Source organism: Heterodontus francisci, chromosome 8 (genome assembly GCF_036365525.1).
Source record: "Heterodontus francisci isolate sHetFra1 chromosome 8, sHetFra1.hap1, whole genome shotgun sequence".
NCBI lineage: Eukaryota > Metazoa > Chordata > Chondrichthyes > Heterodontiformes > Heterodontidae > Heterodontus > Heterodontus francisci.
Genome location: NC_090378.1, coordinates 26,816,133 through 26,960,311, shown reverse-complemented (window position 1 = coordinate 26,960,311; position 144,179 = coordinate 26,816,133). Strand labels below are relative to the sequence as shown.

Here is a 144,179-nt window from a genome sequence, read left to right as displayed (position 1 = left end):
TTGTTAGAATAGATTTTGAACAGATCAAGCAACTCAAAACTGGGCATCCGTGAGGTACTATGTGCCATCAGCAGCAGCAGAATTGTATTCAACCACAATCTGTAACCTCATGGCCCGGCTATCCCTTACTCAACCATTACCATCAAGCCGGGGGACCAATGAAGGAGTGCAGGAGGGCATGCCAGGAGCAGCACTAGGCATACCTAAAAATGAGGTGTCAGCCTGGTGAAGCTACAACACAGGACTACTTACATGCCAAACAGCGGAAGCAGCATGCAATAGACAGGGTTGAGCGATCCCGCAACCAACAGATCAGACCTAAGCTCTGCAGTCCTGCCACATCCAGTCGTGAATGGCAGTGGACATTTAAACAACTAACAGGAGGAGGAGGCTCCACAAACATCCCCATTCTCTTTGATGGGGGAGCCGAGCACATCATTACAGCTTTGGTCCAAACATGAACAAAAGAGCTGAAGTCCAGAGGTGAGGTGAGAGTGACTGCCCTTGACATCGAGGCAGCAATTGACCGAGTTTGGCATCAAGGAGCCCTAGCAAAACTGGAGTCAATGGGAAACAGCGGGAAAACTCTCCATTGGTTAGTCATGCCTAGCACAAAGGAAGATGGTTGTGGTTGTTGGAGGCCAATCATCTCAGTCCCAAGCCATCACTGCAGAAGTTCCTCAGGCCCAACCATCTTCAGCTGCTTCATCAATGAGCTTCCCTCCATCATAAGGTCAGAAATGGGGATATTTGCTGATAATGGCACAATGTTCAGTACCATTCGCAACTCCTTAGATACTGAAGCAGCTCATGTCCACATGAAGCAAGACCTGGACAACGACCAGTCTTGGGCTGATAAGTGGCAAGTAACATTCACACTACACAAGTGCCAGGCAATGACTATCTCAAACAAGTGAGAATCGAATCATCTCCCCTTGATGTTCAATGGCATTACCATTCAATGGCTGAATCCCCCACTATCAACATCCTGGGGGTCACCATTGTCCAGAAACTGAACTGGTCAAGCCATACAAATGCTGTGGCTGCAAGAGGAGGTCAGAGACTTGGAATTCTGCAGCGATTAACTCACCTCCTGACTCCCCAATCCTGTTCACCATCTGCAAGGCACAAGTCAGGAATGTGATGGAATACTCTCCACTTGCCTGGATGGATGCAGCTCCAACAACACTCAAGAAGCTCGACACCATCCAGGACAAAGCAGCCCGCCTGACTGGCACCCCATCCACCACCTTCAACATTCACTCTCTCCACCACCGATGCACAGTGGCAGCAATATTTACCATCTACAAGATGCACCACAGCAACTCACCAAGGCTTCTTCGACAGCACCTTCCAAAACCGTGACCTCTACCACCCCGAAGGACAATGGCAGCAAATGCATGGGAACACCACCACTTGCAGGTTCCCCTCCAAGCCACACACCATCCTGACTTGGAACTATAATCACTGTTCCTTCACTGTCACTGGGTCAAAATCCTGGAACTCCCTTCCTAACAGCACTGTTGGTGTACCTACCCACCATGGACTGCAGCAGTTCAAGAAGGTGGCTCAACACCACCTTCTCAATTGCAATTAGGGATGGGCAATAATGCTGGCCTAGCCAGTGATGCTCACATCTCCCAAACAAATAAAATAAAATTGGAAAAACCAAAGACTCTTACTGCTGACTTTTCCTACTCCGTCTCCTCATACAAGCTGAATCAGAGTGCCCACAACCTTACTATCCTATACAGCCCTGAACTGTACTTTGAACCCCACATCTTATTCATTGCCAAGTGTGACAATTTCTACCTTCATAATATTGCTTGCCTCCACTTGTGCCCGAGTGCCTTCTCTGCTGAAACCTGCATACATGCCTTTGTCACCTCCAGCATCAATTATTCCTTGTTGACCTCCCATCTTCCACAAAGCCCAACGTATTGTTCATACCTTGTTTTTAAGTGCTACTTTTATTGAGTGCAAGTGAAGCACAGCAAAGGGAATCATGCTCATCACTGTTATAGAATTCAGAAGGCTGTATGCATGCTCTTCAGTGTCGCTTTCTCTGGCTGTACTACCTGTCAAAGATTTTTGCCTTATCACTATCACCCAAATTTTATCATGAGCAAATAAAAACTCTAATATAGAGTCTATTTCTGATCATTTAAAATTCTTTTTGCTCTGAAACAAACGTCAATAATCCGAATTTTAATCGTACTTAAAAGGTTGAGTTGTCAGATAATTTAAATTAAGTAATAATATCTAACAGCAATTTATTTAAAATACTCACTTAGCTTTTGAATTTTATAACATTAATAAGATCAATTAGATTTAAGAATTAGATATAAACGGCAGCATGACGAATGTATGTGAAACTGTAGCCATTCCTCAATGCTGAAGTGGCAGCTGTTTGGAATCAGAAGCATTGCAATTAAGTAAGAAAATACTGGGAATACTCAGCAGGTCAGGCAGCGCATGTGGAGAGAGAAACAGAATTAACATTTCATGTCAATGACCTTTCTTCGTCCTGAATTGTTAACTTTGGGCTGAATTTTACCAGCTCCTCAATGCCACGGGAGCCGGTAAAGTTCTACGGGGAGAGGCCCACCTCAACCCACAACGTCGTGAAGGGCCCGCCGCATATTACTGGCGGCGGGGGGACCTCGGTGTGGCTCCCCTGCCACTTAGCAGCAGCACCCAAATTACCATATTCAAAATGGGACTTACCTCTGAAGATTATGCAGCCAGCCACCTCTCGATGCACACTTCTGGATTTTATGTTGAACCGGCTTCACCTAGATTGAGAGAATTCCTTTAATGGTGACGTCTGCAGGTGGTAGTCTGGTGGGAGGCCTGGTGGCCACATGGGCGCAGTCTATTAACATTAAAACCTATGGTCCTCCGGCAATGGTGCTGAAACCAATGGCTCTCTGGACCATCGCGTACCGTCCCATTCACAATCAGAAAAGCCGGCGGGTCATCAGAGGCAGAAGGTTTTGCTACAGAAGGTAAGTTCTGATATTCAAGGGTCTCACTCTGCATATTGGAAGGGAGGAGGGAGAGGGGGATATTCAGGGGTCTCACTGCATTATTAAAGGGAGGGGGGGTCTGGGATTACTGGAAGGAAAGCTCTGCAGGCATGAAGGGAGGTACTGTGTACCCTCCCTCTGTATGCAATGTACACTCTGCGTTTGTTTGTGTGTGTGAAAGAGCAATGAAACTCTAGTCACCCTGTGTATGGGGAGGGTGCTATAAAGGGTAGGAGCATTAAGTTTATACGGATAGTGGGGGCAATCGATGCAGCTGGTAGGATCTTGATGTGGTCATGCTGTGCTACTTTGAGTGTTAGCCAAGATGGACAATGCCATGCCACGCCACGCCACATTGTTGATCCAGGAAAGCACCCGATGAGGAACACCAAACAACACCGATCCCTGCCCTGTTAGGAACCTTCGAATAAATGAAGGGTTCAACTTTATTTATCACATGGAAATGGGTATGGCCCATCCTGTTTTGTATAATCCTCTGCGCCTGCGAATCCATATGTGCCAGAACCAAAATCAACTGGCAGCTGCGGTCCACGTAGAGTCCTCCGGTCGTAAGCAGCAGCCCACAAGGGAAGCGCACCATTACAGTCACCATGCATCCACAGGCCCCACATGACATGCCACCGGATGTCAGAGCACCAGTGTCAGAGGTGATTGCACATGTAGAGAGGGTGGTGACATGTCTCTGTGCCCTGCTCAAAGATGGCCTGCAACTCATGGGCCCCGGTGGACATCCCATGCCTTTGTTCCTCATAGTGGCAGCGGTTCTTAAGCTTGACGCTTATGCAGCTTTTCAGGGGCCCACCAGAGACTTTTGTGGGGTCACACAGTCAGCAGTGCACCGCTGCATCAGGGAGGTCACCGATGCCCTGCACCAGTGGGCCAGTGAGTATGTCCACTTCAGGACAGACTCTCACAGCCAGGCCCAGAGGGCCATTGGTTTCAGCATCATTTCTGGAGAACCATAGGTTTTAGGGTTCATAGACTGCACCCGTGTGGCCATCAGACCTCCCGCCAGGCTACCACCTGCAAACGTCACCATTAAAGGAATTCTCTCAATCTAGGTGATGCTGGTATGTGATCACCGCAGATGCTTCATGTAAATCTGTGCCTGCTTCTCAGTCAGCTTCCATGACACCTGGGCCCTGTGCCAGTCCCAGCTGCCACCACTGTTCACTGAACTGGCTCAGATGGAAGGGTAGCTTCTTGGAAACAAGGGCTATCCCTTGCAGACACGGTTCCTGACACCAATGAGAGACCCCACCACTGCTGCAGAAGAGAGATATAATGCCAGCCTCTGAGCTACAAGAGCCACCATTGAGCAGACGATCAGCATGCTGAAAAAGTGCTTCCAATGCCTGGATAGATAGGGTGATGTCCTGTACTACGGGCCGTAAAAAATAGCTCTTTTCTTTGCTGCTCACTGTGCTCTGCACAACTACACACCCAATAGGGGCTAGTCTTGGCATGAAGAGGAAAGACGTCAACAGGATTCCTCCTCAGACTATCAGGATGCTGAGGACCTACAACAAGAAAGACGCACGGGAGAACAGATGGCACCCAGGCTCTGCATGCAGGGCTAGCAGTGAACTAGGGATGTACGGCAGTGACTTATTAGACAAAGACTCTCTGCTCCATAGGAACAGACATGAACTTTGCAGGCCACACATCACCCTCGCTCACCTGCTGTGCACCAGTCCACATCTGCAGCATCCCTGTGTAAACCATTAGAGGCAGCAGGTGACTGAACCAATGTCCATGTCACTGCATCCGTGGAGATGCTCATGAGTAATGGTGGCGTGGCAATGATGCTGTTGTATATATTGGCTCTCCTGAAGGCCAACGGTGCAAAGGGACGTGTCATTGGTGCTTACTAGCTGTATAAAATGCTAGTTAGGCCACAGCTGGAGTACTGTGTACAGTTCTGGGCACCAAACTATAGGAAGGATGTGATTGCACTGGAGAGGGTGCAGAGGAGATTCACTAGGATGTTGCCTGGGCTGGAGCATTTCAGCTATGAAGAGAGACTGGATAGGCTGGGGTTGTTTTCCTTACAGCAGAGAATGCTGAGGGGGGTCCTGATTGAAGTATACAAAATTATGAGTGGCATTGATAGGATAGATAGGAAGAAACTTTTTCCCTTAGCGGAGGGGTCAATAACCAGGATCATAGATTTAAGGTAAGGGGCAGGCGGTTTAGAGGAAAAATGTTTTCACCCAGAGGGTGGCTAGAATGTGGAACACACTACCTGAAGGGGTGGTAGAGGCAGGAACCCTCACAACATTTAAGAAGTATTTAGATGAGCACTTGAAATGCCATAGCATTCAGGGCTATGGGCCAAGTGCTGGAAAATGGGATTAGAATAGATAGGTGCTTGATGGCCAGCACAGACATGATGGGCCGAAGGGCCTGTTTCTGTCCTATATAACTCTATGACTCTATGTGCTGGCACACATCATTCATGCAGAGAAAAGGACACACATGTTGGTGAGGAACATTTAGTCAAAGACGTACTTACATGGCTGTGACACCCATGCATTCCCATTTGTGTCAGTGAGTTCTCTGTAAACACTTGCGAGTGCCCCTGCTTGGTGCAACCTCTGCACTAGCAGCCTGACTGGAGGAAGGCTGCTGATCTGATTGTCCTTTGGCTGTGGATGACTTTGGCACTCATACCCTGGCGTACAAGGCCTAGAGGGCTCCGGCTGGCTGAAGAGTGCTCGTTCATTCCCTTCTGGCATTGGACTCTGACGCCGGATGGCCCCATGGCTACTCACCTCCTCTGCCATCTCCAGCCAGAGTACCTTGTTCAGACGGGAAGGCCTCTTCTTACCATCGCTGGTGAAAAGGACCTCCCACCTTGCCCGCACAGCCTGGAGGAGAGTGAGCAGGGAGGCTTCGCTGCATGGTGGGGCCAGCCTAGAGCACCCCTCTGCCATCCTCGGCTTTTGGTGTGGTCCTTTAAATACAAAGGTGACTCCACCATGTAACTGCTCTAACTTCTGGCTGCAAGGTTTGTCTTGCACATGTTTGAAAACCAATGCAGGACTAGTGAGGAAATCTGTGCCGTTGTCATGGTTTTTCAACTATTACACATCGACACATGTTCACGAACACTTTGCTTCTGCAGAAGCTGATCATATTTATTGGTGTAATATTTCTAGTTAGCAATGCAGCTAGAATATGAACATATTTTCCTGTTTTTTTAACAAGGATTGTTTAATTACAGTTACATGTATTTGCACATAACAGTTAGCAGAGAAGTGAATACAGATTTCAAATACATATTAGTCTGCGGCATTTCATAGTCAGATGATTAGAAGCCCATAGTATGTAAATATTCTTCAATTATGGTTTTATTTCTGTTGTGTATTTGCCTTTTATGGTACATTTAAGTCTCACATCCTGGAATGTGCAAAATTAAGATTATTCACACAGGTGCGGCACACCTACAAGAAAGAATGTAACACTTGAGTGGAAGAGGAGGATCACAACTTCACAGGACACTGGGACACAGCAGGGTAAGTATGTGGCAGCAAAGCAGAAAGTGCTGGGGAAACTCAGCAGGTCGGGCAGCATCTGTGGAGAGAGAAGCAGAGTTAACTTTCAGGTCAACAACAAAAACAAGAAATGCTGGATTCACTCAGCAGGTCTGGCAGCATCTGTTACCTCTGCTTCTCTTTCCACAGATGCTGCCAGACCTGCTGAGTGAATCCAGCATTTCTTGTTTTTGTTTCAGATTTCCAGCATCCGCAGTATTTTGCTTTTAACTTTCAGGTCTCTGAACTTGGTCAAGTTAACTCTGCTTCTGTCTCCACAGATGTTGCCTGATCTGCTGAGTTTCCCCAGCACTTTCTGCTTTGCTGCCAGATTGACAGCAGCCCCACTCTTCAGCAGTCAGGTAAGTATTTCTTTGACAGCTGTCAGGAAGCAGGTGCTGGGGCGCTTTAAATAGGGCCCCAGCACCTGCTGTACAGCAGTCAAAAGGTTCCTCACTGCGTCGGATATCCCGCCTCTCCCCATGAAATATGGGGCGGAGGCGGCATGTCGCAGTGATGCAAATGAGCCCCTGCGCAATATCGCGGCGGCTCGGTGGCGGCCGCTGAATGTGGGCACGTCACCAAGTTCAAAGGGCATCACCGTGAAGCGAGGCGCCTGAATAAAATTCAGGCCTTTGTTTTTCTCTCCCGAGATACTTATTTGACCTTGAGTATCTCAAGCATTTTCTGTTTTTATTTCAGATTTCCAGTATCTGGAGTATTTTGGTTTTGCAATAAAGCTGTACAATTCAAAAACAAGGAAAGCTATTTCACTATCAATACCAGTACTGTATGTTGTCCTGAGTACTAACACTTCAAGAATAACATTTCAAATGAGGGAAGCTCAAGTTGGTAAGGAAGTATATTTCTGCATTTAATTCCAAATTCATTTCTGTATGAATTAGAAATGTATTACAGTAGTTCTTCTAGCTAAAATGCCATTCATTCTGAATGTGGACTTCAACAAAACAGTCAAATCTATAGATAGCAAGCAATATATCAGTCAGATTTAAGACAAGTGTGGTATGAATGCATAGAAGTACAAACAAGAGCTGAAATGCAATCCTGAAAAACTATTTGCAGTTGACGAAAAGGCTTTAGTTCTTTTTTAATTTTAACAAACCTACAAGATTAGGCAAACTGTACATATCAGTATTTTTCTCAAAAGATTTTCTCATCGCTCGGTGGCATTATCACTTTAAAGCACTGCTGGCAATGTCAACATGCAGAGCACCAAAGGTGACTTTACCAATAACTGTGATAAAATCAGTTGACAATGTCAGAAGTGAAGCAATAAGGTAATCTCTGTGGTGGTATGTAATAAGTGTAGAAGTTTCTGGAACAGCAATGAGATGTTGGAAATATTTCATACAAAGTGTGATGAATCCCAGAATAATCATTCTGTAACACACTGCCAGTATTTATGGCCTTAATAATGGATAATATCTTTGTCTTGGAACTGTTCATATAGCTAAAAACAAATACTTAAACTGAGAGCCTTGGAGAAATAACCTTTTAACAATTAACTTCTTGACACTATGTCAAATTCCTCTTTAGAAGAGAAATTAATTTTTCAAAGATATGTGGTAAAATTTTTCTGACATGCACAGGAGAAGAATTTACATCCAAACATTATTTCCAATTTATTTGACAAAATCTGAAACTGCTTTCAAAAAATGTTCCAGGCAATCTCTTATTTTAATACCTCATATTTAAATATTATGGTGAAATTGGACTGCAGCCAAACAGGCAATAGCGTATCTGTAGCTTGATCTTATTTTCCATTGTAGGAAAGAGAATTGGGTGCAGTATAAAACAGGCAATCTTTGCATATGAAGTTGAGTCACAGATTAGCCATAAACTCATTGAATGGCAGAACAGGCTTGTGGGGCTGAATGGCCTACTCCTGTTCCTATGTTGCCCATTTGCACATTTACCAAAGACAAATTCTTTCCTCCCCCACTCTGTTGTCCATATTGTGACAGAAACCACACCTGCCAAAATGAGACATATTAATTTTGTCATATTGAACATTATTTTTGAACTGTTACTGGACATTGAAATAATTTGTTTAAAAAGACCACAACAGTGGCTGAAAACATGGCTGCACATTTGCATTCTAAAAGACAGTTACATGAAGACGACAATGGGAGTACTCCCTGATTCAATTAGCTAGATGGGTTTTGTCAATAGTGATGATCAAGAGACATTGAGAGTCATTGAGCTGGCATTCCACCACCCCGTGCCCCAACCCTCCCACCACCAGTGAGAGTGGGTGGTAAGCTTGGAGGAATCCACAAATCTCGCAGGTGAGGCTCCACACAAGAAGCTAGTTACATGACTAACCTGCTGGCCAACCTGGGTTTTTTTGAATTGTGCCTGACACAGACTAATTTTGGAAGAGGCTGCAACTGAACTTCAAGAAGAGAGCATCTTTCTTTCTCGGTCTCTCTCTCTCTTTCTCTCGCACGCAAAGTTCCAGGGACCCACGGAAGTAACTTAAGCCTCAAGACAGAAGACCAGCGAAACAAGCTTGAAAGTGTGCACTGGACACCAACGAGAACTACAAGACTTAACTTCAATCAAAGACTTTACATCCAATTAAAACCAGTAACTAAATTCCATCTACTACTTTAAACCTTCCTCCCCGCCCCCCTCCCCTTTGATTCTTTGTCCTCCTCTGTCTCTATTGCATGTGTATTTGTCGAGTATGCATGCTAGCATGGTCTCGAAATGTATTTTTAGCAGTTTTAACTGAATTAGAGTTTTAAGGTTAATCAACTTACACCTTTCTTGTTTAAATCTGAGAAAACCTGTCTGGTTGATTTCTTTGCAATTACCATTAGAAAGCAGTGAGCAAGAACTCTCTGTGGGGATGCTAAAAACACTGTTTTAAAAGTTAAACCCTGTTACGGCCAAACCAGGAAAAGGCTGAGGGGGAGCCCTAGACCCCTTCTTCACCTGGTCGTAACAATGTAAAATGAGGGTTTTGTATCCCTCTTTAACCACTTTTCCTGATTTTTCTCTCATTTTAATCATCCTGCATGATGTCCTCTTCAGTTGCAGTTTCTAATCGTATTCTGAATCCTGAAGTTTATCCTTTTACTACAGTCCTGTGAGGCAATATAAACTAAAGAGTACAGTTTTAAAGGGGATATAGAAACTGCAATGACCTGGGGATTCACATATACACATCTTAGAAGGTGGTAAAATAAGTTGAGAAGGCTGTTAACAACGTATATGGGATCCTTGGCCTAATAAACAAGGCATAGAGTACAAAAGCTAGCATGTTATACTGAACCTTTTTAAATCATTGGTTAGGCCTTAGCTGAAGTGTTGTGTTCAGTTCTGGGCACAGTGGTTAGCACCGCAGCCTCACAGCTCCAGGAACCTGGGTTCGATTCTGGGTACTGCCTGTGCGGAGTTTGCAAGTTCTCCCTGTGTCTGCCAATAATTGTCAGATGATTTTGGCTTGCCATTTAATATTGCTGATTGTGAACTGTATAACTCCAAAGCTGAGCAAGCTCTTAAGCAGGAAGATTGCAATGAGCCCAGGAAAATATGGCATTATCTCTGCCAGGATTCGGAACTGAAGGTGCATTTTTCCTAGAATACTTTAAAAGTACCCTTGGTCTCAATCCCCAGCATGACCTGGAACCCGACTTCAATGTATTGCCAGAACTTGAGTATATATGCTCAGAGAAATTGTTTTGCATCATCACTGGGATGATTTCCTCGTTACAGCAACACAATCAAATGAATAGATTTATTATCACTAATACAACCAAAACGTCTGCAATTTTCCTTGAAATAGCCAGGAAACTTTCCAGCATTTGCTTATAACATTGTTAAACATACTGACAAGAAAAGATCTCCAAGAACCAGTTGTAGCAGAGTTTTTAAATTCAGCATAAAATGTAGTTTTAATGAAATTGAAAAACTTTTCTGAAGGAAAAGCAATTCTCATTTCTGTAAAAGAATACAACTCTTGGGACAAATGGTTTCTTACATCATGCAATGGGTAGAATAGGGACAATTTTTGGATCTGCTGTAAGGATTGAAAACAACAATCCAAACATTTAAATAAAAGCAAAATACTGCAGATGCTGGAAATCTGAAATAAAAACAAGAAATGCTGGAAATACTCAGCAGGTCCAGCAGCATCTGTGGATCTGCATCTGCTTCTCTCTTCACAGATGCTGCCGGATCTGCTGAGTATTTCCAGCATTTCTTGTTTTTAATCCAACTATTTAATTTACTTTGACCCATAAAATACAAGAGAACAAATTGATGACTCAGTCAAAAGGTTGCTACGCTCAATGAAGTTAGTTTATTTTGTACCCACGATTACAGATTTAAAACAGATACAGGTTTGAAATGATAACAGGAAAATTAAAATGGTTACTGTAGTATACTGTATTAAACTGGCCGATTGTAATATCTTCTGAAGAAATTCGCAAGGATGTGGTGCTCAGTAAAGTATTCAATTATGTCATGAATGGCTGGTCTACAGGGTGCGCTGCTGAGAAATTGCAGGAGTATTTCAAACATAGAAATGAACTGAGTGTAGATCAAGTCTGCCTCCAATGGGGTTTAAGAGTCATTATTCCACCAAGGTTTAGAGAGAGATCGTTAGAGGAATTCAAGAGCACACAGGGATAGCCTATATAACAGCAGTATCAAGAAGCTATTTTTGGTAGCTAAACGTAGATAGAGATATTGAAGAGTTAGTGAAAAGTTGTGGTGTGTCTCAGAATGAGAAATGATCCAACCAAAGTTCCTTTTATTCAATTGTCAAACACAAAAAAACCGTGGGAATGAGTACGTTGATTTCTTTGAAGTGGAAGGTAAAGAGTATTTTGTTTTGGTCGCTAGCGATAGCAAGTGGATAAATGTTTATGCCCAATACCACAAGTGCCAAAACTATTGAGGTTTTGAGAAGTTGGCTTGCAATTTATGGATTATGTTATGACCAGGTGAGAAAGGTATCTAAGGGTGTCTCTCAGCCTTCACCTGGTCTTACCGTAACACCATGTTTCTAGCTCCCCCTTGATGAATCCTTGTTCACCGCTTCCAATTATATGGCAGAGAAATGAGCACAAACAGGCTTTCTTAGGTTTAAAGAAGATTGAAATTTATTAAACAAACTCTAATTCAGTTGACGCCTATGGATACACGACATGCCCACGCTAGCATGCATACGCGATAAGCATATGCAAATAGAGATAGAAAAAAAGAAAAATAAAGTGGAAAATTTCTGAAGTGTTTTTGTTACGGTTCTTAGAGCTCACTGTAGAGTCCTCGATTGTGGTAGATCTTGCTTTTCATTGGGGCCCAGTATCCTTCTTAAGCCTTGTTCGCTGTGGGAGACTTTTCTCTCTTGTAGTTCATGTGTCTTCAGTGGATTCAGAGGCTTGTGTGGAAGAGATGGGAGCAGGCAGACAAGGAAGGCTGTGGTGAGCCAGCCAGGAGAGATCTTCTCAGTCCAGGAGCATTCTGCTTTTTTCCCTGTTTGTACAAATTCAAAAAACTCAGGTTGCCCAGAAGGTTAGTCATGTGACTAGCTGGTTTGGCCATGTCCATTTGTGTATTCAACCATCTCAGCAGTCAACCTGGAACACAAATGAAAACAAGAAATGCTGGAATCTCTCAGCAGGTCTGGCAGCATCTGTGGAAAGAGAAGCAGAGTTAACGTTTCGGGTCAGTGACCCTTCATCGGAACTCGCTCCCCCACAAGCTTCCCCACCTTCAACGTCAGGTGATCAAAAGTCCATTGTGGTTTGGAGTGTGTCAGGGAATGGTTCTTTGTCCTTTCCAAGCACTGTCTGGTAATGTGCAAACGTCTTTCCAGCCAAGATCTGGCATTTTTTAAAGCAAGTCCTTTCTTCACTTCAACAAGTTTGAAATTTAATGTCCATGTGACGAAATTAGTTTGTCTCATGCTTGGCAGGTGAGGGCCTGCATGACAATTATCAGAAGTGTTTGTGTCAGATAATGGCCCATAGATTACATCAGAAAAGTTTGAAATATTTCTGAATAAGAATGGAGTCAAACACACTCCAATAACTCAGCATCGAATTGTGCTGCAGAAAGTGTACAAATTAGGAAGAGGTCTTTGCAGAAGAATTTGCTAGGTGACAAGCTAGACAGTAATATCCATGTTCCTCTTTGATACAGCTAAACAATCTTCTATTTTCTTACAGAATAACCCCACAGTCTACAACAGGTTGCTCACCTTACGAGTTAGTGTTTAAACACGCTCCAAGGACAAGGTTTAGTTTGCTTAAGCCAGACATCAATAACAAGATAAGAGAAAAGCAAGACAGAGTGAAGATGAGTCATGATACCTGAGGCATGAAACTTAGCGAGTTCAGTGGTGGTCAGAAGTTAATGGTGAAAAACCACTGAGGTGATGTGGAGAAGTATGTGTTTGTAGCAGTAAAAAGATTATGTGTATTCACATATCTAGTGAAGATTGGTGAGAGACTCAATCAGTGTCAGTCAGATCATTTTCTTCAAAGCAGAAATCTGACAAAGGGAGAACATGAGAAACCTCCTATAGTCCAAGTTCCTGCAGTCCCTGTTAGCTGACCAATCCTCTATCCATTCTAATATGTTACCCCTTACACCATGAACTCTTATTTTGTGTTGTAACCTTTGATGTGGCACCTTACTGAATCTCTTTTGGAAATCCAAGTACACCACATCTACAGGTTCTCATTTGTCCATGTTGCTTGTGACTTCCTCAAAGAAGTCTAGTAAATTAGTCAAACACAATTTCCCTTTCACAAAACCATGTTGGTTCCAAGCATCAGAGGTAGAGTCTGCAATCAATGGGAATGGCCATCTCAAGTGAATAAACAACTAGTTGCTAACATATTTGAGTATTCTATTGCTAGATATTGCTGTGAGTAGAGTAACATTGGAAAAGCATTCATTTTCTCAGAGTAAAGTAGGTGATTTTTAAAAAATTATTTTTTTCCCTCCTCTTTTCTCAACCTTTTAAATCTGGAATCATTTTCTGTAACTGTTGTATATTCAGAGTAAAACTAAACTGAGGTCTAAACTGAGAGGAGCCATGTTGGAAACTTTATTTACACCTCGCAAGAGAGGGCAGCAGAGAGCAATATACAAATGATAAACAGCCAGTTTAATACAGTATACCGCACTCACTCCCCACTTAAAAATTCCATTAAAATGTAAAATGGTACTTGTACATAATTTCCCAGAACACAAGAATACTCTGAAATTTAACAGGTTGGGTTGCTTGCTTATTACTGTAATCACAACAAAAAATATATAAGCAATATTTCAAGAGTAATTTACTTTTAAAATTGTTTTCCTTAACACCAGTATATCTTTAACAAAAATATCATTGACAAGAACTAATGAAAGGAACAAATAATTTCTTCTTCCTTCCCACATACTTTCAATTAACCTATCTGGCTTCTTTCTCTTTTTGTCTGGATATTTTCTTCCATTTTCATGAGCTTGACGCTACACTCCCAAAGTCTCAGACTGTGTCGATCCTGAACTTTGACTACCAACTCCAGTTAATAGTTGGGACTTGGAAACTGATTTTTTAAATTATTTGTTCATGGGATGTGGGCATCATTGGCAATGCCAGCATTTATTGCCCATCCCTAATTGCCCTTGAGAAGGTGGTGGTGAGCTGCCTTCTTGAACCGCTGAAGCCCATGTGGAGTAGGTACACCAACAGTGCTGAACGAATTAAAAAAAACATGAGGTAGACAAAGAAAAGCTGTTCCTGTTAGCTGATGGTACAAAAACTAGGGAACACAGATTTAAGGTTTTGGGCAAGAGATGCGGGGGGGGGGGGGGGGGGGGGGGGATGTGAGGAAGAACTTTTGCGATACAGTGAGTGTTAATGACCTGGAACTCACTGCTGAGGAGGATGGTGGAAGCAGAGACAATCAATGATTGCAAAAGGAAATTGGATGGCATTTGAGGGAAATAAACTTGCAGAGCTTTGAGGATAGAGCAGGGGAATGGGGCTAACTGGATTGCTCTACAGAGTACCGGCATGGACTCAATGGGCCGAGTGGCCTCCTCCCATGCCATAATGACTCCATGACTATGTCTAAAGAATTAGCATATATATGACTCATTATCATGTTCCCAATGTGCTTCACAATCAATGAAGTGCAGTCATTTCTGATTTAGTGAAGTTTTACTAGTTTAAAAAGGTTACAGTAACAGATCAATTTAAAGAGCACAAAAAGGCAAGTTTAATAATTACATCTTCTGATTTTAGGGTTGCTAAATCTGATAATTGCCTCCAAAATTACTTTTAAAATTAAGGTTAAACTTGATAAAATCCTGAGAAGTGTCATCATACTGCAGTTCTGGTGTGACTCAAGCAACCACTCTCCCTGTCTGAAAGCAGTTAATTTTCTCACCAACAGGCAGCATCAACATAGAAATTATTTTCAGTTGACTGGATCACGTACAAAGCTCCAATGAGGAGGAGGACTAGAATTCAGCTAAAGATGCACTGCTCCTATATATATATCATACATTGTGAGATCACTTCAATGTTTATTAAAGTATTAAATTTGTTCCTTCCTAATTGTTGTGTTGACTAAATTCTGTTCTGCTTCCAGAACATCTTTATTTTCGACTCAAAAACTTCCTGACATCTGGTATCACCCAACTATTTTTGATCCAAATTTCTGTAAAAAGTAAAATCTGAAAACAAGGGCCTATTAATAAAACTACTGTACCTTAACATTGTACTAAGTACCATTCACCTTACCTTAGGGGAGTGTTAGTAACCTTTGGTTGAGGGCGTGAACGAAAGGCATCTCATAAAAGCTACCGTACATTGAAGCACAATGAATGTTCAAGACTTAATGGATGGCAGAGTTTATGCCAGAAGCCCAGTCACAAAGATTCATTTGCCATTTTTTTTTTTTGGCTTTAGTCCATCAAGTATGCACTCAAAATAATGTTAATCAATAATTTGCATATTTATATTGGCACAGTAATTCCAGCAGGCCAACGAACAGCATCTACTGCGAAACTTACCCTTTCCCATGTAACGTCAATAATACTTTGCATTGGAAGTGCAAGATGGAAATGGTCTGGTGCAGTCTACATACAGGGCATCTGGGATGTGTGTGGACAGAGCAAGCAACTGTGCACTTCCTTAACAAATTGGATTGATGAATTCTGAAATGAACAGCGTAAAGTCTTAAGTGCAAGTTAGAATGGTGAATTCAAGTCAAATTAGATAGAGAGATTGTTTCTTTTCTCAATGCAAACAAAATTTTATTTAAAATTTCTTTTAAAAAATAACCAACATCGAAAACCTTAAAGTTTGAGACTCCACGTTTGTAATAGTTAATTTTCAGTATCAGAGGTTGACCGGCAGCAATTAACACTGATCATCCATTATTAAAAGGGTACTTAAGTATTGAAATGACTTAACTTTCTGTGTTGTTACTTCATATCTAGAGTGCAAAAAACAGGAACTTCGAGCCACTCAATACAGTTCAATGGGGATCCAGATGGCAAGATGACGTTTTCGCAAAATGAACAGCTGAGTGGCACATCTCAAACAGTAACTGTTCGATTTCTGCTTTTAATCGTGTTCACCTGAAGATGGTGTGGCATTTTCACATAACCTTGCTCTCAATTTGACAACATTTTTTGGGGGCAAGTAACGTTGATTGAAATTGTCTATATGTAGTCTTATTAATGTTTTATGGATAGGGTCCAGCCTATGCCGGCTACCTGGTCTTAAAAATGACATTTTGACCCAGAACTGTCACAATACTTCAGAAAGATGACACTATGTGTAAGATCTATTTAAAGTGATCAGCCACATCTCACATTATGCAGGTAAAACTGATTTAAATTGATCAAACCTGCTACTCCTCACATCTATAAGCATCTCAATTGATAACATTTAAAAATCAAACCAAATACTGGGTTGCATGGCAAAAGCTACAGAATATAAAATTCAAAATATAATTGTGAATCTATATAAAACATTACTAAGACCACTAATTATTGTGCAGTTTTGGGTTGCACACTATAAAAAGGATATTCACGGAATCACAGAACTGTTACAGAGCAGGCGGAGGCCATTCGGCCCATCGTGTCTACACCGGCTCTCCAAATGAGCAATTCACCTAGTGCCATTCTCCCACCTTCTCCTGCAACCCTGCACATTCTTTCCAGATAGCAGTCTAATTCCTTTCTGAATATCTCGATTGAACCTACTGCACCACACTCTCAGGCAGTGCATTCCACACCCCAACCACTCAATGCGTGAAAACGTTATTCCTCATGCCCCTTTTGCTTCTTTTGCCAATCCCTTAAATCTGTGCCCTCTCATTCTTGATCCTTTCAGAAGTAGGAAGTTTCGCCCTATCTACTCTGTCCAGACCCCTCATGATTTTGAATACCAATATCAAATCACCTCTCAGCCTTCGCCAAGGAAAAGTCCCAAAATCTCCAATCTATCTTCCTAACTGAAGTTCCATATCGCTGGAACCATTCTCGTGAATCTTTTTGGTACTCTCTCCAATGCCCTCACATCTTTCCTAAAGAGATATTGAAGCAATAAGGACTGCACAGCAAAGACACATCAGGATGGTGTCTGATATTCAGTACAGATGGTCAGATCCAATAGTAGCTTTCAAAAAGGAATTGGATAAATACTTGGAGAAAAAAAGTTGCAGGGATGTGGGCAAAGAGCCAGGTATGGGATTAACTGAATTGATCTTCGAAAGAACGACAGACTCAATAGGCCGAATGACTTCTTGGGCTGTACTGTTCTCGGATTCTATGGTATGAGGAAATGTAAATATGACGACTTGAAAAATTGAAGCATTGCTTATTACAGTAGAGATGAAATGGTGATTTGATAAACATGTTCAAAATTATGAAGGGAGGGACTGAATAACTAGAAACCACATTTCCAATGATTAAAGGGTTTAAAATGTGGTAAAATATGAAATTGAGGACAGAGAACAGGAAAAACATTTTTGCCATGAAGCTGAGGAATGCACAAAGTTACTGATTGAAGCAGAAACCATGCCAAGAATAAAGATATTAGATATATGGTTGAAGGAGAGTAAAAGGGATATGGCAACAGGGCAGGTACATTCGATTAAGATTACTTCTGACATGGAGAATAACTAACAGACTGGTTTGTCCAAACTGCTTTCCGTATTGCAATTTCTATGTAATACTCCAAAGTTCTGCACAAATTCTATCTACACCCTCGACACTGACTCCATACCCCTTTCTCTGACCATTGAGATTAAACCAGTTTTCAATATTAGCATTCTGTTCTACTCCAGTTTCTCCCCTTAGATTCTCACCTTCAGGCTGCTTACTTCCAACTTCATGTCATCCAACTTCACCTCTACCTCAAGCCGAAATCCTCATTCATGTCTTTTTGTCACCTCTCCAGACTCAAATACTCTATTGTTATTCTGGTTGACCTCTCATCATTTACCTTCCATAAACAACTTAATCCAAGACTGACAGTCATATCCTTTCCTGCATCAATTCCACTCACCAATCATCCCAGTACTCATTGACATCGGATTTGGACCCATCCAACTCAATTCAAATTTAAAACCACCCTTATGTTTAATTTCTTTCATCGACTCGCCCCTTCCATCTTGTCTTCTGTCCCCACAATCCCATCGGTCCCCAAATTCTACTGACTTTAGCCTCTTATGCATCAAATCTCACTTCACCACACTGTAGGCAGCCGTGCCTTCAAATGCCTAGGACCTATGCTCTTAAGTTGACTTTCTAAACCCCTTGACTTCTCATTCTCCCTCACCTCCTTTAAGACTCTCCTTAAAACCTAATTCTTTTACCAAGCTTTTAGTTACCCGTCTTAATCTTTTGCTCTTAGAAATGGAAGGAAAAACTGATGCTATGAACTACTTTGGGACATTTTACTACATTAAAAAGCAATATAAATCTAAGCTTGGGTTTTACTTTCTTCCTGCAACTACTCAGACCTTCCTGTAGAATTGCTTACATTTCTATCTGCATTAACTGTTCCTGCTTCCATTCTACACCTCCATAAAATCCTGTTTTCCAAACACAACCACATACCATGTGCAACAGCACAGGTTTATTCCTTATTAAAGGTTCCAATGTGTAACTAAACCATTCAAGACTGTAGAGCATTCACATAGTAAAACATCCCAAGACATTTAACAATTATCAAGTATTTGACAAGCCACATAAGGAAATATTAGGACAGATGATTAAAAGACTGATCAAAGAGATTAGGTTTTTAAAGGTATCTCTTAGAGAGGGAATTTCAGAGCTTACGGCCCAAGAAGCTGAAGACAATGGTGAGCGATGAAAATTAGGGATGTTTAATAACATTAGTAGAGATTTCAGAGGGATGTAGGGATAAGGAGGGGACGGCCAAGGAGGGATTTGAAAACTAGATCAAGACTTTTTAAATTGAGGCTAAGAGTCAATGTAAGTTAGCAAACACAAGGATGGTGGGTGAAGACGACTTGGTTTGAGTCATAATAAGGGCAGCAGAGCTGTAAATGAGCTCAGGTTTATGGACAATGTTATGGAGGTTGAAATAAATGGTCTTGGCAGAGAGGATATAGGTTCTGAAGCTCAGCTCAGCTCAGGGTCAACTTGAATGCAAACAATTTGGTTTAGTCTGTGGCCAGGGAGTGGGATGGAGTTGGTGGCTAGTCTGTGGCAGGTACTGAAGACAATGGCTTTGGTCTTTGCAATATTTAATTGGATATTGCTGTGTCCAACAAGCAGCATGACAAATCAGAGGCAGTGGAGGGTTGAGAGGTGGTCGTGAGGTAGAGCTGGGTATTGCCAACATATATGTGGATCTCCTGATAGCTTTAAAAGAGATAGAGTTACCTGGCCTTCAGATAACTACCATATCTACAACTGAATTCTTAAGTGTACAGGGAGCTAAAAATCAACCAAAAGGCAAACTCTTCCAATAATTGTCAGATGATTTTGGCTTGCCACTTAATATTGCTGATTGTGAACTGTATAACTCCAAAGCTGAGCAAGCTCTTAAGCAGGAAGATTGCAATGAGCCCAGGAAAATATGGCATTATCTCTGCCAGGATTCGGAACTGAAGGTGCATTTTTCCTAGAATACTTTAAAAGTACCCTTGGTCTCAATCCCCGGCATGACCTGGAACCCGACTTCAATGTATTGCCAGAACTTGAGTATATATGCTCAGAGAAATTGTTTTGCATCATCACTGGGATGATTTCCTCGTTACAGCAACACAATCAAATGAATAGATTTATTATCACTAATACAACCAAAACGTCTGCAATTTTCCTTGAAATAGCCAGGAAACTTTCCAGCATTTGCTTATAACATTGTTAAACATACTGACAAGAAAAGATCTCCTTAGAATAGTTAAGAAAAGTAAAAGATGGTCACATTGAATCCAAGGAATGTATACCAGACAAGTGGCCACAAGAATAAGCTTGGCAGATAATAAATTGCTAATTTATTCAACATTTTTTTTTGTGTTGTGGGAAGAGTATAGCAACAGATGACTGGAGGAAGTATGGAACTTTCACCCTTTTTTAAAAAGGAAGCCACAACTTTAAACCATCTATATAATTGCTTGAGCCAATCAAGGGTAGGTAGTTTAACACCCTGACATCTTTTGTTCCAGTTCTTAAACACTTCGCCCAGTTTAAAGATTTTCTTTAGAAAAGTGGGCCCAAATAAAGTTTATTAAAGAATACACCTCTTTCAATTGATCTTTCCCAATGCATGTAAAGCTTTCTGTATAACAGAGTAGTATCTTATGAAGGAAAAAAAAATCTGCATCTGGGTACACATTAAACTTTCCAAGAAGCTTTTACTTCAAATATAAAAATATATTCATTCATCTTTAAAGCTGTTTTGAACTCAAGGTCAACAAAAATTTACCTCATTACAAATAGCTAATACCACCATTGTTCACTGTTCATCAGCTATGCTAGGTCCCATAGGCATTAAGCTGATGTGCACTACAATCAGGATAAGAAAGTATCCCGTAAAACTGAACTTACATATTTTCTTGTGTAGCTGTTGCTTACAGATGCATTTATTACTATATGTTCTTCCTTTAGGCAATTTCAGCATGTTAGAACAGTCTTTCCCACAAACCCATGTGTCAGTACATAACAAATTAATAAGGGAATTAGTAAGTAGCAAAATGCAGAATTGGAAATGAGAAATAGGTAAGATCCTGAAGGCTGCATTTAGATGAAATGGAAACAGCAAGAGTAGATGAGATTAGAAGATTACTCACAAATGAGCCATTAAATGTGATGATAAAACTGAATTTCACAATGATTTGTACTGCTACATCAATTCAAATAGAAGTTCTATTTCCTAAAATGAGATTTCTTGATGTTAACTGTATGTTTGCATTCAGCTTTTAAAACATGATAAACTTTTCAGAACTTATGGCAATTTAATCAGGAACATTACAGGCATTTTTCCTGCTTTATATGCATGAATAGCACAATTATATATTTGAGATGGAATATATGGTTCATTTTGGCGTATTGACCGAGCAATGTACTGGGTGACAGTAGGTTATAAGCTTTGCATCTTCTGCTCGCCCAAACTGATGGCTATAAACATTCTGTGCAAAATTAGAGAAATCTCAACATTATTTTCTAGTGGACATTGATTCACATCCCAAGCTGTTCCTCATTAAGCACTGCCACAAAACTGGCATCTCTTGACAGTTTACTGCAATTGGCATGGCAAAGGGAAAATATCAAAATGGTGCAGTACGAGTGCTTTTGAGAGGCTGGGGGCAAGGCTCATTTTTCTGACAGAGCAACGCTGCATCTAACTCTGGTACACTTGAGCTGGGAGGGGTGCATAAATAAGGTGCCTGAAGTAAAAGGTGTCCCAAGTCAGAAGCTCTTCATGTCTCACTTTTGGCTAGTACAAGAGAAAACTATGAATGGACAGATGAAAACATTGTTTTAGATCCGTGGGCATCAGAATACAAGGTTACCACTAATATATATATTCAAAGTGTGCCTGCCACATGCTTGGTTGAATCAATTTCAGCATTTTATCATTGAAGTATAAACCTGTTGGTGCATTTACACTACTTAGTGTTTTGTTCCCTCACACTGTCTACATGAAATATATGCATATGCAAATATATATGAGGGGCAATTTGATTGAGTTGTACAAAATTGTGAGGGGCCTGCATAGAGTGGATGGGAAGGGCCTATTTACCTTAGCATAGAGGTCAGTGACTAGGAGGCATAGATTTAAAGTGATTGGTAGAAGGATTAGCAGGGGAGATGAGAAAAAAAAAAATCACCTAGAGGGTGGTGGGGTCTGGAACTCACTGCCTGAAAGGGTGGTAGAGGCAGAAAACCTTATCTCATTTAAAAGGTACCTGGATGTGCGCCTGAAGTGCTATACCTGGAGGGCTACGGACCAAATGCTGGAAGTCGGATTAGGTTGGGTGGCTCTTTTTTTTCCAGTCAGCGCAGACATGATGGGCCAACTGGCCTCTTTCTGTGGTATAAACTTTTAATGATTCTGTGCTGAAGCAGTATAATTACTGATTTCTGACTAGATTAATCCATATTTATGAAATGCATCTTAAAAATTTATATTTTTTAAAAATTCTAAATTACCAAATTTTCAGAGAAGGCAACTGATTAAATTACATCTAAAATTAGGTCTTTTTCATAAGTGTAGTTACACTATAACTATCTGATATACAAGAGAGCAGTAGCACTACATGTTGCATAGAATACCATTGTCAGTAATAAATCCAGTTTCAGAGTGACTTATGTATTTCACACAAAAGCCTCAAGGGTGGCTGCAAAAATTTCTTCATATAAAGTTTTATGAATGCACAAACATACATTTAGTTTGCTCTTAAAACACAAGATTTCATTTCTTTCTGTCCACCATAGATTTCTGTATTTGTTAACTTACTCATGTTATTTCTGTCGCTGCATACAAAAACAATTGCTGCAATGACTATTTTGAGTAAATATATTTCCAAAGTCCAAAGGGCTCCCTGGAATGTTAACTTTGTGCAAAGAAAAGCCTGAATATCAATCACCTTTTAAAGAATAAACTTACCTGCAAACATTTTAATCAGTTTCCACTTTTGAAAAATGTAGAATTTATGTAGATCACAGAACTTATCCCAATTCAATCAGAAAGTCACTAATTATCCTGGTGAAGATGAACGGAGATGAATAAGTTACTTATGCCAAGTTGGTTTTCAAGGAAACAATGGAAAACTTCAAAAAGGGATATATTTGAGATAAAAATGTATCTTTTTGCAAAAGTTTCAGATGGCACTCAATTATAAGATGCGTTATTAAAACTGCATTGCTCCTAGTTTTAAAAGGTTGCTTGCAGAAGTAAGGTAGAGAAACTGGAGTACTTGCCCCCCAATTTGAACAATGGTCAAGTTACAGCAAGAAGAGTGTACATAATTTTCCCACCCTAGTAAGAGTATTAACCATGAAATCAGAAGCTTAATGAGGTGAAGACGAACAAGGGGAGTGAGGAAAAGCAGTACAGAAAGACAGAAGAGGTGGATAGAGCTACAGAAGTATTTATTAGGCATGCTACAGGCAAGCGAACAGAGTACACAGGGAAAAAAATCAAAGTGAACACAACCATCAAACATCCCAATTTTGTTAGAAAATTAATTTTAATTGTGCCTCTTTCAAACTATACTGAGATTTACATTGCTAGAGATCAAGATGTAAAAACATAACTAATATAGAAAATATATATGACCTTTTTTGCTACATTGTCCAGAGATTCTATGTATATGATTTATGCTTATACATAGATCTGAAAAGTTTCTGGCCATTAAACTACTTAAATTTGACAACACTTGTAATTGTTGGACTTTCTTCAAGTGATGAACTCTACTCATACAATTCCTCTTATTTGAAGATACAGAACTGTTTCTATTATAGTCTGTTTCTGTTCAAATACAAAATATCTTGAAGAGGTTTATTAAAACTGAATATTACAATGCAAGGTAAATTAAGACTAAAGGCACATAAACTTTGGTCCCACCTGGTTGTCCATTCTAGAAAACTGCCACAAAACTATTCTTTTTACTCCCTATTTTGAAGCATTTTTCTTTTGCCTTTCAATGACGCATGCACCAATTTCATTAACTAACTAGACTTGACTGCACATGCTCAAAAATCCACAGCCATTTTCCAGTCCTTAATTACAAACTAAAGATGGTAATAGAAATGCACATAAGCAATTTGCAATGTCAACTCCAAACATCTACAAAATGTATATTCAGCAACAAGCAAGACTGTAACTTAGAGCTAACATTTACACAATACTTCCAACTATTACTTAAATTCTCCAACCATGTGCCCAAAAGAAGGCCCCAGCTTCACTTTCATAGTATATTCACTTGTATTAATAGAAGTTTTTCAACTTTTAAGGTAAGGCACATTTCTCTTCAAATTTTTCTACTAAATAAAAAGACAGATTATTTAAATCCCCCAAAACTAAAAATGAATGAATTATCTGGAAAAAAAAACTTCAACATAAGAATGTTTTGAATTTTCATCCCAAGCAGCAGCAGAATGAATTTCCTCTGCCCCTTCTAATGATTGCTCATCCTCCAAATTTTAGTATCACAAATGTATATATGAAGGAATGACAATAGCTGGAATTGCTAAACTCTGGTCCCACCTTCCTGAAACAAGTCTACAATTAACCACAAAATCAAAATCAAACAATTAAACTGTAAGCTCTCTCTGGACATTCTCAGATGGTTGATTTGGAGAAGGAGACTCTCAGATGGTGGTTTTCTCCAAGATCATAGTTGTGAAGATCAATCAGTGCCTGGATGGCTTCCTCAACAGAACACATTTGCAGCAGCGCCATTTTGTGATCTCTTCTGGAACAAAAGTATGGAATTAGGCAAGTACACTAAAACAGGAAAACCAAGGCTACATTTGCTTGTTTGAGCAACATTATTCACTTGCATTACAATTCTGTAAGGCACAATAAGAATAATAGAATATATTTGAATTTCACACATAACTGGCAAAACTAAATTTGTAAAATATTTTGGAGTCTGATTGTTGTTACTAACTTTAATGTGTATTCTAAATTGTAAACAAATTTTTCTAACTTTAAAATGTATGCTCTTCTGATTCAAAGGGTACAATTATCCATGTCTTAACTATGTCTGTGACAAAGCATTCCATTCTCCCACATCACTCTATGCAAAGCAATTTCTCCTAACCGCTTCACTGAGGATTTTATAAGCCCTTGTCATTGGCTCCTGAAACAGAGGAAATAATTTCTTTCCTATTCATCAAAACCTTTCAGAAATGCAAATTCCTCTGATAAATCTCTTCTTATCCTTCTCTGTTGAGTGGAAATAGCCGTAGCATTTTGACATTGCTGAATGTGTCACAAACTGGCTCTGAGCAGATGACACAAATATTCTCCATCAGAAGACTGGAGGAAGATGGGTGCTGAGAGGCTTCCAAATGGAAAGAAAATTCTGAGTGGGTCGCACAAAGTAACCTTTGCGCAATTTCCAGTGGCAGAATTATGAAATCATATGCTTTCCCTCTTAGCCACAGATAATGCCTATTGTGGGGAGTTGTGAACTGAGAAGAAAAAGTAGCATTAAAAATGAGGATGAAGCAATAATATCCTTAGCGGGAATTACATATTATATTGACGTGGATAAAAATGTGCGAACTCAGATCAATACTCAAAAGTATATACAAAACACTGATCTTAAAATGGAACAAAGATGCTTCAATAGTACATTTTCAAAAAGGCAGTTCCTAGTCAACTTGTTATGATTTAACTGATTTTGTCCACTTCAATTCATGCAATATATTTCTAATGAGCAAGTTCTAAATAAAAATTACATGGAAATTGAACTTTACTGCACACTACCTCAACACTGCAGATATCATTTCTAATGATTTTAAAAACAAATCAAACATCCAAGATCATGTTTGGACATCGATATGTTACCAGTACTAGGTAGTAATTTCACTATATTGGCTTGATTTGTTTCCTGTTGCGCACTACAACAAAGATAACTGGAGAATCTGCACAATTTAAAATTTTGAACCTTATTTTCACAATCACAATATGTTGTTGTTCAGCACACAATGGCAACTGTTCATGATGGAAGCAAAGCCAATGTTAATAGAAGAAAATGCTAGCTGAAGAAGTATGCACATACCAATTACTTTCATAGAAAAACACTTACTGGAAAAATTTAAAACCTTTCACTTTGCCACCAGTATTTGTAAAAAGTGTCTTGAGATTATCTTCAGTAATCGACGGTCTGCAAAACACATGAATTGGGACAAAATTAAAAATTTTCTCCCATGAAAACCAACTCGTTAGTTTCTTGATATGACAGACCACTTATCGTATGCATTTTACTCAAATGGATTACTTACGGAATATTTGAAAGATGAAGAGTAGCAGAGGGAGGGAATATATTCTGGAAATTCTTCGATCCAGGTTTTTTGAAACGATGGAGTGGGGAATTGGTAAAATCTTTTGTCAATCCCTGGTCATCTAGGCCCTCTCGAGGTAGCTGTACTGTCTGGTGTTTGGACAGCGTGACACGGATAATCTTGCCATACATTTTCTGTCCATTCAAGTGACTCATGGCTAACAAATAAAAACTCAATTTTAGCACATTTTTAAAGGACAGTGCATTGTCTAAGGACAAAAACTTTGAAGACTGTGGTCAAATGCATGTAGGGATCTTACCCAGCTGTGCTTGGTTGACATCAGCCATTTGCACAAGAGCACTGTCTTTTTTATTGTACAAAATCTTCACACGCTGCACATCACCATAAACACCTTTTGCAGAGTGGAAGAGTGAAGAAAAATAAAAGTTATGCATGTAATAAATTTGATTAACAAAATCACTGACAAAATCAATGAAACATTCAGATCAGACATCAATGTGAACAGAGTTTTGACATCCAAAATGAGTACAACAAATCAAGATTTAGCACAGTGATTATCTGAAGAGAAAAATCCTGGTAAAATCCCTCAAAGCTAATGTGAAGTGATACTAAAGAACATGCAAAATAATTTTTAGCATGCATTACCATAAATAAAATAGCATCTATGGAGAGAATTACAGCAAAAGAAAAAGTAGCAGAAGATTATCTACTTATCTGTAAGCCGAATTGCTAACTACAAATAAGAATTAAGGTGAAAATTTTTAAATCAATAATAAAAAGTATAGTGCTAACGATAACATACCGAAGAGGGTAAACAGACTTTGGGGCGTAACCATCTTTAGAAGGAGAGAAGAGCAAGCAGCGTAAGACAGGAAGAGAGAAGAATCGAGGAAGAGCGGAGATGAACAGATCATCCATAACGAAGGGTGGTTCCCGTAGAATGGTGAGGTGGTCATGGATCATGGTTCAAGGCAGTTAATTGGGGCAAGTTGGTCCGAGGAACATTTTGTTCAAGCACATAAGCATGAACACAAGGAAAGAGGTAGGGATGGGGCAGAAAGAGGATTGGTATTGGGGAGGGTTGGGAAATGTGAAATAAACACAGGGTAAGAAAGAGGGATGGGATGGGTTGGGGTGGAGCAATGCAGAAGAAAACAAGGAGAGGGAAACAAAACAAAAATAAATATATAGGTCAGTACATAGGAAATGCAGGAATTTGGTCAGAAAATGGCTGGTTCATGTACTTTACAAGAAATAGTGTTGAATGTAGTCACCCAAGACAAAAAAATGGGCAAAATACATTTATAATCAAAGAATTACAATACTTCATATTACATGAGAAAATAAAAAACCCAAATCATGCACAAAAAAACTCTGCACTTGGATGTTAACTACATAATCATGACAAGGTATGAAATGCAGGCAAATAAATATTGGAGAGGCACTCTAATTCAAACATTACAATAACAGCATGCAGTAGTGTAGCATGAAGAAAACTATCAAATGTTACCAAATAGATTTCCAACATTTAAACCTATAGAAAAGTTAATTTGAATTTTATAAATGAAAACAGAACCTTGGGCAACTTCGCCTGTGAAGTGCTCAGATACGAGCCACATTTCATACCAGCTTTTGCTAAAGCCAAAATGAAAATACAGAGTATAAAATGATCATTTGAGGACAAAAGCCCAAGAACCAGCTTTTATATAATACAAAGATTTGCACAGTGCAAGGACATGTTTAGATATAACATAACCAAGGTTTGCAAGAGGGCAAAAATGCTACAAAGAGTGGGAAGAGTGTCTCATCAAATTCTTTGGAGAGGACCTTTAAAGAAAAAGGCATTAAAGCAAAGTTTACATGAAGCAAGATTTCATAGCAAACGTAACGTATGCAAGCATGACAATAACTAAACAGTAAGACTACTAAGAATTGCATAGAATTTTACAGTGAAAAATCAGGTCATTCTGCCCAACTGGTCTATACCAGTGTTGATATACAACACAATCTTCCTCCCAACCTTTCTTCATCTTTCTCCATCAACATATCCTTCTATTCCTTTATTCATGTACTTTTATAGCTTCCACTTAAATGCATCTATGTCAATCACCTCAACCATTCCATGTGGCAGGGAGTTCCACATTCTCTCCAAATAAAGAAATTCCTTCCTGAATTCCTCAATGTATTTATTATTGATTATATTTATGTCCTCTAATGTTGGACTCCCAGATTTTTGAAGCATCTCCATTTTTACCCTATCAAATCAGTTCATAATTTTAAAGACCTCAATCAGGTCACCTCTCATAGGATACAGCCCGATTGTCCAAAATTTCATGATAGTTGTATCCATTCAATTCTGGAATCATCATTACAAGTCTCTTTTGCACTCTCTCAAGTGCTTCTGTATCCTTTTTGTATTATGGAGACCAGAACTGTACTCCAAGTGTGGTCTAACCTCTCTGCTTTTGAATTCTACTCATCTAGATATCAACCCCAGTGCTTTGCTTACACTTTTCTTTTTATGGCTCTGTTGCCACGCTACTATAAATAATTTGTGAATCTGTATCCCTAGATTCCTTTTGTGGCTTTATACCATTCCGACTCTCTCTTTTCCAACGAGTCTCTTTTGGGCCTCCTTATCTCGAGAGACAATGGATACGCGCCTGGAGTAGGTAGCCTCATTACCCTTACCAAAATGTACCACCTTACGTCATTTATATATTTAAGTGAACTTGCCATTTCCATGTCATTTCGTTCTGGGCCTGGGAGTGTTACTGACAAGGACAGCACTTATTTCCCATCCCTAACTGCCTTTGAGCAGGTGGTGGTGAGCCACCACCTTGAACTGCATGTAGATACACACACAGTCCTGTTAGGGAGCGTGTTCCAGGTTTTTGACCCAGTGACAGGGAAGGAACAGCAATAAGTCAGGTGCTGGTGTTCCCATGTATCTGCTGCCCTTGTTCTTCAAGGAGGCAGAGGTCGCAGGTTTGGAAGGTACTGTCGAAGAACCCTTGGTGAGTGGCTGCAGTGGAGTTTGTTCAGCTGGTACACAATGGTCGTGGAGGGAGTAAATCTTTTTAGTGAATGGAATGCTGATCAAGCAGGCTACTTTGTCGTGGATGGTGTTGAGCTTCTTGACTGTTGTTGGAGCTGCACATATCCAGGCAAGTGGATAGTATTACATCATATTCCTGACTTGTGCCTTGTAGATGATGGACAGGCTTTGAGGAGTCAGGAGATAAGTTACTCACTGTATAATTCCCAGTCTTTGACCTGTTCTTGTTGCCAAAGAATTTATGCAGCTGGTCCAATTAAGTTTCTGGTCAATGGTAACCCCCCGGGATGTTGTTGATGGGGGCACTCAGCGATTGTAATGCCGTTGAATGTCAAGGGGAGATGATTAGTTTCACTCTCGTTAGAGATGGCCATGCCTGACACTTGTGTGACACAAATGTTACTTGCTACTCATCAGCCCAAGCCTGAATGTTGTCCAGGTCTTACTGCATGGAGACATGGATGGCATCCTTCCATCTACGAAAGATGGACACGCACCAAACAATCCATTCAGGTGGGGTGTCTTCTCTTGTTGCACCTTTACTGATGGCCGTGAAGGCCAATCCTCAAGAGGTAGATTCTGCCACAAGTGCTGCACATGAAGCTGCCAAGTGGCGCTAAATTGTTGCTTTTGATGTTGGCGCCTGTTGTCAAGCTGCTGTAGCAACTGGTCATTGTGGTAGTGCACAACAGTCCACAGGCTATGTCACCATTTCCCTCTTTTGCCAGCTATTGACTCCCAAGTGAGATAGTCGGCATTTAGGGCCTTCATGTCACGCTTGCAAGCAGCCATAAAGCGGAGCTTTGGGTGCTCCACTGGTCATCTGGCCTCGGCTACCGCACCATACAGAAAGTCCTTGGGCATTTGACTGTTTTCCATCCTGTAGATGCGTCCGATCCACCAAAGCCAATTCTGTTTGATTAGTGCCAACACACTTGGGAGCTCTGCCTTTGAGAGGACTGCCACATTTGTGATTTTGTCCTGCCAGGATATACCCATTATGTGCCACAGATAGGAAAGATGGAAATTGAGCTTCTTTTCCTGGTAGTTGTAAGTAAATGTTTCACAGCCATACAGCAAGCTTCTGAAAACACAGGCCTTATAAACCATCAGCTTGGTGTTATCCCATGTGCCTTCTGCAAGTTGGCCAAAGGCGGTAGCTGCTTTCCCTACGCCTGTATCCAGCTCTGCATCAAGGGACAGACTGTCACCATGGACCCAAAGTAGCAGAATTTGCTAACCACTTCCAGTGGGCATGGACTGCTTCAGTATGAGGAGTTGCAAATTATACTGAACACTGTGAAATCATCAACAAACTTCCCCACTTCTGACCTTGTGTTGGATGGAAAGTCACTGATCGTTGAGCCTAGGACACTACCCTGAGGATCTCTTGCAGCAATGTCCTGGGAGTGAGACGATTGGCCTCTAACAACCACAACCATCAGCCAGCTCGGTCAGCAGTGGTGCTACTGAGCCACTCTTGGTAACGGACACTGATGTCCCCCACAGAGTACATTCTGTGCCTTTGCTACCCTCAGTGTTTCTCCCAAGTGGTGTTCATGGAGCAGCACTGATTCAGTTGAAGGAGGGTGGTAGATGGTAAACAGCAGGAAGTTTTCTTGCCCATGTTTGACCTGATGCCATGAGACTTGATGGGGTTCGGAGTCAATGCAAGGGTGGTGGGTCTGCCCAACCAGGAGATATCCGGGGATGGTGATGGAGCAATCTGGGACATTAGCTGTAAGGTATAAATTCAGTGAGTATGACTGTCACTAGTCTGTGGGACCGCTCTCCCAATTTTGGCACAAGTCCCCAAATGTTAGTGAGGAGGACCTTACAGGGTCGACTGGGCAGGGTGGGCCTCTGTCGTGTCGCTGCCGGGTGCTCCGTCCGATTTTCTTATTCAACTTTTCTGCAGCTGTTTGATACAACTGAGTGGCTTGCTAGTGCATTTCAAAGGCAAGTTGCAAGTCAACCACAGTGCAGTGGATCTAGAGTGACATGTAGGCCAGACCAGGTAAGGATGGCAGATTTCTTCCCTGAAGGACATTAGTGAACCAGATGGGTTTTTATGACAATCCAATAGTTCTATGATTATTAATGAGACTAGCATTCTGAAAGTTTATTAATGTCTTCATACACTGTTAAAAAGACAAATCAGGTAACATTTCACTTTATATTCAACCCAAACCCAAGAATGTACTACTTACTAACTTGTCAGCTTCATTAATTTTAGAATTACCAATCATCTATACACCAAGCTAGATTACTAAAAAGTATAAAAACAGGCATTCTCAACTCCAAAATATATACTCAAAAAAGGGGGTCAGTGGGGCTTTCCCCCCCATACTTGTCAAGATTAATTTCCAAAACAGTAACTTGGTACTGTAACAGAATTTATTACTATCAATTGGATTTAAAACACCCATTTATTCTAAATCATTATTTTCTAACTGCACTTTTGCTATTGCTAATAACATTTGTGGACACCACACATTTATTTGATTGTATAAATTTTGTTTCTACATTTACAGGGAATTTAGGCAGTGGACAATGAAGTACAGACAATGATATGGAGAACAAGACAATGGATGAGGAAGACAAACAAATGTTAGAACAATGAATAAAACCAACTTACTCTGCGAATAGAAGTGTGAAGAAAAAGGTTTGTAAGAAACAAATAATTACCTCATCATTTAGATTGCTAACCAGAAGGACACTATGGTTGGCAGAAGCAACTCCAGACATTGCTACACGCCCTGCAGCTGCTGCAGCAGCTGCAGCGGCAGCACCGGGCATAGCCAATGGACTTAGGGATCCTGGAACAGCTGCAACAGAAGACCAAATATTTTAAAATAAACTAATAGCAAATAGTTTTAAATTGACCAGGCTCACAATTCCACCTGGAAGGAAATACTCCATATAACAATACATATTGCCAATAGGTTCTCTGTTCTGACCAGAGATTTGAAGCAAGTTTATTCAGGCAACAGTAGAATCATAAGGTCCATTTTCTACACAAGTGCTGATGGGAGCAGTTACCTGGGTGCTACAGTTGGCCTCAGTGGCCCCAACTTAAATGACAGAAAATTGACAGGAACCGTAACTCTAAGTGGTGCTTTGTGGATGCTGGCTGAGGACTTGGTTGGGCTCATTTCTGAAGCTCCTGTAGGCAAATAGACTGCCAACTTCTGCTATCACAGATCATGCAAGAGTACAGGCCACTCAGAGGAGATATGAGACACTTGTGGAACTTAAGCTCACCAATAACTTTCTGTTTTCAGTCAGAGGGCAAATAAAAACTGATGGAGAAAAAAAAATCACCGTGGATAATCAAACATTAAATCAACTGGTGACACTGGGACTGCACATGCATTTCCTCAGGTTAAAAAAAAAAACACTCCAAGTTCTTGGCTTGTGGAGACAGTATAGTCAACATAAACAAGAGCAGCTACCAGCAGGATCAGGTGAAAAAGAAAAATCAAAAGGTAAAGTGGGCAGGAAGAAGGCTCAACTTCTTCCAAATGACAACTATTGTCACTTTATCTAGCATTTTCTTTCCATTGCTCAGCATGCACATTCAAGATGTTGTAGCCCCTACAATTAAAGTGCCAGACAAAACTTCAGAATTGTAATTTCCTTAGATAAGTGACCTATATATTTGATAGAAGCAGCTGGACTTTAAAAACAGCCCAACTGCATGCAGAATTTTAGTAATGTGTTTTGGAACTTTATCAAGACGGTTGTGCTTTTGCATGATGAATCCATTCAGGAAGATGGACACCATCGTCACAGGTGTATAATACTATGATATTCTGCACTTCTATGAACTATTCAGTACAAAGATCAGAAATTCCAATGACACCAATTCAAAACTGCACGGTCCCATGTCCAAGTCAGCAGGAAAGGATTTCAATGCATCTAATTAGTGTCAGGTCAGTCTTGCCTACACTAATATGTTCCAGAGAAAAACCTACACTTTAAATGCAGGCACAATTTACTTATCAATGTTACTAGTGCCACTCTAACCTGCAGACTGTGCAAAGCTTATTGAAGTTGGAAACCCAGATCCTCCACTATATGGACCAGACATCATTCCTGCAGGGGTACCTAACAAATGGAAAGCAACAAAAAAGTTAACTATTTGCTTATGCACTCTACATAATCGTCTAAAATAATGGAAGCATGGTATTTATAAATTAGCCATGTCCACTTTCGTTTTTAAAAAAACTATGTTGATAGAAACATGCAGTACACAACCAGCAAGTGGGAGCTTGTGGAGAGCATTGCAATCCCGAACAACCCTATCTGTGGTTAAGTGGCTGCAGCTTGAGGAACTTTGACTCAGACTTGTTGAGCTGGAGACCAAACTGCAGGATATCAGGGAGGGTGAAGAATTATCTAGACCTGTAAGTTAAATAGAACTTTAGAGTTGGTCAATGATCAGGGACTGCTAGCCAGGCAGCTATGGGGGTCCAGAATGTAGCGATGAAGGAGCCTAGGCCCTTGACTTTGACCAACAGGTACAAGTTATTGCCACCTGTCTGGATCGGACGAAAGGTTGCCGACCTGAAATGTTAACTCTGTCTCTCTGTTATGTGGGAAGAGCAGGACTAATGGATAGCTCTTTCAAAGAGCCAGCAGAGACACAACGGTCTATATAGCTTCCTTTTGCGCTGTATCGTTCTATGAAAACAAAGACTGCAGGGTGGATGGGTAAACTGACAATAGCACCATGGTGCAGGACAGCATTCAAGTGAGGGGAGTGAAAAGGAATGTGGTAGTGATACGAGGACAGTACAGTCAGGGGGACAGAGACTGTTCTCGGCAGCCATGACTGGGAACACCGAAGGTTGAGTTGCCTGCCTGGCGCTCAAGTTAAAGATACGTCCTTGCGGCTGCAGAAGAACCTGGAGTGGAAGGATCCAACTGTTGTGCTCCATGTAGGAAGCAATCACATAGGTAGAACTAGGAATGATGTCCGTCTGAGAGAGTTTGAGGAGTTAAAAAGGTCCAAATTAAAAAAGGACCTCAAAAATAATATCTGGATTGTTGCCTGAGCCACACGCCAATTGGCAAAGGAATAAATAGATTAGGTTAAATGTGTGGCTGAAAGGCAGGGGTTTTGCTTCATGGGCAGTTGGCCCCAGTACTAGGCCAGGAAGGAGCTGTTCTGTTGGGATGGGCTCCACTTATAAACTGGGCTGGGACCAGTGAGCTGGCCAATCGAATAACGAGGGCAGGAGACAGGGCTTTAACCTAATAAATTGGCTGTGGGAGGATTCAGGAAAGGGCAAAATTAAAAACCAGAAGGGAAATTTCATGGCTATACAGCAGTGCAGGGTTCTGAGCAAAAGTAAGTAGAATGGGCCAGTGAGAGTAACAGGGCATTAGTGACTAAGGTGACATCAGGGAAAATTAGGAAGTCAAAGCAAAAGGCACTATATCTGAATGTGCAACAAATTAGATAAATTAACAGCACAGGTAGAAGTTAATAGGTTTGATCTAATAGCCATTACAGAGAGGTAGTTAAAAAGTGAGCAAGATTGGAAATAAGTATTCCAGGAAACAACTTTTAGAAAAGATAAGCAAAAAGGAAAAGGCAGAGGGGTAGCCCTGATAATAAAGGATGGGATAAAGACAGAAAAAGGGTCTGCGCTCAGAAAATTAAGAAGGAGCTAAGAAACAGCAATGGGCAGAAAACATTGGTGGGAGTTTTTTTTTTAAATCAGCCCTCTAACAATAGTTGTAGGGCACAGTAAAATCAGGAAATTAGAGGAGCATGCAATAAGGGCAATACAGTAATCATGGAGAACTTTAATCTTCACATAAACTGTCTCACAAATTTGATTTGAGTTTTTTGAGGTGGTGATCAAGAGGATTGACGAGAGCAGGGCGATGGACGTTGTCTACGTGGACTTTAGCAAGGCCTTTGAGAAGGTCCCGCATGGTAGCTTGGTCCAGAAGGTTCGAACACATGGGATCCAGGGTGAGCTAGCCAAATGGATACAAAATTGGCTTGGTCATAGGAAGCAGAGGGTGGTAGTGGTAGGTTGTTTTTGAGATTGGAGGCCGGTGACCAGGGGTGTGCCGCAAGGATCGGTGCTGGGCCCTCTGTTGTTTGTCATATATATTAATGACATGGATGTGAATGTAGGAGGCATGATTAGTAAGTTTACAGATGACACCAAAATTGGTGGTATAGTGGACAGTGAAGGTGGTCGTCTAAGGTTACAACAGGATATAGATCAACTGGGAAAGTGGGCAAGGGATTGGCAAATGGAATTTAACGCAAACAAGTGCGAAGTGATACATTTTGGGAAGTTCAACCAGGGCAGGACATATACTGTGAACGGCAGGGCCCTGGGGAGTGTTGTTGAGCAGAGAGACCTTGGGGTGCAAGTACATAGTTCCCTGAAAGTGGCAACACAGGTAGACAGGGTGGTGAAGGCGGCGTATGGCATGCTTGCCTTCATCGGCCGAGGCATTGAGTACAAGAGTTGGGACGTCCTGTTACAGTTGTACATAACGTTGGTTAGGCCGCATTTGGAGTACTGTGTGCAGTTCTGGTCGCCGCACTACAGGAAAGATGTGATTAAGCTAGAGAGGGTGCAGAAAAGATTCACAAGGATGTTGCCTGGTTTGGAGGGCTTGAGTTATAAAGAGAGATTGGATAGGATGGGTCTGTTTTCCCTGGAGCGAAGGAGGCTGAGAGGGGACATGATAGAGGTATATAAAATTATGAGGGGCATAGATAGGGTAGATAGCCAGAGTCTGTTTCCCATGGTAGAGGTGACTAAAACTAGAGGGCATAGATTTAAAGTGAGAGGGAGGAGGTTTAAAGGGGATCAAAGGGGTAAATTTTTTTGCACGAAGAATAGTGGGTATCTGGAATGAGCTGCCAGAGGAGGTGGTGGAGGCAGGAACAATAGTGACATTTAACAGGCATCTGGACAGGTACTTGAATGAGCAAGACATAGAGGGATATGGAATTAATGCAGGCAGGTGGGATTAGTATAGATAGTATATGGTCGGCATGGACGCGGTGGGCCGAAGGACCTGTTTCAATGCTGTATGACTATGACTGGGAAATTTTATTTTTATTTAGAGATACAGCACTGAAACAGGCCCTTCGGCCCACCGAGTCTGTGCCAACCATCAACCACCCAGTTATACTAATCCTACACTAATCCCATATTCCTGCCACATCCCCACCTGTTCCTATATTCCCCTATCACCTACCTATACTAGGGGCAACTTATAATGGCCAATTTACCTATCAACCTGCAAGTCTTTGGTGGTGGGAGGAAACCGGAGTACCCGGCGAAAACCCATGCAGACACAGGGAGAACTTGCAAACTCCACACAGGCAGTACCCAGAATTTAACCCGGGTCGCTGGAGCTGTGAGGCTGCGGTGCTAACCACTGCGCTGCCCATATGTTTGCACACTGAAGAATCTAGGTGTCCTTGTATATGAATCACAAAGTTAACATGTAATTACAGGCCGGTGAGTCTAACATCAGTGGTTGGGAAAATATTGGAAAAAATTCTGAGGGACGGGATTAATCTCCACTTGGAGAGGCAGGGATTAATCAGGGATAGTCAGCATGGCTTTGTCAGGGGAGATAGTGTCTAACTAACTTGATTGAATTTTTCGATGAGGGTAAAGCAATAGATGTAGTATACATGGGTTTCAGTAAGACTTTTGATAAGGTCCCGCATGGGAGATTGGTTAAGAAGGTAAGAGCCCATGGGATCCAGGGCAATTTGGCAAATTGGATCCAAAAGTGGCTTAGTGGCAGGAGGCAGAGGGTAATGGTCGAGGGCTGTTTTTACGATTGGAGGACCGTGACCAGTGGTGTACCACAAGGATCGGTGCTGGAACCCATGCGGTTTGTAGTGTACATTAATGATTTAGACATGAATATAGGAGGTATGATCAGTAAGTTTGCAGATGACATGAAAATTGGTGGTGTTGTAAATAGTGAGGCGGAAATCCTTAGATTACAGGGAGATATAGAAGTGCTGGTAAGATGGGTGGAGCAGTGGCAAATTAAATTTAATCCTGAAAAGTGTGAGGTAATGCATTTTGGGAGGAACAAGGCAAGGGAATACACAACGGATGGTAGGACCCTAGGAAGTACAGAAAGTCAGAAGGACCTTGGCGTACTTGTCCATAGATCACTGAAGGCAGCAGCACAGGTAGATAAGGTGGTTAGGAAGGCATATGGGATACTTGCCTTTATTAGCCGAGGCACAGAATATAAGAGTAGGGAGGTTATGATGGAGCTATATAAAACGCTAGTTAGGCCAGAGCTGGAGTACTGTGTACAGTTCTGGTCACCACACTATAGGATGTGGTTGCACTGGAGAGGGTGCAGAGGAGATTCATCAGGATGTTGCCTGGGCTGGAGCACTTCAGCTATGAAGAGAGACTGAAAAGGCTCGGGTTGTTTTCCTTGGAGCAGAGAAGGCTGAGCGGGGACATGATTGAGGTGTACAAGATTATGAGGGGCATTGATAGGTTAGACAGGAGGTAACTTTTTCCCTTAGCGGAGGGGTCGAGAACCAGGGGGCATAGATTTAGGGTAAGGGGCAGGAGGTTTAGGGGGATTTGAGGAAACATTTTTTCACCAAGAGGGTGGTTGGAATCTGGAACGCACTGCCTGAAGAGGCGGTGGAGGCAGGAACCCTCAACATTTACGAAGTATTTAGATGAGCACTTGAAATGCCATCGCATACAGGGCTACGGGCCAAGTGCAGGAATATGGGATTAGAATAGTTGGGCACTGTATGGCCAGCACCGACACGATGAGCAGAAGGGTTTGTTTCTGTGCTGTATAACTCTATGTAGGTACAGAAACTATTTAGGAAGGCAAATGATATGTTAGCTTTCATTACAAAGGAATTGGAGTAAAGTACTCTTATCACAATTACACAGGGGATTAGTTAGTGAGGCCACACCTGGAGTACTGCGTGCAGTTTCAGTCTCTTTGCCCAAGGGCATACTTACCCGAGACAGAGTGCAATGAAGGTTCACTAGACTTTTTCCTGGGATGGGGAGATTGAACTACGAAGAGAGATTGAGTGGTCTAGGTCTATATTCCCTGGAGTTAAGACAAATGAGAGGTGACCCAATTGAAACATATAAAATTATTAAGGGGCTTGACAGGGTAGATGCTGATAAAATTTCCCCTAGCTGGGGAATCGAGAACACAGGGTTACAGTCTCAGAATAAAGGAGTCAGCTATTTAGGACTGAGATGAGGAGAAATTTCTTCACTCAAAGGATTATGGACTTTGGACTTCGATACCAGACAGCTGTGGCTGCTCAGTCATTGAGTACATGCGAGACGGAGGTTGACAGACTTTTGGGTACCAAGAGAAGCAAGGGATCTGGGAATCATGCAGGAAGGTGAAGTTGAGGTGGATGATCAGCCATGACCTTGTTAGCAACATAGGAGTAGGCCATTCAGCCCGTCGCGCCTGCTCTGCCTTTCAACTAGATCATGGCTGATCATCTACCTCAACGTCACTTTCCTGCACTATCACCATATCCCTTGATATCATTACTATCCAGCTATCCATCGATTTCTGTCTTGAACTTGCTCAATGATTGAGCTACCACAGCCCTCTGGGGTATAGAACTCCAAAGATTCACCACCTTCAGTTAAGAAATTCCTCCTCATCTCAGTCTCCGGATAAGGCCATGTAAGACTATGTCCCCTGGGTCTAGACTCACCAGCAAGGGGAAAAATCCTATCTACATCCATCATCATGCCCTGTAATAATTTTAGTAAGTTTCAATGAGACCACCTCTCATTCCTCAAAACTCCAGAGAATACAGGCCCAATTTCTGAATCACAAGACAATCCCACTGTTACGACCAGGTGCAAAAGGTGTTTCGGGGTCTGTTACTATCTTCACCTGGTCTTATCGGAACTGGGTTTAATTTTAAACACACTGTTTTGAGTTCCCCCTTTGTGAATCCTTGTTCACAGCTTTCCAATTATAAGACAAAGAAACCAATTTACACAGGTTTTCTGAGGTTTAAAGATTAAATTTTATTAATACCTAAACTCCAATACGGTTAACGCCTATGGATATATCATGCGCCCAAGCTAGCATGCACATGCAATACACACATGCAAATAGGCACAGTGGTGGCGCAGTGGTTAGCACCGCAGCCTCACAGTTCCAGGGACCAGGGTTCAACTCTGGGTACTGCCAGTGCAGAGTTTGCAAGTTCTCCCTGTGTCTGCGTGGGTTTTCTCCGGGTGCTCCGGTTTCCTCCCACATGCCAAAGACTTGCAGGTTGATAGGTAAATTGGCCATTGTAAATTGCCCCTAGTATAGGTCGGTGGTAGGGAAATATAGGGACAGGTGTGGATGTGATAGGAATATGGGATTAATGTAGGATTAGTATAACTGGGTGGTTGATGGTTGGCACAGACTCGGTGGGCCGAAGGGCCTGTTTCAGTGCTGTATCTCTAAATAAAATAAATAAAAGAGAGGAAAACATAGTAGAGAGGGAGGGGGTTGAGGCAATATCAGAAGAGTTTCTTGTTTACTGTGCTTTGAGCTCACTTGATTGCAGGTAGTCTTGCTGTTCATTGGGGCCCAGTGTTCTTCTTGAACCTTGTTCACATAGGAGACTTTTCCCTCTGTTTTCATGTTTTTACAAGATTCAGTTCCGTGGGAAAGAGATGGAGGCAGGCAGGACTGGAGAGGAGGTTCTGTTCCAACCGGGAGCACACGGCTTTGAGTTCAAATCCTCTGTTGGAAGTTCAAATTCAAAACCTCCAACAGTCAGTCATGTGACCAAAACTGGCATGACCACTTCTTCTGTGTATTGGGGAAGCAATGGCTGGGTCCCCATTGTTCCAACACTGTCAGTTACTATGCAAATGTTTTTCCAGTCAGGGGCTTGCAATTTTAAGTTTTAATGTTCATGTGGCGAAATCATGTGTGCCTCAGTCTTGGCAGGCAGGCAGTTTGCCTGATACAACCATTCCAAGGATTAGTCTGATGAACCTCTGTTGCATTCCCTCTTTGGCAAGTATATCGTTCCTTAGACGAGGAGACTAAAACTGTACACAATACTCCAGCTACGGTTTGACCAAGGCTCTACACCAGGGTTGTCCAACATACAGCCTGTAGGCCAGGATCCAGCCCGCGAGTGTAAACTGCACCCGGGGCCATTCCTCATCACCGCCAGGCCTCTGTGACTGGAGATGGGAAATTTTATTTATCGTCTTCTTGCAGACCAGCCTTTTAAGAAATATCTCGCTGTCAGTTTCACAGCTGCTGAAGCAGGGACGCGCCAGAAATCCCCAAATTTGTCCAAAGTTGGTAAATGCATTCCTGCTTCAACAGCTGTCAGCTGTGAAAGTGTGAGTGATGTCTTTGAGAGAGAGAGAGAGAGAGAGAGAGAGAGAGAGAGAGAGAGAGAGAGAGAGAGAGAGAGAGAGAGAGAGAGAGAGAGAGAGAGAGAGGGGAAAACAGGGGACGCAGGGGACGGGGAACAGAAAGAGAGACACAGAGCAAGGATGAGAGAGGGCGGAAACGAGGAGGAGGAGGGGGGGGGACACGGGGAGAGAAAAAGAGATCACTCCTGACAGATATATATCCATCCAGAATACTCCTCATTGCTACAAGTGTACATTGACTACCTGTGCAAGCAAAAAAATGCCAGATATCACACTAAATCAGTGTCCAACAGTGATGAGAAAGTAAGTCAATAAATTATCTTCACATTTAAAGCCTCTTCACAAAAATGCACATTTGTCATCGTTTTGATTAATAGCAAGATAACCTTTTTATGCCTTTATCTTTCTGAAATTGTCTCACCGGCTCCCCCATGTAAGACAAATATTGTAATGTGGCCCCCCCACACGAAACGGTCGGACAACCCTGCTCTATACAGTTGCAAGTAGTTCCCCATTTTCTCTCCCTCCTTTCTTAAATAGTGGGGTGACATTTGCTAATTTCCAGTCTGCAGGAAACTTTCCAAAATCCATCAAATTTTGAAAGATAACCACCAATGCATCCACCATCTCTATAGCTACCGTCTTCAACAATCTGGGATGTAGCTCATCTAGTCCTGGGGATTTATCAACTTTCAATCCAATTTTATTTTTTGAGTACTACCTCTATTAATAGTAATTTCTTTCAGTTCCTCATTTTCACAAGTCCCTTGGTTCCCCAGTATTCCTGGGAGATCTGCTGTATCTTCCTCCGTGAAGACAGACACAAAGTAATTGTTTAGTTTCTCCACCATTTCCCTATTCTCCATTATAAATTCTCCCGTCTCTGCCTGTAATGGATCCACATTTGTCATTATATAATATATGGACCCACATTTGTCATTGCTAATCTTTCCCTTTTCAAATACGTAAAGAAGTTTTTACAGTCCACCTTTATGTTTCTCGCTAGCTTGCATTCATATTGTCTTTTCCCTTTATCAGTTTCTTGGTCATCCTTTGCTGGATTCTAATTTGCTCCCAATCCTCAGACTTCCACTTTTTCTGGCAACCTTATAAGCCACTTCCTTCGATCTAATGCAATCTTTAACTACTTTTGTTAGCCACGGTTGATTCATCTATCCTGTTGGATTTTTGTGTCTTAGGAGGAATGTATATTTGTTGTAGATCACGTAATAATTCTTTAAATACCAGCCATTGTCTGTCTATTGTCAAATCTTGTTTTTTCCCCAATCCACCATAGCCAACTTGCCCCTCATACCTTCAGTTTCCTCTGTTCAGATTTACGACCCTAGTTTCAGAATGAACTATATCACAGGGGGCGGCACAGTGGCGCAGTGGTTAGCACCGCAGCCTCACAGCTCCAGCGACCCGGGTTCGATTCCGGGTACTGCCTGTGTGGAGTTTGCAAGTTCTCCCTGTGTCTGCGTGGGTTTTCTCCGGGTGCTCCGGTTTCCTCCCACAAGCCAAAAGACTTGCAGGTTGATAGGTAAATTGGCCATTATAAATTGTCACTAGTATAGGTAGGTGGTAGGGAAATATAGGGACAGGTGGGGATGTTTGGTAGGAATATGGGATTAGTGTAGGATTAGTATAAATGGGTGGTTGATGTTCGGCACAGACTCGGTGGGCCGAAGGGCCTGTTTCAGTGCTGCATCTCTAAACTTTCAAACAATGTAAAATTCTATCATATTTTGGTCACTATTTCTACAGGAAGATTAATTAGCCCTTTCATAATACTAAATCTAAAATAGCCTGATCCCTATCTGATTCTTCAACGCACTGCTCCAGAAACCCATCTCCTACACATTCTAGGAACTCATCCTCCACAGCATTGATTAGGTTTACCCAGCATATATGTAAATTGAAGTCATCCATTATTACTGTATCATCCATGCTACATGCACCTCTAATTGCCTGATTTATACTGTGCCCAACATCACCACTACTGTTTGGTGGCCTATAAACAACTCCTACCAATGATTGCTGTCCCTTGCTGTTTCTTAGCTCCACCCAAATTGATTCTACATCTTGATCCTTTGATCCAAGATCCTCTCTCACTAATGTACTGATCTCGTCCCTTATTAAGAGTGCGGCCCACCTCCTTTTCCTTTTTGCCTATCCTTCCTAAATGACAAATATCCTTGAATATTCAGTTCTGAGTCTTGATCATCCTGTATTCATGTCTCTGTAACAGACATTAAATCATACTCATTTACCTCTATTTGTGCCTTCAAATCAACTACCTTGTTGCAAATGCTGCATGCATTCAGATAGAGTACCCTTAACTTTGTCTCATTATTGCACATTCTGATCCTATTTTATGCCTGCCTTCTCTTCGCCTGTCTTACTACTTTTCTACTTCCTGTTACCAGTTTTGCTTTCATCCAATCTCTCCAGTTCCCATTCCCCTGCCCATCTAGTTTAAACTCTCAACAGCACTAGAAAATCTCCTCGAGAGGATTAGAATTAGAACATTACAGCGCAGTACAGCCCCTTCGGCCCTCGATGTTGCGCTGACCTGTGAAACCATCTGACCTACACTATTCCATTTTCATCCATATGTCTATCCAATGACCACTTAAATGCCCTTAAAGTTGGCGAGTCTACTACTGTTGCAGGCAGGGCATTCCACACCCCTACTACTCTCTGAGTAAAGAAACTACCTCTAACATCTGTCCTATATCCATCACCCCTCAACTTAAAGCTATGTCCCCTCGTGTTTGCCACCACCATCCGAGGAAAAAGACTCTCACTATCCACCCTATCTAACCCACTGATTATCTTATGTGTCTCTATTAAGTCACCTCTCCTCCTCCTTCTCTCCAACGAAAACAACCTCAAGTCCCTCAGCCTTTCCTCGTAAGACCTTCCCTCCATACCAGGCAACATCCTAGTAAATCTCCTCTGCACCCTTTCCATAGCTTCCACATCCTTCCTATAATGCGGTGACCAGAACTGCACGCAATACTCCAGGTGCAGTCTCACCAGAGTTTTGTACAGCTGCAGCATGACCTCGTGGCTCCTAAACTCGATCCCCCTACTAATAAAAGCTAACACACCATATGCCTTCTTAACAGCCCTATTAACCTGGGTAGCAACTTTCAGGGATTTATGTACCTGGACACCAAGATCTCTCTGTTCATCTACACTACCAAGAATCTTCCCATTAGCCCAGTACTCTGCATCCCTGTTACTCCTTCCAAAGTGAATCACCTCGCACTTTTCCGCATTAAACTCCATTTGCCATCTCTCAGCCCAGCTCTGCAGCCTATCTATGTCCCTCTGTACCCTACAACATCCTTCGGCACTATCCACAACTCCACCGACCTTAGTGTCATCCACAAATTTACTAACCCGCCCTTCTACACCCTCTTCCAGGTCATTTATAAAAATGACAAACAGCAGTGGCCCCAAAACAGATCCTTGCGGTACACCACTAGTAACTAAACTCCAGGATGAACATTTGCCATCAACCACCACCCTCTGTCTTCTTTCAGCTAGCCAATTTCTGATCCAAAGCTCTAAATCACCTTCAACCCCATACTTCCGTATTTTCTGCAATAGCCTACCGTGGGGAACCTTATCAAACGCCTTACTGAAATCAATATACACCACACCCACTGCTTTACCCTCATCCACCTGTTTGGTCACCTTCTCGAAAAACTCAATAAGGTTTGTGAGGCACGACCTACCCTTCACAAAACCGTGCTGACTATCGCTAATGAACTTATTCTTTTCAAGATGATTATAAATCCTATCTCTCATAACCTTTTCCAACATTTTACCCACAACCGAAGTAAGGCTCACAGGTCTATAATTACCAGGGCTGTCTCTACTCCCCTTCTTGAATAAGGGGACAACATTTGCTATCCTCCAGTCTTCCGGCACTATTCCTGTCGACAATGACGACATAAAGATCAAGGACAAAGGCTCTGCAATCTCCTCCCTGGCTTCCCAGAGAATCCTAGGATAAATCCCATCTGGCCCAGGGGACTTATCTATTTTCACACTTTCCAAAATTGCTAACACCTCCTCCTTGTGAACCTCAATCCCATCTAGCCTAGTAGTCTGAATCTCAGTATTCTCCTCGACAACATTTTCTTTCTCTACTGTAAATACTGACGCAAAATATTCATTTAACGCTTCCCCTATCTCCTCTGATACCACACACAACTTCCCACTACTATCCTTGATTGGCCCTAATCTAACTCTAGTCATTCTTTTATTCCTGATATACCTATAGAAAGCCATAGGGTTTTCCTTGATCCTATCCGCCAATGACTTCTCGTGTCCTCTCCTTGCTCTTCTTAGCTCTCCCTTTAGATCCTTCCTGGCTAGCTTGTAACTCTCAAGCGCCCTAACTGAGCCTTCACGTCTCATCCTAACATAAGCCGCCTTCTTCCTCTTGACAAGCGCTTCAACTTCTTTAGTAAACCACGGCTCCCTCGCTCGACAACTTCCTCCCTGCCTGACAGGTACATACTTATCAAGGACACGCAGTAGCTACTCCTTGAATAAGCTCCACATTTCGATTGTGCCCATCCCCTGCAGTTTCCTTCCCCATCCTACGCATCCTAAATCTTGCCTAATCGCATCATAATTTCCTTTCCCCCAGCTATAATTCTTGCCCTGCGGCATATACCTGTCCCTGCCCATCGCTAAGATAAACCTAACCGAATTGTGATCACTATCACCAAAGTGCTCACCTACATCTAAATCCAACACCTGGCCGGGTTCATTACCCAGTACCAAATCCAATGTGGCATCGCCCCTAGTTGGCCTGTCTACATACTGTGTCAGAAAACCCTCCTGCACACACTGGACAAAAACTGACCCATCTAAAGTACTCGAACTATAGTATTCCCAGTCAATATTTGGAAAGTTAAAGTCCTCCATAACAACTACCCTGTTACTCTCGCCTGCTTAGGTGCAACCCGTCCATAGTGTACAGGTTCCACCTGCCCCAGATAGAGTCTCAATGCCTCAGAAATCTGATGTCCTCCCTCTTATTCCAATTCTCCAGCCACGTATTCAATCGCTCAATCCTCTTATCCCTATGCTCAATAGCACGTGGCACTGGGAGTAATTCTGAGATTACTGTTTTTGAGGTCTTGCTTTTTAATCTCTTTCCTAGCTTCCTAAAATCTGCTTTCAGGATCTCATCCCTCTTTCCACCTATGTTACTGGTACCAATGTGGACCGCAACCTCTGGCTGTTCATCCTCCCCCAGAAGAATGTCCTGTTGAATGTAGAGCAGGCTCGAAGGGCTAAATGGCCTACTCCAGCTCCTATTTCTTATGTCCTTAAATGAAGGACTTCATTGTAAGAGTAGGCATGTATAGATTATTAATAGAATAAGCTAATTGACATTATATAGAACTGTATAATATTGAGCTTGGTTAAAACGCTCAAGAGAAAGACAGTTAAAAGAGAAAGGCTTTTATTACAACTGTGGGGGTAGAGGAAAAGAGTGCATAAAGGAATTTCGATTGGTAGTGTAGACAAGAGAAAACTTCCTTTCAATAAGGATTGAAAGAGATAATTAATCAAAGGCGAACACAAAGGTAACAGCAACAATGTCAACAGGACATAGAGGGAGGTAATTATGACAATAATGATACCCACATTTGTCTTACATAAGGAAATATCTAGAAATGCAACATTCTGAAGCTCAATAAAGAGAAGAGATCTTGAATCAACTCTGAGCCTAGCATATTCAGCAAAGACATCTCCTGAAGAATGTGGGCATTATTGGTACCCAATCTCGGTCAGTCATTTATGGCACAGGAGGCCATTTGGCCCATCAAGTCCATGCCAGTTCTCCATGGAGCTATCCAGTCAGTCCCACTCACCCGCTCAATCCCTGGAACCCTGAAAGTCTATTTCCCTCGAGTGGCTATCCAACTTCCTCTTGAAGTCATTGATTGTCTCCGCTTCCACCACCCTTGCAGGCAGCGAGTTCCAGGTCATTACCACCCACTGCGTAAAAAGTGCTTCCTCATATTCCCCCTGCATCTCTTGCCCAAAATTTTCAATCCATGTCCCCTAGTCCTTGTACCATTCATTAATGGGAACAGTTTTTCCTTGCCTAATTTAACTAAGCTGTCATAATCTTGTACACTGCCCCTCAATCGCCTTTGTTCTCAAGAGAACAAACACAGCTTTTTCAATCTAACCTTGTAACTAAAATTCTTCATCCCTGGAACCATTCTGGTAAATCTCCTCTGCACCTTCTCAAGGACACACACATCCTTCCTGAAGTGCGGTGACATATGTACTGCATGTCAAAGGTTATGTTTTATTATCTCTCTTCTGATTTAATAAAGTGTGAATCAAATGTTTTTCAGTGCTTCCCCACTCCTTGCACTTGTATTAGAGGTACAGGATATATGACAATATCCTATAATACCACCACATAAGGGACATAGCGATATATAATACCCTATACAAACCCAAATATTCCTGTAAGATACAGAGCTACAATTTTAGTTCTGAAGTTGTTCCCAAGATAACTTAAATTCTGTTCCAGTATGTCTCAAACTTTTTGTATTTGTTTGCTGCCAATAAAAGCAATCACCCTGGACAAATGGTTAATTAATATATATATTATTGACACTGAATTTGAAGAAATACAGTAGGAGTTAAAATTATGTAGATATAGATCTCAAAGGTAATCAGAAATATTTGTATGTGCCCAAGACAGATTAAGTTTGCTCTGGGGAAAAAAATTAGTACAGGCTATTTTATCCTACCAAGAAGTGAGCTCTCCTTAGCAAATGCTGCAGCAATAGCAGGATCCATACTTGACTGTCCATCTCCTGAAGGAAGATCTGGACGGGTGTAGTCACGACTTTTATCATTGTTGTATTTTACATTCAAATTCACCAATTTGGAAAAATCAATCCTGAGGGTACAGCAAGCATTATAAATGTTCTGACCATCCAGAGCCTGTAAAAAATTACAATGGATAATCAATAGATAAAGAATCAGAAGCATACAATTGTTATGCCACAAAAGCCGCAATACTCGCCAGATTCTGGAAAGGTTCCACCAGACTGGAAAGTAGCAAATATAACCCCTCTATTCAAGAGGTGGAGGGGAGAAAGAGAGAAGAGGCAGAAAACAAGTAACTACAGGCCAATTAGCTTGATGTCTGTCGTGGGGAAGGTGTTAGAATCGATTAAGGTGACTATAGCAGGCACTAAGAAAAATACAACCAATTTATTGGAGTTCTTTGAAGGAGTAACATGCGCTATGGATAAAGGGCAGCCCATTGACATACTGCATTTGGATTTCCAGAAGGTCTCTGACAAGGTGCCATATAAAAAGTAGGAGCTCAGAGTAGGAGGTAAAATATTAGCATGGACTGAAAATTGGCTGGCTGGCAGGCAGTATGCATAAACGGGTCCTTTTTTAATTGGCAAGATGTGATGAGTGGAGTCCTGCCGTGGTCTATGCTGGGGCCTCAACTTTTTACAATTTATATCCATGACTCAGACAAGGGGAGAGATGGAATGGTAGCTAAATTTGCAGATGACACAAAAATAGTAAGAAAGTATGTTGTGAAGAGGATATAAGGGGATTGCAGATCGATATAGATAGGTTGAGTGAGTGGGCAAAAATCTGTCAGATGTAGTATAATGTGGGAAAGTGCGAAGTTGTTCACATTGGCAGGAAGAATAAAAAAAAGTATTTCTTAAATGGGTAACGACTGCAGAATTTCAAGGTGCAGAGGAATCTAGGTATTCTAGTGCATGAGTCACAAAAGGTTAGTATGCAGGTACAGCAAGTAATAAAGAAGGATAATAGAATGCTATCCTTTATGACAAGAATTTTTGAACTAAAAACAACTCATGTATAGGCATGCAATGCAGGGCGTCCCAGAGTGCCCAAACTGTTAGCCAATCCCACTCTGACCTCTGTCTTTGATCATCTTCACCCTCCCAATCAAACTCTCAACATAAGGCTAAGGAATAGAATCTCGTGTTTCGATTAGGCACTTTACAGCCTTTTGGGTTTGACACAGAGTTCAACAATTTCAGCTCACAACCTCTGACTTCATCTTTCAGATGGCAGCTGCTGGTGATGATTGCTATTCCCACTTACACCTCCTCCACATCCATCTTTTGTTTCTTTACTTGTCCCATTACTAATACCTTTTGCCTTGCAGCATCATCCCATTTGTCATTTAATCTCTTGTTTCTTCCACCCTATCACAGACCTTCCATTTTTCTTCCCCCCCCCTATCCTCTTTCCCTACCTCAAACCTAAATATTCTAACTTTTTCCAGTTTTGACAAGGGTCATTGATTCTGTTCCTCTCCACAGTTACTGCCTGACCTGCTGAGTATTTCAAACAATATTTTATAGCCATGTGGACAGATAGCAGCTTCAGTTGAAAGAAAAGCATAAGCATATATGCAGACATGATTTGGGAAACCTGGTGACCAGCTTTTGAGTTTGCTGAAGAAATTAAGACACTGATAAATGCTCAGTCATACACAGTTATTCCCATCCATAGTGATTTCACATATTGTCTGTTCAAGTCAAAATTTATTTTCAAGTTGTGCTCAAGTAAAGCAAAGTGATGAACAAAAATATTAAGACTGTTAGAAACTTTTATGTAGCAGTTTTGCTTCATTGAGATCAAGTTCAGGGTATTACATCAGGTGTAACATTTTACCTTCAAGAGTGAGCAGGTACATAAATATAATAAATCCAGCCTTGGCACAGGTCTCAACCAGACTTAACAGCAAAAGCTTCCAGTTAAGCATAAAAGCCATCACCTTAAGCTCATAGCCACAAACGTTTTGTTCCACTGATATCCATTTGCCTGTCATTACAAGGATACATAGGAATGCAGGTATAATGGAAAGTTTCAGCTGTGCCCCACTTACCAGTTTTGCTTGTTGTGCATTCATAGGATCAGAATATTGCAGCAGAGCTTGAAATTGATTATTCTTTGTAAAAGTAATGATTTTCAATACTGGCCCAAACTTGGAAAAAATCTTCAAAAAATGAAAAAGAATGGTATTATTGTTGATCAAAAGTGGAGTTGAAATCTACACAAAACAATGTGAAGCATAAACGCACCTGATAAAGTACATCCAGAGTGACTGGATAGTACATGTTGTCAATAATTACTCTGAGTACTGGGCTCTGAGCTGGCGTCACTGCACTCTCACTTACTGTAGTTCCAGTAAGTGGGGTACTTGCTGTCTGGACAGCAGTTACAGCCTGAAGAACTGCTTGGGCACGCTGAAAGCAGTAACACACAAATTAGTTTTCCATTTCACCTTCAGCTGTTTCATTTTAAATCGCTATTTCAGATATATAATTTTAAAATCTACAATCAGATCATTGTTACTTTGCCCAAATTAGAGGAAGATTTTTTTTTGACAGGGGAAAGGGAGAAGGGAGAAAGGAGAAAGGAGAAACAAAACTAAAAGCAGTACGTTTCTGTATGTCAGTTTTGAAAATAAATACAGTCTACTCGGACATTAAAGCCACTTTATTCAAATGATTTGCTAAGTTTTAACGCTAAATTCCAACTTGGGTGTTATTTATATCCTTATTAATTCAATTTATCAGATAATTTATTTTTAATGCACATACATTATTGATAAGGTGTCACACAAAAAATTAATATGCAAGATAAGGGCTATGGAGTTTAGGGTAATATATTAGCACGGATGGAAGAAATGGGATAAACGTGGCATTTTCAAGTTGGCAGACTGAGTATAATGTATCCAAGTTTGCAGATGATGCAAAGTCAGGTGTGGATGTAAGCTGTGAGGACAGGCTGCAAAGAGATATAGACAGGCTAAGTGAGTGGGCAACCAAGTGACAGATGAAATATAATGTGGGGAAATGTGAGGTTATTCACTTTAGTAGTAAAAGAGGAGAATAAAAGCGTAAAACTTGTAAATGTTGATATTCAGAGAGACTTTTGTGTACTCATACAAGGAACACAAACTCAGCATTACAGGTACAACAAGCAATTAGGAAGACAAATGACACGTTGGCCTTTATTGCAAGGGGATTGGAGTACAAGAATGAGGAAGCCTTGCTGAAAATGTACAGGGTTTTGGTGAGGCCACACCTGAAATACTGTGCAGAGTTTTGGTGCCCATATCTAAAGAAAGGAGGTTGTACAGCAAAGATTCACTAGACTGCTTCTGGTATGAGGGCTGTCTTATAAGAGGCTGAGTAAATTGGGCGTATACTCTCTGAAGGTCAGAAGAATGAGAGATGATCTCAATGAAACATACAAGATTTTCCCTTGGCTGGGTAATCTAGAACACGGGGGGGGGGGGTGGGGGTGGAGGCGTGGGGGAGAAAGAGAAGCCTCAGGATAAAGGGATTGATAATTTAGGACTGAGATGAGGAGAAATTTCTTCACTTAAAGGGTTGCGAATCCTTAGAATTCTCTACCCTAGAGAGTTGTGGATGCTCCATTGTTGAGCATATTCAAGGCTGTGATAGAGATTTTATTTTATCTCTCAGGGAATCAAGAGATATGGGGAACAGGCAGGTAAATGGAGTTGAGGCAGAAGATCAGCCATAATCATACTGAACGATGGAGCAGTCTCGAGGGGCCGTATGGTCTACGCCTGCCTGTTTCTTATTTTATTAGCACACTACCTACCAAACATATCTACAGCCTCACACTGCTCCTTAAAAATGATTCACAATCAAGTGAGAGAACTGTAATAAAACCTTCCTCCCAAAGACAAGTGGTAGAATAAAATTTCATGGCTAATTTATGATGGGCTACTAAGCATAGGCAGAGCCATGCAAATAATAAAATGGCAGGTTATATGTATCTTGCACCATGAATTATGCCTCTTAGGATCAATTATGCAAAGCAATATAAAATTACAAATTCTGTTCCATCTATAGTAGTGCAAAGGAAATCAATAATGCGGTTGTTTCATCAAGTTGTAGCGTGCAATTTTTCAAAATTTCAGCCCGGACCAGTCACTATATCATAGATGTGCCAGCACTTTCTCGTATTGGAGCGATCTGCTGTAATCCCATTCCCTTCATCCTTTCCCAGTATCTATTAACCTCCCCCCCCCCCCCAGAGTGCTTCTAATTCCTGTTAAATGTAGTGATTGCTTCTAGTGAACTGCAGTCGAGGCAATGTATTACATAGTCTAATAACTGTATGACAAAAATCTAACATCCTCTTGATACTTTGTGTTAATCTTAAATTTATATGGCTATTAATTCACAAACAAGAACAACTTCCAATATTTACCCCCTAAAATCCTTCCCAGACTTGAAATATTTCTATTAAATCCCTCTTAGGCTCTATACTCAGATTTCCCATAATCTACGCTGCTCTGAAGACTCAAGTCCACCATAACTATATCCTCTCATCCATGAATCATCCGATTAAATCAATGGTGCACATTTGCTAGGGCGCCAACATACTTTTAATATACTCCCAACTGCGGCATATCAGCTCAGATCTATTCAATGTCCATCTTTAATCCTATTTTCTCCTTTTACAGCTTTTTCTACATGCAATTCTAACTTAAACAGCTGGTATATTTGTACCTTTAAGATATCTATTCCTCCACTCCACTGAGTTTTACTATTCAAGTTCTTTTCCATTCTTATTTTTCAAAAAGTGACACATCACATATCTGTTGAACTGCATTTGTCACACGTTTCCACTCCCCTCACTGATCTTTTGCCTTCTGCATTCTTCCTTAGTTTACCATACCCCTTAATTTGATGTCGGGCATAACTTTCAATATCCATCCCTCTACACCTGCATCCAAATCACTTATGTGCATGCAGAACAAGAGGACCCAAAAGAAATCATTGGAGCACATATTCTTCCAATCCTCCTTGGATATTGGAGAATTGCAAACATTACATCCTTGCTCAAAAAAAGGGTGCAACTACAGACCAGTCAGTTCAATCTTGGTGGTGGGAAAACTTTTAGAAATGATAATCTGGGACAAAATTAACCACTTGGACAAAAGTGGTTCAATTAAACAAAGCCAGCATGAATTTAAGGGCAAATCGTGTTTGACTAATTTGATTTGACTTTCTTCATGAGAGGGTTAACAGAGAGGGCTGATGAGAGTAATACAGTTCATATGGTGTAAATGGACTTCAAAAGGTATTTGATAAATTTGTCAGCAAATTTGAAGCCCATGAAATTGAAGGGACAGTGGCAGCATGGATATACAGTTGTCCAAGTGACAGGAAGGAGTGATGGTGAACAGCTGTTTTGCATAATGGAGGAAGGTATATAGTGGGGTTTCCCAGGGGGTGATATTAAGACCATTGCTTTTCTTGATCCATATTAATGGCCTAGACTTGGGTGTGCAGAGCACAAAACTTTAAAGTATTGTGAACTGTGAGGATAGTGAGAGGACACAGGCTGCTGGAATGTGACAGATGAAATTTAATGCCGAGAAGTGTGAAGTGATACATTTTGGTATGAAGAACGAGGAAAGGCACTATAAAATAAAGGATAAAATCCTAAATGGGAGCGGGACCTGGGGGCCTATAACAAAATCAAAAGTGACATGGCAGGTTGAGAAAGCAGTCAATAACACATTATTAGGCTTTATAAAGCAGCCCGCTTGATCAGCATCCCATCCAGTACCTTCAACATTCACTCCCTCCACCACCAAAGCACAATGGCAGCAGCGTGTACCACATACAAGGTGCACTGCAGCAACTCACCAAGCCTCCTTTGACAGCACCTTCAAAACCCACAACCTCTACCACCTGGAAGGACTAGGGCAGCAGATTCATGGGCATACCACCACCTGCAAGCTCCCCTCCAAGCCACACACCTTCTCAACTTGGAACTATATCACCGTTCCTTCGCTGCCGCTGGGCCAAAAACCTGCAAGTCCCCTCCTGACAGCACCGTGGGTGTACTTACACCAGATGGATGGACCTCAGCAGTTCAAGGAGGTGGCTCACCACCACCTTTTGAAGGGCAACTAGCAATGGGCAACAAATGCTGGCCTAGCCAGTGACGCTCATATCCCATGAAAGAATTTTTAAAAAGGCAGAGTCCAAATCAAGGAAATTATGGTGAACCTCTATAAAACACTGGTTAGGCCTTAACTGGAGTAGTGTGTCCAATTCTGGGCATCACACGTTAGGAAGGAAGTGAAGGCACTGCAGAGGGTGCAGAAAAGATTCACGAAAATGGCTCCAGGAACGAGGATCAGTTATGTGGACAGATTGGCAACTCATGCTGGCCTCCTTCTCTACTGTAACCTGTGACTCTAACTTACTATGTTTACAGTTATCGTATGCATTCTTCTGAGACAATTTTTTGACTTAATTGTCTGATTTATCTTTTTGGGTCTAGGCCTTTTCCACATCCCTTTACTCTTGGTTAAAATGTTTTGACCTGTACTATATATGCTCAGTGCCAGTAGAGTCAAAATTGGTCTCAATGCTCCCAAGAACTTGAAATCTTCTCTCCTATACCATCCATTCATTAAACCAGGCATCCAGCTTGTTCGACCCGTTTGTCTTGGCATGTGGCATATGGCACACATGGTATTCCACACCACACATATTGCCTTCACCTTCTTTCTTAGCTGTTTATATTTTATGCGCCAGACCTGTTCACCTATCACCTCTATGCTTGCTGACTTACACTGGCTCCTGGTCAACCAACGTCTTGATTTTAAAATTCTCATCCTTGGTTTCAAATCCCTCCATGGCCTCACCCCTCCCCATCTCTGTAATCTCCTCCAGCCCCACAACCCTCTGAGATATCTGCGCTCATCTAATTCTGAACTCTTAAGCATCCAATTTTAACTGCTCCACCATAGGGGCTGTGCCCTCCACTGCCTAGGCCCTAAGCTATGGAATTCTTTAAACCTCTCTGCCTCATTTAAGACACTCAGTAAACCCTATCTCTTTGACCAAGCTTTTGGTCATTGGTTCCAATACCTCCTTATGTGGCTCGTGTCATATTTTGTTTCATAATTCTCCTGTAAAACGCTTTGGTCATTTTATTACATTAAAGTCATTATACAAATATAAGCTGTTCTTGTTGTTGGTCCTTTTCTTCAGTCTTACCAACTCTGCTCATTCCCATATAAAGTACAAACATTGGCTGCTCATGAAATGCTTCCAAAAGCCTTTCTGAACACCCCTTAATCCTGGCACAAGGGAGGCAACAGTGTTAAGAGAAAACACATTCTATCTAGCCTATCAAAAACTTTCATAATTTTGAAGACCTCTATTAGGTCACCCCTGGGCCATCTATTTTCCTTTTTATATGGCGACCAGAACTGTACGCGGTACTCCAATTGTGGTCTAACCAAGGCCTGATACAAGTCTAGCATATGTGACGGAAACGACACCTGCCTCCTTGGTTGTGGTATTATTAATTTTGTCATATGGAACATTATTTTGAACTGTTACCAGACATTGAAATAACTTGTTTAAAAAGACAACAGTGGCTGAAAACATGGCTGCATATTTGCATTCTAAAAGACAGCTGCATCAAGACGATAATGGGACAACTCCCTGATTCAATTAGCCTGATGGGTTTTGTCAATTGTGATGATCAAGAGACACGGAGGGTCACTGAGCCAGCATTCCACCCCTCTCCATTGAGTGTGTCTGTTAAACTCGGAAGAATCCACAAATCTCGCAGGCGAGGCTGCTCCAAACAAGGAACTCGTCACATGACTAACCTGTTGGCCAACCTGTTTTTTTTTTAATTGTGCCTGACACAGACTAGTTTTGGAAGAGACTGCAACTGAACTTCAAGAGGAAAGCATCTCTCTTTCTCTCTCATGCAAAGTTCCAGTGACGCACGGAAGTAACTTAAGTCTCAAGACAGAAGACCAGGGAAACAAGTTTGAAAGTGTGCACTGGGCCCCAATGAGAACTGCAAGACTTCAATCAAAGACTTTACATCCAACTCACAACTAGTAACTGAATTTCCATCTACTACTTCAAACCTTTCCCCCCACCCCCCCTTTAATTCTTTCTCCTCCTCTGTCTCTATTTGCATGCGTTTATTGTGCATGCATGCTAACGTGGTCGCATCGCGTATTTTTAGTAGATTTAACTGAGTTAGAGTTTTAAGGTTAATTAACTTACACCTTCCCTGTTTAAATCTGATAAAACCTGTCTGGTTGATTTCTTTGCATTTACAATGAGAGAGCAGTGAGCAAGGATTCACTGAGGGGAAGCAAAAAGCAGGGTGCTTTAAAAGTTAAACCCTATTACTGCCAAACCAGGAAAAGGTGGAGGGGAGCCTTAGACCCCTTCTTCACTGGTCCTAACAGAGATTTGGGGGCTAGCATCCTGGATTGGACCCACAGACAAATGAGAAGTTGGAAGCGGGAAGTCAAATTGATCCAATCAAAGATTTCAGTACAGGTTTTCTTGTGTGCTAGAATACTAACACGTCTGCGATTGAAGCCAGTAACTCCCCAAGCCAGGGTGACTCCGACAGGGTATTGCTAGCAAAGATTCAAGTGGAACTGAGGAAACGTGAATTAGAAAACAAGGAGAGAAAGGGAGACAGGAGAAAGAAAGTGAGAGAGAGCACGAGAGAGAAAAAGAGAGCGCGATCGAAAGCGAGAGAACCTTTCAGAAGGAACGTGAGGAAAGAGAGCTGAGGCGGCATGAGTTAGCTAGGGGACGTAAAAGTAACCCCATAGAAAACATAAGTGGTGCGGGATCATGTACGGAATTGTTAAAATTTTCCGAATTGATTCTAAAATTCAATGAGGGAAACATGGAAGCATTTTTTGTATCTTTTGAGAAACTTGCAAGGCAGTTAAAGTGGCCGGCTGAAAGCTGGACTCTCCTGCTGCATAGTAAGTCAACAGGAAAAGCCCATGAGGTTAATTCCCTGTTGCCAGAAGAGAGTTCATCAGATTATGAACTGACAAAATATGTTATTCTTGGGGCATCTGAGCTGGTACTGGAAGCCTACCGCCAGAAGTTTCGAACCCTCAGGAAGCAAGCTGATCAAACATACTTGGAGTTTGAGATAAATAAGCAGCTGGCTTTTGACCAGTGGTTGTGGACTCAAAGTGCAGCCCAGCTATGAAAACCTCAGAGGTAGTTTTGCTAGAGGAATTTTAAAAAGTTTTCCCCGTCTCCATAAAGGCTCATGTGGCAGAACAAAAAGTTCAGAGCGAGGCAAGCCGCAGTTCTAACTGATTAGTTTGCTCTAATACACAAGTCGGTTCCCTGGGAAAAAACTTTCCTGGTCATCCCCACAAATCCGAAAAAGACAAAGGGTGGGAAAGTGATAGCTCAAGGAGTCCTGGGAGAGAAAGGATACACAGGGAGCCCTCCTCCAGCCAAAGAGGTAGGTGCTGTAACTAGGAGTGAGACCCGGAGACCTGTGTGCTTCCATTGTAATCAGGCAGCTCATCTGAAGAGCTGACTGCTGGAAACTATAGGGAAAGCCTGTAGGGTTAATCAGGGCACACCCCCTCAGGGCAGGAGAAGGGACCCTTATGAAAAGCAAAGTTGAACAAGGTGTGGCTTTAACTACAGCAATACTAAGACCCATAAAACAAGTGCAGGAAAATTTAATAGGACACCTGAAGGTTATCAGGATTTTATGTCTGAAGGGAGAGTATTCCCATACCCCTCGAGTGGGGCAAGCAAGCCCATAGTAATCCTCAGACATGGGGGTTACTAGATCCCTTTTACTGGGAAAAGGCCCCAGAGGGGGCAGTAAATACCAGAATGGTGGTGAATAGTATTGGAGGGCAGTATACGCCTGTACCTTTACACCAGGTGCACTTGGAGTGCGACCTAGTTTTGGGACCCATGACTGTGAGGATTGTTCCTAGTTTGTCTGTGGACGGGGTTGACCTGCTCCTAGGTAATGATCTGGCAGGGGCGAAGGTGGTAGCTTCCCCAGTAGTGAAAGAGGCTGCAGGAGGTCAGAGAGACAGGGCAGTGGCAGGAGACAGTCCCCTGCCCGTGCAGTGAATCTGTCCATGACCAAACCATCTCCCCCAGAGGAGACTGAATTAGCACTATAGGCAGATGACCATAAGGTCTATTTGTCCGAAACTTTCTTTGGAAAGTTAGAGGACCCAGGGAACGAATTAAATGGATCTTCCCTAGCTGAGGCTCAGCAAGCCGAACCAGTACTAGAGAGTTAGCACAGGCTGCCCAGTCTGAAATTGAAGCAGAGGGAGTCCCTGACTGCTATTAAAGAATGAGGTACTGATGAGGAAGTGAAGTTCTCCTCACAGACCTGAGGACAAAGAGTGGACAGTGGTTCACCAGTTAGTGGTGCCGCAGAGGTACTGGAGAGAAATATTAAGAATAGCCCATGAAATTACAATGGCTGCACATGTCGGTAAATGAAAAACCAAAGCCCGCATAAGACAGCAGTTTGACTGGCCAAAACTCCACAAAGTTGTGATGGAGTACTGTAGGAGTTGCCACATATGCCAGGTTGAGGGGTAACCCAAACCTACAGTAAAATCTGCACCCTTAAGCCCTGCATCAGCTTTTGGGAAATCTCCAGCAGAAGGGACCCCTGCCGAGAACAAAAGGGGACAGAAAGGCATGGGCTGGCAAAACGTTACAGTGTAAAGGGGAAAAAGGGACAAAGAGGACAGGTTAAAGGAGATCAGAGGACTCCCAAATGAAAACCCCTACTTCTCCAGTCAGCTAACCCCAAAATGTTGGAAAAATTAGACCCATCATCCTATGTAAATGCAGAAACCAGAAGCACTAACAGCATTTATAGAAACCTGCAAGGACAAAGAAAGCCCTCAAGAGGACAGAGAAACTGTGAAGGTGATGCTTCACCTAGCCATAGGGGAGTGTAGCGGAATCTGGACAAATACCTACAAGCGTGAGTGTCCCAGAGAACAAAGGGAAGATCAGCAAAGAATCCTCCCCCACAGTCAGGAGAACAGGGAACTAACCATCCCCTAAAAAGAAAAGCCCTTGCATGACTCATCAGAGCACTGAAAGAGATCAGAGTGGATCTACCCACTGTCGACTCTCATGAGCAGAACTCCAAACCAGGGCTAATTAAATCTAACCCACCCCCTGCAGACCTCAACAGGAACAAATGCACCCTAGGCAGTCACGAAAATGTGCAAACCTCCCCAAAAATCACGTTTATTGGGATGCAGCACTGCTACAAAGGAAAGACAGACTGTAACAATTTTAAAGATTTATGAATGAATGAGAATGAATGATAGAAATACATGTGTTTTCCTGTACTTTTTCTATTTTTATAATAAAATTCTCCCCTAATATGGCATTTCATTCCGCTGGATGTTGAGGTGTGATGGAAACCACACCTGCCAAATGCGACACATTAATTTCACGATATGGATTATTTTGAACTGTTACGGGACATTGAAATAACTTGTTTAAAAAGACCACAACAGTGGCTGAAAACATGGCTGCATATTTGCATTCTAAAAAAGTTACACAAAGAGAACATTGGGATTCAATTAGCCTGATGGATTTTGTCAATAGTGATGATCAAGAGACATTGCAAGTCATTGAGCCAGCATTCTACCACTCTCCACTGAGGGGGTCTGGTAAGCTCGGAGGAATCCACAAATCTCCCAGGCGAGGCTGCTCTAAACAAGGTCGTCACAGGACTAACCTGCTGGCCAACCTGAGTTTTTTTTTAAAAACTTGTGCCTGACACAGAAGTGTATGGAAGAGACTGCAACTGAACTTCAAGGAGAGCACCTTTCTCTCTCTCTCGCGCAAAGTTCTAGGGACCCACGGAAGTAACTTAAGCCTCAAGACAGAAGACCAGCGAAACCAGTTTGAAAGTGTGCACTGGGTTTCAATGAGAACTACAAGACTTATCAAAGACTTTTACATCCAACTCAAAACCAGTAATTGAATTTCAATCTACTACTTCCAACCTTCCCCCCACCCCACTTTAATTCTCTCCTCCTCTGTCTATTTGCGTGTGTTTATTGCGCATGCATACTATCGTGGTCGCGTCGCGTATTTATAGCGGTTTTAACTGAGTTAGAGTTTTAAGGTTAAGAACCTTACACCTTTCCTGTTTAAATCTGAGAAAACCTGTCTGGTTGATTTCTTTGCATTTACAATTAGACAGCAGTGAACAAGGACTTACTGAGAAGCTAAAAGCCCAGTGTTTTAAAAGTTAAACCCTGTTGTGGCCAAAAGAAGCAAAGACCAAGAGGGAAGCCCTAGACCCCTTCTTCACCTGGTCGTAACACATAGCTTCTCTACTTTTCATTTCTATCCCTCGAGAAATAAACACTACTGCCTTTTATTTGGCATTATTAACTTGCGCGTTACTTTTATTAGTTTGTATATTTGTACCCCAAGATCCCTTTGAGATTCTTATTTTCCAAATAATGGGTGATATCCTTATTCTTATCAAATTGAAATATCTCATTTAGCCATGTTGAACTTCATTTACCAATTATATGCTTATTCCAAAGGTTTATTAATGCCTTCTTGTAATCTGTCGCAATCCTGCTCAGAATTGACTGCACACATCCCACGTCCAAAATTTGGTGTCATGCCTAAATGTGACTCCAAAATCAAAATAGTTAACATAAATTGTGAACACTGGTCCCAGCAATAATCGTCGTGCGACCCCACTTCCCACTGGGTCACTCTGAATAGCTACTCTTTAACCTCTACTTTCCACTTTGTTTTGCAGCCAGCGAGCTATCCATTCTGTTGCTCGTCTCCCAACTCCATAATCCCTAATCTTATCTTAGTCTATTACATGTAACCTTATCAAATGCCTTTTGGAAATCTAGATATACTACATCATTACTTCTGTGTCGACTCTCTCTGTCAGTTCTTCAAAGAATTCAATGAGATTGGTCAAGCAAGACTTGCTTTCCTTCAGAAACAGCCTCTGTATAATGATACTCAATAAAATCCTTACACATTCTTGTTTTAGTCTCCCCCCACTCCCTAGGCGAGTTCCCAGCATATCTGCCTCCCTTTCCTCCACTAAACACCTTTCCCAGCTCCCTACCCAGGTATAATAATGCTACAGAACATCTGGTGCAAAATGTTTCTCCTGCCTGCATCCTCGGTAATATACTGTTATTTCTGAAAGGGGTGGCCGGGTAGAGGCAGAAAACAGGTAACTATCGGCCAGTTAGCTTCATAGCTGTTGTGGGGAAGGAGTCAGAGTCAAATCATTAAGGAGGCTATCGCTGGGCACTTAGAAAAACACAAGGTAATCAAGAATATTCAGCAGGCTTGCCTGAAAGGGAAATCATGTTTAACCAACTTATTGGAGTTCTTTGAAGGAGTAACATGCACTGTGGATAAAGGGAGCCCGTTGGCATACTGTACTTGGATTTCCAGAAGGCATCCAAGATGATGCCACATAAAAAGGTTACTGCGCAAACTAGGAGCTCATGATGTAGGGGGTAAAATGTTAGCATGGATAGATGATTAGCTGGCTGGCAGAAAAAAAAAATGAGTATGCACAAACGGGCCCTTTTCTGATTAGCAGGATGTGACAAGTGAAGTCCCGCAGGGGTCTGTGCTGGGGTCTCAACTTTTTACAATTTATATCAATGACTTAGATGCGGGGAGTGATGGCATGGTAGCTAAATTTGCAGATGACACAAAGACAGGTAGGAAAATATGTTGTGAAGAGGACATAAGGAGGTTGCAGACCAATATAGATAGGTTGAGTGAGTGGGCAAAAATCTGACAGATGGAGTACAATGTGGGAAAATGCAAAGTTGTTCACTTTGGCAGGAAGAAAAAAAAACAGCAGAGTATTTCTTAAATGGAGAACGACTGCAGAATTTCGAGGTGCAGAGGGACCTAGGTGTTCTGGTGCATGAGTCACAAATAGTATGCAGGTACAGCAAGTAATAAAGGCAGCTAATGGAATGCTATCCTTTATTACGAGAGGAATTGAAAATAAAAGTAAGAATGTTATGCTTCAGTTCTACAGGGCATTGGTGAGACCACATCTCGAATACTGTGTGCAGTTTTAGTCTCCTTATTTAAGGAAGGATGTAAATGCATTGGAGGTGGTTCAGGGGAGGTTTACTAGGTTGATACCTGGAATGAACGTGTTGTCTTATGAGGAAAGGTTGGACAGACTGGGCTTGCTTTCAACGGAGTTTAGAAGAGCGAGGGGAGACGTGATTGAAGTATATAAAGGTCTGAACGGTCTTGACAAGGTCGGTGTGGAAAGGATGTTTCCTCTTGTGGGTGAGTCCATTACTAGGGGGCACTGTTTTAAAATTAGGGGTCGCCCTTTTACGACAGAGATGAGGAAAAAATTTTCTGAGGATTGCACAACTTTGGAACTCTCTGCCTCAGAAGGAGGTGGCGGCAGGGTCATTGAATATTTTTAAGGCGGCGGTAGATAGATTCTTGTTAGGCAAGGGAACCAAAGGTTTGGGGTAGATGGGAGCGTGGAATTCGAAACACAAACAGATCAGCCATGATCTTATTGAATAGCTGAGCAGGCTCGAGGGGCCGAATAGCCTACTTCTGCTCCTAATTCGTATGTTGGTATGTTGTACTCCTCAAGTCTCACCATTGTACATACTCTTCTTCTTAGATGTCTGTCATTTTTCGATCTTATAAAAATATCTGATACTTAAATTTCATCTTTCAGCTTTCCTTTTAGAAGTTTTTTCGGATGTAGAAAAACAAACACATCTTTCAGGCTTTAATAAAAAAAGGAGAAAAAGCAGGTCCCTCTTCTGCTGTCACCTCTACTCAGCAATGTTTGCACCTAAAGTCATTTAACATGCAAATTCAGGTATAGAGGCATTATGTCAAAAACAATCTTGGCAGACATGCACTCAAGCCCCGAATTCCAAATCCATAAATCCAAAAAATTGAAACAGATGAGTGAAAGGCATGCACACATGTAGCATTTTCACAATCAATGAACTAAATAACAACCTGGTTTAAAGCACTGTCTGTCTTCAACTCTTTATGGTTCGAATACTGGATGTAGATAGGCTGGTTCCGAAGATGAGGCGTTACAGCAGTATAGTAATTCACCATGGTGATAGCTGCTTCTTCAGAAGCCATTTCCAAGAAAGCCTGCAGGACCACAAAGGAGTCATACTAATGGTGAACACTAGATTAAAAAAAATGGCAATTTAAGCTTTTAGACAGACAAAACCAATTCATAAAGGAACACACCTGTTGCATAGCCCATAATTTTTAATTATAGATTTTCCATCTTGTAAAATTTATTTGTATCACAATGAATGAGGGATTGCTTGTTGCCAGCTTTAATTACCTCATATGGTTACCTCAAAGTTTCTTTTATTCGTTTTGGGGGATATGAGTGTCGCTGACTAGGCCAGCATTTAATACCCATCCCGAATTGCCCCCGAGAAGGTGGTGTTGAGCTGCCTTCTTGAACCACTGCAGTCCTTGGGATGTAGGTATAGCCACAGTGCTGTTAGGTAGGGAGTTCCAGGATTTTGACCCAGCAACTGTGAAGGAACAACAAAATAGTTCCAAATCAGGATGGTGTGTGACTTGGAGGGGAACTTGCAGGTGGTGCTGTTCCCATGCATCTGCTGCCCTTGTCCTTCTAGCTGGTAGAGGTCGTGGGTTTGGAAGTTACTGTCGAAGGAGCCTTGGTAAGTTGCTGCGGTGCATCTTGTAGATGGTACACACTGCTGCCACTGTGCATCTGTAGTGGAGGGAGTGAATGTTGAAGGTGGTGGATGGGGTGCCAATCAACCGGGCTGCTTTGTCCTGGATGGTGTCGAGCTTCTAAAGCGTTGTTAGCAAGTGGACAGTATTCCATCACACTCCGGACTTGAGCCTTGTAGATGGTGGACAGACTTTGGGGAGTCAGGTGAGTTACTCGCTGCAGAATTCCCAGCCTCTGACCTGCTCTTGTAGTCACAGCATTTATGTGGCTGGTCCAATTCAGTTTCCGGTCAATGGTGACGTTCAGGATGTTGATAGTGGGGGATTCAGTGATGGTAATGCCATTGAATGTCAAGGGGACATGGTTAGATTCTCTTGTTGAAGATGGTCATTGCCTGGCAACTCGTATGGCGCGAATGTTACTTGCCACTTATCAGCCCATGCCTGGATGTTGTCCAGGTCTTGCTGCATATGGACATGGGCTTCTTCAGCATGAGTCGTTGTGAATGGTAAACATTGTGCAATCAGCGAACATCCCTACTTCTGACCTTATGATGCAGGGAAGGTCATTGATGAAGCAGCTGAAGATGGTTGGGCCTAGGACACTACCCTGAGGAACTCCTGCAGTGATGTCCTGGAGCAGAGATGATTAATCTCCAACAACCACAACCATCCTCCTTTGTGTTAGGTATGACTCCAACCAGCAGAGAGGTTTGCCCCAATTCCTATTGACTCCAGTTTTGCTAGGGCTCCTTGATGCCATACTCAGTCAAATGCTGCCTTGATGTCAAGGGTAGTCTGGCGTTCAGGTTTGGACCAAGGTTGTAATGAGGTCAGGAGCTGAGTGGCCCTGGTGGAACCCAAACTGAGCATTAGCGAGCAGGTTATTGCTAAGCAGATGCCGCTTGATAGCAGTGTTGACAACCCCTTCCATCACTGTGCTGATGGTCGGGAGGTAATTGGCTGGGTTGGATTTGTCCTACTTTTTGTGCACAGGACACACCTGGGCAAATTTTCCACATTGCCGGGTAGGTGCCACTGTCGTGGCTGTACTGGAATAGCTTGGCTAGGGGTGCAGGTAGTTCTGGAGCACAAGTTTTCAGTACTATTGCTGGAACGTTGTCAGGGCCCATAGCCTTTGCAGTATCCAGTGCCTTCAGCCCCATCTTGATAATACGTGGAGTGAATTGGATTGGTTGAAGACTGGCAACTATGATGTTGGGGACCTCGGGAAGAGGGAGAGATGGATCATATACTCGGCACTTCTGGCTGAAGATGGATGCAAATGCTTCAGAGCCTTGTCTTTTGCACTGATGTGCTAGGCTTCCCCATCATTGAGGATGGGGATATTTGTGGAAACTCCTCCTGTCAGTTGTTTAATTGTCCACCACCATTCACGACTAGATGTGCCAGGTCTGCAGAGCTTAGATGTGATCCGTTGGTTGTGGGATCGCTTAACCCCATCTACTGCATGCTGCTTCCGCTATTTGGGATGCAAGTAGCCCTGTGTCGTAGCTTCACCAGGCTGACTGCTCATTTTTATGCATACCTGGTGCTGCTCCTGGCACGCCCTCCTGCACACTTCACTGAACCAGGGTTGGTCCCCAGCTTGATGGTAATAGGAACATAGGAGGAGTAGGCCATTCAGCCCATTGAGCCTGCTCCACCATTCAATACGATCATGGCTGATCATCCACTTCAATGCCTTTTTCCCCCCACACTATCCTCATATTATGTCATTGGTATTTAGAAATGTCAATCTTCAATCTCTACTTTAAACATACTCAATGACTGAGCTTCCACAGTCTCTGGGGTACAGAATTCTGAAGATTCACAACCCTCTGAAATAAGAAATTTCTCCTCATCTCTGCCCCAAGTGGCTTCTCCCTTATTTTGAAAGCATGTCCCCTGGTTCTAGATTCCCCAACCAGGGGAAACATTTTAACTGCATCTACCCTGTCTATCCCTTTAAGTATTTTGTAGGTTTCAATAAGATCACCTCTCATTCTTCGAAACTCTAGAGAATATAGGCCCAGTTTCCCTAATTTCTCTTCATAGGACAGTCCTGCCATCCCAGGAACAAGTCTGGTGAACCTTCGTTACACTCCCTCTATGACAATGATATCCTTCCTAAGGCAAGGGGACCAAAACTGCACACAGTACTCCAGGTGCAGTCTAACCAAGGTTCTATACAATTGAAGCAAGACTTTGCTACTCCTGTACTCAAATCCTCTTGCAACAAAAGCTGACATACCATTCGTCTTCTTAATTGCTTGCTGCACCTGCACGTTAGCGTTCAGTGACTTATTAACACCCAGGTCCCTTTGTACATCTACACTTTCTAATCTCTTACCATTTAGGAAATACTCTGCACGCCTGTTCCTCCTACCAAAGTGGATAACCTCACATTATATTCCATCTGCCATGTTCTTGCCTATTCACCAAGTCTGTCCAAATCCCCTTGAAGCAGCTTTGCATCTACCTTCCAACACACATTCCCACCTAGTTTGGTGTTATCTGGGATCTTGGAAATATTACATTTGGTTCCCATATCCAAATCATTGATTGTGAACAGCTGGGGCCCAAGTACTGATCCTTGCGGTACCCCACTAGTCACAGCCTGCCAACGAGAGAACAGCCCGCTGATTCCTACTCTCTGGTTTCTGCCTGTTAACTAGTATATCCTATCCCATGTGCTTTAATTTTGCTAACCAACCTTCTGTGGGGGAATTTATCAAAAGCCTTCTGAAAATCCAAGTATACTACATCCACCAACTCCCCTTTTGTCAATTCTGTTCATAACATTCTCAAAGCTCCAACAGGTTCATCAAACATGATTTCCCATTCATAAATCCGTGTTGACTATGCCCAATCAGATTAGTATCCAAGTGTCCATTTATCATATCCTTTAGAATAGATTCTAACATTTTCCCTACTACTGATGTAAGGCTAACAGGTCTGTAGTTCCCGGTTTTCTCTCTTCCTCCCTTCTTAAATAGTGGGATGACACTTGCTACCTTCCAATCTGCAGGAACCGTTCCAGTATCTGTAGAATTTTGGAAGATGATCTCCAATGCATCCATTATCTCCATAGCTACCTCTTTCAATACTCTGGGATGTAGAATATCAGGTCCCGGCGACTTAACCCCGAGTCCCATTAATTTCTCCAATACAACCTTCTTACTAATACTAATTTCCTTCAATTCCTCATTCTCCCTAGTCCCTTGGTCCTCCTTTGCTGTATTCTAAAATCCTGCCAAGCCTCAGGTTTACTACTATTTCTGGCAACTTTATAGGTCTTTTCTTTTAATCTTATATAATCCTTGACTTCCTTTGACTGCCTTTACTTTTGGGGCTTTTGTGCCTTGAAGTAATGTATAGCTGCTGTAAACTATGCATTAATTCTTTAAAGACTATCCATTGTCTATGCACTGTCAGACCTTTTAATGTATTTTCCCAATGCACCTCAGCCAATTTGCCCCTCATACCTTCATAACATCCTTTGCTCAAATTTAATACCCTGGCTTCAGATTGAACTACCTCACTTTCAAACAGAATGTAAAATTCTATCAACATCATCCTTAAAGGTTCTTTTACAACAAGATTAATTAGCCCTCTCTCCTTACATACTAGATTTAAAATAGCCTTCTCTAGTCGGTTCCACATCATACTGCTCTAGAAAACAATCTCTAACACACTCCAGAAACTTGTCCTCCATAGTATTAGTGCCCATTAGGTTTACCCAGTCTGTGAAGATTGAAATCACCCTTAATTACATATGCTACATGTTTCTCTAATCTCCTGATTAATACCATACCCCACACTACCACTACTGTTTGGTGGCCTATAAAACAACTCCTACCAAAGTTTGCTGCCCCTTGTTGTTGCTTAGCTCCACCCAAACAGATTCCACATTTTGTTCTTCCGATCGGAGATCCTCCTTTACTAATGTACTGATCCCATCCCTTAGCGCTACACCTGCTCCTTTTCCTTTTTTCCTGTCCTTCCTAAATTTCGAATATCCTTGAATATGGTAAAGTGGGGGATATGCCGGGCCATGAGGTTACAGATTGCAGTTGAATACAATTCTACTGCAGATGGCCCACAGCACCTCATGGATGCCCAGTGTTGAGCTGCTAGATCTGTTTGAAATATTTCTCATTTAGCACCGTGGTAGTGCCACCCAACACAATGGTGGGTGCCCTCTGTGTGAAGACGAGACTTTATCACAAGGACTCTGCGCTTCTCACGCCTCCCAAAACGGTCATGGACAGATGCAACTGCGATAGGTAGACTGTTGAGGATGAGGTCAAGTAGGGTTTTCCCTTGTGTTGGTGCTCCCACCACCCACCGCAGGCCCAGTCTAGCAGCTATGTCCCTTAGGACTCGGCCAGCTCGGTCAGTCATGGTGCTACTGAGCCATTCTCAATGATGGACATTGAAGTGCCCCACCCAGAGTAGATTTTGTGCCCTTGCTACCCTGAGTGCTTCTTCCAATTGGTGTTCAACATGGTGAAGCACTGATTCATCAGCTGAGGGGGAGCTGTAGCTGGTAATCAGGAGGAGGTTTCCTTGCCCATGTTTGACCTGATGCCATGAGACTTCATGGGGTCCGGAGTCAACGTTGAAGACTCCTAAGGCAACTCCCTCCCGACTGTACACCACTGTGCCACCACCTCTGTTGGGTCTGTCCTGCCCGTGGGACAGCACATACCCAAGGATGGTGATGGTGGTGTCTGGGGCATTGTCCGCAAGGTATGATTCTGAGAGTATGACTAGGTCAGGCTGTTGCTTGACTGGTCTGTGGGACAGCTCTCCCAATTTTGGCACAAACCCAGAGCTGTTAGTAAGGAGGACTTTGCAGGGTCGACAGGGCTGGGGTTGCCGTTGTTGTTTCCCACAGATTAGTCAAGCAACAGCCTGACATAGTCATACTCACGGAATCATACCTTACAGACAATGTCCCAGACACATTCACAGGGTATATGCTGTCCCACCGACAAGACAGACCCAGCAGAGGTGGAGGCACAGTGGTATACAGGCGGGAGGGAGCTGCCCTGGGCGGCCTCAGCATCGACTCCGGACCCCACCTTCACATTGAGGATACCCTCCATCGTGTTGTGTGGCACTATCACCGTGCTAAATGGGATAGGTTTCGAACAGATCTAGCAATGCAAAACTGGGCATCCATGAGGCGCTGTGGGTCATCAGCAGCAGAATTGTACTCAACCACAATCTATAACCTCATGGCCTGGCATATCCCCCACTCTACCATTACCATCAAGCCAGAAGACTAAGCCTGGTTCAATGAAGAGTGCAGGAGGGCATGCCAGGAGCAGCACCAGGCATACCTCAAAATGAGGTGTCAACCTGGTGAAGCTACAACACAGGACTATCTACGTGCCAAACTGCGTAAGCAGCATGCGATACACAGAGCTAAGCGATCCCATAACCAACGGATCAGATCGAAGCTCTGCAGTCTTGCCACATCCAGCCGTGAATGGTGGTGGACAATTAAACAACTAACTGGAGGAGGTGGCTCCACAAATATCCCCATCCTCAATGATGGGTGAGCCCAGCACATCAGTGCGAAAGATAAGGCTGAAGCATTTGCAACAATCTTGCCACACCCCTAGCCAAGCTGTTCCAGTACAGTTACAAACACTGACACTGACATTGGAAAATAGCCCAGGTATGTCCTGTACACAAAAAGCAGGACAAGTCCAACCCGACCAATTACCGCCCCATCAGTCTACTCTCAATCATCAGTAAAGTGATGGAAGGTGTCATCCAGTGCCATCATGCGGCACTTGCTTAGCAATAACCTGCTCAGCGACACTCAGTTTGGGTTCCGCCAGAGCCACTCAGCTCCTGACCTCATTACAGCCTTGGTTCAAACATGGACAAAAGAGCTGAACTCAGGAGATGAGGTGAGAGTGACTGCCCTTGACATCAAGGCAGCATTTGACTCAGTATGGCATCAAGGAGCCCTAGCAAATCTGGAGTCAATGGGAATCAGGGGAAAACTCACTGCTGGTTGCAGTCATACCCAATGCAAAGGAAAATGGTTGTGGTTGTTGAAGGTCAAATCATCTGAGCTCCAGGACATCACTGCAGCAGTTCCTCAGGTTAGTGTCCTAGGCCCAACCATCTTCAGCTGCTTCATCAATGACCTTCCTTCAAACATAAGGTCAGAAGTGGGGATGTTCACTGATGATTGCACAATGTTCAGCACCATTCGCGACCCCTCAGATACTGAAGCAGTCCGTGTAGAAATGCAGCAAGACCTGGGCGAGATCCAGGCTTGGGCTGATAAGTGGCAAGAAACATTCGCGCAACACAAGTGCCAGGCAATGACCATCTCCAACAACAGAGAATCTAACCATCTCCCCTTGACATTCAATGGCTTTACGATCGCTGAATCCCCCACTATCAACATCCTAGGGGCTACCATTGACCAGAAACTGAACTGGATGAGCCATATAAATATCGTGGCTACAAGAGCAGGTCAGAGGCTAGGAATCCTGCAGCGAGTAACTCCCCTCCTGACTCCCCAAAGACTGTCCACCATCTACAAGGCACAAGTCAGGAGTGTGATGGAATACTCTCCACTTGCCTGGCTGGGTGCAGCTCCAACAACACTCGAGAAGCTCGACACCATCCAGGACAAAGCAGTGCGTTTGATTGGCACCCCACCCACCACCTTCAACATTCCCTCCCTCCACTACTGACGCATAGTAGCAGCAGTGCGTACCATCTACAAGATGCACTGCAGCAACGCACAAAGGCTCCTTAGACAGCACCTTCCAGACCCACGACCTCTACCACCTAGAAGGACAAGGGCAGCAAATGCATGGGAACAGCACCACCTGCAAGTTCCCCTCCAAGTCACACACTATCCTGACTTGGAACTATATCATGTTTCTTCACTGTCGCTGGGTCAAATCCTGGAACTCCCTTCCTAACAGCACTATGGGTGTACCTACTCCGCATGGACTGCAGTGGTTCAAGAAGGTAGCTCACCACCACCTTCTCAAGGGCAATTAGGGATGGGCAATAAATGGTGGCCAACCAGCGAAGCCCACCTCTCATGAATGAAATTTTAAAAAACTGAGGGAAGGCAGGGGGTGGAGTGCCTGTCGCCTTCCTGATGCCATTCAATTTAGTCAGGGGCAAGGAAGGTCGAGGACGACCTTCCCACCCAGAGGCCAATTGAGGCCCTTAAGTGGCTACTTAAGGCCCTCATCCCACCACCACTGGCATTTTACCAGTGGCGGGGCCACTGAGGCTCCATGGCTGCTCCTGGTCTGGGGCCTGCAGTTATAGTACTGGCCACTGCTCCCAGAGGCACTGCTGAGCTGCGACCCTTTGAGTGGCTGGCAGCTCTTGGCACCAGGCAGTTAATTGCCCCCAAATGGCCCGCCATCTGCATAAAATTTAGCCCAATGAGATTTTAAAGCAGATGGGAGTCCTTTGAACCATTAATTTCCCAGCTATGGTGAAATGAAACATTGATCATGTTCTTAGTGATAATCTGCATTTGACTATTCCTCATCTTTTACCTACCATCTCTCAAACATATACAAGGATGAAATGTTTGGAACAGCTCAACTGTGAGTAACAGAAAGTCATACATTCTCACTACAATATACAGTACATATTACAATCTAGATCTTTGCAGTCTCTCCTTGTTTGCAATAAAAACACTAAGTGCTGGAAATACTCAGGAGGTCAGGCAGCATCTGTGGAGAGAGAAGCAGAGTTAACATTTCAGGTCTTTGACCTTGCATCAGACCTTTCCCCTTATTTGCATTTAATTACTAATTAATTCCTTAGAACATAGATAAAGGAAGTTCACATGGCATATTTAGCAATTAGTGCCACTGCAAATAATTGACATTAGTCACATAGAAAAGGTCACATTGCAAACACCATATAAAAATATGGTGTTAAGGTATAATGTATTACATAGGGCATGCAACAAAATAAATCTTTAACTGAAGATCAAGTCACCCTCCACTTGAGCAGTAGTCTTTATTCCATGTGCTTTGTTCCCATATCCCTTTGTCTCACTGGCCTTCAACTACATATCTAAATTATTTTTAAACATCAACATGGTCTCTGCTTCAATCAGTAATTCCAGTAAGCATTACACAGCCTCACAACTTCCTGTGTAAAATTGTCTCCTCTCCTAAAGCTTTTACACATGAAAAACTTGTGAAAATACTACGGAATTATTGGCAAACACTGCCCAGCATAAATTCTTCAGAAATTGTCAGTTAAAAGGGAGAAAATAGGTCTCTTTGAAGGCTTCAGAGGTTAGCTTTATAGTAGTTAGAGGGGGCATGCACGAGTAAATGCAGAAAACTGTTAATGAGGTGACCAGCTATTCTTCAAAACATTATTTCTTGGGATGGGAAGACAGAAATGAACAAATTTATTTAATTCACACTTCTTGAATGGAACTAGATGAACCCAACCTTTTGACGTATTTAGGTTTGTCTGTATGTTGACAAGTAGTAAAATGTACCTAAAACACATGCTACTTACAAGACATGCTTAATTACAGAACTTTAATGTTTACTTTGAAATACCTGATCAACTAAACAGCCCAAGCAGTCTCCCATTTAACTCACTGTGAAAAGTTAGTGATATTTAGCTATGCTAAGCCTAATAAAAATGTACAGCCCACATATTTCTGAACATTTCTACATATGATGGAGAGTTAAGAACTGCAACTCTTTTCAAATGCCATTTTCCAGCCAGGGGACCTCCTTCTTGCTATCCCAGCTTGAGGATGAATAAGAAGGGCATAAAACCAGAACTTTAGCTAGTTTCTTCTTAACACAGAAAGTGACTGATCAGCTTTACATTGTCAGCATTGTGTTTTTATTTCCAAATCCATGATTCAGTGCTACATAGCAGTCATCACAATATCAGCAGCACATATGCATACCCTTATAGAAAAAGCTACAACTATAGAGCTCTTTTCACTAATGAGCAGATGCAGTAATCCTCAAACATACTAGGAAAGGGAACGGAAATATTTGAACAGGTAAATTATGATTACGCAAGATTAACAGCTAGTCATGCTTTTCAATCTGGTTAAATGTCACCACACCATTAAGATAACCTCAAACACTGAACAGTTCAGCATGCTCGTACCACAATTTTTCAGATAGAAGAGGAGATAGTCAATTGTGCTTGAATGCACTTTACATTTCAACTATTAAAAGCATTTTGCAAATAACGGAAGTACTTTAAAAATAGCCATTTATTAAAGATAAAAGTTCAGAATATAGGGAACAGGGAACTCACACTTAACATCCTTATTAAAGGATCAACTGTAGTGCTAGATACATTTGCTTTAAATTATTATACCCATGCTAGCAATTCATTCCAGGTTGCACATACCTGGTTTTTCCCTTTCAGCATCAGAATGTTGGTAACCTTTCCAAATGGCAAGCCCAAAGCTATGACCTCAGTTTCCATTACTTCACTGGGTAGTTTCCGAATATGAAGGACACGGGATGGTGCACCAATCATCTTATCATCACCTTTAAATTTCTTGCTGTCATTTCCATTAGCTGCAGAACATAGCAACATATATGCTAAAGTTTAAAAAACAGTAGTGAAAAATCTGTTGCCACATGAAAAAAATTGTCCTCTAGTTTTTCTGCAAATGATTTTGGAAAATGGAAACGGCTAGAAGCTAAAACAAATATTGTATAACTAATGGAATGTTCCTGCTGCATCCTGGTAAATGGGTTGCATTGTACATGGTCAGATTGTGCATTCAAAACTCAGTTCTCCGTATCATAGCCCTGAGCAAAAAATTATACTATAACTCAAGGCTTTGGGGAGAGGCTGTGGCTTTCAAGCAAAACCTTATTTTAGTTAAATCCTAATTTTGGACATAAGAATTTTCAGCTGAAGCGAAAAATGGGAGATTGTCTTTTTCTCCAGAATGACAGAATAGTGGTCAGATTGCAGTGGTGTGGTATTTTCCAGTATGTGACCATAAAAATTTATAATGGAAGGTGCTGACAGAAAATCATAACAGTACATCAACTGGTGTAGAAAGAAAGTGTAGACTATTTAAATCGTTGAGTGCATAATTTGTACCAAGTATTTAAAAAATTACTTCCTGACTGATTTTCTTTCAAATAAAGTCACAACATGGGAATCTACATCCAACACTAATGTGATAATTTACCTCCAACCAAATGGTTTATGACTGGTCATTAACAGTCTGAAAGAATTTATTTCAATTCAAAACAGCCACATTACTATACAATCTGCAGCTAACTTTCTTCTTCCCAATTACCTCAAGCATTGTATTTTGATGCATTAAGTGCATAATGAGCAAATTTTTGTGTGGATAATGAGATGAACATGAAAATTAATTTACTTTGGTCAGTGGGGGGAAAACTACAAAGAAGTTAGTAGTTACATGTACAGTTCAGGAAACAAAAAATGATGATTAGTTAGTAGAGAGGAACTATTTCGTCTGGTGCGAGTCCAGAACAAGGGAGCATACTCATAAAATTAGAGCAAGGCTGTTCAGGAGTGATGTCAGGAAGCACTTCTTCACACAAAGGATGGTAGAAATCTGGAACTCCTCCTCCCCCACCCCCCCCCCCCCCCAACCAAACAAAAAGCAGTTGACAGTAGCTCAACTGAAAATTTCCAAAGGGAGATAGGTAAGAGTTGTTAGACAAGGGTATTAAAGATTGCAGACCCAAGGAGGATAACTGGAGCTGATCTACAGATCAGCCATGATCGAACTGAATGGCAGATCAGGGTCGAAGGGTTGAATAGCCTACCCCTGTTCCCATGTTGTATCTCAGGGGTTGGCAACTTTTAAACCTGCAGAACCTTTTTACAAAAACTTGCCTAAAATAAAAACTATTGGGAGCCTAAAGATGGAAATTCAGCATTTCAAAACTAAGTAAGCATTCACTTTGAATAAAAAGATGAAATTTAAACCTAAAACGGAAAGAATGCCTTTAGTCTTTGTGCTTTTATGACAGACCTTGTGATATGGTTGGATAAATGGGCGGCACAGTGGCAAGTACCGCAGCCTCACAGCTCCAGGGGCCCGGGTTCAATTCTGGGTACTCCATGTGTGGAGTTTGCAAGTTCTCCCTGTGACCACGAGGGTTTTCGCCGGGTGCTCCGGTTTCCTCCCACAGCCAAAGACCTTGCAGGTTGATAGGTAAACTGGCCATTATAAATTGCTCCTAGTATAGGTAGGTGGTAGGGATTATGGGATTACTGTAGGGTTAGTATAAATGGGTGGTTCTTGGTTGGCACAGACTCGGTGGGCCGAAGGGCCTGTTTCAGTGCTGTATCTCTAAATAAAATAAAATGCAAATTTTACTATAATTTTGTCAATAAAGTCATATCTAAAACAAACTTCAAGTTAATGTGTAGAATTAAGACATTGATTCTCGTGATAACGAAAAGCTTATAACAGCACATTCAGAATGCATTATCACCTCAGCTATATTAGAAACAATAATGGTTGCATCCATACAATCTGTTCCTCGAACCAAAGGCATTAACTATAACCATGGTGTATCCATGCCACATTTAGAGCACGGTGACTTTTTTCATTAAAATCATCATTTGAAATCGCAAACTGCAGCATAACAATTAGCTTTACATCACCACAATAAAAACATGGCTCTTACTTTTACAGTCCGAGTCATTTACAGCACAGGAGGCCGCCATTCGGCCCATCAAATCCATGCCAGCTCTCCATGGAGCTATCCAATCAGTCCCACTCCCCTGCTCAATCCCAGTAGACCTGCGAGTCTATTTCCCTCAAGAAGCAATCCAACTTCCTCTAGAAGTCATTAATTGTCTCTGCTTCCACCACCCTTGTGGGCAGCGTGTTGCAGGTCATTACCACCCACTGTGAAAAAAAGTGCTGGCTCATATTCCCGCTGCATCTCTTGCCCAAAGCTTTCAATCTAGTCATTGTACCATTAGTTAATGGGAACAGTTTTTCCTTGTCTAACTTAACTAAGGTGTCATAATCTTGTACACTTCCATTAAATCTCCCCTCAATCTCCTTTGTTCTAAAACCCAGCTTTTCCAATCTAACCTTGCAACTAAAATCCTTCATTCCTGGAACCATTCTGGTAAATCTCCTCTGCATCGTTTCAAGGTCACTCACATCCTACCTGAATGTGAGGACCAGTTTTTTGACTTTTTCTTAACTTTTAAGCTTTTGTTTAAAATGATAATGCGATCCAACTGCAAAAGGCTGGGAATATATGAACTAAAAGAAGCAGGCCATTCGGCCCCTCGAGCCTGCTCTGCCATTCAATAAGATCATGGCTGATCGGTTTGTCTCTCGAATTCCACACTCCCATCTACCCCCGATAACCTGATTCCCTTGTCTAACAAAAATCTATCTCCGCCTTAAAAATATTCAATGACCCCTGTCTCCACCACATTCAGAGGCATAGTTTTCCAAAATCGCACAACCCTCAAAGAAAAGAATTCTCATCTCTTTCCTAAAAGGGTGATCCCTAATTTTAAAACAGTGCTCCCTAGTTCTAGACTCGCTTATTCTGGCAATAGTACTGAAGACCTGTGCTCCAGAACTTGCCAGGCCCCAAGCCAAGCTGTTCCAGTACAGCTACAACACTGGCATCTACCCTGCAATGTGGAAAATAGCCCAGGTATGTCCTGTACACAAAAAGCAGGACAAGTCCAACCCGGCCAATTACCGCCCCATCAGCCTACTCTCAATCAGTAAAGTGATGGAAAGTGTCATCAACAGTGCCATCAAGGGGCACTTGCTTAGCACCTGCTCACTGACGCTCAGTTTGGGTTCCACCTGGGACACTCAGCTCCTGACCTCATTACAGCCTTGGTTCAAACATGGACAAAAGAGCTGAACTCAAGAGGTGAGGTGAGAGTGACTGCCCTTGACATCAAGGCAGTATTTGACTCAGTATGGCATCAAGGAGCCCGAGCAAAACTGAGGTCAATGGGAATCAGGGGGAAAACCCTCCGCTGGTTGAAGTCATACCTAGCGCAAAGGAAGATGGTTGTGGTTGTTGGAGGTCAATCATCTGAGCTCCAGGACATCACTGCAGGAGTTCCTCAGCGTAGTGTCCCAGGCCCAACCATCTTCAGCTGCTTCATCAATGACCTTCCGTCAATCATAAGGTCAGGAGTGGGGATGTTCGCTGATGATTGCACAATGTTCAGCACCATTCGTGACTCCTCAGATACTGAAGCAGTCAGTGTAGAAATGCAGCAAGACCTGGACAATATCCAGGCTTGGGCTGATAAGTGGCAAGTAACATTCGCGCCACACAAGTGCCAGGCAATGACCATCTCCAACAAGAGAGAATCTAACCATCTCCCCTTGACATTCAACAGCATCACCATCGCTGAATCCCCCACTATCAACATCCTAGGGGCTACCATTGACCAGAAACTGAGCTGGAGTAGCCATATAAATACCAGGGCTACAAGAGCAGGTCAGAGGCTAGGAATCCTGAGGCGAGTAACTCACCTCCTGACTCCCCAAAGCCTGTCCACCATCTACAAGGCACAAGTCAGGAGTGTGATGGAATACTCTCCACTTGCCTGGATGGGTGCAGCTCCAACAACACTCAAGAAGCTCGACACCATCCAGGACAAAGCAGCCCGCTTGATTGGCACCCCATCTACAAACATTCACTCCCTCCACCGACGTACAGTGGCAGCAGTGTGTACCATCTGCAAGATGCACTGCAGCAATGCACCAAGGCTCCTTAGACAGCACCTTGCAAAACCGCGACCTCTACCAACTAGAAGGACAAGGGCAGCAAATACATGGGAACGCCACCACCTGCAAGGTCCCCTCCAAGTCACACACAATCCTGACTTGGAACTCTATCGCAGTTCCTTCACTGTCCATGAGTCAAAATCCTGCAACTCCCTTCCTAACAGCACTGTGGGTATACCTACCCCAAATGGACTGCAACGATTCAAGGCAGCAGCTCACCACCACCTTCTCAAGGGTAATTAGGGATGGGCAATAAATGCTGGCCTGGCCAGTGACGCCTACATCCCATGAATGAATTTTTTAAAAAAGCGTCCTTTTTACATCCACCTTGTCAAGACTGTTCAGGATCTTATATACTTCAATCAAGTCTCCTCTCACTTTTCTAAACTCCAGTGAAAATAAGCCCTGTCTGTCCAACCTTTCCTCATAAGACAACCCGCTCATTCCAGGTATCAATCTAGTAAACCTCCTCCGTACCGCCTCCAAGTCCTTCCTTAAATGAGACCAAAACTGCACACAGTATTCGAGATGTGGTCTCACCAATGCCCTGTATATAACTGAAGCATAACATGCTTCCTTTTATTTTCAATTCCTCTCATAATAAAGGATAGCATTCCATTAGCCTTCTTTATGACTTGCTGTACCTGCATACTGACTTTTTGTGACTCATGAACTGCAAATGAGATGCTCCAGAACCACAGATTGCTGACCCGTTATACCCCATGGCAGAAAGGGAGTCAACACCAATTATAGTTTTCAGGTAAAGCAGGGTTAGAAGGCAGGGGATAATTGGACTGGACATGGAGCTGCAACTCAGTATCCAATGTGAAGTCATAGATTTTTTTAAAATTTTGATTTGATAAAGTTAAAGAGCAAAATTTATGGCAATTTGGAATGGAGAGAATTAGAGTTGGTTGGAACATAGGAATTTCTTTGCAGTGCCAGCTGCACTGGGAGATGGAAAACTGAGGCACTGCAGCACTACCACTAGATGAGGGCACAATTACAATGTGATATCTTTAATTATACAGTAAAAATATATAAATAGGAAAATGTAGACAAAGTGTGACAAAAATTTGGTAAGAAGTTAGATTTTGTCGACAGGAAGGAACACAGATATAAACCTTGATGACATTTTGCCAATCCTGCTACAGTATATAAAAATTCTACTGGGATTTGGATTTTGTAGAGATTCAGGTGAGCACACAAATTAGCAATTTGAAAGTCACCATTAGGTGAGGTCACACTATGATCATCATAATTGGCTTAATGAAATTAATAAAACCTTCAATTCCCTGGTATACTGCAACATCATGTGAAAAATGGCCAATTTTGGAACAGGTGATCAATCTTTCAAAACCTACATTTAAATCCCTTCACAGATCATGCTTTAAGAACAAAATTAATATATCCTAGTGCATTGAATCAAACATCAAAGATTGACTGGTTTCCAGTGTGAGAGTCCTAGAGGGCAACTGCATCAGTTACTTTTGATTTAAAACTAAACACAAGTCCTTTAAGCCCAGAACATGCAGGATCTGAAGAGATGGATAGGTTGGATTATGATGTGTGAATGTACATCAAAGAAAAACTTGAACTTCTGCCCCACTCATGCATCTTAACTGAGTGGATCATGAACAGAGTGGGATGTTTAGAATTTGGGGAGTGTAGGAATTCAGTGAAGAGGGGAAAGGTGTTGTTTCTTTTTGCCTTTAACTCTTGGAGTGGTTTGTGTAAGCTTGAGGCAGTATTTAAAATTTTGTTCAGTGTTTTAGCAATTAGGGCAATTTGGTGTGTAAAACAAAAGGAAAAACCTTAAAACAGACTAAATACCTACAAATGAATATAGTCTAAGATAAGGTAAAGGCCAAAGACAGAGAATTAAATCAGGCTTCAAAAAGAGAGAGATTTTCCTGTGGCCTCCATTTAGCTGGGGTAAACACCTCCAAGACCGGGTGATGCCACAGGACAGCTGGTTGATGAGCAATACATTTTGTGCGTTCTCAGGTGAGAAAATCAGTAATTTTTTTTGGAACTAATGTAGTCCACCTCATTTTAATTCAGGCCATCAATAAACATATAAATGAAAAAGACTAGAAATGTTCTGGCACTGCAGTTTGTGGAAGTTCACGGACAGCGAAAACTATCGTGGATTCCTATATGTGCAGGAAATGTCTCTGCCCTCAGTCACTCTGGCTCAGGCTCATTGATCAAGAGTGCGAGTTAAGAGACATTCTGAAACACAAGTGAAAGGTGGATATTCTGGACAGTTTTATCCAGAACAGTCACATCTCTGAGGAAAGCAAAGTGCAGGAAGGGGAGTGTGTCAGAGAGCCAGCTAACAGAGACTTTCGAGAGGCTGAGGAGGAGGTCCCGCAACAGTGATCCTGTCCAATAGGTATGATACAATTGCTACCCGTTAGGACAAGGAGAAAGACTGCAGGAAGGACAGCCACAATACAAACCAAGCCACCTTGCCTCAAAAGGCTATTTGGTGGGAAGGAAAGAGAGAACAGAAGTGTGGTAATGACAGTGGATGTGATGTGACAGTGAGTAAGGGGATAGATGACATCTTCTGCGACCACAAATGAATGTCCCAGTGTCAGTGTAAGGGATATCTCGTGGCGGCTGGAGAGGAATTTGGAAAGGGAGGAAATATCCAGTTATCATGGTCCATGTTGGAAGAAATGACATTGGTCGGAGGTCCTGCTGAGGGAGTATCAGGAGCTAGGGGCTAAATTAAAAAGCAGGACATCAAGGGATATTTGACCAAACCACATGCAAACCAATAGAGACAAGCAGATCAGGAGAACTGTCACATGGCTAAAGGGCTCCTGTGCAGAAGAGGGGTTCCTTTTCATGGGACAGAAAGGAGCTCTACCAATGGGAAGGGCTCCTGCTGAACCGGAACCTGACCAGCATCCCAGCAGAAAAGGGTAAATAGGAGGAGGCATCTACAAGATTTGAAACAAGTATAAATCTAAAGAAAGGAAAGCATAGGACAGAATAAACTAAGGAAAAACTGTTCCCATTAACTAACAGTACAAGGATTAGGGGAAGAGATGCAGGGGGAATATGAGAAAGAACATTTTTACACAACAGGTGGTAATGGCCTGGAACGTGCTGCCCATAAGGTTGGTGGAAGCACAGACACTCAATGACTTCAAAAGGAAACTGGATGGCCACTTGAAGGAAGTTGACTTGCAGGGCTACGGGGATCGAGCAGGGGAGTGGGACTGAGTGAATAGCTTGGCGAAGAGCTGGCATGGACTCGATGGGCCGAACGGCTTCCTTCGGTGCCGTAAATGACTCGATAAGATATAAATGGTTAGGGAATAAAGAGTTATAGATTTGCACTGTAAAAGGATGTTTAAAAATAGAGAAGGGAATTATTAAAAAGGAGTTAAAACTGCAGAGCAATGCATACAGCAATCATAACAAAGCTGGGCAAGTGACTACAATAATAGGAATTACTGAAACATGGCGACAGAACAATCAGGAGTGGGAATTAAACATCGCAGAATACAACACATTTAGAAAGGAGAGCAAGTAAAACAGGAGGTGGAGTAGCTGTACTTTAATTAGATTACTCATGGCAGTAGAAAAGAGTGATGCAGCTATCAGTAGAATCCATGTGGATAGAGATAAAAGATAACGAGGAATAAATCACACTAATAGAGGTAGTCTAAGACAACCTAATAATGGAAGGGCAGTGAAGGAAGAAATATGCAAACAAATTAAGGAACCGAGTCAAAAAAAAATCATGGGAGCATTCAACTACCCCAAAATTAATTGGCCAGAAGAGGTAGGTAAGGGAATGAGAGAATGGAGTTCCTACAATGTGTACAGGATTCCTTTAGAGTCCAGTATCTAAAACGATCAACGTGGGAGGATTTGCTACTGGATGGAATGGGAAATGAACAACAGCAGATAAAAGAAATAAAAAGTAGGGAAACATCTAGGCAATAATGACTGTAATATTATATGCTTTATTATAACAATTAAGAACATAAGCATGACAAAGACCAGAGTAACAGACTGGAGAAAAGCTGATTTTGAGGAGGTGAGAACTGAATTTAAGAAAAATGGAAAGCAATATTGGCCAACTATTATGTAGAACAGCAACGTGAAACCTTTAAAATGGTATTCAACATAGTCCAGGAAAAATATATTCTGCTAAAAGAACAAGAACAAACCAAGCACAAATGAGACACCATGGATGAAGAAAGATACAAGGGGAAAATTGAGTAAAGAAATAGATATATGCTAAGTGCATGGGCAGCACGACAAGGGAGAATCCAAAGAAATTAGGAGAGAAGTCAAAATAATTAGGAAGGCAAACAGGAATGATAAAATTAAATTATCAAGGAACATTAAACAAAATAGCTAAATTTTTTACAAACAAAAACAAAAAAGTCAGGATGGGAATATGGTCACTAAGGGATGGAAAGGATAAAATCACAAGCAATAATAGCATAATTGCAGATGTATTAAATACTTTGCTTCAGTATTTACACGGGAGACAAATCAGGGGGACATGACATCGGAAGATTAGAAATGATATAACCACATTTAAAATAAAAATAGTAAGTTTAAATAAACTAATCAAAATCAAAGATGATAAAATCCCTGGTCTGGACAGACTGCATCCATGTTAAAAGATATTTGGAGACTTGGATTATATCACCCAACATAGGGTAACCAACTCTGTAGAGCACTACACAAATTTTACCACTTCGTGTTGCAAGGCAAATTTGTGCATTCCTTACAGGAACTGATCAAGGTGTTCGCTACCAACAATGAGAGATCATGTTCTAACAGTTGCTGCCTTTCAATAACCAGGCTAGAAATTAAGTTCTCCATGTTCAGATGAACCGTCGCAGAAACTTAAATGAGTTTTTGGAAGGCCAATTGTGGTGGAGGTTACAAGTTTAATTACCCATCCATTTTCTTCTAACATATATCAAGTAAATGGAATTGAGGTATAAATGAGCCATGATGTGGGCGTCAGTGGCGAGGCCATCCCTAATTGCCCTCGAGGAGGTGGTGTTGAGCTGCTTTCTTGAACTGCTGCAGTCCACGTGAAGTAGGTATACCCACAATGCTGTTAGGAAAGGTGTTCCAGGATTCTGACCCAGCGACAGTGAAGGAATGGCGATATAGTTCCAAGTCAGGATGGTGTGAGACTTGGAGGGGAACTTGCAGGTGGTGATGTTCCCATGCATTTGCTGCCCTTGTCCTTCTAGTTGGTAGAGGTTGTGGGTTTGGAAGGTGCTGTCTAAGGAGACTTGGTGCGTTGCTGCAGTGCATCTTTGAGTCGTTGAATGGTGTACACCTGCCAGAATGGTGACTGCCAGATCACCCTCCCTCCTCCAATGGTTGAAAATTCATTGAAGCATCAGTGAGTAGATTCTCCTTTTGAAATGGTGAATCATAAGGCACTGAGTCCATCTGTATCCTGTCTATTCCTAATAAGCACTGGGCAAAGACAATGAAATTCAGATACTGGTCGGTCAGCTGCAACAGACCCACAGGAGAGGCCTCTCTCTTTGTTCTTGTAGCAAAGAACGTGTGCACTATTGCCCTCAATTCCACATCATGGCATCCATCTGCCATAAACCCAGGCCCCTTAAAAGGTGATCACCCATCAACACTAGGGATGTCTCCACATGCAAGATTTAGAGCTACGGCTTGCTTGATCATCAGCGGAGATCCAGGGAGGACTACGCAAGTTTATCTGAGGCAACTCTAATAGATGGACAGTATGAATTACTAAGATTATTTCAACCAGTAGGAAGAACATCTATTGATAACTGCCAAGACTGTTGAAGTGACCATCTCGGGTAGTGCACTGCTGCAAATCAGTCTGACAGACTTCCTGCCAAGTATTTGGAATAACCCAAGAATGAAACAGTTTGTGGATATGCAGCCAAGATGCCTTCTAGTTGACTAAGCATTCCTTGCAGTTGAACTGAAGTACTTTTGATGAGACTCTCAGAAAGCAGTACAGAAGTAGGTTTCTGTTACATCTCTAGCTGATAACTAGTTCCCTGGAAATAGCCAGTACTGTAGTAACTAGCTTGAAACTTCTTCTGCCTTAGCAGCTTGTTTAAAGTGTCTAGAACTGAGGTTAGTGCCTATCCTTTTGGGAAAATAAAATATCTGTAGTTGCTGCTTATGCTTTCCCCATTCAACTGCAGCCCAAACTACTAATTTGTTGATCACTACGTACGATGCTGTCAAATCATAGATTCCACAAAAGATCGGTTGGGTTATCTCAAGATTTCATATTTATGACCCTAGAGTCGAAAAACCTCTAGAGGTTTGCTCCCAAATTCAACTAGTTCCTGTAAATGATTCAAATCAGTCTTTCTGAACACTGATAGTTACGACTGAACAGACTGCAACTGAATAGTAGCGTCCAATGTGAAGGACATTCAAGGAAAAGCCAATTCCAATTATTGTTTATTCGGCTCTTACTTGTATGTGAATTGTAAGAAATAAAAAAAAAAAATTGCAATTTATCTTGGTAGCTCTTTTTACAAAGTCTAATCACCCCTTTTCGAATCAGACTGTGCAGGAGGGTTACTGCACTGGACATTTCAGAAGATTGCTCAATATCAATGGTTATCTGATTTAAACATCTGTGTGATAACAGAAGCAGAGGATACAGATCTCATTTCCCTGTTCGCCGTCTTCCCAAACTCAATTAAAACAGTGGGAAGAACCAAAGTCAAAAGGAGGGTTAATTCCTGTCTATTTTTACACACCCTTAAAGGCTCACTTAAATATGCAAGATGGCCAACCACCATCTCATGCTTGAAGATATGGGGAGAAAAATCAAGAAATGTTCCATTTCAAAATGGCATAAACAAATGTATTAGAAAAAAATATATGAAAAATTTTACTCATATCACTACCTCTCCAATTACGAAGCAGGGTAAATTCTGCAATTTTCTTCTTAGTCGCATTTACCAACTGTGCTGGCAATGCACTGACCAAAAAAACAAACCTATTTAAGGGACAGCCATTCTCAATGATATCACTGAAAACTAGAAAGAGGTGCAAATACACCACCATAGCACAACCCTCCCACCCTGTAGGGAAGCACCAGACCATCATTCAATAGTGTGCACTTAAAATGATTATCTTTTTAATACAAGAGTTATAACAAAGAACTACTGTTCTAAACTGTGGACTAGGAAACCTACCAGTAACAACCACACTGCTCATGGTAGAGTTTGAGCTGCTGAGAATAGTGCCAGAAAGTTCGTCAGATCCCCTCTGTGAAAAAAAACAGAATTCATAATTTCATTACAGCTATTCAGATATGTTCAGATTTTCCAAAATGGCTTCTGGGAATCACTGGGATTAAAATGCTTCCTCATATTACTGGCCAGCTAGATCAGGTAAAAAAAGTCACAAACAACACAGATTTATGGAGAATTGAAATCTATGGGACATTGTCCAAATCAACATAAGCAAACAAATCAGACACAAAAAAAAAAAATCATTGACAAAACAAATTCAACTGTACCAATTCTTTAACTCTACATCCAAGGGCTATGATGTGACAATAGTGTTCATTTTCTATGTCTTATCTTAAGAAGCCCTAGCGTCTCCTGCCCAAATTTGCTAACTGCTGTCACTAGAGACATAAAGATGCATTTTTTTCTGTAAAGATAAATCAATTCTTTACCATATTGGAATTATACAATATGAAAATCTAAATAAAATGTTGCCAGCCACTTTAATTCTTCATAGTCCTACAAACAAGTTTGCTTATCTAGTGGTAATATTTCTTCCATCTGATATACAAATTCACCTAGTCACACTTCAGCTACCGTGGCCTGTCTTCAAGTGTTTCTAGCTTAGGTGTGGCTTTATTGTAACAAACTATCAAATAGCTTTATTCTGTAATGTCTTGTAGTTTCAGTGCATCAGTTGAAAAGATGTGAAACCAAATCCTCCAAGCAGTCATCTGCAGCCGACAACCCACAATCCATGGCTATTCAAGCCTTAATACTACAGTAATTCAGTTCTATCTGAGGTTACTTCTCTTATTTGCTGATTACTTATCACAGAATAGATTTTTCTGGGCCTGGAGTCTTGGAAAATGTCATTAACATTTTGCCTCATTGGTGGATAAACACCAATACAGAAAACCCAAAATCTGTTAGCATCAACTTGGAAATGTAAAATAATGGGAATACTGATGACATAATCTTTGAGTAAACCTAAAAAACAGCAGATTAAAACACATTTTGTATATACAAAAGTACTTAACACTGAAAAACTATAGTATTTCCATCCTTTTCCCTAACTAGATCTACAAACCATTAAAAAAAATTTGCTCAAAAAGTATTAGCCCCAATTTCTAGGTCACATAAATCTAAATAAATTTCCATCTTCCTATATACAATTCATATGCTGTGTGAATTGAAGCATTGTGAAATATAAACTACATAATTAAGATTAGCTGTGAAAACATAAAAATGGGCACTTTAAGCACAAACGTCACTGAAGAAAATGCTTAAAATTTAACACCAATTCATCTCCTGCGACATCGAGAACAGGGACTCATCACCAAATGCAGTCGATAGATGATGTTGGGGATGGAGGGTGAGGAAAATAACTGGGCCGGGACACAATTCCAATTGACAGAAAATAGACTCATAAAACATTATTACATACAAAAATTACTCGGGACTTAACATAACAGATTGTAATAAGAGAATGGTCTGTGCCACTTTAGTTTAAAAATCTGTATTTGAAACATTCCCATATAGCTCAAATTTCACATCTGCTGTCCTCTGCATAACTTGCATCTTCCCCAAATGTCTATGTAACTAACAATCTGGGACAGAAAAAGCTCTGAAAAAACAAGGACACACAATAAAACAAGCACAACCTCTAATTTTAAATAAAAGACATGAAGTTAAAATTCGGATAGTACTGAATGTGAATCATAACAGCTGGCAGGATATTCTTAATGGCCAGTTAACAGTTTTGGGTACATCTTGCCATCTATTATTGCCAATACAATCAGCAAGACAAATATTGCATGCATCCGTGAAAGTCCCCTAATGGCTGGGATTCCGGTTTACATCATGCTTGACTTCTGTAGTACCAAGAACAGACGCATTTTTGTCAAAATGCTCTCTCATGCAGTTTTATGTTTTTATCCCTTAATTAATATCATTTATAAATGCATTTAAATAGGTTATTCAACTATTAAATAACAATGGATAGCGCTGTTTTATGGGTTTACTAAATGCAAGATCACGATAAAGAACTTCTTGATAGGCAAAATACTAAGCGGGTCCCAATTCAGAGTATACAAATAGGAAAACCCCAGCAATATTTTTAAAATTACCATTAGGTTGGCATACCAATCTTTGGTGCACAGCCCCAACAAGCTAACTCAAAACATGAAAACATTGCTGCATAATCTGAACACAGTTGAGCATGTGCAGGTTGAGCTAGCAAGAGGAAAGTAAGAAAAAGTTGTATTACTTTCAGTTAAGAGAGTTTGATATTTTACTGCAAATAATAAAAATAAGGCAACCAAAATCTAATGAAAATGCTGCCAACGAAGTGCTGCAGAAACAAAAACAATCTAATTGTATATCTGATGCATATCAGATATTAAAATCAAAACAGGAAGCAGTTTCATGAAATCGTAAATTGGTGAATAAGCACAATTCACATACTAATTCTCCACAGACTCAATGTTAACATTTCAAGAGTACAAGCCTATTTGAAAATCCTGTATTGAAAATACACCAAAATGTGTTCCCACCCATTTAATCCTGAAATAAAATTATGAAGGAAATATAGCTTTAAAAGTGCAGGCTCATCATTATAAAACAGACCTTACAAATTTAACATTCGACAAGCCTTCAGTTATGGCTTTGCAATTGCCAGGAAACAGGAAATCAACATTTGAAGGTGACCTGAGATAAACTAGTCACTCCACTGAAAAAATGACATTGCCAGAGCAGGTTTCGAATATTATTTCCAGAGAGAAGAAAACAAAAATAAGGCAAATCAGCCTTTCCGACTTGTGCATCCAATCAAAGGGCCTACCAACTTCTTTGGGTGACAGTGCGTAATACAAATATCTAGAAGAAAGCATCCAAACAAGCAAAGCAATTAAAAGTGATATAAAGATATCACGATGAATATTACCTGCTTGAAGAAGTAGGTATCTTAAGCTTTGTGTAGCTTTAAATACTTAGTGCTTCTCCACCATGTGTACTCACTTTGACTCTAATTTTAGTCCTCTACTACACTTATCCCTTTGGCGCATCATAAAAATCCACAAAATTAGGAAGGAAAAAAAGTGGAGGGAAAAACAGCAAGCAATGTAAAGCTTCATTAAGGAGAGTGTAAAATGGAATTTCATTAAATTTTGAACTTGTGAAGCGATTTTAATAAAGCTTCATTGGGCTTTGATCCAATTTTTGCGGCCTGAAAATCGAAGATGAAACTTCTAAAATTATCTTTTCCCATTGAGCTACTCAAAAGCATGAGAGTATTATATAGCATTATACCCAGACTGGAGATTTGTTTTTTTTTGAAGAAAACAAGAAGCAACCTGCAGTGCAGTAAAACTTTTCAATGAGCCCAATAATGCATGCTAAATAGTTTGAATCATACTGGCTGAATTTTATCACATATTAAAATATTGCAGTATCAATAATGAAAATTTTTTAAAGCTTTGTCATGAACAGAAATTAAGAGCAGATATTGTTTTATCTTTCTCTTGCACTTTGTAGGTTGTTCATTTCCCATTCTAGCAATTTTCTACAGTGTTTGAAGTTGTTACAAAATTGTCTCACTTAATTTAACAGTACTCGTAAAGCTTAAGGCTACAATAAAAAATTGGTGCACTGCTTTACTTTTAAATGATAAATCACTTACACAAACTTAGCAAGACTTTAAGCATGCAACAATATTTAAAATCAAAACCAAAAGATGAAGACAGTGACTTCTGTAATCATTAGACTGTAGGCCTCAAGCATTCAATATCTCTATTACTAGCTTTGCTGATTTAATAAAACATGAAAGCAGCATTGTGTCATCTTGATACCACAATTTCTACTTATATTCCTCAATTTTTTAAACCAATTTTATCTTCCGTTCTTGCAGTTTCATTGTGCATCGGCAGCCCGACATTACCGTTCTCCGGTGCATTCTTCATAGCAAGGATAGATAGTTTGTAAGCTATTTGGCCAAAGGAAGTATTGAAGCCGAGCCATTCCTTTCGTTGTCCAATGGTCAGATATGTACATTTGCCAGCAGATGTACTGGACACTGATCAGGACCAGCAGGAATTCTGGCAGACTTTCTGCCATTAGCCCAAGGGCAACAAGATCAACAGAAGCATCCCAATCACCACACAAAAGGTCAGGGAACAAACTGAGTCCTTTTGGTTTTTAAAGCTTAACGTCTTATCAAGAGAGTATATTTAGGCAATAAGCCAAGAGGAGTGCTACTTTGTGCTTTTCTATCACATCACAACAGTTCTACTAATTATCCCAAAGATTTGATGAAATAAATCGGAAAAATATCTTCCAAAGACCCGAGTTACTGACAGTATTAAACACACAAGATTATTTTGTAATACAACATTAACATTGCACAGGTAAGTGCAATTCCACAACCTGATCAACAAACCTGCCTACTTTCTTTAATATCTTTTAGGCATTGGATCATAATGACCTCAATATCCTTTTAAGCAAAAACTGCTCATCGGTCCACACTTGTAAATTTAAATACAGCTGTTTTGTTTCTGCAATTTAACGGCCTCATGGAAATGGAGGCCAACAATTTAAACACTATTCATACTGTGTATAGAGGAAAGACCCATCTCTATAACAGCGCACGAGACCAAAGAATTTGAAAAAGAGCTCTGCCAAACTTTCGTACTCTATAAAGTGAGGGAATAGATTATAACCCAAGCAAACAAGAATGACTTGCTTCTATCCCAGTCAATGCAAAAAGAAATAGTAAATCACAAGTGTATAACTAGAAACACATGAACTAAACAAGTCAACAGCTTGATCAACTTGTGAAAACTTCAGTACAATTAAGCAAGATTAGGTATTTTAAAAATCATGTGTAGTTGTCCAAATGGAGGGGATTTCTGTGGCAAAACTCCAAACTACTGTATTAAAAAACCCTAGAAAACACTGGTTTGACACCAATTTAAAACTTACACAATCCACCAACCTGAGCACAATAACAGCACCAATGGAAAACCACCAAACTCCTCTGAGAATTCTCAATATATTTTGTAATCTAATGCTACGTAAATAAAGAAAAATGTACAGCCACCAGCAAATCCTAACTAAAACTCATACTTGGAGCTAATGTAGATTCCATGAAGATAATTAATCCCATTTAGCAAATATTTTGCATTGATATGGTGTCGTTCATGACATTAGGATATCCCAAAGCATTTCACACCCAATGAAATAGTTCTCAAGTATAATCATTCTTGTACTGTAGACAAACGCAATAGTCAATTTTCACAAAATGCAATGTGATAAATGACCAGGTGACTTTTTCGTAAAATTGTAGTTGATTGAGAGATAAATGTTAGCCAGGACACGGGAAAAGCTCCCTTTGTCCTCCTCGAATACAGCCATAAGATCTTTTACATCCAATTGGGACAACAAATCAGACATCGGTTAATATCTCATCCAAAAGACAGCACCTCCAACACTGCAGCACTCCTCCATTATTGCACCTAGATTATGTGCTGAACACTCTGGGGTAAGACTTGAGGCATGGCAATTTGACTGAAAGGCAAGAGTGCGACAGCCAAGTCAAAAATGATGAGGTTTTACACTACAGATACCAAGAAAATAACACACCAGAATTTAATTTTCCCTTGTGAAATCTAGGAATAAAGGAATAGGGAATAGTGATGTTTTAGATTGTGAACTAAACAGACACAGAAATTTTCAAAAACTAAAGCAGTAAGTAATACAATGCAAAATAAGAGTGTTAAATAGCATAACATGTTTATTACTGCATGCTAAATTCAACTGTTTGCTGAATCACAAGTTATTCACTTAATTTCAGGACAGCTTCATTCAGGTCAAGAGAATTGCCCAATAGGCACTACACCAACTGTCAAACAATACCTTTTCCCTACTTTTGCTAATGTATAAGAACAGGCAGAAAGAAACAAAAAACAACTCGTTCCAAAGCCAACTGTTCAGACGACGGATATGTGCAAACTAGCATCATTCTACTGTAGTCTATTTTGAGTCAAGGTTTGTTCTTCCAGTTCCTATAAACCTATCAGGTAGGGAAGAGAAATCATTACGGAGCAATTCATAGTGCATTTAGCATACTGTTGTCATCTGCAGCTCTAACTACAGTGTAGTAAATGAGGCAGCAGCCAGCTCTACAGGCTCGTGCACACGAACAGGTGGTTGTCACCTAGCAAAATCCACTTGCGAAAAATCGGTCTCTAACCTCCAACACACCTTGATATCGAGTAGCGGAACAACAAAGAGTGGGTACAGCATCAGATGTGAATTACTTTCTTGGAATTCCAAAGAGAACCTGAAGTCTTCACTGTAAACAAAAGCTTTGAATAATTTAAAATTTCATAAAGATAAATTTCTGTCAATTGCTTTCATTTTCACATTACTTTACAGTGTTTACAGCACAGAAACAGGCCATTTCGCCCAACAAGCGCATGCAGTTTTTTTTTTGCTCCACGCAAGCGTCTTCCCATTCTTCTTGGCTTTAAAGGTGATCATATGAACAAATCCAGTAGGAGTCACAATGACCAGCATTTGGTTGTATAACTTAGCTAAAATGTAAAGTAATAAAAACACAAATTGCAAAAGCTTAAACCAACGTACACAAAGTAGTTTATTTCCTGCATCTTGTGAAAGATTCTTGTAAACATATAAATGTAACCATATAACATAAATATAAACATATAACTAGCAAGATGTCCTGTAATTTTGCACATCATTTTCACAAGAGCCCATGTGATCAGATTATTCCCATCATCAGCAATTTACCCCTACACCAATTATTTTTCTTAAGTTGTTGAATATATTACAGAAAAATAACAGTTTGATGAATCACAGTTCACTGCATCATCTGCATGTAATTTTGACACTATACAATCACTGGTCTGTAATCTTCCATTATTTTTGCCTCAGTCGATTGCAAGTTATTCTTTGGTTTCCACCATCATAATACAAAGAAATATCATACATTTGTAATTTATTGAGAAAATGAATGGATTGCAAAGCAGAACTATTCTGTTTTATTGCAGGACTGGGCTTCACATGAACAGAGGTCAACAGTATTAGAAACAAACAAAACCTTGGTTTTGCAATAAAGTATACTTACTGCACTTGATTCAGAAACATGACCAGATCAACTTGAATTTAATAATCTGAATAAAATTTGTACAATTTTAAAAACAGTTCAGGAACAGAGAGACCTAGGGATGTTTTGACACAAATCGTTGAAGGTGACAGGGCAAGTTAAGATGGCTGTTTAAAAAAAGCATATGGGACTCAGCTTTACTAATAGAGGAATAGAATACAAAAGTGAGGAAGTTATGCTAAACCTTCATAAAACAGTGTTAAGGCTTCAGTTGGAATAGTGTGCCCAATTCTGGACATTACACTTTAGGAAGGATGTTAAGGCTTTGGAGTGTGTACACAGGCAATTTTCTAAAACAGTGCTGGGGTGAGGGACCTCAGTTACGTAGAAAGACTGGAGAAGCTGGGGTTCTTCTCAGAGTACAGAAGGTTAAGAAATGATTTCACAGGTGACCAAAATATTTAGTTTTTTTTTAGTTTTTAGAGATACAGCACTGAAACAGGCCCTTCGGCCCACCAAGTCTGTGCTGACCATCAACCACCCATTTATACTAATCCTACACTAATCCCATATTCCTACCACATCCCCACCTGTCCCTATATTTCCCTACCACCTACCTATACTAGGAGCAATTTATAATGGCCAATTTACCTATCAACCTGCAAGTCTTTGGCATGTGGGAGGAAACCGGAGCACCCGGAGGATACCCACGCAGACACAGGAAGAACTTGCAAACTCCACAGGCAGTACCCAGAATTGAACCCGGGTCGCTGGAGCTGTGAGGCTGCAGTGCTAACCACTGCGCAGTGAATCATGAATAGTTTTGATTGAGTAAATAAGGAGTAACTTTCCAGTAGCAGGAAAGTCAACAACCAGAGGACACAGATTTAAGGTGGCAGAGGAACCAGAATGGACATCAGGAAACTTGTGATCTAGAATGCATCGCTTGAAAGGGGTGTGAAAGCAAATTGAACAGTAATGTCCAAAGAAGAATTGGATAAATACTTGAAGGGAAACAAAATTACAGGACTATCGTGAGAGAAAGAGAGCAGGGGAGTGGAATTAATTGGAAAGCTCTTTCAAGCATGATGGGCCATTTCATTTTGTGAGTCTAACCCCATTAGAACCAGAGGTTGTGTTGGAACTGGAATAAGATCACTAAGGTGTTGAGTTTGATATGTCAAACTTATACATCATTTAATAGAAGATACCAAATTCAGCTGCATTGCCAAACGAATTCAGCATTCATATTCTCTGAACAGGAGTCCCAATCTTGGCTCCTCTCACCCATCAGCACATTAAATTTAGCCTTACGGTAGGCACGAGCATTATACCCTACCCAATAATGGCATTCTTATGCAAATAACCCAAGCCTTCACAGTTTCAACACCATCAAGGACCCAAAATTCCCCAGGGTCTACTGAACTGTCAAATTGAGTTACTTCGCCTCTGGGAAACAATGTGTGAGCTGGTTCCAATGGGCAGAAGTATTTGCATCGTGGGGTGTACAGAACCAGCAAGCCTTCAATTCACACGGCCTCTTGAGTTTTTTACTTTGGTTCCCTTGCAGATTCACGTGTCTGGCATAGTTAGGAATATATATATATAAAAAATATATACACACACACACACAAGAATATATTTGACACCTACCTTTATGCCAACTGTAACATCAGTGAGAATGCTGCAACAGTAAGAAAAAAAAAATCCTGTTATTGTAAAACCAGAATTTCGTCCCACGCAGTGTGACTCGTTTATCTCTCAACCAACATCTCCAGCTACTATTTAGTTAATATAAAATGCTGCCTGAACCTTCAGGCTATAAAGGTTTTTTTTTCCAGCATCCGCAGTATTTTGCTTTTATATTAAAGGTTTTTTTTTGTTTATTGTGGCTTTTATAAAGCAGAATTGCTGACTACACAATCTGACTCTCTGCCATTGCTGAAAAGACCCGTCTCCATATGCTTGGCGCTCTCGCTATAACATCCCCCAACTCACCACCACCCCCATTATTAACTCTCCATCCGATGGCCTGATTTTGATATTGGATGAAATAAATTGGGGGGGGGGGGGGGGGGGGAAAAAGAGAGATGCCCACTTGATAACAAGCAGGGCAGGAGACGTTTTAACTGATAATTTTTTTCTTCTTTGGCCTCCTTGTCTCGACAGACAATGGGTAAGCGCCTAGAGGTGGTCATAACTGATTAAAGATAATTTAAAATTTTAGTATTGAATAAAAGGAGGGAGAAAACCATCACCGGTCATAAAAAGACTGTCTCCAGTGTCTGACCTTCGAACAAATCCGTGGCGTGGCGTGGCGTGGCGGGGGGGGGGGGAGGTGAAATCCACCATCACTCCCCGGTCAAGGGAGCCGGAGCCCAACAGGGCCGGCGATGAACAATACGCCGCATGATCGCGGCCGTTTCACTTCACTTCACTCGGGGCTTAATGCTTCTGCATCCCCTCCTCCCCAAACCGCCAAGGATTAAGGGCAATAACACGGCGGAACCGAGCTCTCCCAGCACAGGGAGAAGAATCCACCTCCATTTCCCACCAGACGCCACGATACACATATAAAACATCGTGCTCGGTCGGAATATTTATACTTAAGAGGCCCAAACGCATCGTCACGACCCTAAGCAGCAGATTGACGATAACTAATCAACAGCCGGATCTAAGCGGTTTTTATATATACATTTTCATGCCGTTTAACAGTACTTACCCGTCCATTGCCGGATTACCAGAGGTTTGAGAACCAACTGCCGCCGACAGTGAATACACAAAATGGCGCGCGTGTCGTTTGCTTTCCTCCCCTCCCCCACCTCTTCGCTGTCTCCGGAAATAGCCGAGTGCCTCTCCCCACTGCCTCCGGTAATAGCCCAGTGCTTCAGCCGCTGACGCCGGAAATAGCCGAGTGCCTCTCCCCACTGCCTCCGGTAATAGCCGAGTGCTTCAGCCGCTGACGCCGGAAATAGCCGAGTGCGGACAAACCGCCAGCTGCCAATGCGCATGCGGCGGACGGGTTGTGTGGAAACTTCCAGAGTAAGGTGCTGAGGAGGGAATGGTGGGAGCAAGTAGATGTTTCAGGTGGGACGTGAAACCGATAGTCTGAGAATGTTCCATGCCATTATTTTTGGAAGAAGAATGGAGAAAGTTCTTGCCCCGTTCCTCCCAGCTCTAATATAAGCAAAATAGTGCGGATGCTGGCAATCTGAAAAATAAACAAAATGCTGGAAATACTCAGCAGGTCTGGCAGTGTCTGTGGAGAGAAACAGAGTTAACATTTCAGGTCAATGACCTTTCATCAGAACCCAAAAGGTCACAAACCTGAAACGTTAACTCTGATTCCCTCCCTATCTGTTCTGACCAATATTCATCCCTCAAACATCAAAACCTGCCAAAAAAAAGTTAAGTTGCTGTTTTGTGGGATTTTACTGTGTGCAAATTAGCTGCTGTGTTTCCTTCACTGCAACAGTGATTAAGCTTATTAAAAAGTACTTCTGGCAGCGTCTGTGGAGAGAGAAAAACAAAATTAACGTTTCAGGTCCAGGACCCTTGGTCAGAACAATTCTGAGGAAAGGTCATCACCTGAAACCTTAGCTCTCTTTCTCTCTCCACAGCCACTGCCTGACCTGCTGAGCATTTCCAGCATTTTTTAATTTCAGTTATCCAGCATCTACTGTATTTTGTTCTTCCAATAGTAAGTGGTGTAGTTCAAACAGAAACTTGGGTTTTAAACCTCAGCGAAGGAAGCTTTGAAGGTATGAGGGGCAAATTGGCTATGGTGGATTGGAAAACTACATTAAAAGGTATGACGGTAAACAGGCAATGGCTAATATTTAAAGAATTAATACATAGTTTGCAACAAAAGTACATTCCTTTAATGCACAAAAATCCAGCAAGGAAAGTATTCCAACCATGGCGAACAAAAAAAATCAATATAAACAAGAAATGCTGGAACCACTCAGCAGGTCTGGCAGCATCTGTGGAAAGAGAAGCAGAGTTAACGTTTCGGAACCCCCGCATCTTTCCACAGATGCTGCCAGACCTGCTGAGTGGTTCCAGCATTTCTTGTTTTTATTTCAGATTTCCAGCATCCGCAGTATTTTGCTTTTAAAAAAAATCAATAATTGTGACCATAATTCCGTATGTTTTAAGGTACTTGTGGATAAGGATAAGAGTAGTCCTCAGGTGAAGGTGCTAAATTGGGGGAAGGCTAATTATAACAATATTAGGCAGGAACTGAAGAATTTAGATTGGGGGTGGCTGTTTGAGGGTAAATCAACATCTGACACATGGGAGTCTTTCAAACGTCAGTTGATTAGAATCCAGGACTGGCATGTTCCTGTGAGGATGAAGGATAAGTTTGGCAAGTTTCGGGAACCTTGGATAATGGGGGATATTGTGAGCCTAGTCAAAAAGAAAAAGGAAGCATTCGTAAGGGCTGGAAGGCTGGGAACAGACGAAGCCCTTGAATATAAAGAAAGTAGGAAGGAACGTAAGCAAGGAGTCAGGAGGGCTAAAAGGGGTCATGAAAAGTCATTGGCAAACAGGATTAAGGAAAATCCCAAGGCTTTTTATACGTATATAAAGAGCAAGAGGGTAGCCAGGGAAAGGGTTGGCCCACTCAAGGACAGAGGAGGGAATCTATGCGTGGTGCCAGAGGAAATGGGCGAGGTACTAAGTGAGTACTTTGCATCAGTATTCACCCAAGAGAAGGGCTTGGTGGATGATGAGTCTAGGGAAGGGAGTGTAGATAGTCTGGGTCATGTCCATATCAAAAAGAAGGAGGTGTTGGGTGTCTTGCAAAGCATTAAGGTAGATAAGTCCCAGGGCCTGATGGGATCTACCCCAGAATACTGAGGGAGGCAAGGGAGGAAATTGCGGGGCCTTGACAGAAATCTTCGTATCCTCATTGGCTACAGGTGAGGTCCCAGAGGACTGGAGAATAGCCAATGTTCTTCCTTTGTTTAAGAAGGGTAGCAAGGATAATCCAGGAAATTACAGCCGTTGAGCCTTACGTCAGTGGTAGGGAAATTATTGGAGAGGATTCTTCGGGACAGGATTTACTCCCATTTGGAAACAAATGGACTTATTAGCGATAGGCAGCATGGTTTTGTGAAGGGGAGGTCGTGTCTCACTAACTTGATCGGGTTTTTTGAGGAAGTGACGAAGATGATTGATGAAGGAAGGGCAGTGGATGTTGTCTACATGGACTTCAGTAAAGCCTTTGACAAGGTCCCTCATGGCAGACTGATACAAAAGCTGAAGTTACACGGGATCAGAGGTGAATTGGCAAGATGGATACAGAACTGGCTCGGTCATAGAAGACAGAGGGTAGCAGTGGAAGGGTGCTTTTCTGAATGGGGGGGATGTGACTAGTGGTGTTCCGCAGGGATCAGTGCTGGGTCCTTTGTTGTTTGTAGTATATATAAATGATTTGGAGGAAAATGTAGCTGGTCTGATCAGTAAGTTTGCGGACGACACAAAGGTTGATGGAGTTGCGGATAGTGATGAGGATTGTCAGAGGATACAGCAGGATATAGATCGGTTGGAGACTTGGGCGGAGAAATGGCAGATGGAGTTTAATCAGGACAAATGTGAGGTAATGCATTTTGGAAGGTCTAATACAGGTGGGAAGCATACAGTAAATGGCAGAACCCTTAGGAGTATTGACAGGCAGAGAGATCTAGGCGTACAGGTCCACGGATCACTGAAAGTGGCAACGCAGGTGGATAAGGTAGTCAAGAAGGCATACGGCCTGCTTGCCTTCATCGGTCGGGGCATAGAGTATAAAAATTGGCAAGTCATGCTGCAGCTGTACAGAACCTTAGTTAGGCCACACTTGGAATACTGCGTGCAATTCTGGTCGCCACACTACCAGAAGGATGTGGAGGCTTTGGAGAGGGTACAGAAGAGGTTTACCAGGATGTTGCCTGGTCTGGAGGGTATTAGCTATGAGGAGAGGTTGGATAAACTCGGATTGTTTTCACTGGAACGATGGAGGTGGAGGGGCGAAATGATAGAGGTTTACAAAGTTATGAGTGGCATGGACAGAGTGGATAGTTTGAAGCTTTTTCCCAGGGTGGAAGAGTCAGTTACTAGGGGACATTAGTTTAAGGTGCGAGGGGCAAAGTTTACAGGGGATGTGCGAGGCAAGTTTTTTACACAGAGGGTGGTGAGTGCCTGGAACTTGCTGCCAGGGGAGGTGGTGGGAGCAGGTACGATAGCAACGTTTAAGATGCATTTTGACAAATACATGAATAAGATGGGAATAGAGGGATACGGACCCCGGAAGTGCAGAAGGTTTTAGTTTAGACAGGCATCAAGATCGGAGCAGACTTGGAGGGCTGAATGGCCTGTTCCTGTGCTGTATTGTTTTTTGTATTAGAGCAAAGGAAGAGGTGTATAAAGCTGCCTAAATAGGTAAGCCTGAGGATTGGGAGCATTTCAGAATTCTGTAAAGGAGGAACAAGAAAAAGATTAAGAAAGGGGAAAATAGAATATGAGAGAAAACTGGCAAGAAAAAATGGATTATAACAGCTTCTATAGGTATGTAAAGAGGAAAAGATTAACAAAGACAAATGAGGGTCCATTACAAGCGGAGTCAGGAAAATTTATAGTGGAGAGTAAGGAAATGGCCGATAAACTAAACAAATACTTTGTGTCTAACTTCACAGAGGAAAATACTAAAAACCTCCCAGAAATAATGGAGAATCAAGGGACTAGTGTAAACAAGGAACTGCAAGATATTAATATTAGTACAACAAATAATACTAGAGAAATGAATGGGACTTAAGGTAGATAAATCCAATCCCCTGGACCTGATGATCTACATCTCAAAATGTTGAAAGAGATATAAGCTGCAATGGTGTTAATCTTTCAAAATTCTTTTGACTCTGCAATGGTTCCTGCAGATTGGAAGGTGGCAAATGTAACCTCACTATTTAAGAAAGGAGAGAAAGAAAAAATAGGGATCTACAGACCTGTTATCCTAATATCTGTTGTAGGGAAAATGCTCAAATCTATAATAAAGGATGTGATAACAGGACACTAAGAAAATAATGGTCGGACTGGGCAGAGTCAACATGATTTATGAAAGGGAAATTATGCTTAACAAACCTGTTGGAGTTTTTTGAGGAGGTAACTAGCAGAATAAGGGGGAACTGGTGGATGTGGTATATTTAGATTTTCTGAAACCTTTTGATTAGGTCCCACACAAGAGGTTGGTAAACAAACTTAGAGCACATGGGATTGGGGGGAATGTACTGGCATCGATTGAGAACTGGTTAACGGATAGAAAACAGAGAGGAGGAATAAATGGGTCATCTTCAGGTTGGCAGGCTGTGACTAATGGGGTACTGCAAGGATCAATGCTTGGGCCCCAGCTTTTCACAATCTATATCAATGATTTGGATGTGGGGATTAAATATATTTACAATTTTGTAGATGATACAAAACTAGATGGAAGTGTGAGTTGTGAGGAGGATGCAAAGACGCTTCAAAAGGATTTGGAGAGGCTAAGCAAGTGAGCAAAAATTTGGCAGATGGAATACAATGTGGAGAAATGTGACGTTATCCACTTTGGTAGGAAAAACAAATACAGAGCATTTCTTAAATTGTGAGAGGCTGGGAAGTGTTGAATTTCAAAGGGACTTGAGTGTCCTTGTTCATGAGTGTCATGCAGGCCCCCACCTGCCAAGAATGAGGCACATTAATTTCACCACATGGTCATTAAACTTCAAATTGTTGCTGGGAAGGAATTGCTAGGCCCCTAACCAGGAAGACATTTTTTGCAAACTAGCAGACAGTGCTGGAACAAAGGAACCAGTCCCTGCTCCCAATACGCAGAAGACGTAGTCAGACCAGTTTAGTCACATGACTAACTGGCTGTTGCACTGTTTTGAACTGAGTGTTTTAAATTGGCCGCAGAGAATTTGAACACAGAAAACTGTTTGCTCCTGGACTGAAAAGACCTCTCGTGGCTGGCTTGCTATAGCCTCTCCTGTTGCTTCCATCTCATTCTCACCAGCTTTGGAATCCATTGAAGACCCATGAACCCCAAGAGATAAAAGTCTCCAACAGTGAACAAGGTTTAAGAGGAATACTGGGCCCCAATGAAAAGCATGAATTACCTACAAGCAAGAACTACCTACAAAAGGACTCTCCAGTGAGCTCAAAGCACAGTAACAAGAAACTCTTCAGATATTGCCTCAAACCGCTCCACTTCATTTTTCTTCTCTTTTCTGTCTCTATTTGCATGTGCCTATCACGTATGCATGCTAGCATAGTGTGCGGCGTGTAGGTGTTAACTGAATTAGAGTTTAAGTTTTAATAAATTTTACTTTTCTTCTTTAAACCTAAGAAAGCCTGTTTGTGCTCATTTCTTTGCCTCATAATTGGAAAGCGGTGAACAAGGCTTCACCAAGGGGGAGCTCAAAACACGGTGTGTTTAAAATTAAATCCTGTTACAGTAAGACCAGGTGAAGGCTGAAAGGGACACCTAGATACCTTTCTCACCTGGTCATAGCAATGAGTCATTGAAAGCTAACATGCAGGTACAGCTAGCAACTAAGAAGGCAATAGGATTTGCGTAAAGGAGTAAAGATGTCTTCCTGCAATTGTACAGAGCCTTTGTGAGATCGCACCTGGAATATTGTGTGCTGTTTTGGTCTCCTTATCTAAGGAAAGATTTACTTGCCATAGAGGGAGTGCGACGAAGGTTCACCAAACTAATTCCTTGGTTAGAGGGATTGTCCTATGAGGAGAGATTAACTAGACTGGGCCTTTATTCCCTGGAGTTTAGAAGAATGTGAGGTGGCCTCATTCAAACATACAAAATTCTTACAGGGCTCGACAGGGTAGATGCAGGAAGCATGTTTCCCCTGGCTGAGGAATCCAGAACCAGGGGATGCAGTCTCAGTATAAGGGGTAGGCCATTTAGAACTGAGATGAGGAGGAATTTCTTCACTCAGAGGGTGGTGATTCTTAGGAATTCTGTGCCCCAAAGGGCTGTGGAGGCTCAGATGTCTAGTATGTTCAAGTCTGAGATCAATAGATTTCACCATATTAAAAAAATCAAGGGTTACGGGGGATAGTGCAGGAAAATGGTGTTGAAGTAGATCAGCCATGATCTCATTGAATGGCCCCCACTATCAAGATCCATGGCAAACCAGTGGACAATGTGATCACTTCTCATACCTTGCTCCTCTCAGTAAGGGCAGACATCGACGAAACTCAGCATCGCCTCCTGTGTGCCAGCGCAGCCTTCGGTCGCCTGAGGAAAAGAGTGATTGACGACAAAGACCTCAAATCTGGCACCAAGCTCATGGTCTACAGGCCGCAGCGTTACCTGTTCTCCTGTATGTGCTGTAAATATGGACACTGTATAGCAGACATCTCAAAGCCCAGGAGAGTTATCACCATTGGTGCCTCTGCAAGATCCTGCAAATTCCAATATCAGTGTCCTCTCTCAGGCCAACATCCCCAGTATCGAGACACTGGTCATGGCTAGTCAGTTATGTTGGGCGGGCCACATCGTCAGCATGCCTGACACAAGACTCCCAAAACAAGCTTTTTACTCCGAGCTCTATCACGACAAGAGGTTACCAGGAAGGCAGATGACACATTACAAGGATGTCCTTAAAGCCTCCCTGAAAAAAATGTGACCTCCACTGATTCGTGGGAATCTTGCCCGAGACCACCCAAAATGTGGAAAAAGCATTCGCGAAAGTGCCAGCCAGTTCGAACAATGTCGACATGCCCAAGCAGCAACCAAGTGCAAACAGCAGAAGGAGCGTTCGGAAATTCAAGCATCCCAGTCACTCTCCTCACCAAACACCACCTGCCCCACCTGTGGCAGACTTTGTGGATCCAGAATTGGACTAACGACCTACAACCCTGGAGTGAAAGAAAGTCATCCTCGTTCCCGAAGGACTGCCTAAGAAGAAGAAGGAGGAATGGTGGAGTGGGCTCGAAGGGCTGGATGGCCTACTTCTGCTCCTATATCTGTTGTTCTTATGTTCTAAGGCTGTAAAGTGTGTTTTGGGACATTCTGGGGTGGTGAAAGGCACCATATAAATGCATGTTGTTTTGCCAACTGATAGTAAAGCACCCTGTAACTGGAGGGAGGGAAGCAGGTACGGGCCAGGTTTGTTAGGCTCCATACATTGTCGTGCCCAAATTAAGGACCATTATCTCATATCAGCCATTGTGATAATACCTATGCCTCTAACAAGTAAAACATTGTGCTTGCTCCCTCAGCAGGGTAATGGACCTGTCAGCCTCATTCATTGTCGGGGTCAGTCAAGAGCTGAGTTTGGTTAGTTTTGTAGTATTGCTGCAAAATTACACAGTTTTGTTCATTCGCAGATGTTTTGTCTACATCCATCTTCCATGGTGCTCAGAAACTCTTTTCCTCACCTCCAGGCTGGATTCCTCCAAATCTCTCCTCGTCAGACAACCTGTCTGAAACTCTGCCACTTATTTCCGATCCCATACAAAGTCTAGAACTCCTATCACCTCTGATCCTCCATTGTCTCCCCAATCCTCTGCACCAATTTCAAAATCCTCATCATTGTTTTCAAATGCTTGCATACCTTTACACCTACTTACTCATAGAATCTTGGAAAAAAGTCACTTAATCTATCAAGTCTCCACATAAGATTCCTAATCTAATTTGCACCCTGTAGCCTAACTAATGGCCCACACCTGCAATTATACCACCAAATGTACATGCACTCCTTGTACACTTAATTGATAGTGACCAAGTGCAATATCCTCTGGAACAAAAACAGGAGATGATAGCACAAGCTCATCTACATACGAATTAGGAGCAGAAGTAGGCCATTCGGCCCCTCAAGCCTGCTCCATCATTCAATAAGATCACGGCTGATCTGTTTGTGTTTCGAATTTCGCACTCCTTTCTTCTCCCGATAACCTTTGATTCCCTTGCCTAACATGAATCTATCTACTTCTGCCTTAAAAATATTCAATGTCCCCGCCTCCACCACCTTCTGAGGCAGAGTTCCAAAGTCGCACAACCCTCTGAGAGAAAAAAATTCTCCTCCATCTCTGTCCAAAAAGGGCGAGCCCTAATTTTAAAACAGTGCCCCCTAGTTCTGGACTCACCCACAAGAGGAACCATCCTTTCCACATCCACCTTGTCAAGACTGTTCAGGATCTAAAATACTTCAATCAAGTCTCCTCTCACTCTTCTAAACTCCAGTGAAAATAAGCCCAGTCTGTCCAACCTTTCCTCATAGGACAACCCACTCATTCCAGGTATCAATCTAGTAAACCTCTGAACCGTCTCCAGCGTATTTACATTCTTCCTTAAATAAGGAGACCAAAACTGCACACAGTATTCGAGATGTGGTCTCACCAATGCCCTGTATAACTGAAACATAACATCCTTACTTTTATTTTCAATTCCTCTCGTACTAAAGAATAGCATTCCATTAGCCTTCTTAATGACTTGCTGTACCTGCATACTAACTTTTTGTAACTCTTGCACTAGAACACCTAGATCCCTCTGCACCTCAGAATTCTGCAGTCGTTCTCTGTTTAAGTAATACTCTGCTTTTTTATTCTTCCTGCCCCCATGTTCAGGCCTAGTAGCATTCTTATTTATTATAATTTCTCCCTGATTCACTCGTGTATGTGTGTTTGTGAATATATAAATACATATATATTAAATACACAAACCAGCACATCACTTTGACAGACAATATATTAGCACCTAAGCACTGTTGAAGGATGTTTTGCAGTTCATATTCTAAAATATGTCCTCTTCCTATAGATGACCCCCAAGAAACAGCCCAATCTGTCACAGAAACTGAACAAACCAGTACCTCACAACATCCTGTATCATTTATTTCACCAGTTGCAAGCAATAGCACAAATCTATCTATGCCAGGAGATCTAGATATCAGTCTGAGATCAGTATGCCAGGGCATGAGTGAACACGTGTGGCAGCATTGCGGGAGCAGGAACCAGTTGGCTAGTAGACTAACTGGTGTCCTTTCTCAATTGTAGAGCCTTGGGGTTTGCACCGTATGGGACCTTCATTTAAAAGGATAATATTTGTGCACAAAAATTCTGTGCAGTTATTTGAGAATGTGCAAAATACCACATCTGGTCCACATATGTGCAGTCATGTTGGACCACTTAACTGAACTGCAGTCCATGGCAGAATGCATGGCAACTCCAATGTATCTATTGTAAAGCCACCAGCCACAGAGATGCTTTGCACTGTGGGAGTGCCTCTAATGAATGCTCATATTGTTATTATGGGATCGTGGGCTCCAATCGCCAGGAGATTTGGATGGAGAGAGCTATTTTGTAGGGTTTTACAGATCCAATTTCTCTGCAGAGCTAGGCTCCCATATATATCACTGGACATACTGATAGAGGACCCAACAACAATGAATGAGACTGCTGTCTCGCAGGATACTATCATCCATGCTCAAAAGACAGTAGATGTGCCAGCTATCCACCCCAGCAGCAGATATAGCACAAGCAGTTGTAGGCCATGTTATGACCCACAGCACACAAAGGCACAAGGCACCTCAAACCCAAGAAGTTCTGGCTGTGATCAGCATCCAGCCACTTTACTTACCCTTCCCACTAGAAGGAACTTTAGGATAAGTTCTACAGAACACATCATACTCAGTTCTGATGAAAGGTCACAGACCTGAAACGTTAACTCTGCTTCTCTCTCCAGATGCTGCCTGACCTGCTGAGTATTTTCAGCACTTACTGTTTTTATTCCAAAATCTAGTACTGGCTGCCAAAGGCAAGTTTTCCAACATGATAGCTAACTATCATCCCTGATCTAATAATTCTGATGCCTACAGCATGACACCCTGATCCAAATGCTGCAACAAGTCATTATTCCGAGAGAGCTGAGGATTTCATTAATTTGAAAGCTCAACACTCTATACCGAAGGCACTTACTCAAGCTGAAACCAAATAAGCTAAACAGAACAATCCCCACCTACTCACATTCAGGAAAGGAGACCCCTTCATACTTGAAAGACTATGTTATTTAAAAGTTTGCATGTTATGTTTCAGAAACTCCAGTTATTTGTTTAAAGCAAAAATATTCCTTGGAAACATCATCCATAGGTATATTAGGTTCCATATGTACGCTAATGACACCCAGCTCTCCTTCAGCACCACATCACTGCCCTTGTGTTGTCAGACTGCTTGGTCATATCTTCAGCTGCCTAGATCCTGTGTTCTGGAATTCTCTCCCTGAACCTCTCCGCCCTTCTACCTCTCTCTCCTCCTTTACGACGCTCCTTATAACCTACAAGCTTTTTGTCACATCCTAATATGTCCATTTTTGGCTTGGGATTATTTTTATCTGATTATGCTCCTGTGAAATGCCTTGGGATGTTTTAATACTTTAAAGGTGATAGGTAAATGCAGGTTGTTTTTGTAATGATATAAGTATCTCTGTTTCTACCAATTTTGTTTCAGTTTTGTTCGGAAACCTTGGATCTCCCTTTCCCTGGGGTTCACCCTCCCTCCCCCTATTGCGATCGCCTCTCTGACCCCACCATTCCACTGCCCACACCGTAACTGCTTACCTGACTGGCAGGCACTGTTCCTGTGGGTTTCCGGCAACAGCCTCCTACTGCCTGAATTCTCACCACCCACCCACCAGTCAGGCAGTGATTTCTACCAGGTTGGCATGTGTGTCAGTGCCTGAATATAGAAATGAGCCCTGGGAGTTAAATTCTCTCCAGGCATCACTATGTGAACTTGTTGGTTGTCCTGACCACTCGAACAGAAGAATTCCACCTTGCAACAAAATAAAGTAGTAGGTAGACATTAATTTTCCTGCAATTTGGACATAATATGCAGGAAACTACTGTTGACAACATTAATGACTGTTGTTTTATGACATTCCTCTGTCTGCTATTTTAACAGAGGTATGAAAACATTTATATCAAACTCAGCAACAAATGTTCTGCTGTTCACTGAGGGAAAAACTGCATGCTGCGTCACTCCCTCAGGGATCTAATACCACTTTCCACTCCCCAATTGAATGTATCACTGTATGTTGACTAATTCTTATTTTCTAACATTGATAGTGTCAGAAATTTTCTGGTATAGACCAAAAAAGTTTTCAACATTTAAATATAACTACATCATCATGAACGATGGAAAGAGAAATATTACAGAGAAAACAAACGAATAAAGAGTTTTCATTATATATTCATGCAAGAAAGATTTATGTTCTTACTGAGCATTGTCGCAAAACTAAATCAGTGGCTGTTTTGGTTGAGAACTGATTTATTAGCAATACTTTAATTTTTATAAGAGACTGTTTTACATATATATCTTTCCCAGTCACGATTCTCTTAAAGGTGAAGTGTTGAGTCTATAATTGACAGCAACTTTTTACCACAAGAGATGTGTGGCATAACAAAGTACTTTTGTCTTCGCCCAGTCACAACCCGTAGACCTGGGTGGAGTTCAGTAGAGGTAGACAAATGAAATTAGGTAGCCATGAGTATGTCAGTGCTGTCAGTCTAGTACCATTGCTGCATGATGCAGTTGGACCATTTGGAGCTGTTCCAGAAGTCATATTACTACTGAAATTCCACAGAACCGTTGGAAAAATATTTTAAAAAGAAATTTTGCATAGCATGATGCCAGCACTCCCCCAGTTTATTGTTGCCAGATCACAAGGTTGGTTTGGATGAAGATCACTCTTCAGCCCATTTTCTGGATACTGACTCTACCATCCTCCTATTACAGAATTCAGCTGTTTCTCAAAACTAGTTCAGTAACCTGGTTTCAACCAGCCTTCCTAGTAACCCATTCCACTTGTTCATCACTCTTTGTATTAGGGCTGATGTAACTGAAATGCAGGCAATTCTTCTACCTTCACATTGCTTCATGTGCCAGTGCACTTAGACATTCTCAGTGAATTGAGGTTGACGAACAGGTTGAAGGCGAGAGAGAGAGCAAGAGGATATAACATCAGAAGCAGCTACATGGATGGTCTCAATCTCAAATCCATGAGCACTTTATAGATGAGGACAGGAGGAGAAGGAGAAAAGGGTTTATGAAGGCAGTTAGTCATGGAGAATAGTAACGTGTTGTTCTTGGCTTTCAGGATGATTCTGGAGCAGTAGTTTTAGGCTAAGGGAAGCAAATGGACACATTTAGCAATGAATGATTGCACCAGGTACTTTTGAGCTTTGGATCAAGAAGCATTTAAGGAGAGCTACAAAAGTACATGAGGGAGAAAGGAATAGAAGGATATGTTGCTAGGGTGAAAGAAGGTGGTGGAAGGCTCATATGGAGCATAAACACCAGCATAGACCTATTGGGCCAATTGGCTTCTTTCTATGCTATAAAATTCTACGTAAATAGCATGAAATGACAATAAACAAAGGTTTACTCACCAAAACACAGTTATAACTGTGTGAATACAAACTCTGTTAAGAACAGATAGGAGGTTATAAGGATAAATATGGAACAGGTTGGAGATATAGAGCAGGTAGGAGATTGTAAAGGTAAATATGCAGCAGGTAGAGAGTTACATGGAGATTATTTGATGAACCCTTTCTCAGAACTGTAAAGGCTGGGTAGGGTCTATGATGCGACAGACTGCACATGGCCTGTGGAAGGAAATGGCTTGGCAGACCAAATGGCCTTTTCACATTTCATGGTTTTTTATGTATATAAATTTGTGCCCCATAATGTTTTGATTTACCTGAGCAAGTAAGAGATGGAAAGTGAATGAGCTAATTGCATGAACAGGAATTTTTAAAGAAAGTGAAATGTAAAAACTAATCAGTTTGGATGAGCAATCGAAAGTATTTACAAAGAAAAATGAATGCTAATAATTTGCTAGTTAAGTATATACTTGCTGTTTGCTTTTACTAATAAGCTCATTCTGCATTGTTCCCACTTTATTCACTCAGTCTGGAAAGACAACAGATATTAACAATATTACAGTTGTGTTGAGAGGATGCGAAAGTATAAGACAATTGCCGTGTGCAGTTAATGAGCTAAAAAAAGTTAAAATGATTGTTTTACACTTTAAATATACACTTTTACAGTATTAGGTGGGGTTACTGGCTTTTTAAAAGCTATATTTACAGCAAGAATGTATAGACTAGAAACTCTTGTAGCAAAGTGGGAAGCTTCATGTAAGCTAGAACCTACCTGTCATTGTCAATAACTTCAGTGTTTTACAAAGCCTTTGCTTTAAAGACTACTTTAAGGGCTAGAAAAAGAAAATATCCCTAATGGGAAAAAGGAAAAAAAAAGCAAGATCCAGAACACAATGACTTAATAAAGAAATCAAAAGTGACTTATGGGTGATTTTCTGTCTGTTCATGGCTTTTACACCAACTTTTCATCTTGCAGAAAATGCATTTCTGGGCAGTGTTGATATTGATTTTCATTTCTTCCCGTGCGTCCAAATAAGTCATTAACTAGTCGTTCGGTAGTACAGAACTTGCAAATTGCTGAAAATAGAGACATGTTGTCGAAGCTTTTCATCTTGCATTCATCAGGACAATCTGCAAGAATATCAATGTAAGGGAAAACAACGACTTTATACAGTTTGAGAAGAGAGTGCTGATTGGTTGGCAAGTGAACTCTGATTGGTAGAGGTGTAGCCATAGAGAATGCATTCCCAGTTTACGGTGACTGACAGTTAACTGCCAAGCTTTCTTTGAAATTTAAACCAGGCGGCTTGACTCAAGTCAAGGCATTGCCCTGAAGAATGACAGCGAATGGCTGTCACTTATTTTGTTTGGCTGAAACAGGCGCAATGTTTGTACATATTCTTTCTTTCTGCAGAAAACAGGGCCCTGTGTATTAATATACATAGCTTCCAGTACACGCAAATGTGCTACACTGCATGCACAACTGGCAATCTTAAATGGATTGTCAGCGTAATTCTCAGCACACTAACAAGTGAGAACCAACAAGAGGGAAAAACATACTTGACCTTGTCCTCACCAATCTGCCTGCCGCAGATAAATCTGTCCATGACAGTATTGGTAGGAGTGACCACCGTACAGTCCTTGTGGAGAAGAAGTCCCGTCTTCACATTGAGGATACCCTCCATCGTGTTGTGTGGCACTACCACCCTGCTAAATGGGATAGATTTCGAACAGATCTAGGAACTCAAAACTGGGAATCCACGAAGCGCTGTGAGCCATCAGCAGCAGCAGAATTGTACTCAACCACAATCTGTAACCTCATGGCCCAGCATATGCCCCACTCTACCATTACCATCAACCCTGGTTCAATGAAGAGTACAGGAGGGCACGCCAGGAGCAGCACCGGGCATACCTCAAAATGAGGTGTCAACCTGGTGAAGCTACAACACAGGACCCCTTGTGTGACAAACGGGGTAAGCAAAATGCAATAGACAGCTAAGCGATCCCACAACCAACGGATCAGATCTAAGCTCTGCAGTCCTGCCACATCCAGTCGTGAATGGTGATGCACATTTAAACAACTAACTGGAGGAGGTAACGCCACAAATATCCCCATCCTCAATGATGGGGGAGCCCAGCACATCAGTGCAAAAGATAAGGCTGAAGCATTTGCAACAATCTTCAGCCAGAAGTGCCAAGTTGATGATCCATCTCGGCCTCCTCCTAAAGTCCCCAGCATTACAGATGCCAGTCTTCAGCCAATTCGATTCACTCCGTGTGATATCAAGAAACAACTGAAGGTACTGGATACTGCAAAGGTTATGGGCCCTGACTATGTTCTGGCAAAAGTACTGAAGACCTGTGCTCCAGAACTTGCTGCGCCCCTAGCCAAGCTGTTCCAGTACAGCTGCAACACTGACATTGACCCTGCAAAGTGGAAAACTGACCAAGTATGTCCGTACACAAAAAGCAGGACAAATCCAACCCGGCCAATTACCGCCCCATCAGCCTACTCTCAATCATCAGTAAAGTGATGGAAGGTGTCATCAACAGTGCCATCAAGCGGCACTTGCTTAGCAATAACCTGCTCACTGACGCTCAGTTTTGGTTCCGCCAGGGCCACTCAGCTCCTGACCTCATTACAGCCTTGGTTCAAACATGGACAAAAGAGCTGAACTCAAGAGGTGAGGTGAGAGTGACTTCCCTTGACATCAAGGCAGCATTTGACCGAGTATAGAATCGAGGAGCCCTAGCAAAACTGGAGTCAATGGGAATCGGGGGAAAACACTCTGCTAGTTGGAATCATACCTAGCGCAAAGGAAGATGGTTGTGGTTGTTGGAGGTCAATCATCTGCGCTTCAGGACATCACTGCGGGAGTTCCTCAGGATAATGTCCTAGGCCCAACCATCTTCAGATGCTTCATCAATGACCTTCCTTCAATCATAACGTCAGATGTGGGGATGTTCACTGATGATTGCACAATGTTCAGCACCATTCGCGATTCCTCAGATACTGAAGCAGTCCGTGTAGAAATGCAGCAAGACCTGGACAATATCCAGGCTTGGGCTGTTAAGTGGCAAGTAAAATTCCTGCCAGACAATGACTGTCTCAAAAAAGAGAGAATATAACTATCTCGCCTTGACATTCAATGGCATTATCATCGCTGAATCCCCCACTACCAACATCCTGGGGGTTACCATTGACCAGAAACGGAACTGGAGTAGCCATATAAATACCAGGGCTACAAGAGCAGGTCAGAGGCTAGGAATCCTGAGGCGAGTAACTCACCTCCTGACTCCCCAAAGCCTGTCCACCATCTACAAGGCACAAGTCAGGAGGGTGATAGAATACTCTCCACTTGCCTGGATGGGTGCAGCTCCAACAACACTCAAGAAGCTCGACACCATCCAGGACAAAGCAGCCCGCTTAATTGGCACCCATCTACAAACATTCACTCCCTCCACTGCCGACGCACAGTGGCAGCAGAGTGTACCATTTACAAGATGCACTGCAGCCTTGCACCAAGGCTCCTTAGACAGCACCTTTCAAACCCATGACCTCTACCAACTAGAAGGACAAGGGCAGCAGTTGCATGGGAACACCACCACCTGCAAGTTCCCCTCCCAGTCACACAACATCCTGACTTGGAACTATATCACTGTTCCTTCACTGTCGCTGGGTCGAAATACTGGAACTCCCTACCTAACAGCACTGTGGGTGTACCTACTTCACATGGACTGCAGCGATTCAAGAAGGAGGCTCACCACCACCTTCTCAAGGGCAATTAGGGATGGGCAATAAATGCAGGCATGGCCAACGATGTCCACATCCCATGAATGAATAAAGGAAGTCTCTATTTTCAGCAATACTCAAGTAATTAATTGGAAGTTTGATGAGTTACCTTCCAGCTTTGGTGCTTCTACCCCAAGGGGAGCCCAGAGGACTTAAAGTCATAGAGGGCGAGAAATAGTAACAACAGCAACTTGTGTTTATATGGAATCTTTAAAGTAATAAAACATCACAAGGCACATCACAGGAGCATTATTAAACAAAATTTGATGCCGAGCCACTTAGAGGTATTATGGCAGATGTTTAGTCAAAGAAGTAGGTGTTAAGGAGTGTTTTAAAGGAGAAAGAGAGGTGGAGAGGTTTAGGGAGGGGATTCCAGAACTTAGGGCCTTAGCAGCTGAAGGCACGGCCACCAATGGCAGAGTAACTAAAATCAGGGATGTTCAAGAGGCCAGAATTAGAGGAGTGGAGATACCTTGGAAGGTTCTGGGCTAGAGGAGATTACAGAGACAGGGAGGGGTGAGGCCATAAAGGGATTTAAAAACAAGTGTGAGAATTTTATAATTGAGACATTACATTGCTTCCTGGTGAAGCAATGTAGGTCAGGGAGCACAGAGGTGAAGGGTGAATGGGACTTGGTGCAAGTTCGGACAGGGGCACAGATGAGTTTTTACAACAATTGGCAATGGTTTCATGGCCATCATGAGACCAGCTTTTTTTAAAAATCCAGATTTATTAATTGAATTCAAATTCCATCTTCTGCTGTGGTGGGATTTGAACCCATGTCCCCAGAGAAATACGCTGGGTCTCTGGGTTACTAGTCCAGTGACAATGCCATTAGGCCAGCGCCTCCCCTTACTACGCCACAGCCTCCTCTTCTTCATGGTATCCAGGTGGCTTCAAAGGTAGAAGCAGGCTCCTTAGATCCCTGCTGTGATTGCTGCGATGCTTTTGGCTGACTATTCTGGATTTTGGTGCCCTTAAGAGCTCCGTCAAAGACTGCTCCCTTGTGACCTCTACAAGAGCAGACTTTGCCATCAGGACATGAGGCAGAATGTGGGGTACTGCTTGAGACGGCTGCAGGCACAGTGGAAGCGCTTTGAGACGAGTCCCCACTTCCAGGTCCCCTTTCACCATCTTCTCTCATGGCGCTTCCACACTTTCCTGCTAACAATGAGATGGAAAGCACTTTGCTGCAGATCAGTGGGTTGATGATAGGCCACAGCTAAGGTTTCATCAGTCCGAAGGGAGCATTCATAGTGTGCAAGTCATTGGTGATAGGCCTGCATGCACTTGTTTGATTGCCGCGTTTGATGCTTCATTCAGGTGGCTACCCTCTCAATGGGCAAAGATATCATCACGAAGGCCTACAATATTATGTCACTCGTGCTTGAAATGGATTCCTCCAATCTCTCTGAAAAGCCTGCACAGTGTGGCTGGAAAGCCTGTCAATATATTACACATTCTTTGCTACTGTTCCCAAAGTATCCTCTTTGTCGACAGCCCCCAAGCTTCGACATCTGCATCCAGCTGAGCAGAGTTTGGAGAATCCTGTAACTTCCAATGCAGACTCTCCACTGCTGTCCCTGACTCCACCATCTGCTCTTGTCCATTTGTGATGTGTGAATCATCAGATGAAAATCAAACTACCTTCTTTACCGGTCCCAATCAAGTGTGCGTATCTGAGCTCGTGTATGGTCTGCATGAATCCTGTGATGGTGCACCCTCAGAGTGTGTGACCTCTGAGGAGTCGTTGTCATCCTCCTGGACCACTTCCTGCAGGATGCTCGAAGGCCCTGTGGGAGATTGAAGATATGGATTAAAATTGTCAAGGTAAGAATGTTTTAATTGATCATCATGCACATGATCATATTTCACTAGCTGCTAACATCAAGTCAACACAAGTCAGTGTTGTATGTCACAAGGTTACTTGATAATTCATCCTGAAACCCGGTAGCTGGGAGGCCTCATCTCCGACGACCAGGCATGCTGAGCCTTCATTGATCTCCAGTGCCTCTTTCTCTGAAGATGTTAATTGTGAGATTTATGGAGGGCCACCTCCTGTTCTCTGCCTCTCCCTCATGTTCTGTGCTCTCTTCTGCATGGAGGGAAAGAAGAGACACATGAGTAAGACTAATGGAATGTATTGGATGGATGGATGGATAATATTTGTTGAGAGTGAATGAGGGAGAGTTGTGACATTGCATTAAGATGTGTATGAGTGTCAGTGGTGGATGAACAAATGGCGATGTGAGGAAGTACATCAACAGAAAGTAATGAGTGCACCTGTAAGGTAAGTGTGAGTGAGGAGTGATGTGCTGAAGTAGGCTTGAGAAGGCAGAATGAGGGGGTTGGTATGATACACACATCAGGATGTAGCTGAGCATGCCACTGTACTCACCTTTTCTGCCCTTGGGTCATTAAACCACTTTCGGCACTGAATCCAGGAGAGGGGCACCACTCTCCTGCTGCTCATTTCCTGAGCAACCTCCGGCCGTGCATTCTTGCTTTCACTGGCATGCTTCTTCCTCCCATCATTAGTTCCTTGCGAGCCCTCACAGCTCCCAGCATCATGTCCAGGGAGGCATCAGTAAAGTGAGGCGCAGACTTGCAACATTGGGGCTCCACTCTTGTTCACAGCTTGTCTTCAAATTAAAATTCTGACTATGTGTCAGAATGTGCTCAGAGCGTAGCAATTTTTATGAAAGCATCTAATTCCCCAGATTTCAAAAAGGACCTATGGATCAATAGAGTTGAAGAGAGCCCCATCTTCCAACTTGCACATGGTAACTACCCAAGGAAAATGGACTGGTAATCAGCAGCACTAACTTTGAGAGCGCCAGGGAGTATCTGCCCTGCAGTGTTAATTTTCAGTGTAAATTCTGTCATTAATTTACCAACACAATTTGTTTCTTGGTAATAACTTAAAGCTTGTTGCTGGCCACCCAGAGTAGATTACAATCTGAACTTTGAGTCAAGAAGCGAGCGTATTGATTGATTTTTCACTTGGTTGGTTTGTGTATAGCTACTTAGGGGTTGGGACCGTAAGACATATTTGGTCGGCATGTGAAAGTTGAAAATATCCACACCATGCTGAGCTGGCTGATGTCTCCTGCTGGATAGCAGTCCAGCAGCAGCCACATTTGGCCCTGTAGTTTAACACACAATAATGTTCCTTTTGAAAAATTCTCTTCCTTTTATATTGGATGCTTAATCTAACTGATCAAGGTAAGTTAAAGGTGGTGGGCAAAGGCTGTCCTGGGGAAGGACTACGGAGGGCCTGGCATTACTGGCATTATTGCTTCTCATTCCAAAAATATAATTTACAAGTCTGTTTTTGCCTTTTTATGAGTGGCCTGCAATGGTTCCTTTTAATAACTGCTGGTTTGGTCACTCTACATCAAGTTACAATTGGCAGGCTGTGCGTGGATTAATAAGCATGGACTAATGAGGCTCCTGGCTGTTTCCAGCAGCCTTTTGGCCCTCATTTCAAGCTGCAAATAAATTAGCCACTAGCAGGAATGGGGCGCTAAGTGCTGCACTGCTATTTTAATCATGCTATCATCCCATTCCCACCTGGCAGAGGGGATTAAAATTGATGCCTACGTGTGCTATTGTAGCAAAGTTGTTAATCCATTTAAAATAAGAAATGATGTTTTGTAAAATAATGTTTTTTGAATTTGTTAAATGTGTTATCCAGCCTGCTAAGTACAGGAAATTTTCAGGGTTGTTTTAGTGTGTGATGTACTCAATTCATTTTCAAGGAGATATATTTACAAGTTGGTATGGAAAATTTTTAAGTTTTGTGTCACTAATAATATTCTTTTCTTCTGAGTTGGAACTATTCCAAATTCCTCAGATTATTCTTTCTGATTCTGTTCTCAAATCCGAAATCATCCACCTTTGAGGCACGCCTAACTGCTTTCTGTGGTAGACATTCAACTGTAGTGTTGAGCCCTGTAACATTTGATCCAGAATATTAAGCTTTCTCTCTGTGTACAGCTGCTAAATCTGTATCAGAGGCAGACAGAGGTTTTACCATTTGCCCCTACTGTGCAAATCACTTTTGAAATCTCCTCCTTAAGCTGTTACATTCCCTTGCTGAATCCAGCCACTTCAAGTATGCTTAAGCTTCACCACTGCTTTGCACAGGCTTCAGTGACATGATGAGGAGCAAAATAACATTGAATTGAAGCATTACATTTAAATGCTAGTGTTTCAGAGTTACCAGTGTCTTTTCCTTTGTAGGTGAAAGAATTTGTTTTGCAGCACGGAGTTTTAGGAATTACCTTCTTTTTGTGCCTTGAACTGATGTCTGAAATTAGTTGTGCAGATTTTATAGAAGAATGTAACAATTGATGTCAACTTGGCATATATCCATGCCTATGGTGGTGATGGCATTACCAGAACTGTTGTGCTACAATAATGCTTACACAGAGAACAGTGCTGAATTAGCTACCTGGGGGAGGGGGCAGGGTCGTTTGGGAAAAGGGACTGAGTGACATCTTGCAATGATAGTGGGCTTAACTCTTAGCATGTCCAGTCACAGTGGAGCAGCAAACTATAAAGCTAACAGTAGTCGCAAGAGAGGAGTGTGAAAACTGAATATCTTATGGCGCAGCTCTTTCTCATGATGACAAAATTTGCTTTTGGACAGCCCAACATCTAAGGCCCAGGCGAAATGCCCAAGCTTTAGTCCAGAAGCAGAACTCAAACCCCAGGATCCAGGTGAAGGAGCAAGCCTTTGAGGGCAAAAGGCTTCCAATGTATTGTAATTTGTGGGTAAGCTCAATGATTTTCTTTTCAGTACACTAATTTTGAATGCATTATTTATATAATGCTGATTCCAGATTGCTGAGTTTAAAAAATGAATTGATTGGGCAGTTTTTTGATTTTTTTCTCATTGCTGTTAGTCCTTCCTACATGTCTAGTGAATGGAAGTTGTTTTTGATTACATTTAGTCAATGAGATACTTCAGTCAATCAGTATCAATAATTTAGAAAGCAGTGGTTATTACATCTGATTTTTTTTTGGTTCTGGATACATTTTGAGGTATGATGTCTGATGAACACCAAAATGTTGTTAAATAACTAACATCAAAAAGAACGCTGTTCTGTTTTCATAAAATTTCAAAATGGAAGGCAAAAAGTAATCAGTCAGCAGAAACGATAAATGTCACTTCTACAAAAACAAACAGGATCAATTTACTTTGATGGTGAAGCAATGGATTTAGAAGATGATAATATATGTATCTTGAGAAAGTTAGAATCAGATGTGATGCCCATTTTGTAAGAGGTAATGTGTGAAGGAAGCATAAAATTTAAGGCTAACACCTTGCTTCAAAAAATGTTTGAACCACAAAAGCAAAAATACCCTTATAATCCAAAGATCCTCTTACAGTCTTTAATCTTCTATTTATTTAGCTTGTTTTTTTACTGGAGAGGAGATAGGATGGAAAATGAACTGTGTAAGAAAATAAATCTCCTGTCTTTATCATCAGAGACGGCAGAGGTAATTTTAACTCCCTCCACGAAAATGGGCCGGTAGTGAAGTTAAAATCAAAGTGGTCGACTTACTGGCTTCGTGCTTCACTGCCATTGTAACTTGGGCCAGGCACCCACCTGAATCGGATGGTAGCCTCATTAAGCTATGTTAATTTGAAGACCTCTAATGTACATTGGACTCTGATGATATTTTGAAGGCTTACTGGCCAGAGTATTTGCTGCAGATATTCTACTCAGTGAAACCTGGTGGGCATGAGGAAGAGGCTCCAAGGAGGTAGGTCTGAAATTATTCCTTTTTGGTCAGACCAGGAGGAGCACAAATGCTGCTCTAGGCTCCACAAGAATAATGTGGGTCACTGTCACCTCAGGCTCCTCCCATTGGATTATTGCACCACTTCCTAGATATACCAGCTTGCCTGCTGCTTACCCGATATTGTGCTAGCCCAGAGTTGGTAAGCTGTAGTGGCACACCTGTTTGAGGTGTGCAGCTATCATAAGCATGTTAATGAACTCTTGCCCACTTGTCCTCTTCACCAGTTGGCCACTCGTGTGATAGTTAAAATCTATTCTTGTGTTTCTAAGAATGTAGAGAAACACTGTAGGAATTACAGACACTACCTTTGTTTTCGAGACCATTAAGTTGCTCATACCTGTAGCTTGATCTTGTACATTATTTTATTTGTAAATGAGTCCAAACAAGTAATTTTAGTCTGTATAGTGTAACGCAGATTTTTTCCACCTTTTGAGGTAATAGAAAAATGTGGTGGACATCCCATGTGTTCCCCATTAAGCAATTTACTGCAATTCATCATTATTGCCAGATCAGGCATATACTAATGTCACGCACACCAGATGTGCAATGATACAGCAATCATGGACTAACTCTGAAATGTTATGAAAAATTGACTTTGTCTTTAAAAAAAACTTATTTCTAAAAAGCGAACAATGGTCCAAAATGGCCACCGAAGAAAAAGGTGGAAGGAGTAAAGCCTTTTGTGTATTCAGATTGTCTGACAAAGGAAAATCTTCAAAGCTAAAAGGTGTCAATTGAACCCATCCTACACCTATCCTAAAACATTCCAGAATTGAATGTCGTCTTCTGAAACAAAGAAGGTGTGAAGTTGCCACATGCTGGACCTTTTTATTTGTTTGGGGGATGTGGGCGTCACTGGCAATGCCAGCATTTATTGCCCATCCCTAATTGCCCTTCAGGAGGTGGTGGTGAGCCACCTTCTTGAACCGCTGCAGTCCTTGGGCTGTCGGTACACCAACAGTGCTGTTAGGAAGGGAATTCCAGGATTTACGAATGGCTATATAGTTCCAAGTCAGGATGGTGTGTGGCTTAGAGGGAATTTTCAGGTGGTGGTGTTCCCATGCATCTGCTGCCCGTGTCCTTCTAGGTGGTAGAGGTCGCGGATCTGGAAGGTGCTGTCGAAAGAGCCTTGGTGAGTTGCTGCAGTGCATCTTGTGGATGGTACACAATGCTGCCACTGTGCGTCGGTGGTGGAGGGAGTGAATGTTGAAGGTGGTGGAGGGGGTGCCAATCAAGCGGGCTCTTTTGTCCTGGATAGTGTCGAGCTTCTTGAGTGTCATTGGTGGAGAGTATTCCTTCACACTCCCGACTTGTCCCTTGCAGATGGTGGACTGGCACTGGGGAGTCAGGAGGTGAGTTACTCGGCGCAGAATTCCCAGCCTCTGACCTGTTCTTGTAGCCGCAATATTGATATGGCTGGTCCAGTTCAGTTTCTGGCCAATGGTTACCCCCCAGGATGTTGATAGTGGGGGATTCAGCAATGCTAATGCCATTGAACATCAAGGGGAGATGGTTAGATTATCTCTTGTTTGAGATTGTCTCTTGTTTGAGATGGTCATTGTCTGGCACTTGTGTGGCACAAATGTTACTTGCCACTTATCAGCCCAAAGTCTTGCTGTATATGGACATGAGCTGCTTCAGTATCTAAGGAGTTGTGAATGGTGCTGAACATTGTGCAATCATCAGTGAACATCCCCACTTCTGGCCTTCTAATAGAGGGAAGGTCATTGATGAAGCAGCTGAAAATAGTTGGGCCTAGGACAGTACCCTGAGGAGCTCCTGCAGTGATGTCCTGGGACTGAAACGATTGACCTCCAACAACCACAACCATCTTCCTTTGTGCTAGGTATGACTCCAACCAGCAAAGAGTTTTCCCATGATTCCCATTGACTCCAGTTTTGCTGGGGCTCCTTGATGTCATACTTGGTCAAATGCTTCCTTGATGTCAATGCAGTCGCTCTCACCTCACCTCTGGAGTTCAGCGTTTTTTTGTCCACGTTTGGATCAGGGCTGTAGTGAGGTCAGGAGCTGAGTGGCCCTGGTGGAACCCAAACTGAGCGTCAGTAGCAGGTTATTGCTGAGCAAATGCTGCTTGTTAGCACTGTCAACGCCCCCTTCCACCATGGGGAAAAGACCAGAGCGTCTCTTAACAGTAGGCGAGAGGTAACAACTTTACCTTAAAAAAAGACAGCCAGGGAGAAAGAGAGAGAAGCAACATTCTAACAGCATGTGTTTCAGCCAAGCCAGAAAGCATGCCAGTCCTGCTGCAGAATCCGACATCTACATTATACAGCAGTGAGAGCTAGAAGTAACCCACCATCTTCAATGGAACCTTCAATCAAAAGAGAAATCTACAATCATCTCAATCCTGCATCCATCGAGAACTTGATTCCAAGAGAATTCAATAGGTTTATCGCAACCTTCACTCCACCCCCCCCCCCCCCCCCCCACCAACTAAAAGTCACTTTCCTTTTTCCCTTCTCTGTTTCATGTGTGTGCGTGTGTGCGCACGAATGCATGAATGGATGTGGTTGCGACAATTTCGGGATAAGGCATCTTGATCAATAAACAATTGACTCTCTGTTCTTTAAAACCTACAAGAAAACCTGTCACTGTCTGTTTATTTGAAAAATAAAACACCAAGGGGCTAAACCCTAATACAAATACACTTGCTGCGGTCAGGTGGGGAGTTAAACAGTAGGAATCACCCACATCACACAACGTGTTTGTAACACTAACTTATGCAAAGAGTATCAAGATGCATCTTTCGGTTTGTAAGAAGCATGGATTATTTATGGAAGTGGTCGTGTAACTGTGAACTTGAGAAAAGTGTTGGGAAAAGCTCAACCTGCAATAATACCCTTGAAATGTGACACTATGGGTGCATGCTATATGTAAAATTTTTATACATTGATATTTTTATGCATGCCATCAGATCTAACGGGTAACCTCAAAACATCTCCTCTTCCATTTTCTTTCTACTGATCCCCATTGGTCAACTGCAGTTTCCCTGTATAGCTGATAACCTTAACTTTAGATCCTTGCCTACTACACTAATTTCAAAATTTGCTGATGATAACCACATTTGGAGGTGTGGCAAACAGTGAAGATGATACCAATTGACTGCAACAGGACATGGATAGGTAGCAGAATGGGCAGACAAATGGCAGATGGAATTTAATATAGAGAAATATGTGGTGATGCATTTTGATAGGGAGAGGCAATATAGACTTAATGGCGTAGTTCTAAAGTGTGTGCAGGGACAGAAGAACCTGGGGATTCATGTGGATAGATCTTTGACGGTGGCAGGACATACTGAGTGAGTAGTTAACAAAGCATATGGGATCTTGGACTTCATAAATAGAAGTATTGAGTACAAAAGCAGGGTGGTTATGCTGAACCTTTATAAAGCTCTGGTTTGGCTACAACTAGTATATTGCATCCAGTTCTGGTCACCACACTTTAGAAAGGATGTGAGGGTCCTTGAGAGGATGCAGAGGAGATTTATTAGAATAGTTCCAGGGATGAGGAATTTTAGCTACAAGGTTAGGTTGGAGAAGCTGAGATTGTTCTCCTTGGAGCAAAGGAGATTTGATAGAGCTGAACAAGATCATGACAGGTTTAGATAAGGTAGGCAAAGAAAAGCTGCTCCCATTAGCTGATGGTACAATGTCTAGGGGACACAGATTGAAGGTTTTGGGCAAGAGATGCAGGGGAGCTGTGAGGAGGAAGTTTTTTATGCAGCAAGTGGTAATGACCTAAAACACACTGCCTCCGAAGGTGGTGGAAGCGGAGATGATGAATGATTTCAAAAAGGAAATTGGATGTACACTTGAGGGAAATACATTTTTCGGAGATATAGCGGGGGAATGGGACTGACTGGATTGATGTGCAGACAGCTGGCATGGATTCTAATGGCCTCCTTCTCTACTGTTACGATTCTATGATCTCATGTATTTCCGGCTTTCCTCGTAGCCTGTTAATTGATTTTACTTATGAATCATAAAAAGTTTTTTTCCCCAGTGAGACCAGTTGGTTAAATCCTACCCAAGGCATGAGAATATGCAACACAAAACTATATCATGTATTATTATCAATTGTTGGTGACAGTGTTGTGATGTCTATAAACAAAATGCATATTGTCACGGATACAAGAAGTGCAACAATGAAAATATACGGACTAAAACTGAAGAGTTATAAAAATTGGCTTTACCCTTTTAAAAAATGGACAATGTTGCTAAAAATGGCCTGGCCTTTGTATATTCAAACTATCTGACAGGGACAAAGGAATACCTTTTGGGCTGGGAGTGGTCAGTTACACTCATCCTGAAACATTCCTAAATTGAATGGGTTATTCTGAAACAAAGAAGATATTAAGTGGAAACATCATAACTGGATTATTCTCATTCTGAACATATCAAGAGACACTTTTGAATTGAATGAGTTCTTCTGAAACAAAGAAGGTGTGAAGTAGTCACATCCTAGGTCATTGTTAGTCACCACAGGAGAAAGATCCACATCTCCCAACAGAGTCAATGGTGTGAAACTATTTTTGATCTTAAAGGTAGCTCCCTGAAGAGAGAGAGGGAGACACCCAGCAAGAAGCATCACCAAGAAGCTTGTTTCTAGCTAAGGGGCTGAGAGAAGTGGAGCAAACCAGAAGGGAAACGCCCTGCTGTAAAATTCTACATTTTTAACTGGTGCAGCAGTGAAAGTGGAAGTGATCCTCTGTCTTCAAACTGAACTTTCAACCAGGAGAGAAATCTGCAAACACCTCAGGCCTGCAACCAATGAGAACCTGACTTCCGAGAGGATTCAACAGGTTTAGCATGAACCCTGAAATCGTACCTCACCTGAAAATCCGATTACCCTTTTTCTCTCTATCTGTGTCTTGTGTGTGTGTGTGCGTGCGTGCAGGTGAATGTGAGAGTGGATGCGGTTGCGACAATTTCTGGATAAAGCATATTGCTTAGTAAATAATTACTCTTCTGTTTCAAATCTACGAGAAAACTTGTCGCTGCCTGTTTATTTGATAAATAAAACACAAAGGGGTTAAATCCTAATAATAAAAAACACTTGCTGCAGTCAGGTAGGAGTTGAACAGTGGGAACCACCCAAACTCCTCACCACGTAGCCATAACAATATCGGTTATATTTTACTGAAACTATGTCATTTACTTTATCCATGCCAAATTTATGGTGAACATGAACGCAAAATGTGTTGTATAAACCTTTCGCACCAAACAAATTTTCCATTGCATAGAAATTCCTTAATTAAAAGTCCAATATTTACCAAGTCACAATTTTTCTAATTTTGCACTCCTGAAAAATGGCCATCAAAATAATTAGGACCACTGATAAAATGTTTATTTAAATGATATTGAATCTGTAGACGTTTCTGACAGCTTAGTATTTTTAATACAAAACAACCTCTTGTCTAGTCGTCAACTGAAAGCATTCCTACAATTCATGCAGCTATTCTACTTACTGCAAACCCATCAACATTAGCTCACAATTAAAGTGTCATTGAATAAGACAATTCAGATTTTGCAAACTTCTGATATCAGTGAAGCAGTGTTTTCTACACTGACTATAAACTACATAACTAGGATTAGCTATTTAAGATATTGGCATCATGCAAATGGTGCATCTTTTATCAATGTCTCTAGGATTGTGAATTATACATTTTAGTTTGTTGATAGCTGTGATTTCTTTGTTTATTAGTTCACTGACAAACAGATCTTCTGTACTGATTTTGCTGTATTCTCAGAGAAGTCTAACAGATTGCTTAGTAAATTGTTTGAAAATCATAATTGCATTGTAATTCTTATGCATATGATTAAATAATGCTGTCCCATGCACTGGCTTGTTAAAGAAAATCCTTTACATGATTCCTAACTAAAAAAAAAATTAATTAGTTTATGAAATGCCGTGACTAGGGATGCACAGTATTATATTAAAAAACAGTTAAATTGGTTTAGAAGTGCCATACAAGTAACAATCGGTTTCTTGTAATAGAAGTTCTAATAAGTGTGTGTTATATGACCATTTGTGTTCAATATAACACTTTCTCCAGTTTGAATGAAATGCAGTACACTATTATAGAGACCAAAGCAGTTTATTAACTCAGGAATATAGCTCAGCAAGTTAGTCACTCATTAAAAAATATAATGCATGCTACACTGCAGGCAATTTATTCTTCACACAATGCTACACACCTTAACAGAGTTTGCAATACATATTCCCAAGTTCTGGTTATTGGTTCTCATGTTAAATTAACATTGTGCCTGCTGCTTTTAAGGAGACAGAAAGAAACATGGGAGGAAAAGTCACCTTTATTTCCTCCAGAAAGCTTTTCATGGAGGTGCAGACCACACCAGATTGGTTACCTCCTATTTGGGTGTCATAACCCACCTTGATCAATTTGAGAGCAAAAAGGAAAACCCAAATTCTGGAACTCTGAAATAAAAAGTATTAAATAGTAGAAATGCAACACATTCCTTTGGAATGAATGTTAAACTAAGATCTTGCCTCTCTGTTCAGGTTGATGCAAAAGCCAACAGTCACCCCTGAACCAATCCCACCAATGATAAATTAACTGGGTATTCATTTCATTGCTTTATGGAGAAACCTTGCAAAATGGCTGCCATGTTTATCGACAGATTATCAGTGGTTGCATTTCACTGTGTGTGTTGCAATTTGGAATATCCACAGATATGTGATAAGGGATTGTTATCTTACTTTTTCTTCATCATTAGATGTAATGATGGGTCACATCCAACAAAGATTTACAGACAGTATTGTTTGGAATAAAAATTTTGCATCGATAATTGTTTTGAATTTTTTATCTTGCCCAAATTTTTTCCTTCTCATTTCATTTAAAGGTTGCAATTGAGCTCAAGTTTGGTAGCAGAATGTGCTTTGTTGTTGATTAGGAATGTGTGCACCCATCTGTCTCATGTGGCCTCTTTTATCCTGAGGGTCTTGATTTCATCTATTAATGTAGTATATGGCATGGGTTGCAAAATTTCACAAATGCATATACATTATTCATAACAACTATAGATTTTTCACAAATGAAAATGTTTCCTCCATATAATGCAGCAAAGTATGATTTATGGTATAATTTATGAATTAACAATGCATATTAGTTGTCATTTAATTCTCTAGGTAATGGATTAAAAAATGAATGCAATAGAATATTTCTAAGAACAAATACTGTTCTATTGTGTTTGCAGTTTTTAGGCTTCATTTCATCTTGTTTACAGTTTATACTTGCAAAAATACGCTAATTATAGTGAATACTTGGGTTGAGTGTAAACAGGATCTTCCCTCTCATAATTGGGTAAATTAGAGTAATCATAAATGCATTTTTTTTTACTCCTGTTTACAATTTCACGGCAAGTAGACATCAGAGGAAACCATCTCCCCAGGATGGGCATTTGGGATTGGCACAGGTTCAGCTAATGCCCAAATTTCCATTCAAAACAATAACCCAACAGGCAGGGAATTTAACCAGTCTTGGATAATCCCCTTTCTCAACAGTTTTTTTTTCTTTTCTTTTTCGTCTTTATTTTCTGCTGATGTATCATAGTCAAGACCACTATATACACTTGCCAAAGGGGATGATTTTTACCTTCACTGATTGGGCAGTAAACTCTCAGGGAGGATTGCCCAACTGTTAGAGCCCACCGGATTATAATTTCCCTTGAATACAATGGAAATTACGATTGGGCAGGTTATATCATGGTGGCAATTCACTCTGCAGTTTACCATTCAAGGGAATAGACTTGAATGTGTGTGTGGTCGTGTATGATAGGTGATGGTGAGTCAGTAGCCTGTTTTACATCTCTCCCAATTTTTAATTGCAGAGAGCTGTAAAATGGGCTGCTGATTCACTGTCACCCATTTTACACTAATAGAGCAAAGTCAAGATCTGTTGCAAGCAGTGAAAATGAAAATTACCTACAGAAAGTCAAATTTGGCTTTTTATTTCATGATCCCTTCTGACACTTTTGATCTTGTAGAATATCCTAAAAACAAACCTATGGCCTTTAAATGGGCTATATTCAGCCTACACAATTTAACATTTTCAGTGTTTAGAAAAAAGACACAGGCACAGAAGCAATCCCAGAAACAACCAACAGCAGAAAAATGGAGCCGGAAACATAACACAATTTAAATATGTTCATACATTAAAATGAATTAATTAATGACGTAACCTGCTGCGATATTCCGGTCAGTTGTCGGAACTCCCGCGACTTCGGATCTCCGAGGCGGAACATTGGTTGGGAAGGGTGAGCCGATAAGTTTTCAGGGGTGAGCAGGGAAAAGTACTGCGATTGGTGGAGGGGATGGTGGGAAGGGGTTGAAGGTAAAAGGTTATAAATTTTGGGGGGGAAAAGTTGGGATCGCAAGGTAAGTTTTTTTTTGGGGGGGGGTAGAGGGCAATTAGTAAATTGGGGAGGGCTGGGAGAGGCACTTGAATCTTTTATTAAATTTTTCACTTTAATTTTAACATGTCTATAACTTTATAAATTGAAATGCAATGCAAGGTCTTGAAGCCCTTGAAAAATGGCGCCGCATGCCATTGCCAGGGACGGAGTGCCCATCCCCTCTACGTCATCGGGGGAGGGGGGAGGGGCGGCAGTCCACCCCAGTCATGTAAATGAGCCGCCACGCTCAATGTCATGCTGGCTCCGGAAGTAAATCTCGCACATGCCCCCTGCCATCTCCTGGTAAAATGCAGCCCAGTAATTGCTGTGAAGATACAGCTGCAGTACAGGTTTGTCATTTCAAAGTGACCTGGTATAAAATTACAAGTAAAGCAAGATGTATGATTAGTTGACTTTGAACTGGTGAAGCTGACAAGGCGGCAGAATGCTGAGAATGCATGGCACGTCAATTTTAAATCAATTAAAAAAGGTTACATTGTGAGGGTTGAGGGAATAGATACATAACCTCGAAGACTCTTTGTATCTGGAGGAGGACAGATTGGCCTTTTATTCTGCATCCACGTGAAATCTGTCTCCAAATAACTCGCATAGCACAGATGTGATATAAAAATGAGTACATCACAGTTTGGATTTGTTTTGAAGGCAGCAATGAATCAAATTATGTCAAATAAAGAAATGATAGGGGAGTTTCAACACCTTGTGTAAATAATTTTCATACAGACACTCGGGACAACCAATTGCTATATTTTTGCCTGAATGGTGTGAAGAATGTGGTTTGGGATCTTGAAAGCCTCACAATGTGCTTTTGTGAGGAGCTTAGATAAAATGCTATCTGATTGAAAGGGAATGATGCAGGATGGTGCAGCCGATAAGATTTCTAATGTCACACTTACGTGATTGCAAATCTGAGTTCTGGCACTAACTAATAATTGAATTCATCAATCACGTGTGACAAATTTTTATCCATTTTCAAATTTTTTAGCTCGGCAGAGTTGCGCAGCAAAACATCCGTGAGCAGAATCAGGCTTTTGGGTAGTGTGGATAGGTGTTCGGGGAAACCTTATTCGCCATTTGGACATGCATCTCTTGTGATTTACTTTGTGTTGGAAGTTTAAACTACATAATCTGGTTACAGCTAAATTAGAAATATGGGGCATCACTCTGCGCGCTCCCTGGCATAAAAGTCACTCGAACAGTTTGGGTGTGCTTAGAATTACAATGTATACTAGCAACATTTCGTGGCAGAAACTGACCGAGCTTTACAATTTTTCAGAGAAAGGAAGAAAGAATATTAATATTTTACACAGTTATGACATTGTTGTATCACTTGCTGATAATGTACCTGTTTTATCTTATATTTATGAGGACGAAGCATGAGAATTTAACAGTAGGACCTCGATGTCATTTTTAAAATTCTGTTTCTCACCCGACAGCCGGCTAAACTGACAGCAGTCAGGAAAACCAGCATCAGAAGGCCACAGTCTCTGACAATCAGAAGGCGGCAGACTGTAGATCGAAGCTTGAGGGGGTGTCGGTCGTGATCATGGGCTGCCAGCAGGCTGCAGATCGGGGCTGGAAGTATTGGTGAGGGTCGGTGATCGCGATCAAAAGAAGGGAGGCAGAAGGCTTTCTTCGGGGGTCCGGGGAGCAGCACTAAACATTTAATCCTAAATATCTGATTTTGTTGAAGCAGTTTTCAATTCAATGTACGTTTAAAAGGATACAGCAGAGAAATCACTTTTACAGCAATATGGAGGGATTGGCACAGCTAAATGTTTTGAAAGTTATTAAACAAGTTATTTAATTTCTTTTAAAATCTCTTACTTCAGCCTTGCATCTATGGCTGCTCATCTAGACCCCTCAACTACTGGAAACATTCTGCTTCTATCTATTGTATAATGTATTCGAATGAAAAATAAATCTAACTTTTCAAGTCTGTCATTGTACCAAGCAGTATCCTTGTGAATCTGCATTGTATCCTCTATAGCCTCAATATCCTTCCCATGGTGTGGAGCCCAATACTCAAATGAGGTCTTAATGCTTTATATGGACTCATTTCTTCTTGGCTTTTCTATTCTATATCTTGTGATAAAACCTAGAATGCTATTAGTTTTTCTAAAAATAAACAGCCTTATCACCCTGAGGTGCTGTCTCGAATGTCATAGGAATATTAGGAACTGTAATAAACCATTCAACCTCTCGAGCATGCTGGTCCTGCTTTTGACAGCAAGAGATGCAGTGGTTTTTGTCAAGGTTCATCCCAAGCAGCTCTGTAACACAGGAGTCTGTGCTCTACGGGCTGTTCCCAGGGACGCACACCGAGACAAACATCAACTGCTGCTGGAGGACTATCAATTCGGTGAAAGACGCCCTTTGGTCTGCCCGAAACTTGCTGGTCTTCCAGCGCAAAGAGTTGTCCACCACCGAATGTTGCAGACTGGCACATTCCAAGGTCCAGGACTACGTGCTGAGGGACGCACTAAAGCTTGGGGCAGCCGCAGCAAAGGCTCAATGGGGAAAGACCACAGTGTAAGGATCCCCCACCAAGCTGGACTGAGGGGCTGGATCAATGGGAAACCCCTCGAACTGTATCGTTAATATTCTCAATTGCTGTAAATGTAAAACTGTAATTGACATGACAATTGTGAAAAGGAAGGGTTGGGAAGAAAAACATGACAGTATTGAAGGAAACTGATCTCCCTTGCAATGTTTGTATTTTTTGGTGCTGTTTGGAAACTGTTTGGCAATGTAACTTTTACAGATTTTTATGAATAAAGTATATTTTGGAAAAAAAAACTAGAGCGGTCGCCCACCTCCTCCTGGAATGTGCCTTTGCAAAGCAGGTGTGGAAAGAGATGCAGTGGTTTTTGTCAAGGTTCATCCCAAGCAGCTCTGTAACACAGGAGTCTGTGCTCTACGGGCTGTTCCCAGGGATGCACACCGAGACAAACATCAACTGCTGCTGGAGGACTATCAATTCGGTGAAAGACGCCCTTTGGTCTGCCCGAAACTTGCTGGTCTTCCAGCGCAAAGAGTTGTCCACCACCGAATGTTGCAGACTGGCACATTCCAAGGTCCAGGACTACGTGCTGAGGGACGCACTAAAGCTTGGGGCAGCCGCAGCAAAGGCTCAATGGGGAAAGACCACAGTGTAAGGTTCCCCCACCAAGATGGACTGAGGGGCTGGATCAATGGGAAACCCCTCGAACTGTATCGTTAATATTCTCAATTGCTGTAAATGTAAAACTGTAATTGACATGACAATTGTGAAACGGAAGGGTTGGGAAGAAACTCATGACAGTATTGAACGAAACTGATCTCCTTTGCAATGTTTGTATTTTTGGTGCTGTTTGGAAACTGTTTGGCAATGTAATTTTTACAGATTTTTATGAATAAAGTATATTTTGGAAATAAAAAAAAACTAGAGCGAGCTCTGCTTCTCAGGTTGCTTTTGTGCCAGCAACAAACATCTTAATTTGAGCAACTTTCCAACTTGAATCAACTATCAAAATAAAGTGGACATTGGAGCTGAACTGCAAGGCTGGACATACAGTGGTTGAACACAATTACAAGGTAATTACAGACATGACCACTATTGGTTTATTTTTCCTCAGTCCACTGGCAATTTGCAGATAGCGGGTCAAAGAACAGCACAATGGCAACCACGACTGAGATCTCATTGAAGTTCTTTAATAAATATTCCCATTTTATGGTTGTGTTTGTGTGTGTCACATGGAATTAATGGGAGGCGCATAATTCAGCATCAGGAATAACAAAAGGATTGAGTCTCAAAGTTGATTATGGTTACCTGGAGAAATTTCACTAGATTCACTACACAAGCATATCAGATTTCCCATATTCTTAAATATACTCCAACAATCCTTGTCGCAAAATTCAGCTCCATAGTGCCTGTAGTAGGATGTAGAAGCAGTTTGGGTAGAGATGAGAAATCATAAATGCAAGAAGTCATTTGTCGTGTATTAGGTTGTAGTGTGCCTAATCAGTAAATGAGATGCTGTTCCTCGAGCTTGCGTTGATGTTCACTGGAACACTGCAGCAAGCCCAGGATACAGATGTGAGCATGAGAGCAGGGGGGAGTGTTGAAATTGCAAGCAACTGGAAGCTCAGGGTCCTGCTTGCGGACTGAGCGGAGGTGTTCCGCAAAGCGGTCACCCAGTCTGTGTTTGGTCTCCCCAATGTAGAGGAGACCACATTGTGAGCAGCGAATACAGTATACTACATTGAAAGAAGTACAAGTACACTACAGCCTGCCAGACTGAACATTGAGTTCAATAATTTCAGAGCATGATGGGCCCCCCATTTTACTTTTATTTTTAGTTATTTTTTTCTTTTTTACATTTTTTACAATTTTTTAATGTTTATTTCATTTCATCTTAGTTTGTTCAGTTTGCTTACCCATTGGTTTTTTTTCATGTTTGTCTTGCTGCTGTTCAATCTTCAGTCCGTTAACACCCTATCTGTACTAATGCTTTGTCTTTCAACACACCATTAACATATTGTTTGCCTTTGCTCCATGACCTTTTGGTCAGCTATGTGGCCTTGTCCAATCTGCACCTTCTCCTTTGTTATCTCTTGCCCCACCCCCACCTCACTTGCGTATAATCTGTGACATTTCTAATATTTGCCAGTTCCGAAGAAGGGTCACTGACCCGAAACGTTAACTCTGCTTCTCTTTCCACAGATGCTGCCAGACCTGCTGAGTATTTCCAGCATTTCTTGTTTTTATTTCAGATTTTCAACATCTGCAGTATTTTGCTTTTATTATAGCAGGCTATACTAGATCTGGTATTGTGCAACGAGATAGGATTAATTAATGACCTCATAGTTAAGGCACCCCTAGGTAGCAGCAATCATAATATGATCGAAGTTTACATTCAGTTTGAGGGAGAGACGAGTGGGTCCAAGAATAGTATTTTAAACTTAAATAAGGGCAATTATGAGGGCACGAAAGCAGAGCTAGCTAAAGTGAACTGGCAAATTAGGTTAAGGGATAGGTCAACAGAGATGCAGTGGAAGACATTTAAGGGGATATTTCAGAATATACAGAATAGATACATTTCAACAAGAATGAAAAATTCCAAGGGTGGGAACCGCTATCCATGGTTAACTAAAACAGTTAAAGATAATATCAAACTTAAAGAAAAAGCATATAATTGTGCAAAGATGGGAGATAGGTCAGAAGATTGGACAGAATATAAAAAACAGCAAAGAATGACTAAAAGATTGATAAAGAAGGTAAAATTAGAGTATGAGAGAAAGGTAGCTAGAAATATAAAGACAGATAGTAAGAGTTTCTATAGATTTTTTTTTAGAGTTAACAAAGCGAGCGTTGGTCCTAAAGAAAGTGAGTCTGGCGAATTAATAATGGATAATAAGGAGATGGCAGATGAATTGAACAGGTATTTTGCATGGGTCTTCACTACTGAGGATACAAGTAACATCCCAGTATTAGCTGTAAGTCAGGAAATAGAAGAGAGGGAAGAACTCAAAATTACAATCACTAGGAAAGTGGTACTGAACAAATAGTTGGAGCTGCAGCTGACAAGTCCCTGGGTCCTGATGGTCTTCATCCTAGGGTGTTAAAAGAAGTGGCTAGTGAGATAGTTGATGCGTTAGTTTTAATTTTCTGAAATTCCCTAGATTCGGGGAAGCTTCCATTAGATTGGAAAATAGTGAATGTAACTCCTTTATTCAAAAAGGGAGGGAAACAGAAAGTAGGAAACTACTAGCCAGTTAGCTTAACATCTGTCTTAGGGAAGATGTTAGAAGCTATTATTAAAGATGTTATAGCAGGACATCTAGAAAAATTCTCGGTAATCAGGCAGAATCAACATGGTTTTGTGAAAAGGAAATCATGTTTAACCAATTTATTGGAGTTCTTTGAGGGAGTTACATGTTCTGTGGATTAAGGGGAACCGGTGCATAGATTTCCAGAAAGCATTTGATCAGGTGCCACATCAAAGGTTATTGCAGAAAATAAAAGCTCATGTTGTAGGGGCTAACATATTGGCATGGATACAGGAAACAGTGGGTATAAATGCATTATTTTCTGGTTGGCAAGATGTACTGAGTGGTGTGCCACAGGGATTTGTGCTGGGGTCTCAACCTTTTACAATTTATATAAATGACTTAGATGAAGGGACTGAAGGTATGGTTGCTAAATTTGCTGATGACACAAAGATAGGTAGGAAAGTAACTTGTGAAAAGGACATAAGGGGGCTACAAAGGGATATAGAAAGGTTAAGTGAGTGGACAAAGACCGGGCAAATGGAGTACCATGTGGGAAATTGTCCACTTTGGCAGGAAGAATAAAAAAGTAAGCATATCATCTAAATGGTGAGAGATTGCAGAGCTCTGAGGTGAAGAGGGATCTGGGTGTCCCAGTGCATGAATCGCAAAGGTTAGTATGCGGGTGCAGCATATAATCAGGAAAGCTAATAGAATGTTATTGTTTATTGCAAGGGGAATTGAATACAAAAGTAGGGAGGTTATGCTTCAGCTATACAGGGCATTGGTGAGACCACATCTGGAGTACTGTGTACAGTACTGGTCTCCTTATTTAAGGAAGGATGTAAATGCATTGGAGGCAGTACAGAGAAGGTTTACTAGACTAATATCTGGAATGGATGGGCCGTCTTACGAGGAAAGATTGGACAGGCCAGGCTTGTATCCGCTGGAATTTAGAAGAGTAAGAGATGACTTGATTGAAACATATAAGATCCTGAGGGGTTTTGACAGGGTGATTGTGGAAAGGATATTTCCCCTTGTGGGAGAATCTAGAACTAGGGGTCACTCATTAAAAATATAGGGTCACCCATTTAAGACAGAGATGAGGAGAAATTTTTTCTCTCAAAGGGTCGTGAGTCTTTGGAATTCTCTTCCTCAAAAGGCAGTGGAAGCAGAGTCTTTGAATATTTTTAAGGCAGAGGCAGATTATTGATAAGCAAGGGGGGGGAAGGTTATCAGGGGTAGGTGGAAATGTGGAGTAATAGGTTCAGTCATGAACTTATTGAATGGCAGAGCAGGCTTCAGGGGCCGAGTGGCCTACTGCTCCTAATTCGTAGGTTCATATAGTGTTTTTTCCATAAAGAAACTCTTTCATGAAATTTGTAAAATACATAACAGTTCAAATTTGACATTACATAAAGTGAAATACAGATCAGTTTCCTTCAATACAGTACATGAAGTGCCTTACTACACTTGCCATCACAGGTTACATTTACAATGTACATTTACATTACACAACATCTGGTGCATACAGCTCGAGAGGTTTTCCATAGTTTCCAGCCCCTTGGTATACTATGGCAGGAGGAGCTTACACAGTGGCCTTTTCCCATTGAGCCTTTGCAGCGGCTACCCCAAGCTTTAGTGCATCCCTCAGCATGTAGGCCTGGACCTTGGAATGTGCCAGTCTGCAACACTCAGTCATCAACAGCTCTTTGCACTGGAAGACCAGCAAGTTCCAGGCAGACCAAAGTGCAACTTTCACCAAGTTGATGGTCCTCCAGCAGCAGTTGATCTTGGTGGTCCCTGGGAACAGCCCAGAGTCCTGCATTACGGAACTGCTCAGGATGAACTGCGACAAAAACCACTGCATCTCTTTCCACACCTACTTTGTAAAGGCACGTTCCAGAAGGAGGTGGGCAATGGTCTCTTTCCTGCTGCAACATGTGGAGGCGGTGAGACTCCAGGAGTGCAGAAAGGATCTGATGGGGAGGGCCCTTCTCATCACCGGCCAAACTACATCTTGGTGCTTGTTTGAAAGTTCTGGCAATGAGGCATTCTGCCAAATGAATTCGACAGTCTGCTCAGGGAGCCATCCGACAGGATCCACCATCTCCTTTTCCCACAGGGCATTGATGATATGTGCAGACCACTGCCTGATGGACTTATGGTCAAAGGTATTTTTCTGTACAGACTTTTCCATGAGGGACAAGTGATACGACACAGTCCAACTGAATGGAGTGTTCTGCAGCAATGTGGCCAGATCCAGTTTTTGTAACATCGGGGACAGATAGAACCTCAGCAGGTAGTGACACTTGGTGTTTGCTACCGGGGGTTCTATGCACAGCTTGATGCAGCCATAGACAAAGGTGGCCATCAGGTTGAGGGTGATGTTGAGTATGTTCCCCTCCCCACCCCCACCCCCACCCCCAGCCCCACCCCCCAGTTTATCTAGAGGTTTGAACATCATATCCCTGTAGACATGGTCCATTTTCCATCCCCAGATAAAGTGGAATTTAGCTCGGGTGGCTGCCATGCGCAGGAGCTGGGTGTGGGCCAGATCTGTGCCACGTACAGAAACACCGAGAGCGCCTCGCAGTTGATAACAAGGTTCTTACCAACAATGGAGAGGGAATGTCACTCCCACATGTCCAGTTTCTGTTTCACCATGGCTACTCGCTCTTTCTAGTTTTATGCCCTGGCCCCTCCGAACCATATCTCCAGCACCTTCAGGTAGTCTGACCTGACTATGAAGGGGACAAAGAATCATTCGGTCCAGTTCCCAAAGAACATGATTTCGCTCTTGCCGCAATGTACTTTGGCTTCTGAGGCTGGTGGTGAGAAGAGCCCTCCCCATCAGATCCTTCCTGCACGCCCGAAGTCTCGCCCCCTCCGCTCAATGCCCCCGCGGTGGCTGTGGTGGGGAAGAGACAGTTGCCCACCTCCTCCTGGAATGTGTCTTTGCAAAGCAGGTGTGGAAAGAGATGCAGTGGTTTTTGTCGAGGTTCATCCCAAGCAGCTCTGTAACACAGGAGTCTGTGCTCTACGGGCTGTTCCCAGGGACGCACACCGAGACAAACATCAACTGCTGCTGGAGGACTATCAATGCGGTGAAAGACACCCTTTGGTCTGCCCGAAACTTGCTGGTCTTCCAGCGCAAAGAGTTGTCCACCACCGAATGTTGCAGACTGGCACATTCCAAGATCCAGGACCACGTGCTGAGGGAGGCACTAAAGCTTTGGGCAGCCGCAGCAAAGGCACAATGGGGAAAGACCACAGTGTAAAGTCCCTCCACCAAGCTGAACTGAGGGGCTGGATCCATGGGAAACCCCTCGAACTGTATCGGGAAAATTTTCATTTGCTGTAAAATGTAAAAATGTAATTGGCATGACAAACGTAAAATGGAAGGGTTGTGAGGCAACTCATAATTGTAATGAAGCAAACGGACCTCCTTTGCACTGTTTGTATTTTTTGACTTGGTGCTGTTTGAAACTGGTAATGTAATTTTACAGATTTTTATGAATAAAGTATATTTTGGAAATAAAAAAAAAAGTTCAAACTGGTCACAGATGCTTATCGGTCTGTGCAGCGACAGCAGATCCGAGTAGAAGTTGGTGACGTCGCCCATGTACAGGGAGGCTTTGACCCGAGTGCCTCTGCTGCCTGGGACTGTCACTTCTCTTATGCCTGCCTCCTTCCTGATGGACCTGGCAAAATGTTCAATACAGCAAATGAGCAAGACGGGAGAGAGAGGACAGCCCTGCCTGACTCCAGATTTAATCAGAAAACCTTCCGATTCCCAACCATTGATTGAAACTGTGCTACTGATGTTTGTGTGCAGCAGGTGGATCTAATTGTGGATTCCCTCATCAAACTCCATTTTGGAGAGCACATCCGTCATGTAGGTGTGTGATATTCTGTCAAAGACCTTCTCCTGGACCAAGCTGATGAGGCAGGTGTCCGTTGCCCCCACCTCCCTTCCCCCCCCCACCCCGCCAATGTTCTACACATAGGTGATCGTATGCTTGAGTAGTGCAAGGCTCAGAGATCTTCCTGCTAGGTACAGCGCAGGTCTGATCGGGGTGAATCACCAAATCCAAAGCAGACGACCTGATTGACAATGACCTTGGACAGAATTTTGTAGTCCACATTAAGCAGTGAGATGGGCTGCCAATTTCTGATTTTTTCCTCTCCCCCTTCCACTTGTACTTGAGGGTGATGATGTCTTTCTGCATGGATTCTGATCTGCTGATGGACAGAAGCATACTCTTGTACACTTCCAGCAGGTCTAGGGTGATCCAGTCCCATAGAATTGTATACAACTCGGACGGTAAGCCGTCGCTGCCAGGGGTTTCTTGTCTCGAAGGACCCGATGGTCTTTGTCAGCTTGTTCATAGCTCATGGTTTGTCCAGAGTCTCCCACATACTGTTGTAGAGAACAGGAAAAACTGGGAGGCCACGCTATTGTGGGCTTCACGTCGTACAGACTGGCATAAAAGGATTTTCCAATCCTTAGTATTTTAGGATCTTCTTCTCACTGCTGCTCTCACATGCGTTCAAGTCTTCAGAAGAAGGAATTTTCCTCCACAAAAGATCAGATGGCAGGTTGTTCAACCTTGCCTGTCTTAGAGCGAAGTCCAAAGTACGGAAGGTCCTCATCAGGGAACTGCTCCGCTGACGATGCTGCATTAACATCCCACACAGAAGAGTGTCTGCAGAGACTCATCAACAGGATTGCGGCTGCCTGCAATGAATTTAGCCTAACCATCAGCCTCAAGAAAACGAACATCATGGGACAGGACATCAGAAATGCTCCATCCATCAATATGGGTGACCATGCTCTGGAAGTGGTTCAAGAATTCACCTACCTAGGCTCAACTATCACCAGTAACCTGCCTCTCGATGCAGAAATCTACAAGCGCATGGGAAAGGCATCCGCTGCTATGTCCAGACTGGTCAAGAGGGTGTAAGAAAATGATGCACTGACACGGGACACAAAAGTCCGAGTGTTTGAAGCCTGTGTCCTCAGTACCTTGCTTTATGGCAGCAAGGCCTGGACAATGTATGTCAGCCAAGAGCGACGTCTCAACTCATTCCATCTTCGCTGCCTCTGGAGAATCCTTGGCATCAGGTGGCAGGACCGTATTTCCAACGCAGAAGTCCTCGAGGTGGCCAACATCCCCAGCATATACACCCTACTGAGCCAGCGGTGCTTGAGATGGCTTGGCCATGTGAGCAGCATGGAAGATGGCAGGATCCCCAAGGACGCATTGTACAGCGAGCTCGTCACTGGTATCATACCCACCGGCCGTCCATGTCTCCGCTTTAAAGATATCTGCAAACGCGACATGAAGTCCTGTGACATTGACCACAAGTCGTGGGAGTCAGTTGCCAGTGATCGCCAGAGCTGGCGGGCAGCCATAAAGGCGAGTCGAAGAGACTTAGCAGTTGGCAGCAAAAAAGACAGAAATGCAAGGACAGAACCAACTGTGTAAAAGCCCCGACAACCAATTTTATCTGCAGCGCCTGTGGAAGTGTCTGCCACTCTAGAATTGGCCTTTATAGCCACTCCAAGCGCTGCTCCACAAACCACTGACCACCCCTAGGTGCTTACCCATTGTCTCTCGAGACAAGGAGGCCAAAGAAGAAGTATGTCAGACTGCGATGATGTTACCGAGCATTCTTCTGCCTTCAAGCTGCTAATCAGAGTTCTGTGTACCTGTTCCATGGAGCAGACTCTGGACCAGAAGATGATCTCAGAGGTCTTCGCAGTGAAGACCAAGGCCTGCTGGCTCTTCATCTCTTGGACATCCTCCTTGACCATGACCCCCACCAACTGTAGCAGGAGCAGATTCTACATGCTTTTCTGGAGTCAGGACATTTCCCTTTCTCTCTCTCTTGCTTTCTGAGCACCTTTAAGGATGAAGAACCTCTTGATGTTCACCTTGCTTGCTTCCCACCAGTGTGTTTGGGACTCAAAGAGGGGTTTCATGGTTTTGCAACCTTTGTAATCCCTTATGAGGTTCTCTGTGTTTTCTGTGGTCAGCTGTTCCATGTTCAGCTTTCATGTCCCCCTGCCAACCTTCTGGTCTTCCTGTAGTTGACAGTTGGGCAGTAGGAGGCAGTGGATCTGGCTGTAAATGTTCAGGACACAAAAAGGAAGTCAATCCTGGAATGGACGGACCCGTCTGCCCTTGACCAGGTGTATCTACATGGTGCTCCATCTGCAGGGTTGCTGAAGACATCATGCAGCTTAGCATCTTTTACGATTTCCATCGGGAATCCGGACATGGTGTCCAGTTTGCTGTTGGCCCTGCTGGATCGTCCAACTGCATTGCTGATGCAGTTGAAATCACTGCCTAGAATGACTGACCTGGACGCTGCCAGCAGAAGTGCGATCTTCTGGAGGAAGGTCAGCCGCTTGCTGTTTTGAGCCAGGGCATACACGTTGATTAATCGGAGCACAGCATATTTGTACATTATGTCCACTATGAGGAGGCAACCACCCACCACCTCCTTAACTTCGGAGATGGTGAAGTTGCCTCCGTGCAGCAGAATATCCAGGCCAGAGGAATAGAAATCATTTGCCACGACCAGATCAATGGAGGCAATCTTTAGAACTGTATGTTGCTTACCACTCCAGGTGTCTCTGCTAGTCCCAGCCCTTGGGTATGTTCCTGCATATCCATAGTGTTCACAAACTGTGACTCTTCTACTGCTCTTTAAAGTTGCTGATGTCTGATGGTGTGGCACATGGTGAAGGCCATGGTTCTGACTTCGAGGGTTCAGGTCAGACCACTTGCTCCTAGTTACGGACAATGTTCCCTCTAAGCTGCATGTCCGGCAACCTGACAGTTCCCATGCAGCCATGCAGTTGGCCTCTACTGCGTCTGCGCGGCTGTGCAAAAGAAAATTAAAGGGACTGCAACTTAAACAAATCACCCACGCACTCCAAAAAAATGGTATGTTGGTCAACAGTGCTGTAGTTACTATCCCCCTTGGCCTGCATAACGTCCGGGAGATTGAGCAGAAACAACACAGAGGAAGACAAGCTGCTCGTAGGAGGAGAAGGAGGAAGGGAGAAAGGGAGAAGGGCTCTCAGCATTTCTTTTACCTCACCCCAGCAAGGAACAGCAGGTACAATGTCTCCATTTTATGAAGTGGGTGCTCACTGAAATCTGCCACCTTATGCAGGCAGACCTGCAGCCTCAGAGTAGAGCAAGAATGGTACAGCCAATGGCCGTGAAGGTCGCGATTTTTCCAGGCTGGAGCAGGTAACATCTGCAACATCTCCCAGTTTGCCATCCATTGCTGTACAAGGGAGGTGCCTGACAATCTATCTGCCAGAAGAAGGGAGTGCGTTGCATTCTCTCTGACCAGAGAAAAGCAGGTGGATTATGCACGTGATTTTTGCCAGGATAGTACGTTTCTATGGTGCAGGATGCCATTGATGACACACAAGTGGTTTTGCGGGCACTGCATCTAAATTCAGAGATGTATTGCAACCAAGAAGGGTTCCATTCCCTGAATATGCAATGGATATGTGACTATGCTCAGCACATCATGTCACGATGCCTTTGTTCTGCATCAGTCCACTATCTCATCAATATTTGAGCCATCACATCAAACGAGACGCTGGCTTCTGGACAACAAGGACTAGCTGCTGACCACCTGGCTCATGGCTCTGGTGCACAACTCAAGCACCCGTGGATAGCATGCATATAATAAAAACCATGCTACTACACAGAATGTCACTGAGCGCACCACTGGAGTGCTGAAGCAATGCTACCACTTTTCGGACTGCTTGGAGCAGCTCCACAGTACTTGCCAGAGTATGTGTCATGATGCATTGTGGTGTGCTACACCCTCACAACCTCGTCATCATGACAGCACAGCCCTTATCATCAGGTTTATAGTGAGCAGCTGAGGAGGAAGAGGAAGGCAACCATCATATCCCTTTGCTGGTCGGGCTGTCTGTGATCAGCTCATCCGACTGCAACAGAATCCCAATTCACCATTCAACAATAGAGTCATAGAGTTATACAGCACAGAAACAAGACCTTCGGCCCATCGTGTCTGTGCCAGCTGTCAGGCACCTATCTATTCTATTCCCATTTTCCAGCACTTGGCCCGTAGCCTTGTTTGCTATGGCGTTTCAAATGCTCATCTAAATACTTCTTAAATGTTGTGAGGGTTCCTGCCTCTACCACCTCTTCAGACAGTGTTTTCCAATTTCCACACACCGTCTGGGTGAAAAGTTTTTTCCTCAAATCCCCTCTAAACCTCCTGCCCCTTACCTTAAATCTATGCCCCTTGGTTATTGACACCTCTGCTAAAGGAAAAAGTTTCTTCCTATCTACCCTATCTATGCCGCTCATAATTTTGTATACCTCAATCAGGTCCCCCTCAGCCTTCTCTACTCTAAGAAAGCAACCCTAGCCAAAAATCAACTAATCATTCTTGGGCATTCCCTTAGCGTCTGTCTTCCTTTGTGCCTTTGCCTGTCCTAGTGCTCTTAAGCAGTACCACCCCTGTGGCTGCAACATGGCTGGTAAAAGGCTGCTGACTTTCAATGGGGGAGACTGCAGATGCCTTGCAGGACACCCTTGAGCAGTTCTAGCATTAGAAGGCCCGGCTTTGGACTGCACCAACTTGACATGGGCGGCAGCAGTCTGGGCTGGCTGGTGGTCTGGCAACATCAAGGGCACTGGCGGAAGGGCAGTGGTGGGAGGCCAAATTATGTCATCTTGAGGGTGGACAGCAGGTTAGTGCTCCATGGACCTACTGCTACTTCCCCTCAGCAATCTTGGCAATCTGCTGGAGGACGGATTGCTAGACTGCTGTGAGATCCTGAAAGATCCTTTGAACACTGGTATCCACAGCCATGATGACAGCAGGGAAGATAATAAGTTGACCTTGCATGATTTCAGTCTGGACTTTCACTGCAGCATTCAGACATTGGGTGTCTTCTGCTTGTGCTGTAATGGAAGCTGAGACATCAGCCATAATGGTTGGGTCCGCAAGTGTCCTGATGGAGTTGGCCACCACTTCCACGGTGGAAAGGATGGGCTCCAAGCTCTGAGTAAAGCCCTGTGCCAAACTAGTGCCAGATACCTCCATGCTTGACAGTGACAGCAAGCTTTCTGGCAAGACTGCAAATGCACCAAACATTTCAATGTGTATGCCCATCAACCTTTCTCTGTACTCTGCCCCGAAGTCCTCGTCTGAGTCCTCTGCAACCAAACACGTGCAATCTCACCCTTCAGGATCTGGCATCTGTGTTACCCTTTACCCACGCCCTGGCCACAGGCCACTAGTGCCAAGTCACTCACCATGCACAGATCCTGCCCCTAAGCTACCCTCTGAAGTATGCTCAGTGCCAGTCTCTGAGCTTGTGGCTGTGACTGTGAGATTGAGTGATGGTGTTTCCTTCACAGTCTCTTTTTCCTCTTGCTCTCCACACTCCTGCACCACTGCCTGGCCAGCTGGCAGTTCTTGGGCATCTAAAAAGAGAAAGGCACAAGGGTAGGGTTCCAGTGAGGGAAGGGTGGGGGAGAAAGCAAGAGATACTTGCTTACACCATCTGCAGCTTGGGAATCAGAAGATATTGTGGGCTGAGGGAGGTAGTGAGATGTGAGAAGAAGGATTAGGTGGGAACATGTTGTCATCTTCAATCATTTCAGCCCCGCTGTTGGCCACAGCCACAGTCAAGGCTCCTCCAATGATGGCGAGCATAGTCTCCTCCATTGGGGTGATGACAAGCAGCTGTGCCTGTCCCACCGCTGGTTAGGTACTGCTGTCTTTCCTTATGCTCCACCTTGCAAGAAAGAGGAAAGTGCGTTAGTGAGTGTGGTGCAATGTGTTTGCATGGTATGGTTGTCATGGTTGACTAGCTGGCAGTGTGTACAAGCTGTGAGATGTGGGTGGAAGGCTTGCCACAGTGCTAAGTGTGAGAGGGTGAAGTGAAGACATGAATGCGAGATATGGGTCATAACTGATGAAGATTGTTGGTATCTGAGAGATGGGGGTGTGGGGTATTGAACAGTGTGAAGCGAGTGTTGCAGTTGGTGGAATGTGGCATTTGAAGATGCATTCACAAACCTTGACCAGTTGTGAAGATATTGAACTTCTTTCAGCACTGCATCCAAGTCCTCGGGGCTACACTGTGTTGTATTACATTGTGTTGGCTATCTGCTTCCAATGCCTTCTCAGTTTGTCTGAAGGGCCCTTTACCCCCCTGTGGATAAAGGATCTTGCTCCTCCTGTCCACATTCTGCACCAAGACCTCCAGTGCTCTGTTGGAGAACCTTGGAGATCACTTGTGCCATTCCTTTGTCTTTCCCAATCACTTCTGCAACAAATTCCAGCACCTGCTCAAGCCAAAATGCACTTCTTTAAGAAGTGCTGGCTTGCTTTAAGTAGCTCAGGCTAACTGGAACTCGTGCTAGCTTCTCAAAATTTTGCATCGCCTACTTAGGCATTCAGCCATTCAACAGAGCGCTTAGTGCAGGCTTCACATTGCAATCATGCAAATGAGTAGGCAGCATAATGGTTGTGTGCTGCCTCCATTGCAATGAACAGGTGGGGGTTACTCGCACATCACAATACCGTGCCCATTTTCAGGCTTTATGCAATTATCTCCCTCTCTCTTAGCAGTATGGAGGCGCACATGCAAAAGAAGTGGTGTATCTCCTATATGCAAAAAGGGATATAGAACAAAATCTGGGAACTATAGACCAGTCAGGCTAACATCAATAATAGGAAAGATACAGGGATCTATATAGAAGTGATTTAAGAGTATCTAGAGACAGAAAATATCATTAAAAAATAGTCAGCACAGATTCCAAAAGGTTAAGTCATGCTTTACTAACTTGATAGAATTATTTGAAGAGGTAATAGAAAGAGTATACAAAGGTAATGCAATAGATGTCATATACATGGATTTTCAAAAGGCCTTCGACAATGATCATGACAAAGGTTAGGGCATGGGGAGTCTGGGGACAAATAGCTAAATGGATAACAAATTGGCTGAAAAATAGAAAGCAGAAAGTAGGTGGTAGTTAGATTGGAGTAAGGTAGAAAATGGCATTTCACAAGGATCAATGCTGGAACCACTGCTATTCATAATTTGCATTAATGATTTGGGAACAATTTACTCATATAAAAAATTGCAGATGATGCCAAACTGGGGGTGGGGATATAACTAACACTGAGGAAGAATGCAACATAATACAAGATAACATTAGGAAACTTGCATAGTCAGCAGTTAACTAGCAAATGAACGTTAACATAGATAAATGTGAAATGATGCACTCTTATCAGAAAAATAGAACTATCACCTACACATAAGAACATAAGAAATAGGAGCAGAAGTAGGCCAAATGGCCCCTTCGAGACGTCTCCACCATTTAATATGAATATAGCTGATCCTCGACCTCATCTCCACCTTCCCATCCAATCCCCAAATCCCTCGATTCCAAAAATCCATGGATCTCAGCTTTGAATACAAGAACATATACCTTAGAAAATAAGAAATTGAATGGGATAGTAAAGCAAAGGGATCAAGAGATGCAGGTGAGCAAATTAAAAGCAGCATCGCAGGTCAGCAAAGCAATTAAAAATGCCAATAAAGCACTGCGTTTTATTTATAGGGGCGGATCGCGATGCGGGGGCAGGTAAGATTCTGTGGGGAGAGGCCCGCCTCGACCCACGATGTCCAGAAGGGCCCGCTGCAAATTACTGGCGGTGGGGAAACCTCGGTGCGGCCCCCTGCCGCACGGCGGTGGCACCCCAATTACAATATTTTAAAGGGTACTTACCTCTGCAGCCCGCCACCTCTCCATTGACTTGCTGATTTCTCGCTGAATGAGCGGCCATCAAGTGCCATCCCGTTCACGATTTGAAAAGCCAGCGGGTTCACAGAGGCAGAAGGTAAGTTCCTTTTCAGGGGTTTCACTCTGCATTCTTAAAGGGAGGAGGGAGGGAGGGATTACAGGGGTCTCACTCTGCATACTAGATGGGAGGGGTCTGGGATTGCTGGAGGGAAAGCTCTGCTGGCATGAAGGGAGGTACTGTGTATCATCCCTCCGTTAACAGTGTACTCTCTGTGTTTGTTTGTGTTTGTGAGGGGGCAGTGGCACATGAGGCACCCTGTGGGTGGGGAGGGTGCCAGAAAGGGCAGGAACATTAAGGTTAAATGAATGGTGGAGGCAATCGATTCAGTTGGTAAGATCTTGATGTGGTCATGCTGTGCCACTCTGAGTATTGGTCAAGATGGGCAATGCCATGGCAGCCACATAGTTGATCCAGAAAAACAGCTGATGTACCCATCAAAACCAATCCCTGCCCTGTTAGGAACCTTCGAATACACAAAGGGTTCAACTTCATCACATGGAAATAGGTATGGTTCATCCTACATTGTGTGATCCTCTGCTTGTGAGGATCCGTATGCGCCAGAGGCACTATCAACAGGCAGGTGCGATCCACGTAGAGGCCCCCGGTTGTGAGCAGCAGCCCCCAAGGGGAGCTCGCCATTACGTTTGCCGTGCATCTACAGGCTCCATATGACATGCCATCGGATGTCAGAGCACCAGCGTCAGAGGAGATTGCGCATATAGAGAGGGTGGTGACATGTCTCTGTGCCCTGCTCAAGGAGGACCTGCAGCCCATGGGCTCCGGTGGACATCCCATGCCTTTGTTCCTCATAGTGGCAGGGGTTCTCAAGCACGATGCCTCTGTAGCTTTTTAGAGGCCCACCAGAGACCTTAGTGGGGTCACACAGTCAGCAGTGCACCGCTGCATCAGGGAGGTCACCAATGCCCTGCACCGGAGGGCCAGTGAATATGTCCGCTTCAGGACGGACTCTCACAGCCAGGCCCAGAGGGCCATCGGTTTGGGCACCATTGCCGGAAAAACATAGGTTGTAATGTTCAGAGACTGCACTCGTGACCATCAGGCCTCCCACCAGGCTACCACCTGCAGACATCACCATTAAAGGAATCCTCCCTATCTAGGTGAAGCTGGTATGTGATCACCGCAGATGCTTCAAGCAAATCAACCACTTCTCAGGCAATTGGCATGACACCTGGGACCTGCGCCAGTCCCAGCTTCCACCGCTGCTTGCTAAACTGGCTCAGATGGAGGGGTGGCTTCTTGGAGTTAAGGGCTATCCCTTGCAGACATGGCTCCCGACACCAATGAGAGACCCCACACTGCTGAAGGGGAGAGATACAACACCAGCCACTAAGCTACATGAGCCACCATTGAGCAGGAGATCGGCATGCTGAAAGAGCGCTTCCAATGCCTGGATGGATAGGGTGATGCCGGGTACTACAGGCCGAAAAGGCCAGCTCCTTTCTTTGCGGCTCTGCACAACTACACACTCAATAGGGGCCAGGCCTGGCATGATGAGGAGAGATGTCAACAGGATTCCTCCTCGGACTATGAGCATGCTGAGGACCTACAACAGGAAAGGTGCATGGGAGGGCAGATGGCACCCAGGCTCTGCAAGCAGGGCTAGCAGTAAGCTGGGGATGTACGGC

The 144,179-nt window shown here is 42.3% G+C and overlaps 1 protein-coding gene across 5 annotated transcripts; it reads right to left on the bottom strand.

Annotated features, from left to right (window-relative positions):
• Positions 1-23,279: 23,279 nt before the first annotated feature.
• LOC137372717 (polypyrimidine tract-binding protein 2) lies at positions 23,280-94,238 on the bottom strand. Of its 5 annotated transcripts, XM_068036857.1 has the most exons (15): positions 94,134-94,238; positions 93,065-93,095; positions 84,253-84,325; positions 72,661-72,833; positions 62,536-62,679; positions 49,723-49,887; positions 49,527-49,637; positions 47,383-47,578; positions 33,174-33,254; positions 31,833-31,972; positions 26,889-26,922; positions 26,385-26,477; positions 26,066-26,282; positions 25,870-25,947; positions 23,280-24,525 (listed from the first exon to the last, which is right to left on the bottom strand). In XM_068036857.1, the coding sequence occupies exons 1-15, from the start codon at positions 94,139-94,141 to the stop codon at positions 24,393-24,395; spliced, it is 1,677 nt and encodes a 558-aa protein (XP_067892958.1). In that variant the 5' UTR covers positions 94,142-94,238; the 3' UTR covers positions 23,280-24,392. The 5 variants fall into 5 exon arrangements, with proteins under 5 accessions (XP_067892958.1, XP_067892955.1, XP_067892956.1 ...); XM_068036854.1 differs by lacking the exons at positions 93,065-93,095; positions 94,134-94,238 and adding an exon at positions 74,282-74,602 and having other exon boundaries at positions 84,253-84,292; XM_068036855.1 differs by lacking the exons at positions 93,065-93,095; positions 94,134-94,238 and adding an exon at positions 74,282-74,602 and having other exon boundaries at positions 23,280-24,522; positions 84,253-84,291.
• Between the last annotated feature and the right edge of the window lie 49,941 nt (positions 94,239-144,179).

Bases quoted from the DNA above. Each gene is read 5' to 3' on its own strand.
- LOC137372717 (XM_068036854.1), bottom strand. From the start codon at position 74,477: ATGGCCAGTTTACCTATCAACCTGCAAGGTCTTTGGCTGTGGGAGGAA. The intron at 26,283-26,384 runs GTAAGATCCCTA...TTTATTTGTTAG, and splicing joins TGTCAACCAAGCACAGCTGG to CCATGAGTCACTTGAATGGA. The intron at 24,526-25,869 runs GTAAGTGTTTTT...CTTTTGTTCCAG, and splicing joins AAAGGTTTTAAATTTTTCCA to AAGAGATCACAAAATGGCGC.